Here is a 144179-nt window from a genome sequence, read left to right on the forward strand (position 1 = left end):
TGCAAGGCTCAGTGGAATCTTCCAGACACTACATAATATGTTTGGGCCATGGTCAAGGTCATGGACAGTCCCTGAGGCATTGCTACAGTGGAGGTGGCTGTTGGTGGGGATGTGGTGTGGTGTGGTGGGTCGAAGGCTAAAAAGTGACCAGGCAGTCAAAAAATTAGGTTGGGACAAGGTAGTGTTAACCTTAGTCATTCTATTTCCCCATTTCTTTAGTTACTTCCAAGTTTTTCACCTTGGCTAATACTGGTTCTTGAGGATCATTAGCTTGGCTGTGGCAATTCTTTGTCTGATGAACTTTAACAGGGCATTTACTATGCAAGGACCACAGCAAATCCTATAGAAAGGAGCAGTGAAGGGGCATCCAGGCCAGTGAGGGGAGCTGAGAACCATGGGTTTTAAATAAACATTTTATGGTGCCAGGAATTATTTGATTCTGACTCCTGTTGTCTGTTTGGGGTCGGTCTGGTGCTATATATTCTAATGTTAATTATTTTGCTCCCTGAGGTCTGCTTGCTGTCTTTTACGAGCAGACATTCACAGATCCAATATGACGTTTTTTGTTTTTTTTTTTTTTAAGATTTATTTATTTTATTTATTGCATATGAGTGCTTTATCTGCAGGAGGGTATCAGATTACATTACATGGTTGTGAGCCACCATGTGGTTGCTGGGAATTGAACTCAGGACCTCTGGAAGAGCAGGTGGCACTCTTAACCACTGAGCCATCTCTCCAGCCCCAATATGACGTTTGTAATACCTCCAAATTATCCCTAACTGGCTGAATAGATGCCTACACACCTGGGCAGGGCAGAAGTGAGGTGGGCGTAGCTAAGGTTCTGGGCTGGGAAGGATCATGGGAAGGGGAGAGATTGTAAGGTCCAGGACTGTATAGACCTGGTGGTGGCCTAGGTACGAGAGACAGGAAGGAAGTGGGGACCACCATTGGTTAACATAAAGAAGAACCACGTGGCTGGGAGGAATTTACTCTGAGGATTGGCATGGCTGGAGAGAAGCAGCCCAGCTGGAAGACATGTGCACGTATTGATTTTATTTTGGATGAGAAGTAGCCCAGATAGGAATGATTAGAACAAATGGCATGGGATATGGAACTGGGAGATGATGAGGTAGTTTAAAAGGTTGACATCAGGCTGGAGCGATGGCTCAGTGGTTAAGAGCACTGGCTGCTCTTCCAAAGGATCCAGGTTCAATTCCCAGCACCTACATGGCAACTCACAACTGTCTGTAGCTCCAATTTCAGAGGATCTGACACCCTCACACCAATATACATAAAATAAAATAAAAATAATTAAAAAAGGTTAATATCTGCCGAGGCCCAAGTGAAATAAGGCTTATTCAACATCTATCAGGTGCTTGTGTCTTTCATTGGTATAATAATTATATAGTTTAATAATAGGTATTAGTGATCCATTTTCACAACAGTTGTCTCTTAATCTAACGTCCCTCTAATCTTTTATAAAGTTCTTTTTCTTTCTTTCTTTCTTTCTTTCTTTCTTTCTTTCTTTCTTTCTATAATCCTGATTTGTCTGCATGGAAGCAACAAAGTCCTTCCTGGACATGAAAACTAAGTCTAAGCCTCACTGGTTTGGGAGGAGTACTTCTGTCAGAGACTCCACCTGGGCATGGAGCGTGGAAGAGAACTGGTGTTTAGTCTCTGCATCGATCGGATAACATCCCAGTTGTAGGCCCATTTCTCCTCTGATTAGGACCATCTGATCAAGGCGGCAGTCCCCGCCACTCCTGTTCCTATCATCATTGCAATGCAGAGAGGGGTAGCCCAAAGGGAACTAAGAGGTGGGACCCCTCTGGTCCTCAATAAGCATACACTTGGGGGAGTACATGTACAACCGTACATAAAATTGGATGTTGAATTTAGTGCCTGAATGCACAGCACACCAGTCAGAAAAGTGGTGTCATTTGCAAACCCCCTCCCCGGTAGCTGGCTCACTGGCACTGGAGGAATGCAAAGAAAGCAACCTTGAGGTCCAGGACCATATAGACCATATAGACCATATAGACCAGGTGGTTGTCTAGAGGGAGGAGACTGAACAGAGTGTGCGGATTTGGAACCATAGTTTTAGTCCACTTACTTCCTAGAGATCCTGAACTGGACAATAACCCAAGATCCCTGGTTTGTGGACCAGCAGGAAATAAAACGGGATTTTCTTTGGAGCTCTAGCTTAGGCACTATAGCTGGGCTATTCTCAGCTATTTTAACCTGACCTACGTGGTCCATTAACCTTTCCTTAGCACTGGCAGCTGTTTTTTCCCTCCCATGTCTCACAGGTGACTTCTTCGCGCCTCTGATTATTTCCCAGAGTGCCTCTCTCTCTCTCTGGAAGTCCTGCCTACCTTTTCTGCCTTTGCTATAGGCCAAAAGATGTTGGAGGGAGTGTTTTTAAAATGTGATGCAGCCACAGGGATAACAATGCAAAGTCCGGCCTGTTCTCAGCTCTCTGCTGGTACAGAAATCAGCATTTGAATAACAACTTTTACACAGTGCACGAAAAGATGACCCCAACAAGGAAAGGTGGTTTTCAAGCCAACTGGCATGGAGTGAGAATGTTAGCTTTCAACAGCCTCTTGCTAATGGGGAGTCATTCTCAGTCTAGACCTTCCAGACCTTCATGGGTGTGGCTATAGCCAAAAGACTTACAGGACTGGTTGGTGGTGTGCTGTAAAGTCTAGAGAATCTGTCTCAACCATACCTTAGGAAACTGTTGATACAAGTCCTGGAGCAGGGATCCTTGGTCTGGATTTGTTTTTGTTGCAGAGTCTGGAAGAGCTAGAAGATATTTTTGTAGACGGAGGAGCAGTCAAGCTAAGGCAGGTGCAAAGGGAATTTTAGCTTCTTGAAGAGTGAATGTAATAGTGGCGCCTAATTTTCAAAGAAGATCTCTGCCCAGGATGGGGAAAGGGCAGTCTGGGACTACCGTAAAGGAGTGAGTCACCCACTTGTGGCCTACACTGTGTTTTAGGTATGAGATGATCGTCCTTAATTGTGCCTGTGGTTTCCTGTTCTGGCCTTTTTTTTTTTTTTTCTTTCTGTTTTTTTTTTTTTAAACTGGTAAGTGGCCCCATTGGATTAAACAAAACAAAATAAAACAAAAACCCAGAAACCTCTATCACAGTGTCTACTTAAAACTTAACTTGGTGGCTTTCTATTGATGCAGTGACCAAGGCTCTTAGAGACATGTCCTAGTTAGTGTTTCTGTTGCTGAGATGAAATACCATGGCCAAAAGCCAAGTTGGGGAGGAAAGGGTTTATTCGGCTTACATTTCCACACTGTAGTCCATCATTGAAAGAAGTCAGGATCAGAACTCAAACAGGACAGGAACATGGAGGCAGGAGCTGATGCAGAGGCCATGGGACGGGGGTGGGGGTGGGTGCTGCTTACTGGCTTTCTCCCTCATAGCCTGCTCAGCCTGCTTTCTTTTTCTTTTTAAAAATTTTTTTATTTGATTAATTTATTCAGATTACAGCTCAATTGTTATCCCATCACTTGTATCCTCCCATTCCTCCCTCCCTCCCACTTTCACTCTATCCCCCTCCTCTAGGTCTATGACCGAGGGGGACCTCCTCCCCCACTTTATGGTCATAAGCTATCAAGTCTCATCTTGGTAGCCTGCTTCTTCTTTCTTTGAGTGCCACCAAGCCTCCCCACCAAGGAGAGGTTGTCAAATATGGGGCACTAAAGTTCATGTCAGAGTTAGTCCCCACTCTCCACATAACTGTGGAGAATGTCCTGTCCATTGGGTAGATCAGAGTAGGGGTTCGATGTTTACTACTTGTATTGTCCTTGGTTAGTGCAATAGTTAGAGCAGACACCCCTGGGCCCTGATCCACCCATTATGATGTTCTTTTGTAGGTTTCTAAGACCTTCTGGATCCTTCTATTTCCCTATCTACTATATTTCTCTTACCTAGAGTCCCAGTAGGATGTCCTCACATCTATCCCATTCTCCTGGTAAGTGAAGACTTTCATGAGACATGCCTTTTGGGCTAGTGCCCAATTATAAGTGAGTATATACTATGTAAGTCTTTCTGCTTCTGGGTTAACTCACTCAGTATGACTGTTTCTAGTTCCATCCATTTGTCCACAAATTTCTGGATTTCCTTTTTTTTTTTTAATTTAAAAAATTTTTTTTATAGCCGAGTAGTATTCCATGGTGTAAATATACCATCAGCCTGCTTTCTTATAGAACCCAGGACCACCAGCCCAGTGATGACCCCACCTCCAATGGGCTGGGTCCTTCCCCATCAATCGCTAATTAAGAAAATACCCTACAGCCAGATCTTATGGAGGCATTTTCTTAATTGTGGTTCCCTCTTTTCAGATAACTCTAGCTTGTGTCAAATTGACGTAAAACTAGCCAGCACAATTGACTTCCTGTCATTTTGACACACAAACACATCACTGCTCAGCCACAACCTTTCCTTTCTTGTTCTCTCCCAAGACCACACATTAATATCAACATTGCAATAAAACATCCCTCAATTTAAAAGTACTGCAGTCTTTAAAAACTCAAACACTTACAAGTCTCTTTAAAATAGTCTCTTTTAAAACCTCAAATCTTTAAAATAGTCTCTTTTAAAATCATAAGTCTCTCAATTGTGGGCTCTTATAAAACCAACAAACAGACAGACAAACAAAAAACCTTTCTTACTTCAAGAGGGAAGAGCCAGGGTACAGTCACAATCTGAACAAAGAAAAACCAAACTCCAACAGTGTACTCAGCTCAGTGTCAAATATCTCGGATTCATGCACAATCCTCTGGGCTCCCCCAGAGGGCTCAGTCATTTCTCTAGCTCTGCCCTCTGCAACACACACAACATGTCTTCTGGGCTCCAGCTGTCTCTGTTAAGGCTGCAGCTTTTCCTGGGTCATCCCAAGGCACTGGCATCTCCAAAATGCTGGGGTCTTCTTCTGCAACTGGGTTGCACTTTCACCAATAGCTCACAGGTTCTCTTCAGGGACTCCAGCCCTACCCCACAGTGCCAAGCCTCAGCTGCCCTCCATGACCTTTTCACACCTCTAAAACCAGCGCCACCTGAGTGACTTTTATATTGTTACTAATCTCAGCTGCCAGCACAACGTACAACCTTGGTCACCCCTGGGACACAGTTCTGTGTGCTGACTCTCAGGAAACACTTCCCAGAAGATTTTTTACCAGGCTGGCCTGGAACTCACAGAGATCTGCCTGCCTCTTCCTCCTGAGTGCTGGGGTTAAAGGTGTGAGCCACCATGCCCAGCTTGCTGGTCTCTTCTTAATCACAGCTGATTCTTCATCCATTTCCCCAACAAAGCAAAGGTTTACTTTAGAGTTTTCTTGTCTCTGTTAAGTCACAGCCGATATTTCAGCCCAGCTGAGCAGGCATCACAGATTCTTCACACAAATGGCGAGTTGAGTGGAAACCAGTCAGCGGAGTCTCTGGCTGCATGTGATTTAATCAGCACCAAGGCCATCTGCTTTTGCTGTTTCGTGTCTGGGTCACTGTAGACCCTTTGGGCCACTCTGAAGCTATTCATTCCTGCAAAGCTTTTAGAGTTTTGGATATCCGGAGATGATTGAGTAACAAAAACCAAATTTAATGCTCTAGCATTTTTTTCCCCTAAAGCCAGTGGATCAAAAGGGTGCAAATTCTGAAATTCATTGGGAGACTCTTCTGGGCCCCAAAGAACCTAAAGAGAGTTAGACAATTAATGAGGTTTTGAGTTGCACCCCAAATTCCAGTCATAAGGTACTAATGAAAAGTGTCCAGGGGCTGGAACCTGTGTTCTATTGGAGCTCTAATTAGAGTGCTTGGATGGAAAAATCTGCCCCAGAAGGGTAGCTTTGCAGCATCCGTACCAGCGGCTGCGGCCAAAAAAGCCTTCCTTAGCTCTGCCTAAGTACATCCCCTTTCTTCCCAAGTAACCACAGACGGGAGTTTCTGGGAATCACCCCAGGTGGACGGGTACCAGAGGGTGGACTCCAGCAAGGCAGTTAGTGCTTAGGGTTTACCAAAAATACAGAACCGAAGCAGAGAAGGATCGTAGTCAGGAAAGGGCGACACCAGGTGGTTGCCTTAGAGGCAGCTTCTGCAGCCTTCCCTGTGAGAACAATCTATCCCTGTATTCCTCCTCCCCAAGTTAATGCCGAAGAGATGATGGCTTGTGGTCCTCTCGTCTTAGGGGGAAATTTTAAGTGACTTGAGGAAGTAGAAGATGAATATGACTAACGCAGCAACATTGGCGACGAAGAGAAGATAGCCCTGACACAGCTCCCCTGTCGTGGGAGTGAGAGAGAATCAGAGGCGGGGATGGGGGGGTGGGATGGGGGGGGGGTGGGGGGGGGTGGGGTGAGTTGGTGGGTGGGGAGGGCGTGACTTTAGGAGCCAATTGGTATGACTGGAAAGTTCCAATCGTGGTGAGGAAAGGAGTCCTCCTCCTCCTTTTTTTTTTTTTCCTTAAACAAACCAAAAGACAAAAAGAAGAGGAAACAGCAAACAGATGGTGCCACCCAGTGACCGAAACTGGAGAAATCGGTAGAATCTCCAACAAACCAGGGAGGGAGGGAGGGAGGGAAGAGAGAGAGAGAGAGAGAGAGAGAGAGAGAGAGAGAGAGAGAGAGAGAGAGAGAGAGAGAGGAGAGAGAGAGAGAGAGAGAGAGAGAGAGAGAGAGACAGAGACAGAGACAGAGAGAGAGACAGACACACAGAGAGAGACACAGAGAGAGAGAGACAGAGCGACAGAGAGAGAGACAGAGAGACAGAGACAGAGACAGAGGGGGGGGGCGGGGAGAGAGAGGGAGCGCGCGCGCAATGTTGTGAAGAGGCTGCCACCTAGTGGCATCATTCAGAAAACCCGGCAAAATCTTAGGGGGGTAGGGTTTGAGGGTTAGAGTTTGGGTTTTGGTTAAGGTTGAAGGGTTATGGTTATGGTTATGGTTTGTGTTAGAGGGTTAGGGTAAGGTAGGTTTATGTCAAATGTTAGGGTTAGACGGCTAGGCTAGGGTTAATGCTAGTGTTAGTTTAGGGTCTCAGTGTGGGCTGGGTCTTGAGTTAGTGTTAGTGTTAGGGTTTGGGATGTACACTTTTTGAAGCTCATAAAGATTGATATCGACACTGCCCAGGGCCGTGTACACTTAAAAGTAGTGTGTAAACTTGTGTGTATGGGTGCAACTAAGCAGAAGGGTGCAGAAACTTGTTTGGGTGTGTGTGTGTTTGCACTACGGAACTGCGGTGGCATTCTAGTAGAATTGCGCTATCTAGGGTAAAAATCAGAATGAATGTTTTCCAGAAACTTTTGTAGAAAATAGTGATTATTTCCTATGCTTTATAGAGTTGCTTTTCTGAAGGAGTTTTACAGCTTTTGTATGCATTTGGTCCCATCACCTGGAGGTCTTACTGCAAACGGTACACAGTAAGGGCTCAAGTTGTAGGGGCGTGGTTTTCCTTCACAAAACATACAGATTCGACATCAGATTGTCTGAGCAACTCAGAGCACTGACATGGAACAGCGCAGAAAGCCCTCTTCCAGGGCATAGCTCATCAGGCAGAGTACAAACTACTGTGCAAGTTCTCAGTAAAACAGGAATAGTGCACAGGCAAAGGCGAGACATCTGTGTCCAGGGACTCCGCTGCTAGGTACAATTTGGCGCAGCTACTTATGAAGAGCCCAGCTATAACCCCAGCTATCTGGAGGAGCATTTTTGTGAGGCTCAGTGGAGTCTGTTTAGAGAAGCGATGCCCAAAGGAGCTGAATAGTAAGGTTGGGGTGGCGGCCAAGGCCCGGGTACTGTGGTCTACACCTGGCTCAATGAGCGCAAGCATTCTGGGTAATAAAGCCTATTCTGCCTGCACATACTTATTCAGGAGCCTGTGTGGCTTGTCCCATTCTGGATTTTGCGGTGTTTTAGTGCTCACAGATTCAAGGAGGCTTCTGCGTAGTTACCACCGGGCAGCGTGGCCTCCAGCACCTCGAGACCCTGAGGTCTGGCCAGAGCCAGAAATGCGGACGGTCTCAAGCCCTAAATTAGCCTCGGATCATGTTTGTGCCCTCGGCCAGCGTCGTGTGATCGGGGCAAGTCCTTGCTTGGGAGCAAGCGAGGTCCTGTTCTCTGCACTCTCCGGTTAATTATTATTATAACTAGCCTTCCTGCGACCTCAGGCAGCAGAGGGCTTTCACCTGCTCGGGATAACGTCTAACGGCCCCAAAAGACCGCTTAGCTTTCTGGGTATTGTAGTCCAAAGTCTCCAGAAGGCGGCGTTTGTGGACCCTAACCGTTCTGGGTTTTGTAGTCCAAACTTCCTGAAATGGGCACCTGTGGAGCTTTTTAGGTTTTGTGGTCCATTATTTCTCCACGGTCATCATTACGGAGGATCCAGAGAGCGTTTAAGGCTTGGCAAATAGACGGAGCCAACTGAGCCTGACCTCTGAGTGTTCACAGCCAAGTGCTCTCGGGAACGACCAAGTCTGTACTGGGGGAGAGACGAGAGGGGCCGAGATTGGTTGATGGCACCAAGCGTTGACGAAGACAAGCTTCCAGTCAGCTCCGTGCCACAGCAGCACAGAGAGGTGACTGTTTCAGTCTCCCATTCCTCCCAAATCAAGTGCGTGCTTAAGCGGAGTCCTGAGACATCTGGCAGGAGCCACAGTCTAAGTGGGAGGGGGTGCCCTCCTATGGAGGAGGAGGGACTGTTTGTCTGGGATGAGCTTGGCCCCTGTCGAGCCCCCGGGAATCCCCCTTTTATGTCCCTGAGATTCACTTGTTGGGTTTTTGCTTTTGTTTTTGTCAACTTGACAGAAGCTAAAGTTATCTGAGAGAAGGGGACCTCAGTTGAGAAAATGCCTCCATAAGACTGAGCTGTTAACTCGTGATTGACGTGGGAGGGCCCAGCCCATTGTGGGTGGTTCCATTTCTGGGCTGGTGATCCTGGGCTCTGTAAGAAAGCAGCCTGGGGAATTAAGCCCTCTTCTGTGGCCTCTGCCCAGACTGCCTTCATGGGCTAGGATGGAGAAGTATAAGCCAAGTAAACCCTTACCTCCCCATCTGGCTTTTGGTCATGGTGTTTCATCATAGCAGTAGTAGGCTTAAGATGCACACCCGTTGTCAATCAACAGACGCCTTGTCATATTTACTATTCATTAAGTATTCTCATATGTATTATGTTGTATTTCGTGGCTGTATCTCTATGTAGCCCAAGCTGGCTTCCAACTCACACAGATCCTCCTGCTTGGAGTTTCCCCAGTGCCGGGGGTACAAGGCTCACGATACTTAGTCTTGTTTTTGTTTGTTCCCTGGGGTTCTGTGTGAGGAGCTAAATTCTGCCATGTCAGAAATCCCGTTGGTTAGGTTGCATGCTGTGATCTTCGAGTTACTGACCTTTGCCTCAAGAGGGCTTGTGTTTTAGGCTCCTTGGACTATTTACCTTTGAAAGAAGTAGGGAAGTCCCAACTTGGAACCACCCAGAGGATCAAGGGAGTTCTTTTTTTTAAGTTAGTATTGGTTTTTTTTAAAAAGATTTATTTATTTATTATGTATACAATGCACATCAGATCACATTATAGATGGTTGTGAGCCACCATGTGGTTGCTGGGAATTAAGCTCATGACCTCTGGAAGAGCAGTCAGTGCTCTTAACCGCTGAGCCATCTACTACTCTGAGAAATAGGAAGTTCTTACAGGGAGTTACCCAGAGAACTAGGAAGTTCTACAGGGAGAGTGGGATTAGAATGGGTCCTATTGACCTTGCTCTCTCTATATTTTTACTAGTCGGCATTAAAGTGAATCTTGATCAGAAATTTCCTGACTTGATTTGTTATTTCTCGTGTCTCTGTACCCTACTTTCAATCCCCACTCCCTCTTTCAGGTGAACCCTGATTCGATTTTTCCTGCAGGCTGGGACACGACAGCTCTGTTTTGTTTGAGGGGGCTGTTTGTTTTTATTTTTCAGTGCGGTGTGCATTTGTGGCATGTGTAGGTGAGGGTGTACATAGCTTCCAGAGGATGACTTAGTGCGTCTCCGCTATAACGCTCCACTTTATTTGTTGCCAGGGTATCGCTCTGAATCGGAGATCCTGCTGTCTCCATCCCAGGTGCTGGGGTTATGGGCATGCTTGCCAGGCCCTGCTTTTACGTGGGCACTGCGGATTTGAACTCATGTCTTCCCTTTCACAGTGAGTAGGTTCTTACCCTCGGAGTCTCGGCTTTTGTTTGTTCGTTGTGTCTTGTGTGTTAGTATTTGTCCTTGCCTGGGAGAAAGATCATCTGCTGACACAAGTCACATACTGGGGATCCTGGGTAGCATGTCTTTCCAGATATTGTGGCCTAATACCAAGGAGTGCAGATGGGTTAGAAGGCAGAGGTGGGGGTGGGCGCTAGAGGGGTGGGGGAGGTCGGGGACCACAAACAGCTGAGAGGCCTACAGGAAGGGAGGAAGCTGGGTCTGCCATGAGCTTCAGCTGAGTCCCTAGGGAGTAAGGCCTGAGAGGGAGGAGAGGCCCCTGTAAATTGTCTGCTACGGGGGCTTGGCATGAGACTGGGCAGTTTGTAATGGAAGACTGGAAGTAAAGTGACAATCTTTTACAAGAGAGAGGATCTGGGTTCGATTCCCAGTGCCCACATGATGGCTCACAAGCGTCTATTAATTCCAGTTTGAGGGATCTAATGTCTTCTGGTCTCTGTAGGCACTTTATTCACCTGGTACCCAGACATGCATGTAGGAAAGACCCCAGTATGCATAACGATGATGAATAATAAAATGTTAAAAAGGATTAAAAAAAATAAAAAAACCCAAACAATCAATCGTTCTTATGGTTTAAACCAGTAATAGGAAGATTTGTGGATGAAGCATCTTCCTGGTAGTCTTGGAAGAGTTGATTTATAAATAGCTTTATCGTTCCCCACCCCCACCCCTAGCTCTTGCGTTCTCTCACTCTCTGGGTCATTTTTAATACTCATCACCTATGAGTATCCTTATCCTTTTGATGTCAACGCTCTAATTTTGACCAAAAGGAACCTCTTCAAATCAACCACGCTTTGGTTTTGACTAGATTATGTTTGCGTATTACATTTCATTTCAAATCCAGGAAGATTTGACTTAGATTCACTCTTTTAAAATCACCTAGATATATTTAATCATGAATATTCACTACAAACTAAAGGAGGTGGGTTTATTAGTGAGAATGTCAGTGGAAATACTATTCCCCAAATAGAACATATTGTTCTAACGTACATGGGTTTTCTCCATTCTTATCACTTAGCTCTGTTGCTGGTTTGTTTTTTTCCCAAATGCATCTCCTACATAAATTAATATTTTACTCCCTTGGAATAAGTTATTGGTCTATTTAGTGTGTTTAGGATAGATAATATATTTAATATTTAATGATGTAATACTTCTCGTTAAAGTAGGTTTTTTTTTTTTAATTGGCTTTTTTCTTTTCTTTCTTTTTATTTATTTATTTATTTATTTATCCATTCGTTTACTTGAGTCAGGGTCTCATTGTGTAACTCCAGCTGGCCTGGAACTTGCTGTACAGACAAGGCTGGCCTCGAACTTTGATATTGGGGATGGTAGGCCGTATGGCCAATGTTCAGCCATCTTGTCAGAGCCTAGGTTCCTATTTCTCCAGCAGTCTGTCATTAACCAGAAACCAGCTGACCCTCTCGTGGTTTGGCAGTTAGACTAAAGATAAGATTTAGATGCAGCCACCCTGTTGTAGTTTAGCAATTAGATTAGATAAAGATAGCAAAATATTCAGTGTGGCAGAACATTGTGACCTGCTTGGAATTCCTCGCATCTTGAGATAGCCTGCAGTTGGGTTGCCATAGCAATATGCTTCCCTGCCCCATGCCTTATAAAACCTTCTACCTGAAAAATAAAATTTGAGAGCTTGATCAAAGACTTGCTCTCCTTCTTCATGTACTGTGTTCTGTCCCTATACAAGAGAATTCTCCTCCTGGGCATTAGTCAAACCCCCGCTGGCCGGGCCACTTTGAGATTTACTTGCCTCTGCCTCTCAAGTGATGGGCTTAAAGACATGCGCTACCTTGGTAAACTAGGTCTTTTAAAGAATGCTTTTTATCTAGTAAGCTCAAAGACTAATATAAGAGATCATAGCAGTGGGTTTTTGATTAGCGTTATTTCTTTATATAACTTTTATGTGCTCGATATGACAGTTTTTCAGAGCTCACTGTCTTATTCTTTCAAACTTCTGAGTCCAGATAGAGGCAAAAAAAAAAAAAAAAAGTCAAAATGCTATGGGAACTTTTGTGTGAAGAATCTGGTATTGCTCAGAAATGTTAAGTTATAGGACATCACCTGAGCATTTTCCTGGTGAAAGAGTAATTTAAAGTACATATAATGCCAGGTGATTTCTTTTATATGCTGATCTTAAGCCATCACTTCTTTATAGTTCTTTGTTTTGAGACAGGGTTTCTCTGTGTAGCCTTGGCTGTCCTGGACTCACTTTGTAGACCAGGCTGGCCTCGAACTCACAGAGATCCGGCAGCCTCTGCCTCCTAGAGTGTTGGGATTACAGGCGTGCACCACCACGCCTGGCTTGCCCGGCATTTCTTAATAGTTCTTTCAAAATATTTTCCTGAATGTCACTCATTATTTCTCTTTGGAAAAAACCTCTTATATTCCCCAAACTGGGTTTTTCCCATTTCATAAATGAAAATTTGAAGTCTTTCGGCTGACGTTATGTTGTTTAAGTCATAAAGCAAGATATAGATAAAAGTGCAATTACCCTGATAGTTAAGTCTAATTTCCTAACATAATCAAGCAGTCATTTGCTACAATAGTTGCGCAGGGATTGTGTGGGGATGGTAAGGATGTTTTATGTTGAAGTTACTTTTATAAAACAGTGTTTGTTTATTTCTTAACCCAGCTATTATACATATAATTGAGACTCTTATATTTGTTTATAAGGCTTTACAACACAATCTTGAACAGTCTTTTTTTTTTCCCTGTTTTTTTTTTTTTGAGATAGGGTTTCTTGTAACAGCCCTGGCTGTCCTGGAACTCTCTTTGTAGACCAGGCTGGCCTTGAACTCACAGAGATCCATCTGCCTCTGCCTGCCTTTTTTTTTAACCCTCTATGTTATCTTGACTCCATCTTTGCCAAAATCCCCGAATTACTTGCTTTTTAGGTCTTTCTTTGTTCCAGCTGAGTCTTCTTTATCTCTCCCACACCTCTGCCTGTGGCTGAGTCCCTTGCTTCCTCTTCTAACTCCTCCCCCTCCGGCTGACAGGAAGTCCACCCCGGAAATCCACCCCTATTCTCTCTCCTGCTCATTCTTTATTGACTTATCGGGGGGACAATTGGGGAGCAGAATTTACACAACATTTATCAGGAAATTCTCATAACAGGGCTTGCGACCAGATACGAAGGGTACAGAAATCAGCATTTGAATTACACAATAACCAAAGCCAACATTTTTATTTCAAATTTGAGCTCCCCCCCCCGAACCAAGTCTATTATTACACTAGAAAAATCATTTGACTAATAATTTACTAAACATTTGACAAGAAAAATGGAAATGTAAGGTGTATTCATTGTCAACTGAACACACACACACACACACACACACACACACACACACACACACACACACAGTGAGGTTCTCTGCAGCATCTCGAACACTTCCTGTTCTGCATCTCCATTCATCTTTGGCAATCGGTCTAACCTTTAAGACTTGCTATGATCTTGTTGGGCTTAAACTACAACTCCATCAGCCTTAGCTTCCAGCGTATCTGGGATTACAGGTGTGCCCCCACCCTGCCTTGATTGTAAAATTGTACTATTTGAATTGTTTATATCAAACTAGAAGGAGAAGCATTTTCTTTTACTCAAAAACTCGTCTTTTTCTGGAGATGCAGCTAACAGGCAGTAGCCAGGAGAGACATGAAGGTCTTGTACATATTTTGCATTTATACAGCATACCTGTACTAAATACTACATTGTTTGGCATAAATGTAGAGAGAAAGGGTCGAAGGGGACCTAGAAATAGTTGCTTTTTTCCCCTTTCACTTAAAAAAATTATTTTATTATTTATACAGTAGTCTGCCTGCACATGTGCCTGCCTGCCACAAGGAGGCGCTGGATCTCATTAAGATGGTCCTAAGCCACCATATGGTTGCTGGGAATTGAACTCAGGACCTTTGGAAAAGCAGTTGATACTCTTAACCTCTGAGCCATCTCTCCAGCCCTCCCCTTCTGCTTTTAAAATGCAGTGATGCATGCTCACAAGTTCCTTATGGTAGAGGCCACAGGAGACATAGTCTCACCTGAGAGACACTGCTGTTTCTTTATCTCTGGAGTATCACCTCCCCAACTTCGCTCTCTTTATCCCTCAGGCTTTCTCAATCCACCCATTTCCTAAGGCTTTCCCACATGTACCTGTATCCTAAGACTTGTAAAAGATTCACTACATTGGTGATTTTAAGTGTTAGTTTTGCTTTCAAATAAATGATTAGAACTTTTTTTTTCAGTTTAAAAAAGCAGTGATTTTTGTTTGTTTGTTTGTTTTTGTTTTTTGAGACAGGGTCTCTGTGTGTTATCCTTGGCTGTCCTGGACTTGCTTTGTAGACCAGGCTGGCCTCGAACTCACAGTGATCCACCTGCCTCTGCCTCCCGAGTACTGGGATTAAAGGTGTGCACCACCACACCCGGCGAAGCAGTGATTCTTATAAACGTTGTGGAAAATATTCCTCAAACGTTCTGTCTTGGACCTCCCCTGTCTGCTAGGTTAGTGTCTGGAAGGCGTTAGAGAGCACAGTGTTAGTGGTTGTTTTAAAATGTGCTGCAGTTTCTCTCTTAACCTGGTTAGTATCCAAATAACTGGGATGGGACTTTATGTATTTATGTAACATACTTTATGGCACAAGACCTGAGCAGCATTAATCTGTTTTAACCCTAAACTAATCTGGCTTCCTCCCAGCGTAAATGCTGGAGATATTTGCTTTTATGGCTTTCTCTGTCCCCAGTTGCTATTTGATGACATCTCCTTAGGGCTCAAACCCTACTTCCTCTCCCTCTCTTCTCCTCCCCTGGCTGGCAGGAAGTCCAGCCCTATTCTCTCCCTGTTCAGTCATTGGCTGTCAAGCCTCTTTATTGACATATCAAGGAACAATTGGGAAGCAAAATTTAACAGAGATTCTTGGAACAAGGATTGCAGCCAGATGTAGGGGTGCAGAAATCAGCATTTGAATCTTTACACGGTGCACAAATAACGTTCTGCCTACAGCACAAAGCATTTTTTGTAGTTGAAATAAGTGATTTAAGCAACTCTTCAGTTATGTCAGCTGTCCTTGAATGTGCTCACTCACTTGCTCAATTTATACAGCCAGTTTGGGACGGGAACAATGTTTTTTTGCTTCCCCCAAGAAATTCCTCAAGCTTTTCTTTCTTTCTTTCTTCTTCTTCTTTAAATCTCATCTGTATTTACTGTTTAAAGTGGAATGTGAGTGGCACTCTATCTCCATTCACGAGCTTTGCTGAGTTACAAGACCCAGGGCAGCAGCTTAGGGTTTGTTCTTAGTCCTTTGGAAAACTAGCCACAAGGGGAATTTCCGTCAAGTTGTTTTAACCTGTGCTCTTATTTCCAAGACTAGTACACACAGAATTAAAACTACAGGGGATGAAAAATATTCCAAGATGAAACTTAAGCCATCCATCTTAAGTTTTGTCCTTTCTAAACTTGTATATCTCAGAACACTTAAGTACAAATGATTTGGTCTACTAAGGAACCCAGCTCAACAGCCAAACAGCTGCAGACTACAAAGCTAACCAACCGTAGGTTACATTATGCCTTACAACAAACGTTCTACCAACCTGTTGAATGGAACCTACAGTATCGAAAGTAGAAAGGAATTTTATCTCCCCTTAGTTTTTGTGCCACACAGGTGTTTTAAATGCTAAAAAAAAAAAAAGTCCTGGCAATTATACTATCAGAAGGAATGAAGGTAAGTGTCAAACACATAGTTCTGGTGAAGCTTAGCCTACTTCTTCCATGCGTGACGTGTCGTCATCTCCTTCCCAGGCGATATCTCTTCAGTCACAGCAGCACTGTTATCATCCACAGTAGGGTCACCCTCATCAATACCCAGACCAAGCTTATCATCTGTAGATCCCGTTGGCCAATGTCTGGGACCTTCCAGACTGAAGCCAGAAGATAGAAGTGCAGTTTCATACAGCAAGATGACCAGATCCTTCACAGACTTGCCATTCTTGTCAGCCTCTGCCTTTTGCCTTAAGGTTTCAATAATGGAATGGTGAAGGTTTATCTCCAGGTGTTTCTTTGCTGCCAGGTAACCCATTGTTGAGTTGACTCTGAGGGCTTGAGCGTCCATGACTCCCCATGTTTGCTGTCCACCCATCTGTGCTTGTGACGATACAGTGTGGGGGTGTCACCAGTCGGTTCGACACAACCACCTTTTTGCAGAGGTTTTCAAATTATGTCAGTTACCAAAGAAGGACTGGAACTTCCAGAAGATGAATATTGTTTTTAAAATGATCTGTATTATCTGTAGGCCTGGCTAGCAATCAATTAAGACACAGACATTTGTTATATTTTAAAATAGCCTTAGTTAATCTGGGACAGGGCAGACATTAATCCTCTAAACTACCTCCCGTAGTGGGGCAGGCATGGGATCCCTGCCTCAATCCCATGCCATCTGCTTCCAATAACTTCTATCAAGCTATCTCCCATTCATAATCCCAAATACTTGTTGGTGTTCTTCATCTGGATTCTCCATCCATGCTGCCAGCCATGTGCTTCTCCTCCAGCTAACCCATGGCAGCCTTCCTCTCTTCACTTTAGGTCTCTCTCCTTTCTCCTGGTGGTGATCCTTCTTCTTCCCAGAATTCCTCTCTCTCTTAGCCCCGCCTATCTCCTTTGCCCTGCCCAGGTGGGATGGCAGTTTATTAAGCAAAAGGTCAGTCACACACAGCAAGCAGTAATTAGCATCAAAATACATTAGACCATCCCCCAACAGATGAAGGAAAAAACAAACAAACAAACAAACAAAAAACCAAACAAAAAGAAAGAAAGAAACAGGAAGAGAAAGCTTTTCTTATTTTCTTTTCAAAGTTGGGAACTTTGCTGGATGGGGGGGGGGTCTTACCCTTTATTTCATTTACCCTCAGACTTTTCTTTAATCTGTTTATCTCCTTGAACACAAGATTCAGTACCATTCCTCTTCTTGGTGACTATTTCTCCTGAAAGTGTACATTTTATAATTTTCTTTGCTCAACCAGCTTCTTTTCATTATAGATCCTCATAAGAGTGAACATTAATAACCACACGACAGTCAATAATAGGCTGTTTTGAGATTTCCTCTGCCAACGGAATCAATAAAAAAAAAAAAAAAAAGCAACTCTTCAATTTAGCCTCAGGCAGATTTTTTTTTGGAAAAGGGCAAAAAGCATCCATATTCTTTGCCAAAATATCACAGGAGGAATCTCTAGGCCACATACTAAAATTCCTCTCCTCTGAAACCTCTTGAGCCAGGCCCCCACGGTTCAAATCAGCCTCAGCCCAGTGTCTTCCATGCTTTTATCAGTATGGACCATTAAGCCCCACTTAGAGCATTCAGCTGTTTTCCTAATATAAAGCCCCACAGTCCACAGTCTTCTAAACAAAAAAACATGGTCAAGTCTATCACAGCAATACTCCACTCCCGGCAAACAACTTCTATCTTAGTTGTGGTTTCTATTGCTTGGAAGAGACACCATGACCATGTGAAAAAAATTTAACTGGGGCTAGCATTCAGTTTCAGAGTTTTAGTTCATTATTATCATGGTGGGAAACGTGGCATTGTGCAGGCAGACATGGTGCTGGTGAAGGAGCTGAGAGTTTTCTACATCTGGGTTATCAGTCAGCAGTAAGTGAATTGGCTTGGCCTTCCAAGACCTCAAAGTCCATCCCCTAGTTAGTAAAGCCACACCCACTCCAAAGCCACACCTCCTAATAGTGCCAGTCCCTATGGGCGTATGGGAGCCATATTCTTTCAAACCACCACACTAAGTGACAGCCCAGCCCTTCTGTTTTTGTTTGTTAAAGACAAGATTTTTTTTTGTTGTTGTTTTTTGTTTGTAGACTAGGCTGGCCTTAAAGGGGACTATAGCTAAAAATGACCTTGTGCCCCTCATCCTCCTTGGTTCTGCCTCCGAGGTCCTAGGATCTTTGCTTTGATAGGAGGCTATTGTTAGTTCTCTTTCCTGGGATGATTTTGCACATTTTCCTGCTTCCTTGCCCCCCACAAGGACTTATTCACAATTTCTCCGTGTTTGCCATATAGTTGTTGATTTATGCCTCCCAAGTCTTACATTTTGTCTCAGCACTCAGAAGGTTTGATTCCCTAACAAGCAGATAGATTAAAATGGCACAACTCATGTATCTAGACCCAGGTCGACACTGGAAGTGCAGACCACTCATTTGATGGTTAAGCCAATGGTGATTCCTTGTTCTACCATTTGGGGCTTTGATGGCTAATGGTATGTGTCAAGTTTCATCCCTGTGTTTGAAAGATCTGAAAAATAAAAATACTTCTAGCTTGGAAAGCTTCTAACCTATAAAGGCTATACTCTGTCAGCCAGGTTGCCCCAAAAAGATAAATTCCTGGGATATTAAGGGCTATTCTTGTAACTGCCTGGCCTTGTACAATTTCTGTTCTTGTAAGACAGCAAGTCACAATGCTAATCGATGTTCCCACTTCTGTATACAAGCTTGCATGCCTCTGATTACACGTAGACAGGGTATGTATTCGCGTGCTTGTGGGTAAGAAGTATGTAGTCTCCTTATTGTATGGAAGTAGCAAATACGTAGCCTTATAATTGTAATTTTTGTCTTCATAAGCCATGGACTAATGCAACATGCTGTTATACCTTGAGAATCTTGAATTTTGAGTATAGCTCTAGTACCGGTATCTGAGAATAAAGACTCTATTTTGTTTAAAAAAAAAAAAAAAACCAACTTATTCATGATTATACTTGTTAATCTCTGAGCAACCCCAGACCCATAACAGAGCTATGCTGGGCTGTTCCTTGCTTACAAGTTCCTCTGTGTCCCTAATCTAGTTCTAGTTTGTACCTCCATATATGCTTCCATTCATCTGGATATTAGACCTTTTTCTAATGCTCTATTGAATGTGCCTACATGTTTTTGCTACTCTGCCTATGGAATGACATCTGCAGAAAATCCTGATACCCTTGCATGATCTTTTGGGAAAGATGTGTATCCGTTCTCACAGAACAGATTGAATAAGACAGTTTAACACTGTCCCTTAGACTCATTTCAAAGCCTTCCTATCTTCAATAAGTCTAGGTTTTCACTGTCTGAATTTACATCTGAGTTATTTGTTAGACGGGATACATACTAATAGAATAACTCACAAATAATTTCTGGATTGCAAAGATGCATTCAAGATGGGTTTCTGCAGGGTGACTTGGCTGCTGGTGGTTCCTGTCGAAAAGAAGGGAGATGGTGCTTCATGGGCCAGGGCAGATGGAACTGCAAGAGGGGAAGGCAGGCCGTGGACTCTGCCGATATTATCTGTCCAAGATTGAAGAACTCCGGTTGGTTGTAAATGATAAGAGCCGGAATCTCCGGAGACTGCAGGCACAGAGGAACGGGTTAATGCGAAAGTTCACTTGTTGCAGGAGGAGCTGCTGCTGCTGCTGCAGGAACAAGGCGCCTATGTTGGAGGAGTCGTGTTGGGCCGTGGATAAGGAAAAAGTGTTGGTCAAGGTCCATCCTGAGGGCAAATTTGTTGTTGATGTGGACTAGAGCATCGGCATCAATGATGTGACACCCGATTGCCTGGTCACTCTAAGAAATGACAGCGATGCTCTGCATAAGATCCTACCAAGTAAGGTGGACCCTCCGGTGTCACTGGTGATGGTGGAAAATGTGCCGGACTCAATTTATGAAATAATTGGTGGGCCGGACAAGAAGATAAAAGAAATCATTGAGCTGCCTGTGAAGCACCCTGAGCTCTTTGAAGCACAGCCAAAAGGAGTGCCTTGCTATGGATCCCCAGGTACTGGGAAGATATTGTTGGCCTGCGCTGTGGCTCATCCTATGGATTGTACCTTCATTCGTGTCTCTGGCTCTGAACTGGTTTAGAAATCCATTGGGGAAGAGGCAGGAGTGGTGGGGGAGCTGTTTGTCATGGCAACAGAACATTCTCCATCGATCATCTTCACGGACAAGACTGACTCATTGGCTCTTGACGGCTGGAGGAAGGCTCTGGAGGAGACAGTGAAGTCCAGTGCACAGTGCTGGAACGGCTCAACCAGCCGCATGGCTTTGAGGTCACCAAGAATATCAAGGTTGTCATGGCAACTAATAGGATTGATATCCTGGACTCTGCCTTGCTTAGTCCTGGGAAGGTTGACAGAAAAATTGAATTCCCATCTCCCAGTGAGGAGGCCTGGCTGGACATTTTGAAAATCCACTCGGAAAAATGAACTTGCCCAGGAGGATCAATCTGAGAAAAATTGCTGAGTTGATGCCCAGAGCTTCAGGGGCTGAAGTGAAGGGTGTGTGCACAGGAAGCTGGCATGTATGCTCTGCGGGAATGGCATGTCCATGTTACTCAGGAGGACATTGAGACGCCAGTAGCCAAGGCCATGCAGAAGGATAGTGAGAAAAATATGTCCATTAAAAAGCTATGGAAGGGCTGGGCGGTGGTGGCGCACGCCTTTAATCCCACCACTTGGGAGGCAGAGGCAGGTGGATTGCTGTGAGTTTGAGGCCAACCTGGTTTACAAAATGAGTCCAGGACAGTCTACACAGAGAAATCCTGTCTCGAAAAAACAAAACAAAACAAAACAGCAACAACAAAAAGAAGCTATGGAAGGGAGGGTATGTCCTTTGGGTGGAAATCTCAAATAAAAGGTCCGTGTGATAAACTTTCTCTCTCTGTGTCTCTGTCTGTCTCTGTCTCTCTGTCTCTAAAAAAAAAAAAATGGATTTCTGGTTTGGTTTCCTCTAACTATCCTTATCTTATCTGGAACTTAATTCATTCTCAGCCCAGGGAATAAGGTTTTGGGAAATTTAACTCAAAGAGAAGATTATTATATTTGTTTTTAAGATAAATATCCAAGGCTGGCTTTAAACTGCTATGTGGCCAAGAATGGCCTTGAACTTCTGATCCTCATGTTGGGGTGTTGGGGTTATAGGTGTGTGCTACCATGCCCAGTTTAACTGAACCCAGAGCTTCATGAATGGTAGGCAAGTTCCTTACCAATTGAGCTGCATTTCTAGCCCAAACATAGGTATTTTAAAAAAGTTACTTGCGTGCACTTCGTAATTTGCCATCACATTTCGCCTTCTCCTCTTTTCAAAAGCAATTTTACAAAGCTCTGCTCGTAGGGCTGGTGAGGTTGCTCAGTGGGTAGAGCGCTTGTGCACAGGCATGACAGTCTGAGTTTGAAGCCCCATCCCACAAGTGCACAAGAGAGAGCTCACCCTACAGAGTTGTCATTTGGCCTCCACAATGTGTGCTGTGGCACGAGTGTGCCTGTAACACACACAGTCAGGCACTCACACACATGTGCTCACATACATACACACACACACATATATACACTTACTCACACAACACATAGTCACATACATATGCACGTACACACACTCACACATATACACTTACACAACACATAGTCACACATGCACACACACACACACACAGTAAATTGGGGGGCAAGTAAGCCCTTTACATAACAGTTTTCTAAGACCCTTTCTGTGTTCTGCATTACATCTATTTAAAACATAAATTCTTTTTTTTTTTTTTTGGTTTTTTTGAGACAGGGTTTCTCTGTGTAGTCTTGGCTGTCCTGGACTCGCTTTGTAGACCAGGCTGGCCTCGAACTCACAGCGATCCGCCTGCCTCTGCCTCCCGAGTGCTGGGATTAAAGGCGTGCGCCACCACGCCCGGCTAAAACATAAATTCTTATAATTGTCATTGCTTAGCAGATTAACATACTATAGTTCTATGTAAAATGTTGGTAATTTAAAAAGCAACATGCGCCAATGAGTCTAATAATGGAAAATGTTCTGATTTTCTTTGTAAGTGGAGAAGAGCCTATTAAAATTAATTCATTAGGGAAAAAGAGCATCATACTTACCAAGGCAATTTCAAGAAGAATGCGCCAGGGCCCTGCTCAAGACGCTGTTGTTATAGATTTAGCATCCTGAGCCATTGTGGCAATTTCCAAACTACCTAGATATTAGCCACAGCCAGTGCCAAACAGATAACATTTATTGCCTTTTTTTGTTTGGCTCTTTCAGCTCTTTCTCATACTCAAACCAGTAGGTCTCTACAGATGGTATTTAAAAAAGTTTCTAAGTGGGAAATAGCCTTGTAGTCACTAGCACAGGAAAAGAGGGCTTCCTGAACAGAGCTCTGTTGTTAGGACAGACACTAAGATCAACACTTAATAACGGGACCTCATGGACCTGAGACGCTCTGCAGAGCAAAGGACCCTGTCATTTGGGAAAAAACCCCACAGCCTACAGAAGGGGAAAAGAATTTTTTTTTTTTTTTTAGCAACTGTGTACCCAATAGAGAAACAATATCCAAAATATATAAAGTGCTCAAGAAACTAAGTATCAAAAACCAAATAATCTAATTAAAAATGGATCTAAACAGAGAATTCTCAGTAGAGGAAACTCAAAAGACTGAGAAACACTTAAAGAAATGTTCAGCATCATTAGTCATCAGGGAAGGACAAATTAAAGCTACTTTGAGAACCCATCTTACATCTGTCAGAATGGCTCCAATCAGTAATGCAACTGACAGCTCATGTTGGCAACGATGTAAAGTAAGGGGACACTGACCCATTGCTGTTGGGAGTGCAAACTTGAATACACACTATGGAAATTAGTGTAGTGGTTTTTCAGAAAGATGAGAGTTGCTTTACCTCAAGATCCAGCTATACCACTCTTGGGCATATACCCAAAGGATGCTTTATCCTACCACAAGGACACTTGTTCAATCATGTTCACTGCTGCACTATTTATAAAAGCCAGAAACTGAAAACAATTTAGATGTGCCTCAACAGAAGAATGAATAAAGCAAACGTACATTTACACACTGGAGTGCTGGGATCATAGGTGTGTACCTACATGGCAAAGATGCAGTTTTGTTTTTCATACAGAGTCTGAGCACAGATTAAGCTGGCCTCAAACTCTTAGTGAGTCTTCTGCCTCAGCCCCCCAAGTACTAGGAACACCACCATGTCTGGTTCAAAGATAAATTTCTGAAAGCCATTTAAAAAAATTTTTATTTATTTATTATTATGTATATAGTGCTCTGCCTGCATGTACACCTGCAGGCCAGAAGAGGGCATCAGATCACATTATTCAGGACTGTGAGCCACCATGTGGTTGCTGGGAATTGAACCCAGGACCTCTAGAAGAGCAGTCAGTGCCTCTTAACCACTTAACCATCTTTCCAGCCCTGAAAGCCATTCTTATACTGAGATGATTGACAACAATCTTAGTGTACTGAGGTGACTGTAACTCACATAAATATGTCCCATAAATCCCCCAAATAAATGTATCTTTGCTTTAAACGCCGAAGCCACCCCCATGCCAGTCTTCTGGAAGGGTTATGCAATAGAGGAAAATTCAGACTAGAAAGAAGTCTTAAGATAAAATATAGCCAGGTGGTGGTGGCGCACGCCTTTAGCCCCAGCACTTGGGAGGCAGAGGCAGGTGGATCAGTGTGAGTTCGAGGCCAGTCTGGTCTACAAAGCAAGTCCAGAACAGCCAAGGCTACACAGAGAAACCCTGTCTCGAAAAACCATAAAAAAAAAAAGATAAAATGTATTTTTTTTTGCATTGTACAATTATTTTGTTAAATGAATACATAGCCTTGAAAGGTCCTTGGGTAATTAAAAAAAAAAAAAAAAAAAAAACCCCAAATGAAAATTTCTAGCTACCACAATGACACAACATTCCTTTCTTTGCCCACCTAAAAATTATTTTTTACGGGGCTAATGCGATGGCTCAGCAGTTTAGAACTCTTGTTGTAACAGGTTTACTGACTTTTTTTCTGGGCATAAGATTAGGCAAAAGAGCTAAGTTGCCTCTTTTTTGGACATCTTTGGCATCCACATTCTGCAGGAGTTTCGGCTCTCCTAACTCCCTTGCGGTGATAACAGCAAGCTGCTGGATTGTGAGCTGTTCTATGTTCACGACGGTAGAATGGGGCCAGCAGCGGGTGGGGAGCTTGATCCTTCCTATCAGAAGCTCGCAAAGGACCGGATCCTGCCAGCAGTCTCCGGAGTGAGCACAGGCATGTGTTCCCTTCTGTTCTTGTTTATGATCATGGCAGACCAAGTCGATAGCTTGTTTGGAGCCCCGGGAGCTATGGAGCCAGAGGGTCCAGCTGCACCTGGATTCCTGACTTGCAAGAACAGTGAAGAAAAGTTGGCCTCTTGCCTCTGCGGGCTCTACCGACCTTGAATTGGAGAGACTTTGGAAAAGAATTCCAAAGAGCTCCAAAATGCAAAAGCCGAGTTTGCCTCGCACTGAGCTCTCTGCTAAGTAAATATGAGTGAAGTGATGTGTAGGGCGTGCCTGTGCGGCCTCCCACCCTTTCACAGCTCCGTCTCTCCAGCACTTCTTCTGGAGCACCTACCTGTATGGGGTCTTTGTGTGTGTGTGTGTGTGGACTATGTAGTTTGTCCCACGAAGGCTGTATCTAAATGAAGTATGCACACTCCGTTTTGTTTTTAGCATATAATAACACCCTACACCCTACGGCATACTATTTGTTTTATATTATGCATTATAAGTCATCAGGAGGTGATTTCAAAAGACGAGAAGCTCCATGTAAGTCATACGAAATACCTAGGTTATATGCAAATATTGTGCTATTTGTATGAGGAGCTCAAGCACCAGCAGTTTTCGGTATCCACAGGGCTTCTGGAGCCTATCTCCAGGGAACTGAGGGAGGAGCGCTCCTGTCATGCTCTCATGCTAAGTTTGGGATTAATTGTTTTCCTGAAGTTTGCGACTTTTAATTCAAACAAAATTAGCAAGCATAGTCTTGGTGTAGTCTAATATAGTACAAAACTAACACAGTGTCACTGTTGACTTTCCTTTTACCCTTTATTAGTTATTTTTGTTGGCCTATGAAATCATAGGCTCCATTGTGACATTTTCATACATATGTATGTGTCATTGTACTTTGCTCAGCTTCACCTCTCTGCAGTAGTCCTCTCCCTGCCCCACCCCCCTAATATATCTATATGTCTATATCAGCATAAGAAAGAAAACATGATGCTTTCTCTTCTTATTCTATTACTTTCTTTTATTTTTCTCTCTCCTCCCCTATAGATTCCTCCCAACCTCCACACAGTCCCCTTTACTCTCATATTATATCTAGCATATATGCATATATACACATACACACATATATGTATTTAAATTTAGATTCTACTTGTCGGAGTCTGGCTTACTGTGCTTAACATAATAACTTCTATTTCAATCAGTCTCAGGAAAATGACACGATTTTATTCTTTTGAGCTGAATAGAACTCCAGTATATACATATGCCACAATCTTTAACCATTCAGGTATTGTCAGACATATATATGAGGCCGATGGCAATAGCAGATATGGTGAAATGTTAAGTAATAGTCATGGATGTGCAAGCGTCTCTGTCACGTGATCACTTGTTTCCCTCAGGTACACACCCAGGCGTGATGTATCCAGGCTATGTAGTAGGTTTATTTTTAGTCTCTTGAGGAATCTCCGTGTGGATTTCCATGCTACTGGCTCTAGTTCATATTTCCATTAGCAGTGTGTAAGATTCCCTCTCTCCCTGAATACTTGCCAGGATGGCTCCACACTTTGTGAGGCTCTCACAAACACACTTCTGTGCACTTCTGAGTTTACTGGAGAAAGCAGAGACACCGAGGATGTGATTATCCAGTGCATCACTAGTCACTAACCACATGGGATGTTTTTATAAATAAATATCTGACTTAGTGTGCAATGCAATGGGTTGGATCAACACATCTTTTTCTTTTTGGTTTTTCAAGACAGGGTCTCTCTGTGTAGCCTTGGCTGTCCTAGACTCACTTTGTAGACCAGGCTGGCCTCGAACTCACAGAGATCCACTTGCCTCTGCCTCCTGAGTGCTAGGAGGATCAACACATCTTAATGAACACGTGCTGTTTTGCTTTGCTCGCCCTCTGCCCTCCTCCATTTACCCTCCCCACTCTAGTTGGGTCCCTTTCCTCTCTGGCCCCCGTTTTCTGCTTTCCTATTTTATGTACCCCATTCTCTATTTCCCATAAGATCTCTTCCTCTCATTCTTAGGATCTGATTTCTATTTTTATGACTTATAAACACATATATCACACACAAAGACATTACTGAATATATAAAAAAATATATGACTATATGTATACTTTTAGGATCTAAGTTTCATATGAGAGAAAACACTGCTTGTCTTTTGAGTCTGGCTCATTTTCCTTAATATGATGATCTGTAGTTACTTCCATTTTTTGCAAATGTCATGACTTAATTTTTCTTTATGGCTATACAAAATTTAACTGTGTATATTTGTGACACTCTCTTTATCCATTTTCCTACTAATGGACATTTAAGATGGTTCTGGCTCCTGGTTATTGTGAATATTGTGGCCATAAATATGGATCTATAAGTATTTCTGTATATCTTAACTTACAAGTCCTTGAGCTATACCCAGAAATGACATTGGCGTGCCATATGGTAGTTTTATTTTCAGTCTTTTGAGTAATGTCAATACTGATTTCCACAATTGTTGCACATTTTTAATTCTTCAAATTGAGAGTTCTCTCTCTCTCCCTCTCTCTCGCTCTCTCTCTCTCCTTTTACTTGGTGTGCCTGATTTTCCTAGCCCAAAGTTGATTGTGCTCATAGTGCTGCCTATTGTATTTTTCAATCCTATTAGAGTCTAAGTATCTTCATGACCTCATTTGCCATATTTAAAAAATTTAAAAAGATTTATTTATTATTATGTATACAGTGCTCTGCCTGTGTGTACAGCTACATGCCAGAAGAGGGCATCAGATCACATTGTAGATGGTTATGAGCCACCATGTGGTTCCTGGGAATTGAACTCAGGACCTTTGGAAGAGCAGTCGGTGCTCTTAACCTCTGAGCCATCTCTCCAGCCCCATATTTAAAATTTGTAACAATCACAACAAAATCCACAAAATGTTGTTACTACTAATGCTTTCTTTGATGCTAAGCATTTTGAATACTTAATTACAATGATATGGAAATCAGAGAAAAGTAAGATCTAGAAGTAAGTCAATATTATATAATTCTTTTTTTCTTTTTTTTTTTCAAGACAGGGTTTCTCTGTGTAGCCCTGGCTGTCTTGGAACTCATTCTGTAGACTAGACTGTCTTCAAACTCACAGAGATCTGCCTGCCTCTGCCTCTTGAATGTGGGCATTAAAGGTGTCTTACACCATCTCTTTGCTTTAAAAAAAATTATTTTCTTATAAGTGTAATGTCTAAATTATAGTTGCTAGCTGTATTAATGAAAACTTGGAACTTTTATTTTTGCAAGAGGTATTGGGTCTCAAGAAAGTGTAGTTGGTGCTGAGGCGGGATGCCTGGGATGTGCCTGTTAACATGTGACACCCTCAGTCTCTACCCAAAGCTCTCCAAGGGGTCTCTGGGTTGTGTTCCCCATTTCCTATTCTCCGCTAATTCAGAGACTCTAGGGCCCAGCAATCAACTCTCAGTAAAAATTCTCTCTCTCCCTGGGCTGCTCTTAAGTAGCCTCTCTTTCCTGTCCTGCTCTTGTGAGAGTTGGGTGTATTCTATCTCTGACTCATTCTGTCCGTTCTTTCTCTGATTCATCACTTTGTCAGCCCCTCAGTTAGACTTTGAAACATGGCTGCTGCCTTCTATAAACTAACCTTACCTTCATTGTTTGGGACTAAAGATGTGTACTAAGGGAGTGTCCGTATTCCAGCCAGATCATACTGTAATCCAGAGTGTGTCTCAATTCCAGTAAGATCATATAGTCCTAGAAGGTCTTTGGATGTGATCTCTTGCCAGAGAAGTCATGTTGATGGAATAAAATTCCTCTACAGAAAACATATTCTGGTCCCAGGTACACTTAATGAGAGCTTTTTGTTTTGTTTTGTTTTTTGTTTTTGTTTTTTTTTGAGACAGGGCTTCTTTGTGTAGCCTTGGCTGTCCTAGACTCACTTTGTAGACCAGGCTGGCCTCGAACTCACAGCGATCCACCTGCCTCTGCTTCCCAAGTGGTGGGATTAAAGGTGTGCACCACCACATCTGGCTATGAGAGTTTTTTTTGAAATCACATGCACAATTATCCCTTATTTAGATAGTAAGTTATTCATAATTTTGTTTTTGATAGAGTAAATGCATAAAAAGATTTGATAATGAAAGTGTAAGCTCCAACATGAAGGTCCACATTGCTATTACATTATTGCTATTAAAACTATTCATTTAGATACATAGACTTTGGATCTGGTTAATTTGGGTGTGTGATTTTTTTTCTACTTTTAGGATTTTAAAAAATAATCAAGTTTATAAAGACAAACAACCAAGCAAGAGCTTTTTGGCTGCAAGTTGAATGCACTGAATGTAACTGGGTGTCCTAGGAGTAAATCTTTAGACTTACTCAGATGAATTCAAGATTCAAAAAATGCAAGCAATAGTGGAGTCTTCACTGCCCCCTCTCTTTTTAGCAATAAAGTCTAATGGATGATTATAATTTACTCACTGGGCCATTTGCTGTGGCTTGGGGATGGACAGCTTCATTCGTTTGCCTGTGGGTAGAGATGAGGCAGTTGGAAGAAAAGCTGCTGTGAACAGATGTGACAGGAAGAGGAACAAGAGCCATAGGGCTCCACGGTGTGAGGGCAGGCAGTTATGTCTGGTAGATCAGGAGGAATCTGCCTTGAAAATATGGAAATGCACTTGTGTTCATTGAACATTGCTTTTAAAAACCAAAATGCTAGGGTAAATGAGTGCTCAGATACTTATGAAGCTGACAACTGGGAGATTAGCTGTTGCGATGTGATAATTCGCTTTAATAAAAAAAAAGAAATAGTTTGTCATATTAAGACTATGCATATTGAAAACATATTTATCTCCATAGAAAATATGTCACATCTGACTGAAAGCAATTGAAGTGATATGATATTTCTCCAGACATAAAAGTCAATGTTATACTGAAATCACATCTACAATTGTTCATTATTTAGATAGTGACAACTTGTTCAGAGTTTGCTCAAAGAGCAATTAACAAGTTGGCTATATAGCCACCTCTCAACCTATTTTACATATTGTGAATAAAATTAAAGAGAAAAAAGTGAAGCAAACATAAAGCTCTTTGGTTTTTCTATTATATTAGACAGTCTCTTTCTCTCTCTATATGCACACACACACACACACACACACACACACGTTACCAATATTATTTATTGGTGTTATTTATCCAGATGTATAGAAAAATTTTAACTCAGAAACATGGCTGCTCTGTCAAGGAATCACATCCAAAGACCTTCTAGGGCTATGTGATCTGACTGCAATACACACACATTCTGGCTGGAATACAGGCACTCCCTTAGTACACACCTTTGATCCCAAACAATGAAGGTTAGGCTAGTTTATAGAATAAAAAATCAGCCATGTTTGAAAGTCTAATTGAGGGGCAGACAAAGGGATGAATCAAAGAAAGATTTGACAGAATGAATCAGAGATACAATATGTCCAACTCTCATGAGAATAAGACAGTAAAGGAGACACTGTTGAAGAACATTGCAGGAAGAGAGGAACGTTTTTTTTCTTTTTTCTTTTCTTTCTTTCTTTCTTTCTTTTTTTTTTTTTTTTAAACCAGGAGTTGATTGCTGGGACAGTGTTACGGAGACAGGTTGCAGAGGGAACAAGCTAGGTATATGTGATGACAGAGGAACCAGAGAATTAGAAAGAGCCAGAACATTAGAACATATTGCCAGAGTTAGTTTGAGGCCAGGTAGAGCAATCTATACAGAGAAGCCAACAGAAACCAGTTTGAATTAGTCACGTTGGAGAAGAGTTTAGGCCAGAACATCTGAATTGAACCAGCCAGCCAGAGTTCAGAAAGAACTGGAAAGGGTGAGTTTGTTCAGCAGTGAGTCTTGGAGGCTGAAAACATTCTACCCCTAGGTTAGCAGATAGAGGCTGGAAGGTCCAACCTTGCAGAAGGTTAGGTTGTATGCAGGCTAGAAGCTTCCAGGCCTAGGCCTAGGGATAGATAGAGACACTCTGGGCTCAGCCCAAGCCATGCATTAGTAAAGTTTGGGCAAGGCTCTCATCTCATCCCATCATCCGAGGAAATAAAAACATTTACATCTGGTGCCGCATACTTGATTCTATTTCAGATGATATCATATGTTTCTAATTTATATACTGTAGGATTTTGTACGTGTCAGATATATTTACATTAAGAAAATACACTGGATTTTACTATTCAGCCCAGGCTGGCCTTGAACTCGTGATCCTCCTGCCTCAACTTTATACATTTCCCTTATGGGCCTTACATTTGAAAAATTGTGACATTTAGACTCTGTGTTAGATGTGTTGCTTTTTGCTGGAGAATCAGTGTTTCTCAGTAGTGTCATTAGTTGCAGGTAGAGAAACCATATTTGAGCTGTTGCCACCAATGCAACAGCGAAGCTGTTAGTGTGTATCAGGCTGTCATCCTGTTGTCCTAAGGCGTTGACAGGAAACCTGGAGTGTCTTCCTCCGCCTCGCTGTTCTCACAAAGGACACAATTTCATTTCTCTTAATTGTGTAGAGGATATTGAGTGACAAAAATTATTTTCATGAAGTATACAACTATATCAGTGTTCCTGTTGTTGCTGTAACAAATTGCTAGTTGCATGTAGTTTAAAAAATATTTTCTCCACTTCTCTCTGGCGGGACTGCCTTGCCCAGCCTCAGTGGAAGAGGATGTGCTCAGTTCTGATGTCACTTGATGTGCCAGGGTGGGTTGGTGGTGGTGGGGCTCCCTTCTCTGAGAAGTAGGGGGAGAGGGATAGAGAGAAGAGAGAGGGGGTGTGGGACTTGGAGGAGAAGAGGGAGGGGGCTATGCTTGGGATACAAAGTGAATAAAAAATATTGTTTCTTAGTTTTATCAATTAGAACTTGGAAGTCAGCATCATTGGATATGGTAGTTGGTATGAAATTTGCCCTGTAGGCTCACAGGGACTGGCACTATTGAGAGCTGTGGTCTTGTTGGAGTAAGTGTGGCATTTTGGGAAGAAGTGTGTCTCTGGGGTTAGTCTCTGAGGTCTCAGAAGCTCATGACCGGCCTATTTTGTCTTACAGTCTCTTCCTGCTGCCTGCGGATCCAGATGTAGAAGTTTCAGTTCCTCTCTAGCACCGTGTCTGCCTGTGTGCTGCCATGCTTCCCGCCATGGTGATAGTGGACCAACCCTCCAAAACCGTAAGCCAGCCTCAATGAAATGTTTTCTTTTTATAAGAGTTGCCATGGTGTCTCTTCACAGCAATAAAACCTTGACTAAGAAGGCAAAAGTGAAGTTGGTCATGCAGGCTCCTTGTAAAGATGACAGAGGTGTGAGGGCTCTGTGAGAGGCTGCCTGTGGTTTTATAGCTCCTTTCCCACATTTTAGAGCCCTTTATTTTACCTCTGCTTCTTTTACCCAGTCCCTACAACTAGCTTTCACGTTTCACGTCTTCAGACTTAAACTCTTGCTTTTCTCTGACATTGACCCTGTGATTAGATCACACCAATGTGAAGACCCTGGGAAAACCATCCAGAACCTTGCTATGACCACATCTTCCAGGACTTTACATGGAACGTAGCATATTCCCTAATTCTAGAAATTAGTTGAGAGCCTTCATTTACCTTCCTACCAGCATTCTGCCAATCTGTTTGTGCACTGTATTATTCACAATACCCTTATTTTCTAAGTGTTATCACAAATGGCTCAATTTTGCTTAAGCAAAGAAGCATATGTGTGTGTGTATGTGTATATATATGTATGTATATATATGTATATATATATCCTGTAATAAATGAAAGATGCAGAGATACGTTCTAGATATCTAACTGCAGCTAAACGGTCAGAGATGTATCATGGCCATTCCGTCTTTCAGCCTTGCTTTCCACTATGTGTAGTCTCAACCTTGGCTCTCCTTAAGTAAGATTAGGGTCACATTCTCTGACCTTGGAACCTCAGGACAGAGAGAGAGAGAGAGAGAGAGAGAGAGAGAGAGAGAGAGAGAGAGAGAGAGAGAGAGAGAGAGAGAGAGAGAGAACCCAAAGTTAAAAAAATAGCGAAATTTTGTAAATTAAAATGGTTTTTGCTTTACTAAGATTGCATCCTGATTATGTTATGATCTACTTGAGTTCTTCCTTAAGTTTCTCTCCTTCCATCCTTCCTTCTTTCTCTTCTTCCTCCTCCTTGATCTTACTTCCCATTTCCTGTTTCTGAGATAGGGTCTTACAATGTATCTCTGAATGTCCTGTGACTTTCTCTGTAGACCAGAACTGGCCTTGAACTCACAGAGATCTGCTTGTCTCTACTACCTACATTCTGGGATTAAAGGTGTGTGACACCACACTTGGGCAAATCCATTGTTTATACATGTTGTTGAGCGTAAATGCAGGAGAATAAAAGCATGGTTATTAAAAACATTTAAGTATACAAAAGATTCAGATACATTTCTGTTAAAGGCAGTCAGTGTTTTACTACTATGAACAATCTGTGGAATCGTGTTTCTCAGCACTTATGTTGCTGCTTTGTTTGTCTAACTGAAATAAGTGTAAATGGATTTGGGTTTCCCGGTGGTTTTTAGATAGAATGAGACCTGAGACATTGCTACTAGGTCTTGCCCAGAATTTTCTTTTCTTTTCAAAAACTATTCGTTTTACTCATTTGTATGTGTCTGTGTCCAGTAGTATCATCAGGGGCTAGAAGAGGGGCATCAGATCCCCTGAGGCTAGAGTTACAGGAAGTTGTGCCTATTGTGTGCCATGCTGGGATTTGAACAAGCATCCTTCGGAAGAGCTACAGGTGATCTCAACCACTGAGCTATCTCTACAGCCCCCAAAATGTTCTTTCTTTCTATTTTTCTATCACAGCAATACTCTATGTTCTCTTTTTAAAAAAAAAAACATTTATTCGCTTTACAGCCTGATCCCAGCGTCCTTCCTCCTCTCCTCCTGGTCCACCCTTATGCCCATCTCCCCTTACTCACTCCTTTCCCCCCATTATTTTGGGTTCCTTAAATCTCTTTCTCCCCACTCCTCCCTAATCCCTTCCAACACCCCAACAGCAGGTAGGAGAGAAAGAAGGTTAGTGGGGAGAAGGGATGTAGGTCTCTTTGGCTACTTCCTGCTGTTTAGGGTCGTCGGGTTCCTTGGGGGCAAGTAGTCTAATGCTCATTTCAGGATGTCTCCAACTTCTCATCACACTGCATCAACAGCAACTGCGGGAAAGCACTGGTAATCTTCTTCCTTCTCAAAGCCCCAAGTCTCTCTTTGGGTCCGACATTTATTCCCACTGGGAAAGACCAGACTCCAGCATGAGTCAAACATCACACACCCTCTCCTGAGGCAGCCCCATATCCCACACCTGGGAGTAAAACACAAACATGTTTACATATAAACCAAAACTTCCATAACACCCCATTCCCTCTCTCTTTCTCAGAGAAGGGGAGGCCCCCAAGGGGTACCAACCCACCCTAGCACCTCAAGTCACAGCAGGAATGAGCACATCCTCCCCCACTGAGGCCAGATAAGGTAGCCCATGTAGAGGAAAGGGATCCAATGCAGGCAACAGACTCAGAGACAGCCCCTACTCCTGTTCTTAGGAGACCCACATGATGACCATGCTGCACATCTGCTACATATGTGTAGGTGTAGAGTGATGTGGTCAGCATGAGTTAGCAAGCTAGAGGAACTCAGGAAATCCACCCAGCATTTATTCCACAAAAAGCTCAGGCAGTTTACGATCCAAAGAGGATTTGAAATATGTGACTTCTAATGCATACTGTTGTTTTCAGTGTACACCAAAATCTTCTGCTTTATTAAGTGGGATAGTCTGGGACACAGAAGGTCCTTTATCTGGAGGTTTGTAGCCCTTTGGATATGTCCTAAAGGTGCCAAGACTCACTTTTCCTGCAGATATTGGTCTGGTTGGGCCAGTCACCACTGCTACGAACAGTTCCTGGAACTGCTGCCTGAGCATCTGTGTACTGACGTCAATCCCAGAGAGCCAGCAGCCGTAACCAGGGTGGCTATGGTACCAGCTAATTGCATTTTCAAGGTGGCCAACCTGTTTAGCATTTTCTATGTATGCGCCAGCCTGAGCATTAACTCGGGTTTCAGTGCCCTCTACAGGCAAAGCAAAACTGTCCACAATGGTCACGGTCTCACCAGCCACTTTCCCCAGTATCAGACCCATCCCTTCCAAGTTGCCTCCTGATCAGGCAAGCATCACCATTTTTAGTAGAGCCAATGCAGAAGTTTTGCAGTATTAAAGAAATGGTGATCTTTATAGTCCAGGGTTTCACTGCCAGGATTTCTTGCTGTTTTTTTTTCTTGTTTGAGGATTTCATTGCTATTCTGTGCTTCCTGCATGTTGTTGGTTAATTCATTTCGTTTCCAGAAGCTGCCATGGCCAAGGGAGTGGAGAAGCTGTTGCCTCCACAACCAAGTTGCAACTTTACTTCGTTGGGCTTCCAAGTGTGGGCTTACCTAACATGGGTGCACACTTACTAGAAGGCAGCCATGACACGTCTCTCTATCTATTTTTCATTTGAGGGACATCTAGCTATTATGACTAAAGCTGCTATGAACATAGCTGAGCAAGCTGTATGATGGAACATCTTTTGGGTATACGGCCAAGAGTGGTACAGCTGGATCTTGAGGTAGAACCATTCCCAGTTTTCTGAGAAACTGATGGATTGATTTCCAAAGTGGTTGTACAAATTTTCACTCCCACCAGCAATGGAGAAGTGTCCCTCTTGTTCCACATCCTTGCTAGCATGTGCTGTCACTTGAGGTTTTGATCTTAGTGATTCTGATGGGTATAAGATGGAATCTCAGAGTCATTTGGAACAAAGTAGCAGCTTACTGAATGGGAAAAGCTCTTCATCAACCCTATATCCGACAGAGGTTTAATATCCAAAATATATAAAGACCACAAGAAATTAAACACCAACAAACCATATAACCCAATTAAAAAATGGGCTACAGAGCCAAACAGAATTCTCAACAGAGGGATCTCTAATGGTGGAGATGTACTTAAAGCAATGTCCTACATCCATAGACATTAGGGATATGCAAATCAAAATGACTCTGAGGCTAGTAGACCTTTTTAATATTAAATATTCCACTTTTCAGGAAGAATCACATGTTAATTTCAAACAAAATCAAACTTTTTGAATAGTAAAATACATTTAAACACTCATTTAAATATTATTTTTATAAGTATAATTAGTTAATTAATTTTTTTGAGACAGGGTTTCTCTGTGTATCCTTGGCTGTCCTGGACTCACTTTGTAGACCAGGCTGGCCTTGAACTTAGAGATCCTCCTGCCTCTGCCTCCCAAGTGCTAGGTTAAAGGTGTGCACCACTGGGCTGGAGAGATGGCTCAGTGGTTAAGAGTGCTGCCTGCTCTTCCAGAGGTCCTGAGTTCAATTCCCAGCAACCACATGGTGGCTCACAACCATCTATAATGTGATCTGGTACCCTCTTCTGCAGATAAAGCACTCATATGCAATAAATAAAAAATAAGTAAAAAAAAAAAAAAAAAAAAAGGTATGCACCACCACCACCAGGCTATAAGCATATTTTAAATTTCAAAACTTATATTTACTTTGAATTGAAAACAGACCTTGTATGTGTTTTAATGCCCTTTCCCAAATGCTGAAGCTCCTTTGTGAGAGTCACGCCTACCTAGACTGTCTTCCAGGCAACGGTCTCTTTGGGTGGGGAAGCTTCTGGGACACCAGCCCTGTTGCTTTTGGAAGACAATGTTTCTTTGGTGTGTCACCCACTCTCTTACAATCTTTTCTCATCTTCCACATAGTTCCCTGAGCCCTAAGGGGGAAGAGTTTTTGAGTGTTCCAAGGTCTCGCATTCTCTGCCCATCATCCAGCTGTGGGTCTCCATGTTAGTTCCCATCTACTGCAAGAGCAGGTTTCTCTGGTGATGGCTGAAATGAAAACAACAGCAAATGAAAACCAGCATAGAAAACCACAACTGGACACAGTAAAGAGACTAGCAGATTGTGAAAGTCCAGGTCCAATTACATCAACTCTACAGTGCCCACATCTATGGTTCAGAAAATATGGAAGGCAGGGGAGAGGGACATGGAAAGAGCCAGAACACCAGGAAATCTGCTATGAAACAGTCTCTCCTGAGATGGCTGCAGAAACAAGGTCAGAACAAGGGAAATCTCAATGTGAATGCTAATGTGGAAGGGGCAAAGTTTCAAGGGGTCTCACCCACAGACAAAGAACTATATAGGCAGTTAATGACTGTTGGGAGAAGGAGAATTAATCTCTCTCAGTAATGAGCCCATCACTGGTTATCCAATGAAGAGTGCTCAGCTTTGAAACTATGTACACAAAGAACCAGGTTTTATATATATATATATATATATCTCATTGTGCATGTATGTAAATACATACTTATATGCATGTTGGGGGTACAAGGAGGGGTTCAAAGCAGAGATGGGAGGGGCTGGAGGGAGGAAAAGTAGGAGGAAAATGATAAGATTCCATTTCAACTAAAACATATTAAAGAAGTATCATGTTCTGGGATTTATACTCTGTTTCCAGAACTTGCCATTTTGTATACAGCGTTTACACTGCATATCTCTTAAGCCAGCTACTCTATCTGTAGAGATTTCTTTTCTTGAAACTCGAGGCATTTTATTAGAGTTTAAAAGAAAATCTTCGGGACAGGCAAGCCATAAACCTTGGTAGATGCCTGGTAAGGAATGCAATAAAGAAGAAATCAAAGCCATGTTGTTTGAGTTAATCTGCACAGAGGCCAGCCATATGGTAGCAGGCAGCCACATGGCAGGGAGAGCAAAAAGGAAGCCCAGAGCTCTTGAAAATGCAAACTTAGGTTCTGGGCAGCAACTCAAAAGGAAGAGACAAAGAAAAGGGAAAAACTTTACCCCAAATATAGGAAGACTCAACAGATGGCCATCATGGCTCCTGGGGACTGTGTGAGGTTTGTTTTTATGAGAGGTTAAGAACAGGAGGCACAGCTCAGTGGTGAAGCCTTTGTTTTATCTTTGCAAATCCATGAGTTCAGTTTAAACCATCACCAAAACCAAAACCAAAGGGAAGCCAGACAAATGCAAATGGCTGTTTGTGTAGGAGCACCGTGTTTCTGCTTTTATGTCAAGTATCAGAAGTATGTAACTTAACAACCACTGGCAAAAATAAACTAGGAAAAAAAATTGAATAAAAATTATGAAATCAGTAATCGTAGCTGTGTATCTCTATTTTTTAGGAAGACATGCCATTTGAACAAAATTAGGTTTCATTCCGATGTTTTCACACATGTACTGTGTTTATACTCTCTTTCCAGTGGCCCCTGGTTCCGTTCTCTGCTCTTACTTCCTAGGCAATATGTATCGTCCTTTTCTGTCTTGTAAAATCTAGAGCTCAGACAGGGATGTGATTTTTGTCTTTCTGAGTCTGACTCATTTGATTAGTATGATGACTTCCAGTTCCACTCATTTCCCTGCAAAGGACATAACTTTGTTCTTCTTTGTGGCTATATAAACTTGTGTGTGTGTGTGTGTGTGTGTGTGTGTGTGTGTGTGTGTGTGTGTATGATAAACTTGCTTGAATATTCACGCTACACTTTCTGTGTTATTTCTCTGTTAATACACATACATCCGTAAGTTAGCTGTTTTGAACACCGCTGCAATGAGTCTGGATGTGCAAGTGTTTTTGTGGTGTGCTGACTTATGAGTCCCTTGGGTATTCTTAGGGCCATCCTTACTGATTTGCACAGTAGCTGTACTAGTTTACAGTTTTGTTTTGTTTTGTTTTTTTTTTTTTTGGTTTTTCGAGACAGGGTTTCTCTGTGTAGCCGTGGCCATCCTGGACTCACTTTGTAGACCAGGCTGGCCTCGAACTCACAGCGATCCGCCTGCCTCTGCCTCCCGAGTGCTGGGATTAAAGGCATGCGCCACCACGCCCGGCTCTAGTTTATAGTTTTACTAGCAGTGTACAAGAATTCCCCTTTACCATATCGCCATTAGTGTCATGGTTGTGAATGGGCCATGGTAGAATCTTTTTTTTTTCTTAATGAATTTATTTATTCACTTTACACCCTGGTTGTAGCCCCCTACCTCCTCTCCTCCCAGCTCCACCCTCCCTCTCTCTTCCCTCATTGTTTTCCGCTATTCCTCAGAAAAGGGGTGCCCCTACCCCCCCACCCCAGCTCATCAAGTCACATCAGGATTGAGTTTGTCCTTTTCCCCTCTCGCCTGGCAAGGCAGTCCTGTCAGAGGAAAGTGATAAAAAAGTAGGCAACAAGCCGGGCGGTGGTGGTGCATGCCTTTAATCCCAGCACTTGGGAGGCAGAGGCAGGTGGATCTTTGTGAGTTTGAGGCCAGCCTGGTCTACAAAGGGAGTCCAGGACAGCCAAGGCTAACACAGAGAGACCTTGCCTCAAAACAAAAACAAAAAATCCAACAAACAAACAAACAAACAACAAACAACAGGCAACAGAGTCCATGTCAGAGACAGCTCCCTTACTGGAGGACCCACATGAAGCCTGGGCAGCCCATCATCTACATATGTGTAGGGGTAGAATCTTTAATGCAATTCTGATTGACATTTTTCTGATGTTGAACATTTAAATATATTTATTGGCCATTTGTGCTCTTTTTGAGAACTGTCTCCTTAACACATTTATCAATCACATGACAGTTTCAGTTTTTTAGTTCCTTGCATACTGTGGGTAGCAATCCTCTGCTGGGTTAATAGCTGCAGCTTTCTCCTGGACTCTCTCTCTCTCTCTCTCTCTCTCTCTCTCTCTCTCTCTCTCTCTCTCTCTCTCTCTCTCTCTCTCTCTCTCTCACACTTCACTTGGGGAAAGCCATGTTGTGTGTAATCCTACAGAGAGGCTCATGTAGTGTACAGCACCGAAGCTGCCTGCCACAGCTCTGTGGTTGGGCTTGGAAGCAAATCCTCCAGCGCCAGCCAAGCTGCAGGAAACTGCAAAATCTCAGCTGGCTGGAGCCTGGTTTGGCACCCTGAGCTGGAACCACCAAACCAAACTGCTCCTCATTCCTAGAGCCATTCAAACCGTGAAAGAAAGATTTCTACTTTAAGCTACCGAACTTGGGAACTTATTACATCACAATCAGTTCCTGATGAGTGTGTATACCAGTCATTTTTGAAGGCCAGGAAAATGAAGGCTAAAATCTCAGCTAAGTCGGGGCCAGTGCCATGGAGGCAGAATTTTAATCAGACACACGGTGAGGGACTGCTAAGTATTGGTGTCCTTAGGTTTTGTTTTGTTTTGTTTGTTTTTGTCTTTTGTATTTCAAGACAGGTCTGTCTGCGTAGCCCTAGCTGTTCTGGAACTCGCTCTGTTGTAGAGTAAGGAATGAGCCACCATGTTGGGTGTCCTTTCCTTAATTTTAATGTTATCATCTCTTGGAGGAGCCAAGGCCAGGCTTTCAACCGATGCACAGTGAATCAGACAGATAACTTCGTAGCTATTGCTTTCTCTCAGTTCTTTGAGTGGTTTGAAATCTAGAGATGCAGGATCATGGCTAGATACCATGCTACCTAAGGTGCCTCCTAGTGGTAAGCATCTGGAAATTTCTATATTGGGGCCAGTGCACAGAGGAGTAACAGGAGATAGATGTAAGATGAGGGTAGCCAGTGTGGTTGTATTTCCAAGCTTAAACCTCAGTGTGCGTAATTTACCCTAAGATCGCATATATATCCACTCTTGAGAGTTTACCTTCCCGTGCATGGCTTCTTGGCGTAGCGATGATCCTAACCAGGTCTTCCCAGCATGTATGTCCACGTGAGGCCATCCATTTACACCCGTCCACTCCCCTGCTAATTTCCAGAAATAATTAGCAGGTGAAGATTACTGACAAGAAAACAAAGCCATGCGCACCTGTACTGGCCTTCTTTGTGACCTTTGCAGGTTTTGGGGTCTCAGTTTGAATAACAGTTTGAAACTAAACAATATTTAATGGACATGATAGCTGTACATAAATAATCTTCAAGTTTTACAAGCGTGCCTTAGGCATTTTGACAACATTTTGGCTCCCAATGCTAGGTAGGGACGTATCACATAGAAATAATCCTAGATTTCAGAATAGTGAGAAATATCTTTGATTATGTCCATACATTTCATTCAATGTTATATTAAGCTCCATGTTCTATGTTTTGAGGAGGCACTTGTATCTTCTGTTTGTCTAAACTTACCAACACATTTGCATATGAAGATATACAGACATGTATATATGTTAAAGGAAAATCTAGGCATTTTATATGAACATGTTGAATCTACTTTTTGTTTTGTTTTGTTTTTTTTTGAGACAGGCTTTCTCTGTGTAATAGCCCTGACTGTCCTGCAACTCTTTATAGAAATACCAGACTGGTCTCGAACTCACAGGGATCCACCTGCCTCTGCCTTCCAAGTGCTGGGATTAAAGGCCTGTGCCACCACGCCTGGCTAAATTGAGTCTATTTTAAAAGATTAAAAGTATAAAAATGTAATTTTTGATGAATAGTACTTTTTTCATGCTAGTAAAAGAGCTGTTGTGGCATGGAAGACTCAAATTGCTGGAAATGTGGCAGGATCAATAAAGCTCTAAGAAGCCAATTAAAGGATTCCAAGTAAAAAGGATTAGTTCAGATTAAGTAGGTAACCTCATCCCTCCCAGAGGCAGTATTATCATGAAGAAGAAGAAGGGGGGGGAAAAAAAAAAGTCATGCATTGCTGCAAAATTGCCAGCAGAGGCCCTCAGCTCCTTAGTCTATAGGGGGAAAAATCTGCCAAATGTGTAAAAGTGGTTCCTGGCACCCAGTTTGCTTACTTCAGATTTCTAACCAGAGCACGCAGTTTTAAATTACTAATGGGAAATGGTGGAAATTAAAAGTGCAATTAGTTTATAGAACAGTGTATGATGTCTTGAAAATACACAGGTGCAACAGGACCAAGGGAGCAGCAACTGTGCAAGGCCCAGGCTTTAATTGGTATATATATATTTTTAAAAGCAAGTGAAGGTGCAGATTGCCTAGAAGAAAACCAAGCCACGACCTTTGCAGGTTTTGGGGGTGTGTGTCTCAGTTTGAATAATGTTCTGCTGGGGGATAAATGAAACTAGACAAAACAACCACCCCCAAAGAGATTCATATAAGGTTTTCTTTAAAAAAAAAAAAAAAAAAAATCTGAAAATACCGGGTGGTGGTGGTGCAAGCCTTTAATCCCAGCACTTGGGAGGCAGAGCCAGGTGGATCACTGTAAATTCGAGGCCAGCTTGGTCTACAAAGTGAATCCAGAACAGTCAAGGCTACACAGAGAAACCTGTCTTAAAAAACCAAAAACAAATAAACAAACAAAAAATCAACCAACGAACCAACCAACCAAACAAAACAACCCTGAAAACTTGAAAAGTGTAATAAAATGAATTTTAACAAGGGAAAAATCATGAGATGTCAATAATAAACTATAAGCTATGAACTGGTGATATATTACCTTTGAATTGACCATCCTCATTCTTATATCACTTTGTATATATTATACTTAATATATATACACGCATATATATTTATACTGATACCATCGTGCATCTTCTTCTCTCCTTCCATCTCTTTTCTTCCTCTTGATTTTTGAATATAGTACAGCTTGGCCTCCAAGTCTCCATCTTGAGCACTCTATCTGCCTCCTTAGTGCTGAAAACCAACAGGCTTTCATTGTAAATTCCCTTAAAAGAAAGTACTCAGAGAGATGACCACAGGGAAAGGTGGCCATTGCTTGTTTCCTGGTATTGCATTAGGGTTATTTGTCACTATGTGTAAGAGTTCTAAAACTAACCTTGGTCAGAAAATTAAAATCGAATTCTAAGACAGTTGCCAAGTCTCTCTGGATCCCAGGTTTCTGACCGACATTATGCTCAGATGGTGGCTCTGCATGAAGGGAGTGTGCCCGGGAGAGTGGACGGGTGTAAATGGATGACCTCACATGGTCACATGTGCTGGGCAGGCCTGGTTAGAATCATTGCCGAGCCAGGAAGCCATGCCCGGGAAGGCAGAGCCTCAAGATTGGATATATGCGGTCTTAGGGTGAACGAAAACAGGATGGCATTTCTAGATAAGTGTCTTCTTGCTCTTGAGGTTGTTTGTTTATTTGTATTTTCCTAATAATTTCTGCTCCTTATCTCTCCTGAGGCCACTGCCCATGTTCATAATTGAATATAGTTTTTTTAAAGTTTAAAAATATTTATTTATTTGTATGTGTGTTTGCTTGCATGGGTTAATGTGTACCACATGTAGGCAAGAGCCTCAGGAGGGCAGAAGAGGACACAAGAGCTCCCGGAACTGGAGTTACAGATGGTCAGCAGCCAGCGGACTCCTGAGTAAGAGCAGGAAGTACCATCTCTCTGTCTTGATAACTGGAGAGTGTTTAGGAACCAGAGGCAAACTGACAATGAGGTTGTGGGAGACAGTCTTGTCTTTTCCTTGTTTGGAGGACTTTAAGAATCTAGGATGGCAAATAGCTTTAAATATTAAAAAAGGAATTTCTGCAGAGGCTTCTTGAGAAGGTGAGCATCTTTTGGGCCTGTCGTTGTTTCCTCCTCTCAAACTCTACTTTGTAACACCAGTTTTTTAATCTTCATTTTACGTGCATGGATACCTTTCCTTTATGTCTGTCTGTGCACCATGCGCATGCAGTGCTCATGGAGGCCAGAAGAGGAGAGGACTTTGGGTCCTTTGGAACTGGAGCTACAAATGGTTGTTGGTTGCCATGTGAGTTCTGGGAACCAACCTGGGTCCTCTGGGAGAGCAGCTGGTGCTTCTAACCACTGAGCCATCTCTCCAGCCCCTGCCCTCTCTCTCCTGTATCCCAGGCAGCAAGAATGAACTAAGGGAGAAACTACTGGTGGGGCAAACAGCCTATAGGGACGCCGTCGTTATTCACTGTCTGCTTGGTTACGCACGCTTTCCCCAGAAGAACAGGCTTTCAGATCTATTTTGCGCTACGCTAAATGAATTGAACAACTAATTTTCACTCACAGAGTAGTGTGATATGTGAAGATTCACACGGGCAGCTTCAGACCTCGTGATCACAGGCTTTGGCTTTACATGAAGATATTTAGCATACACGTAGTGGTTTACAAATTCAAATTTCATACGTCTGTAGCACGGGATCTTTCCAAGGCATTAAAGATATTTTTCAGGAAGGTGACCAAAATTATTTGTATTTTTTCTCATGAATCTTTTTGTTATTGTTTGTTCAAGGCATTAGGTTATAGCCAGTGTTTCTACTATGAACACTTTAGGAATAACTAACTGTATCTAAGCTCTTTTTAGTGTGTTGTCCAAGTGAAAATACTCAAGGTAAAAATATTAAGTAACACCACCAGGAGTGAGTCATAAACACATGTGCAAAAAGTTAGCATTGGGTGAGTTAGAGTTTCCATTTGCTGTGGTAAAACTATGACCGGAAGACACTTTTGGGAAAAAGCTTACACTTTCACACTCCATCACCGAGGGAAGTCATGGCAGGAACTCCAGCGGGATCCAAACCTGCAGAGGCAGGAATCGATGTAGAGGACAAGGAAGAGAGCTGTTTACTGGTCCCCGAAGCTTACTCACCTCTTTTCTTTCTTTTTTAAAGATTTATTTATTTATCATATATACAGTGTTTTGCCTGCATGTACACTTGCCCACCAGAAGAGGGCACCAGACCTCCTTATAGATGGTTGTGAGCCATCACATGGTTGCTGGGAATTGAACTCAGGACCTTTGGAAGAAAGCAGCCAGTGCTCTTAACCTCTGAGCCATCCCTCCAGCCCTCAGCCTCTTTTCTTATTCCACCCAGGACCACTGGCCCACGAGTGGTTCCACTCACAATGGGCTCGGCCCTTCCACAGCCAGCATTAATTTAGAAAATGCCTGAGGGCCAGATCTTATGGAGGCGTTTTCTTGATGGAGGTTTGCTCTTCTTAGGTGCCTCTAGCCTGTGTCAAGTTGACATAAAAACTATTCAGTACAAGTATATATGCAAGTATACTACAAAACCCTTAGAATAATGTTGCATGGAAGCCAGAAATTCTGCTGCATTCTTTTGTTTTTGTTTTTTGTTTTTCGAGACGGTTTCTCTGTGTAGCCTTGGCTGTCCTGGACTCCCTTTGTAGACCAGGCTGGACTCGAACTCACAGCGATCTGCCTGCCTCTGCCTCTCGAGTGCTGGGATTAAAGGTGTGCGCCACCACGCCCGGCTCTGCTGCCTTCTTTTATAGCTATACATTCTTAAATTCTCTCCATGTAGTAAATGCATCTATGAGTCTACACTTCACCATGTGAGAGTGGCCGGACTTCAGGTCTTTGGCTCGTGTCCTTGTCTGTTTTGGTGGCTTTTTTTGTGGCTTGTTAAGGTTGAGGAAGTCGATGTTATTGTTTGTGTTTTTCTATCTTTGAACTTCAGCAAGTGTCTTTAAATAATAGCGACATATCCACAGGAGTGTAGCCATTTGTTCTCATTATATTGACGGGCCTGCTTCGCACTCATTTGCTCCCACTTAGCTCTTGGGTGATGTGTTACTTACAATCTCTCTCTCGGTTCTACCTCATTAGTTCTCAGGCTCAATCCTGAACTGTTTTAACAGCAACCAGATCAGCTCTATAGCGGAATGCCAAGGAGCTCCAGCTGCCGCAGTGAGGAGAGGGAATGGACACAGAGAAGGGAAGCTGGGAATTTCTTCCCTGAGAGCCTTCCTGGGGCAAAGAGGCTTCCACGTTAGGGGAGGATCTGAGCACTCCAAAGAGAATGTGATTGCTCGTAGTGAAAAAAGGCCATTTTTCTGATTGTGGTAGAGAGTTGAATTTCGCACAATTTGCAAAATTTCTCCTGATTGCCAAATTATTATATTATCTCCTTGTGATTGTCCACTTGTGAATATTTATTATCTGTGGGAACAGGAGCAGCAGAAGCCGAGGCACAGAGCTGAGAAGGCTGTGAGCATGGCAGGGAATGACCACTCCTGGAAACACATCAGGGAGCTAGTTCAACTTTACTCAGGGAGAACAACAGCTATATAGTCCTTGAGGAGTGGGTGGGTGGGGCTTCCAAGATAGGCGTACATAATTGGTTGAAATTAGGCACTTTAAGGATGCTTGATTTGCATTTGACAGCACACTCCTATATATGAATGAGAACACAGTACCTAATTATCCTATATGTGCAGGGAGAGGAGAGCTAGCAGGTAGCTATGTCAAAGGCCATATGTCAAGTGTGGTTAGGGGCACCTATGCATAAAGATACTCTCCAGATGGAGTCAGACAGAGAGTAGGAGGCCCTGCTGGGGAGAAGAAGAGGGGGTCCTCCACCTAGAGTGGTTATCTAGATTAGGACTAAACCTCAAACAGCAGTGCGTAGTTCCATGACCAGTTCACTCAGTGCTAAGGATTGAGCCCAGAGCTTTGCGCATGCTAGACAGGCAGTCTACCAACTTAGCTACATCTCAAGCCTCTTCCTTTGCATGTTTTTATGGAAAAAAAGGGTCTTAGTCTACAGCCTAGACCCTCCAACTTCAGCCTCTGAGGGCTGGGGCTACAGATATGAGCCACCATGCCTGTCTGCATAAGCTGTTTTAAGTTTCTTACTTTTTGTGTCTTAGATAAAACCAGAATAACCTCCCTCACAGAGAGTTATTTTTTCTCACTTAAATGTTCTCACTGTTAATACGTAAATATTTTAGAATTTCATAAATTATAAATTTACATTTAAATAGGGGCCTAAATAAAATTCATCTTTATGTTTTCAGTTGAAAATATTTGCTAAGAAATTAATTACAAGAGACATTCTAATTGCACATTTACCTAATTAGTTAAATTAATTGTTTTTTTTTTTTATTAATTTATTCTTGTTACATCTCAATATTTATCCCATCCCTTGTATCCTCCCATTCCTCCCCCCCCCCATTTTCCCATTATTCCCCTCCCCTATGACTGTTCTTGAGGGGGATTATGTCCCCCTATATATTCTCATAGGGTATCAAGTCTCTTCTTGGCTACTTGCTGTCCTTCCTCTGATTGCCACCAGGTCTCCCCCTCCAGGGGACATGGTCAAATGTGAGGCACCAGAGTACGTGAGAAAGTCGTATCACACTCTCCACTCAACTGTGGAGAATATTCTGACCATTGGCTAGATCTGGGAAGGGGTTTAAAGTTTACCTCCTGTATTGTCCTTGGCTGGTGCCTTAGTTTGAGTGGGACCCCTGGGCCCAAATCTGCCTATCCTATTGTTCTACTTGTAGATTTCTAGGACCCTCTGGATCCTTTTATTTTGCTGTTCTCCCATGCGTTTCTCATTTAGAGTCCCAATAGGATGCCTTCCCCTCTGTCCCAGTTTCCTGGTAAGTGAAGGCTTTCGTGGGACATGCCCCTTGGGCTAGTATGCAGATATAAGTGAGTATATACCATTTGATTCTTTCTGCTTCTGGGTTAACTCACTCATTATGATCATTTCTAGCTCAATCCATTTATCCACAAATTTCGGGAATTCCTTGTTTTTAATAGCTGAGTAGTATTCCATAGTGTATATGTACCACAGTTTCTTTATCCACTCTTCTACTGAGGGACACTTAGGCTGTTTCCATGTTCTGGCTATTATGAATAAGGCTGCTATGAACATGGTTGAGCAAATTTTCTTGTTGTGTGCTGGAGCATCTTCTGGGTATATTCCAAGGAGTGGAATAGCTTGGTCTTGAGGAAGCCCTATTCCCATTTTTCTGAGATAGCACCAGATAGATTTCCAAAGTGGCTGTACTAGTTTGCATTCCCACCAGCAATGAAGGAGTGTTCCTCTCTCCCCACATCCTCGCCAGCATGTGGTGTCGCTTGAATTTTTGATCTTAGCCATTCTGATGGGTGTAAGATGGAATCTCAGAGTTGTTTTGATTTGCATTTCCCTGATGACTAAGGAGGTTGAGCATTTCTTTAAGTGTTTCTCAGCCATTTGATACTCCTCTGTTGAGAATTCTCTGTTTAGTTCCAAGCCCCATTTCTCAATTGGGTTATTTGGTTTGGTGGTGTTTAATTTCTTGAGTTCTTTATATATTTTGGATATTAGACCTTTGTCAGATGTAGGGTTGGTGAAGATTTTTTCCCAGTCTGTAGGCTGTCGCTTTGTTCTCTTGACAGTGTCTCCTGCCTTACAGAAGCTTCTCAGCCTCATGATGTCCCATTTATTAATGGTTGACATTAAGGCCTGGGCCGTTGGTGTTCTGTTCAGGAAGTTGTCTCCTGTGCCAATATGTTCCAGGCTCTTTCCCACTTTTTCTTCTAAGTGGCTTAGTGTCTCTGGTTTTATGTTGAGGTCTTTAATCCACTTGGATTTGAGTTTTGTGCAAGGTGACAAATATGGGTCCAGTTTCATTTTTTTACACATAGACCTCCAGTTAGACCAGCACCATTTGTTGAAGATGCTATCCTTTTTCCATTGAATGGATTTGGCTTCTTTGTCAAAAATCAAGTGACCATATGTGTGTGGATTCATATCTGGGTCTTCGATTCGATTCCACTGATCAACCAGCCTGTTGCTGTGCCAGTACCATGCTGTTTTAAGTACTATTGCTTTATAGTACAGTTTGAGATCAGGTATGGAGATTCCTCTGGAGCATCTTTTATTGTACAAGATTGTTTTAGCTATTCTGGGTTTTTTGTTTTTCCATATGAAGTTCAGAATTGAACTTTCAATGTCTTTAAAAAATTGTGTAGTTATTTTGATAGGGATTGCATTGAATCTGTAGATTGCTTTTGGTAGGATGGCCATTTTTACTATGTTAATTCTCCCGATCCATGAGCAAGGAAGATCACGCCATCTTCTCAGGTCATCTTCAATCTCTTTCTTCAGAGTTTTGAAATTTTTTTCATACAAGTCCTTCACTTGCTTAGTTAGGGTAACTCCTAGATATTTTATATTGCTTGTGGCTAATGTGAAGGGTGTGGTTTTCCTAATTTCTTCCTCTGCAAGCTTGTCATTTGTGTATAGGAAGGCTACAGACTTTTTTGAGTTAATTTTGTATCCAGCCAATTTGCTGAAGGTGTTTATCAGCTTTAGGAGTTCTCTGGTGGAGTTTTGAGGGTCACTTATGTACACTATCATATCATCTGCAAAGAGGGATAATTTGACTTCCTCCTTTCCCATTTGGATACCCTTGATCTCCTTTTGTTGTCTTATTGCTCTGGCTAGAACTTCGAGTACTATATTGAAGAGATATGGAGAGAGTGGGCAGCCTTGCCTTGTTCCCGATTTGAGAGGAATTTCCTTGAGTATCTCACCATTTACTTTGATTTTGGCTATTGGCTTGCTGTATATAGCCTTTATTATGTTGAGGAAAGTGCCTTGTATCCCCGATCTCTCTAAAACTTTAAACATGAATGGGTGTTGAATTTTATCAAATGCTTTCTCTGCATCCAAGGAGATGATCATGTGGTTTTTTATTTTCAGTTTGTTTATATGGTGGATTACATTGATGGATTTCCATATATTAAACCATCCCTGCATGCCTGGAATGAAGCCTACTTGGTCATGATGAATGATATCTTTGATGTGCTCCTGTATTCGTTTTGCAAGTATTTTATTTAGTATTTTTGCATCTATGTTCATAAGAGAAATTGGTCTGAAATTCTCTTTCTTTGTTGAGTCTTTGTGAGGCTTAGGTATCAATGAGACTATGGCCTCATAGAATGAATTTGGTAATTTTCCATCCATTTCTATCTTTTGCAGTAGCTTGAAGAGTATCGGTATTAGCTCGCCCTTAAAGGTCTGGTAGAATTCTGCACTGAAACCATCTGGCCCTGGGCTTTTTTTGGTTGGGAGACCATCGATGATTGCTTCTATTTCTGTAGGGGAAATGGGACTATTTAACTTGTTTATCTGTTCTTCATTCAACTTTGGCAAGTGAACTTGATCAAGAAAATCGTCCATTTCCCTTAGATTTTCAAATTTTGTGGCGTATATGCCTTCAAAGTAGGATCTTATGATTCTTTGAATTTCTTCAGTGTCTGTTGTTATGTCTCCCTGTTCACTTCTGATTTTGTTGATTTCAATACTGTCTCTCCGCCTTTTAGTTAGTTTGGCTAATGGTCTGTCTATCTTGTTGATTTTCTCAAAGAACCAGCTTTTGGTTTTGTTGATTCTTTGGACTGTTTTCTTAGTTTCTAATTTGTTAATTTCAGCCCTGAGTTTGATTATTTCCAGGCGTCTACTCCTCTTGGGTGTTTCTGCTTCTTTTTTTTCTAGGGCTTCCAGTTGTGTTGTTAAGATGCTTATGTGCGATGTTTCCAATTTCTTTTTAAATGCACTTAGTGCTATGAATTTTCCTCTTAGCACTGCTTTCAATGTATCCCACAAATTTGGGTATGTTGTTTCTTCATTTTCATTGAATTTCAGAAACTCCTTGATTTCTTTCTTTATTTCTTCCCTGACCCAGGTGTCATTTAGCAGAGAGTTGTTTAGTTTCCACAAACGTGTAGGCTTTTTGTTATTTCTGTTGTTGTTGAATTGCAGCCTAAGAGCATGGTGATCTGATAGGATACAAGGTATTATTTCAATCCTCTTGTATCTGTTGAGGCTTGCTTTGTGACCTACGATGTGATCAATTTTGGAGAAGGTTCCATGGGGTGCAGAGAAGAAGGTGTATTCTTTCTTGTTTGGGTGAAAGGTTCTATAGATATCTGTTAGATCCATTTGACCCATGGCATTGGTTAATGATGTTATTTCTCGGCTTAGTTTCTGTTTCAATGACTTATCCTTCAGTGAGAGTGGGGTGTTGAAGTCTCCCACTATTATTGTGTGGGGATCGATGTGTGGTTTAAGCTTTTTTAGGAGATCTTTTACATATGTGGGTGCCCTTGTATTGGGAGCATAGATGTTCAGAATTGTGATGTCATCTTGGTTGACTTTACCTTTGATGAGTATGAAGTGTCCTTCCTCATCCCTTTTGATTAATTTTGGTTGAAAGTCTATTTTGTTCGATACTAAAATGGCTACACCTGCTTGCTTCTTGTGACCATTTGCTTGGAATATTTTTTTCCAACCTTTTACCCTGAGGTAATGCCTTTCATTATGGGTGAGATGTGTTTCTTGGATGCAGAAGAATGTTGGGTCTTGTTTATGTACCCATTCAGTTAGTCTGTGTCTTTTTATTGGAGAATTGAGGCCATTGATGTTGAGAGATATTAATGACCAGTGACTGTTAAGAGTCTTAATTTTGATGTTGTTTCCAGTCGAGCGTTTGTGTAGTTGTGTTTTTGCCATGGGATAGTTATCTATTTCCTGGGTAGTTTTGGTTGTAGCTTGACCCTTTGGGATGGAGTTTTCCTTCTAGTACCTTCTGTAAAGCTGGGTTTGTGGATAGGTACTGTTTGAATTTGTTTTTGTCATGGAATATTTTGTTTTCTCCATCAATGGTTATTGATAATTTTGCTGGGTAAAGTAGTCTGGCCTGGCATCTGTGTTCTCTTAGGGTTTGCAGGATCTCTGTCCAGGCCCTTCTGGCTTTATGGTCTCTGCTGAGAAGTCAGGTGTAATTCTGATAGGTTTACCATTAAATGTTATTTGGCCCTTTTCCCTTGCAGCTTTTAATATTTTTTCTTTGTTCTGCATGTTTTGTGTTTTGATTATTATGTGGCGGGCAGTTTTTCTTTTCTGGTCAATTCTATTTGGTGTTCTGTAGACCTCTTGTATGTTTATAGGCATCTCTTTCTTTAGATTGGGGAAATTTTCTTCTATGATTTTGTTGAGAATAGTTTCTGGGCCCTGGAGTCTGATGTCTTCTCTTTCTTCAATGCCTATTATCCGCAAATTTCTTCTTTTCATGGTGTCCTTAATTTCTTGGATGTTTTGTGTCAGGAGTTTTCCAGATTTGGCATTTTCTTTAATGGTTGATTCAATATCTGTGATTGTTATCTTCTAGCCCTGAGATTCGTTCTTCCATCTCTTGGATTCTGTTAGAAAAGCTCACCTCTGTGTTGCTCGCCTTCTTCTCTGAGGTCTCACGTTCTCGTTTTTCTTCTGTCTGTGTGTTTATCATTGAATCCATTTTCATTTTCAGATCTTGAACTGATTTTTTGATTTCTTTCATCTGATTTTTGTATATTCCTGAGTTTCTTCCATTGCCTCTTTATAGGTCTTCAGAGCTTGAACCGTTTTACTTATTTCTTTCATCTGGTTGTTTGCATTTTCCTGCAATTTTTCCAGTTCCACTCTATGTGCTTCTTTTATGTCTCTCACCTGTTTGTCTGCGTCTTCCTGCATTTGATTACGAATTTTATTTGTTTCCTCCATTATCATCCTCATTACTAAGGATTTGAGGTCATTTTCTTGTATTTCCGTTGTATTTGAGTTCTCTGGGTGGTTTTCTTTGGGATAGCTGGAAACTGGAGACGCCATGTTGTTTTGGGTTTTTTTGCGTATGCTTTTCCGTTGTCCTTTAGACATCTTGCCGTCTTTGTTTTTGTTGGGTAGCTTCCAGAGTTGAATGGAGGGTGTCTGACGATAGATTCACTTGTTTTCTTACGATTTCCCTAGGCTGGGAGCTCAAAGCTTCACTGGTGTGGATGTTAGGAGGTTAGCCCTGTTGTTCTGGTCTCTCACAGCCAGTGATCCTCAGTCCCCCTCTGCTGTGGATCCTGCAATTGTTCTGGGTCTCTGAATGAGTGTTGGGTCAGGCTAAGGTATCCACAGCCTTCTCTGTTCCCTGCCAAGTCCAGCCAGGAGCACTGGGACCGAACCACGGGCAGAACTCAGCTAGATTCTCAGGGCCTGAACCGTCTGCCAAGCTCAGCTAGGGATTTTGGGCCCAAAATGCACACAGGGTCCAGCCAGAATTTTTGGGCTGGGACTACGCACCAAGCTCCACTAGGGCCTTTTGGCCCAAAGTGCGTGCTGTGGTCAGTTATTGACTCAGGGCCCGAACTGACCACCAATCTCAGCCAGGAATTCTGGATTCAAACTGCACACTGTGTCCAACCAGAGTCTTAGAGCTGGTGGAACCGAGAGCTCTGTCCAGCCTGTGCCACAGCAGGAGAACTGCGGCTGCTCTGAGTTAGCACCAGTGGTGGAACAAGTGCTCCGCCCGGACTGTGTCACCGCAGGGGAGCTGCCGCTGAGCTGAGGTGGTGCCTAGGATGGAACCGAGCACGTCACCAAGCCTGCGCCACAGCAGGAGAACTGCGGCTGCTCTGAGTTAGCGCCTGTGGTGAAACCAAGTGCTCCGCCCAGACTGTGTCACCGCAGGGGAGCTGCCGCTGAGCTGAGGTGGTGCCTAGTGTGGAGCAGCGTGCTCAACTAAGCCTGCGCCACAGCAGGGGAGCTATGGCCACGCTGAGTTAGTGCCTCAGGCAGAATTGTTTGCTGGGCCGGGCCAATACCCGGGACTCTGGGGCCGAACTGTCCGCCGAGTCCAGTCTGGGTCCAAAGGCTCCACGCGACCCAAATCCTGCCCCGAGTCCCCTCTCCCGCAGCAATTCCCACCAGCCACCACACCAATCGCCTCCACCGGAAGGCTATGAGCTGCAAACCTCAGCCGCCGCTGCTGGTGCCGCTGGTGCTGCTGCCTCCGCTGCTGCCGCTCCGATCAGAGAAAAACCACACTCCTCCCGTGTGCAGGGGCACGCAGGTCCTCCGCACCCTGGTCCCTCCGAACCGTGGAGCACTCCTGCTGCCGTGATGTTCGGACCTCGGTGTTCCTGGCTCAGAAATCTGTGCAATTCCCTGAATTGTTCACTGGAGCCTCCAAACGCGGTCCACACTGCTCGCCGCCATCTTGGATCCGTCAATTTCAAATTAATTGTTTTTACCTTGCTTAGAAACACTTTAAGTATAGTATAATGTAATTGCTATTTGTAAATACATAAATTAGATTTGAGGTATCTCAGGAGTAAAATTAAAAATAATTCCTGTGTACTCATTAAACCAAGACTTTAATGTAAGGTAGTTCAGATAATGTATGCGTCTAACATAATAAAGTTACCATTTAAATTGCTTCATATTTAAAATTAATTATATAAGCATGGGCACTTTTCTTTAGTAAGATTATTTCATTTGGATAAAATGATAAAAATTATAGAGCATCAGCTTTTTTCCAAGAACAGTGAAATGGCAACAGAGGTTTTGAAGCAGTCAAGAGACCAACGTCTTCCATTAAGCTCCGTATGGCTAGAAAGCACACTTTAGATGTTACTGCTCCATGCTGCAGTATTATCTTGGCATAACATTTTTAAAAACCTCTTAGAGTTTAGGATATTGATCATGGAAACATTCTGAGGTAATTTCTCAAGTATGGGCACTTGGATAGGAAACACTGTTCAGTGTGAACATAGAATCAAAGGTGCCATAGTCTGAAACAGTGTAGTACAAAACGATATTACTTACGCCGAGGTTTCACTTGAGCTTTTGACATCTGAAACATGTTGTAATCTATAATATGAAGAATTTAGACTGGATAATCTTTAGTGCTACATTTCTATAGTGGCCTGTAAGCTAAACATTCTGTCCTCATGCTTAAAGAACCCCAGTGTTATGCACTCTTGAAGAGCACGTTTATTGAAAACACTAAGACTTCTGAGACAGGAGTTTATTCCTATGGTTAGTTTATGGGAGCAATGTGTTTTATCCCTAGGAAGCTATTGGACTTGCGTGATTGTTACCATTTCAGGGGAAGCTACTTTATTCCCTGGCAGAAGACATGAAGTTTCATTGGGTTGGCACTTTCATTTTAGGGAGACTCAGAGAAAGCAAAGTGGCTTTTACTGTTGGACACAGTTGGTACTAAGGACTCCAAAGGATGCAATCAGTGAGATGTGCAATGCTTTCTTTCCTGCGCGCAACAGTTTTAAAACCTTGCCTGGAAGAGACCTTTATTTTTCATCCCAGAGCTGGCAACCCTTTTGTAATGAAAGTAGGTTCTCGTTGTCATAGCAACACCGTATCCACACACCTGCTTTTCACAGTGTAGATTTCTTTGAGTCAGGGTGTAGGAGAGCAGTTTGCTTATTGGAAGTGTGTGGTTACTGACATCAAGAAACTATAGCAGCCAGATAATGTACAATTCCCATCGATTTTAAATTTTAACACACGTTAAGCACGGCTGAAGAGATGGGTAAGTGAATAAAGCACTCACTTCCAGCCCAGGAACCTGAATTTGATCCCAGAATCCACCTGAAAAAGCTGGGGACAATGGTGGGATCCTAGCACTGGAGAGGCAGAGGCAGGGTGCTCTCCGGAAGCTTGCGGGCAAGACAGTGCAGACTCTGTAATTTCCAGGTTCAGCATGAGATCCTGTCACTAAACAATAGTTTGGAGACTGACTGAGGAAGACACTTGATATCGACCTGATGTTCCCGAGGTCCAGAAAGGGAAAACAGCATGCAGCCTGTCTCTGCCTTTTTGTTTACAAATGTTTTATGTTTAATTGGAATATCTTTGGGGAAATTAGTTCTCTCTATTTAAAATTCATGTTGAATCATGAACAGGTGGTAGCTTATGTATTACTTTAAATTTATCCTCATTGCCTTTTCAGGAAAAGACTTGACTTTTCCTTTCTTTACAACTGAGGGTCTTATGAATGTAACTATCACATTTTTATTTTTTGTATTTATTTCTGCCTTAGGATCTCACTTTAATTATCAAGCGTTTTGCTTCTGTTGACGAGAACCCCATAACTTACAAACTAATAGTCATAATGTGATTTTTAAAAAATTCCTTAGAAACTAGATGAACTTCATTTAGAGTAATTTAAAGTCAATTATTTTGTTGTGAAGTATAACTTTTCGTTTAATGATCTTGCAATTAAAAACAAAGATTCTTGGTGATCATTGCTTTAAAAAACCTTTAGTAACTATGCAGCCATGCATGATCAATTCAATGTGTCCATAAATTCCTTCATACTTCTCCATCAAAAAGTCGAGGCCACGCCCCCTCCTCTTGTGTCCAGGTGGGCTCTGTGACTGTTTTGATGAGAGAACCTGAAGAGATGAGGCTGTGCTTGTGTTCATACCTGGATCTTACAGGAGAATGGCCACGTCTAATGTCTGGTTTTTAGGAGTGGGTAGAGGTGAGCTTCGGCAGGTGTCCTGTCACACAGCCAGCACCATTTGCCAGGTGGGGGTGAGCCATCTCAGAAGTCAGCTCAAAAGAGACTCTAAAAAAAAAAAAATCTTAATGGCTAATTCACATCAAGTTTGAAATGCAACATTACAGAATAAATTGCTGTTTTATGTAACAATAAAAAGCTGTAATATCATGTTTTTTTTTCCATGTTAAGAGTTGATTCCAAAAGCCTTCTAGCACTATCACAGCAAGTTTTTACCATCCGTCGAACATGGGTAAATTTCTTGGGATTTAGAGAAAATTATGTTTCTTTCTATGTAGCTATCTTTATGTATATCCATTTATAATAGTCAAACATAGCTGCTGTTGTAGGACAAATGGGCAGACTCAAATATTTAAGAATGAATGACATTGCCAAGGACTGAGCTCAGTAAGATATAATTCTCAAAACTGGTCTCAAAGAAGGTGACATTCTTATAGTATTCTAGGCCTTGCCATGATTAAAAATTCCAAGAGTATAATAATTTAGTCGAAGGGAACATCAAACTCTATACTTTGTTAATGAAGTGGTAGCTGTGCCAAAGGATGGATAATAGGAAAGTATTTTGCTCAGGAAAATTGCACAGTTACAGATGTGCAAGAATTCAAACATTTCCAATTAGATAATGTTACCACAGGCAGCTCACGCTCTCTGACTGCACCAAGACTGTGCCGCGTGGATTGGAAGAGCTAGGAACGGTCATTTTATTTTACTGTGTCCTTTAAATAGATATCTCAATCCTGAAATGCTGTTATTATACATTCAGTCCTTTTGGGAGATTTTTCCCTGAAAATATGCATTAAAATATACATAGTCCTTTGCAAATTATTACTTGGACAAAAGTCACCCTCAGGCATAAGAAATGTTTTTGGGTATAACTTTTCTTTTAAGGAGGGAGAAAATCCCTTTAAAGGGAGTTGGTGTTATTCTTGAGAATATGCTGAGTTCTCAAATAGAGAAACATGAAGTGTGGTTGCATCCTTTGTAATTTATATGGCCCAATGCCAAGCACTCCAGCGTCTACAGTTCCACACACACAGTGTTCTGATCATCCACTTTGAAGTAATGCTTTTGAGGTAGCCCCATACTTGGTACGTATTTTACAAAATAGTAAAACAGTAAATCCACATCAGTTCACATTACCTAATGTTCAGTGATAAGTACTCCATTCCATCAGCCTTCTTTCTGGGCATTTATACAAACTCGGAAAAGGATATTGCCTTTAGTGGTCAAGTGCTTAGAGTTATAAGTCTTTTGCTAGTTCTTTAATATGTTACAGGTAAATGGAGCGGATACCCAGGCCATTAGGGTGTCCCAGCAGCACAGCTTAAGTACCCCTCCTCCTGCCTTTGGCTCTTTCTTCTACCATTTCAGTCTCCCTTTCTCTGTGAGCATAGTTCGCTAAGATACATGCTACATTTCCGAAGACTTCTGGTTTTTGATCCTCGCAGACTAAGTTATTACCAGTGGAAGTGGTATGGACAGTCTCTGCCTCATTTGCTAAGTATTGATATATTTAGGAAGATGTATATGTGTGTACACACATACATAATGCATAGACCAACAACTAATGGATGAATCTGAAAGACAACAAGGAGGGGTTGGAATGAGGAAAGGGAAGACGATGCAATTACAATTTAAAAATAGAATAATTAGGAATATAAAGCGAAATCTCTGTAGCTGCTTTTCTTTTTTTTTTTTTTTTAAAAGATTTTATTTATTTATTATTTATCCAGTACTATGCTCCCATATATGCCTGCAGGCCAGAAGAGGGCACCAGATCTGATTACAGATAGTTGTGAGCCACCATGTGGTTGCTGGGAATTGAACTCAGGACCTTTGGAAGAGCGTGCTCTTAACGTCTGAGCCATCTCTCCAGCCCCTGTAGCTGCTTTTCAAATGTCTCCTTCATACACTGATGATGTTTCTTGTCTTGGGTGCTGGAGAGATGAAGAAACACAGGATGTGATTGGAAGCACAAGCATGCTTCTTGGGGTTATCATCTACTAGACCTCAGAACATTGCCCACCAGGAGAGGCATTTCCTGATATGTGACGAATGGACGAAACTTAACAACACTTGATAGTGTTAAAGCATCAAGTGGACATGAAAGCAGTATGCATGGAGCTTAGGGTATTGGAAATTGATAGTGGAAGAGAAACTTCCAAGGACAGGAAATAGACATACAATCAGAGAGTATGTTGATTCCTGGGGTCAGGAACAAGTAGTGTACATAAAGATGAAGTCACTCTAGTCCACCTTGTTCAGAAGAAATTATGTGATGATGGAAGTCTTCTTTATCTGTACCGTCTGGCCAGGGAACAGCTGAGCCACATGACACTGCTGATGACTTGATATGAAACGATTCTCAAGGAGAAAACCTGAAGTTAATTTCAATTAATTAAAAACGAGATCATATATGGATAAAGGCTGCTGCTTGAGAGGACACTGATATAAACAGTTTATTTAGGGGCGGTGGTGAAGGGCACGCACTACTCTTGCAGTGGGCTTACGATTAGCTCCTTCCTTTTATATAAAGTGGCTCACAACTGCCTATGACTCCAGTGCCAGGGGCCTCTGCACTCACATCACATTACCTCCCCTCGGCATATAATTAAGAACAACAATGAATAAACAAATGAACAAACCTCCCTAACTGAGTTAGTGGTGAGGTAACAGAGCAAAGGTTTTGACATGTGGGTTCTCAACAAACTGTCTTCAGGTACCACTTAGAAACCATCAAGTGTGCATTGGATTTGCCCAGATGCCGCTTCAAATTGTACAACACACACACACACATACACACACACACACACACACACACACCATACACACATACACACACACCACACTCATATACACCCCCCCACATTCACACTCACATGCACATATATTCATTCACAAACATACACATTCACACACACAGTCTTGAAATAGGAGCTATTTGTCAAAAGACATTGAGAAACATCAAGGGTATAGTCCAAGATAATTTTTTTAAGACACAAATACATGTTTTCTCTATTTTTTAGCTTTTAAAAATGCAATTTTATGATGGAGTACATCAAAACATCTAAATTCTAGGACTTTCTTCAAGTTATTTAGTGGTGGAATGACACAGTCTGCCAGCCTACAGCTTTCTTTCAGTTTAATTATTTTCTAGGAAATTATGAGACGTGAAAATGTAACTGAAAATGTTTTCCCGTTTTGTATAATTAATTTGAAAGTTGTGCTGTATTTATGTCAACTTGCCTAAGGAGATATATATTTTATCCATAATGATAAATGCTGTCAGTAAATATTTAGTGAACATAATTCTGAAATACATTATAGTAGGTCAAATTTTGGCAAATCCATGTAAGAGAATTAAACAAGAAGGAAAAGATGGAGATGAGGGAAGAGGAGACAAGGCAAAGGAAAACAGGGCAGTGGCTACGCTCGCTGGAATATCTAGTTTTGTTGAACATTTGAGCGTGTTTTCTTTCTTCTTTAGATGAGTACAAGTGAAGCATTAGGACAGTCTCATTAGACAGAGATGCTAGCTGAACGTGAGGGATCATTCATAGCTGTCATGGAACACTTCACAGTGGAAGCAAGTGCATTGAGGTGGCAGAATGGAAGGGGCTGGGGAGATTATACTTTATAGAATTGGTGGTATACTGCCCATTTGTGAGCTGTAAAAAAGAATGCTTCTGAGGGACATGCTGCTCACTCTCTTTTTTAATTGAGCCAGTGTAAAAAGTCAATGTCCACTTTCTCATGTGTAGAACTTTTCCTGTTGAGGACTGTCGTGGTTCAGATGGGAACATCATAGGCTCATATGCTTGAATACTTAGTCTTCCCCCATTCCTGCTGCCTGCCTATCAGGATGTAAAGCTCTTGATTACTGCTGCCTGCTGTTCGCTTCCCTCTGTGATGATCATGGACTGAAACCTCTGAAAATGTAAGCAAGCCCCAAATTAAATGCTTTATTTTGGAAGCGGTAGCCTTGGTCCTGGTGTCTCTTCATAGAACAGAACAGTGACTAAGACAAAGGAAAATGACACATCCCAGTTCAGAGAGGAGTCTCTAGCTTGCACTGTCTAAGATGGATTCCACTGGACACTTTCCACACACAGTGAGAGTTCTGTATTTTTTTCCACCAAGGGATCGTTGATCCACTCTGTGTTGGGTTTGAATTTCTCTCTCCTCCCCCATCTCACCTCCAAAGATGTCCTTTATTTCCTTAGATGGCTGTTGAAGACAGCCATTTGTTTTGTATAAAACAAAAAGGCCAACATGGAGGCCAGAGTTTTAAATTTACAGCCTCATATTTTATTATTACATTATGACCACTGAATAGTTTTGGGGACAGCCTCACTAAAACTTGTTGATATTTATCTTCAGCAGCTGTAGGTTGGGTATAGTGACCCATGTGTTTTGTGGGTGAAGGGCTCCATGGGGATTTTGTGTTGCTGAGTTTTAAATAGGAAGTACACACGGTCTAAATAAGGCTGCTGGTTAGTGTCTATGTGTCTGTTTTTGCAATGTTTTCAATGATCTTAAAACAGTTTTGGGTCTTTAGAGTGTTGAAGATCCTCTGTGAGTCCTAGGGTGAAGAACATTTTACTGAAATTTTATTACATAGACATGACTCATCAGCTGTCCCAAATCATCTCATTAGCAAAATCTATCTAGATGTCGAAGTCAGTATAATTGGCTGAGTCTAAGGGGCCTCGGCACAAAAGACATTGCCATCACCGTGGGAAATACCACAGGGTTAGAAGGCTCACCCAGGATTTGTAGCAATGTCAGATCTTTCTTGGGTGAAGCTAACTATTCACAAAGCAAGATATTTACTAGCTGGTTTTAATTTGTAATCACACTCCCTTGGAGCTAAACCTCTTGGTTCAAGTTCAACACTTTAGCCTATTGTTCAGGGAAAGGAGAACCTAAGAAGGCACCAATAACATATTCAAGTGAAAGAATAGGGCTACATAGGTGAGGCTCAATCTTGACTGTTGATGAGATCTGGACTCATGTGGAGACTGGCATTTGGGCATGCCTGTTGCTTGCCTTGCTTTGGTTGGTCGAAGTGAGAAGACCCGCCCTCTGTGGGTGGCACAACTGGCTTGCAATCCGGAAGTGTGTAAATGTAAAGAGGAGAGTGTGATTTAGTACTCTCTACATCTTGGTCAGGGATGCCATGCCACCATCTGCCTCTGGGTTCTGCTACTGAGACTGTCTTAGCATGATACATTGTAATCTTGAGCCGTGAGCCAAGACAAAGCCTTCCTTCATTAAGTTGGTGTTGTCCGTGTATTATTACAGCAATGTGAAAAATGACTCACAGGCCGTGAATGGGTGCTTGATGTGAGTGGTGAGGACAATAAATTGTTTAATGGAAGAGTCAGAATAAGATTAAACTGAGCCAGGCATTTCAATATATGCCTTTAATCCCAGCACTTGTGGGGAAAAGTCAGGCACATCTCTCTGAGTATGAGGCCAGCCTGGTCTACAGAGTACTTTCCAGGACAGCAAGTGCCAAATAGTGAGATTCTATCTTGAAAACAAAACAAAACAAAACAAAACAACTAAGCTGAATTGTAACGAACAGAATCTCAAGTATAACGGTTTGTGTGTCAAACACAGGCTTATTGCTTGCTTATAGAACAATCCAGGAGTTTTGTGGTTGGCTAGATTTTATGTTCTATACAATCATAAAATATCTAGGCTAAATGTGGATGGGAGAAATTTCACATGGTTCTACCCCTGGATGATGAGAGAGGGAAAATTAGTGCTTTTTTCCCCTTAGGGATGAACCACTGGATAGGCTATCTAATCCCAGTGGTCATCCCTAAACCCATGTAAATATGAATAATAATAAATGGACTCGTGTGTGCGTGTGTGTGTGTAACCACAACAAAAAAGAAATCTATCAGAAATTAAATTAATAAATGTTCCAGTTGTCACACATGGTCTTCAAAGTGGACTTGGGTCTCACAGTGTCAGGCTCCTTAGAGAAGGAGAGCGAGCGAGGCTTCATCACAGCACCTCTATGGCTCATGTATTCTTCTACTCATACCCCATTGGCTAATGTTCATTCTCAGAACCCAGGTAACATCAAGAGGACTGTATGGTCCAGCCGACATCAAGGAGGACAAAAAATATGTGGGAATGCTACAGTCGCAACAGAAAGTAAGAATGAAGTTGGTGGCTTGTTGGTAGCCTGTTAAACAGAGCTTGAATTGAACTTTGGTGGTGAAATATGACTTGGGAAAGCAAAGGAAAAATATTTAGGAGACAGAGACAACAGCAGGAGGCAAGCCATGCACTGAGCACAAGTATATGGTATGCTAATTAGATTGCTTCTTAATTAATGCACTATAAATATTTGTCTACAAATTTGTTCCTCTAATGGGACTATAGCCTTATTGGATCATATCTGACATATTGTTGGTATCAAATTTATAATATAATATTAAGATTTTGTAGGCAGGAGTGGTACATGCCTTTAATCCCAGCACTCAGGGAGGCAGAGGCAGGCAGACCTGTGTAAGCTCAAGGCCAGCCTAGTCTACAAAGCAAGTCTAGGACAGCCAAGGTTACACAAGGAAACCCTGTCTCAAGAAATATTTCTTTTCACTGTAAAAACTAAAAAATCTTGGGCCTGTGATTTGTAGCCTCATAAACAGGTACTACCAACAACCAATCAACCTACTTTCCAATCCCATTCCACCAAAAGGAGAAAACTTTTGTGAGCCTAATATGGAGTTTGCTATTTAGGACTGAGGTCTTTAAAACGCCCCCAACATTAGTCCTGTGCATATAATCGATGAAAGAGAGATGTTTTGTAAGGAAATGTGCAGTAAATAACCTTATTTCTGAAATAGGGAATCACTGTTGGGTCCAAAGCAATTGTCCATCCATCCACAGTGAAATAAATTCAGTACCATCCTGTGGTGCAGAATCCCTCATGAGGAAGTCATTACATTACATTACATTATATAACCATTACAAGGCTTTTGGCAGAATGAGATTAAAGAGAGAGTCTACCTCTCCCACCATGAACAGTCTAAGGTAGTCTAAGGACTCACACTTCTGGATGACATCAATATGCCCTAGTGATTTTTCACTTTTATAGGCCTGGTGAAATAAGAGACAGAAGGAACACATATCTAAGTGGACAAGAATGAAAGGAGGAGGAGGAGGGAACAAAAAGGAGAGGAAGAGAGAGGTGGGCCCCGTGCTGCTTGATGTGCCAGAGCGGGCTGGTACCCATGGGGGAGGGGGCTCCACTTCTCAAAGGAGAAAGGAGGGGGGAATGGGTGTGGGAAGTATAAGGGGAGAGTGGGAGGAGAGGAGAAAGGGCCCTGTGATTGAGATGTAAAGTGAATGAATAAACAAATAAATGGAAAAAAAAAAAAAAAAAAAAAAAAAAAAAAAAAGATGGCCCTGCTACTCAAGTAGCACTGCCCTGCTAGTTGGGCCACTTGATAGCGTTAGTGTGGTGCGTTTATCCTTACCAGCATCCTTCTCAGGATCCTGTGGCCAAGCACGATGCTGAAGACTTGAGTGAGGTGAGTGTATAAGGGTTTGCCGTCATTGCTACTGACATCAGAGGAAAAACCCTGAGCAGAAGCGAGAATAGAGATTTAAATTCAGATTTAGCATTCTAACTCCGGGAGGAAACAAAGGCAGCAAACGTAACTGTTATTAAGAAGCCCATCTCCCTACCATTAACCTATATGTTTTCAACGTAATTACATCTTTTTCATACCTTGACACATGCAAAGAATCAGTGCTAAATGTTCAACTTCAAATGGTTGAGGAAAACAACTATGCACTTGACTGCACGACAATACAGCATATTCTGTATTTTAACATAATATTTTATCACAGAAAAAAGGAAGCCCTGGGGTAATACATCATATTCAAGATGATATAGACATCAGGTGAAAATCTATCATGTACATAATAAATGCATTGTGTTTGTTCTTAAGAGCGTAATTATTTCAGTCTGCTTCATCTACTTCTCCACAAAACATGGCCATGTTATCAGATGGAAGGTAACTTTTAAAGTGTATCAAGGAGATTAAAGACTGACACCTCTCAAAGGATGAAACAAAATGCAAAAGGTGGAGTTTGTGGAAAGTCCAAACAAAGGAAAATTCTTATGCTTAGGATTATATTTATGCCTAAAACATTCAAATTGAAATCCATCTTGGCAGAATTTAAATAATAAAATAAGTTACTTTAGAGTCAGTAGGAAAGAAAAAGTATAATGTAGTAAAAAGAGGGGAAAGACGAGCTGTCTCACATGAAACAATAAATAATAATAAATAATAGATAATATAAAGGCAGCCATTTACCTTCGCAAGAGCAACACCCAGCACTCCAGAGTTCCTATCACTGCCTGGCTTAAGATAGATTCTCTTTAGGCCTATTTCTCCTCTCACCCCTTAATGCTTTTATCAATTTAATTCCTGCTTCTATTTCAATCTGGCAATGATAATGCAAGGCATTTTTGTGAGATACTTAGGTAGAAATACCATCAGACTACTGTGTTACCACTTCCTGACACCGTCACCCTGGCACCATCACCCCAGCACGCTGGCCAAGAACACAGCTCCTGTTGCCCCGGGTGATGCTTCCCAGCATGTACTAGCTTGCTAGCCCTTTGCTACCGTGTTTTTCCATCTCCGTTTAGTTATATCTCCTCTTCTAACACACTCTAGTTTTATCCTTACAGGCCTCCTCATCATTAAATCCTTATGATCTTTATCCTCCCACTGCCTGCCATGCTCACACACAGTTTCCCTTCCTACTGCTTCTAATGTGCTCCTTTCCTTACTGAAAATGCATCTCTTGTACTTATGTGAATTAATAAAACCACTGTTTCAGCTGTCACCGATGATCTTTCTCAGGACATCTAACTCCTCTAGAGTAGTTGGCAGAAATGTCAAGCTTGAAATTCCTTAATCTTTAAAACTGCACCTTGGCTTGTCTTCACATGTCTCTTTCCTTTCCTACAATGCAGACTAAATGGGAAAAGAAGTGCAACATAAAAAAGATAGAAGAGCACCCAGTAGAAGTTTATTGATAAATGTTTCTTCATTTAGTTTTGATGTCTACAGTATCCTTTCTTCTATATGTAGGCACAAAGACTAGGATATTGCCCTTTCCCTCGTTTTAACATTTAAAAGGTAGCTTTTTATTCTCCTGGTTCCCCAAACATTAAAAAACAAAACAAAACAAAACAAAACAATAACAACAACAACAACAAAATAACGGGCATGTCTAATCCTGACCAATTAATTCTCTCATCCCATTTCTTTTTGTCTGACTTGATATTTTTTTCAGGTTTCAGTTTGGTTTCTTTCTTTCTTTTTTTTTCTGTATTTGAAACAGGGCTTTTCTATATACCCCAGCCAGGTCTGGAACTCACCAGGTAGCCCAGGCTGGCCTTGAACTCACAGTAATTTATAGCCTTCATCTTGCAAGTTGTCACTAAAGGTGTATACTTCTATGCCTGGTCCTCATGTCTTCTTTCCTTGCTATTTTATCTTTTGAATTATTGTATGTATTTATCATGTTAAGAAGACATTTAGAAACAGAGGCATATGTGTAATGACCAGAACAGAATAACCAACATAGATATTACCTCACATAGTTAGCAGTTTGTAGTGACTACACTTCAAATCTACTCATTCCATATTTTAAGTTTGCCTACCTGCACCTGAGCCTGTCCTCTTATCCCCAAACCAGTTCTTCTCAGTAACTAATCGCACAAATTTGAAATATTTTAGTTATTTGCTTTTTATCTATGCCCTGTGCATGATATGCAAACCAAATTATATTAATTCTTATTTCACAATGTCTACATTGTATTTTTCTCAATTTCTGTATTTCAAATGAAAAGCAGCTCATGCTTTGAGTAAAGGAATAATCGAATTATTCATCCCAATAGCCTACCTTTTCTCTCAGCAACCTTCAACACACCGTGGTCAAACCGATATTCTTGAGCAGGTGTCACTCTGTTCTCACTAAGAGCAGTGATGCCATCCAGGCGCTCTGATTTGCTCAGTGTCTTCCTTTCACAGGACTCTCTATCTTTGAAACCTTACTTCTTGCTGTACTATGACCTGCATCCCCAAATCCTATTGCAGCTCTTCCCGAGCCTTCGTTACAATCTGTCCTCTGCTCTATTGTGTTATTCGCCTGACTCCTTTACACTCCTTCCTGCGCCATATTGTGCTAATCCCCTACTTCCACTCCCTCTCTTTCCATTCTTGCTTTCGAATGGGAAGGTTATAGTCTTATTTCAAACTTCCGTCTCAACTTTTATATGAAGTTTTCTCCAGCCTTGTTACACTTTACTTACCCTAGATCTCCCTACATTTTACGCAAAGGAAAATATGGACAAAAAAATCTTCAGGGTTTTTCTTCCCTACAAGTATCACCATATACTTCCATCAATTTATCAACCTGAACTGAGGACTAATACTGTTTTATGGTCTTGTTCTAAGCTTTTTTTAAAGGCAGGAATAAAGAAACTAAATAGTAGTGGCATGAAAAAGACTACTTTTTAAAACAAAGAAAAGTGCTATGTGCAGATCATTGCTTGTAATAATCCAATGAGCTATATATTTATGAAGTTTCTACTGTATGTTTTTCTTAAATAAAAATTGTAAACTAAGGATGATACACTACCACAAAAAAAAAAAAAAAAAAAAAAAAAAAAAAAAAAAAAAGGATAAGATCAGCCTTACAAGGAAAAAAACTGGGAAAAGAAAAAAGCAAGGTGGACTAATGCCAACAAGAGTGCTGGGCATCGAGGGGACAGAAGTCCCCCACTGCCTGCAGAAGCTAAGCTGCAGGACAGAGACGCTGCACCTGAACGGCAGGTGCTGACTGCTGCTCAGGCCTGTGCATCCTGTAGGAAGCATAATTCCCTCAGGCTATCCCGCAACTTAAGGGAGATGTGCCTTAAATCCATCTAATTCCCTTTGATCTGGCTGATTGTGCACTCGCCAAGGCCTTCTAGCACTAACAAATTGAGTTCCCCACATATATTGATGTCAGAGAGCAGTGTGCTAGGGAAGACAGCTGGTGCTAATCACAGATTACACTAGATAGAGTTCCCCGTATAAATAAGCTGGCTTCTGATTTATGAATCAGTCCCTTCAGAGTCTGATTACCGCGGACCAATTCAACATACGAACAACTTAAAAATGCTGATAACTGAGAAAAATCTCCAGCAAAGAGGGGACAGCACAACAGTGCAGAAACCACTGTTTGTGCGTCATCGCAGTACAAGAAGAGCGAGTGAGAACACTAGAAACGCACAGCCTCTAAAACCAGAGGAGTCCGGCAAAAGGCAAGTTACTTTTAGTGAAAAACTGAAAAATTAAAAAAAAAAAAAAGAAGAAGAGAAACCAACTATCTTTAGTACTTCCTAACCAAAAGAGAAGACTATTCATTTCCCAAGGAATAGTATTGCTTTTGCTTACCTCATTTGTATTCTTAAATTCCTCTGAAGTACTTTTGGGGAGCCAGAAGACCAAGAGGTCAGGAGGGTAGAGAGTAGTAGAAAGGAACAAAAAAGGTCTTGTGTAGCCAAAGTAGCTAGATTATATATAAGAAAGGGGAGCTGAGGAGACGGGCAGCCCACATTGGCTGGAGAAGTTTAGAGTAGGGGCCGGGTATGCAAGGCATACACAGTAAAAGATAGAGACTGGGGTTGGGGCCAAGGTTGGCCTTGATCTGTAAAACAGGCTCCCTCGTTCAGCCTTTTGTCCTGGGTTTGAGACCTAACACCAGGAAGACATCTATGTATTCAGATAAAAGGGCAGGGCCAAAGCAAACCTGGCCCAAGAGATAAAGAGAAGCAGAATTTGTTGGCTTTTTAAACTTTTTATTGATTCATTGCGAATTTCACATCATGTACCCTAATCCCACCTATCTCCCTATTCTTCCATACTCACACTCCACCCCTGTAACCCCAACAGAAGAAAAAAAATTTAAAATATAAATATAAATAAATAAACAAACCATCTTGTCGTGGACGCTGTAGTGTGTCACATTGTGTCTGCGGTGTATCCTTTTGTCCACACATCGTTCATTGCAACGAATCACTGATCTTGTTTGAGGCCTCTGGCTTCTGCTGTACAATCTACACTGGCTCCTCACCAGGGCTCCTCTTGGACATCTTATTGCTGCCAAGTGTCACTGAGATCTTGCAGCTCTGAATCTGCAGGACTAGGCTCCCTTCACATGGTCCAGCCAGTCGCAGATGGGATAGATGTCGGGGTGGGCCTGGGTAGGTAGCTGTGTTGATCAGCCCTCTAGCTTTTCCGCACCCACACCACCAGGGCAAGTTCTCATGCACTGCCCCAGCTAGCTCACCCAATGCCTTAGCTGGCAAGGGGCAGATCCAATGATGCTTCTCTCTTGCTCTTGGGGCTGGCTCTGCCCAGGAGAGGGGAGGGCCAGCTCTCTGGAGTGCTGCAGGTAGCAAGGGGTGAGGCAGGGGTGAGGGTGGGAGTGGGGGTGGGGTGGGAGGGTGAGGGGTAGGGGGTGGGGGATGGGGGAGGGAGGGGAGGGGAGCATCTCTCCTGTGTCCATAACACCTCACAGCAGATAAGTGGTGGGGCCAGCTCTTCCATTATTATGCCCTCAGAAATAAGCAGAATCTTTATAGCATGAATTGAACTTCTGAACTATACTTTATTTCATGCAGCCAAAATCCTAATTTTGCTAAATTCATTGGAGTGTGTTTTTCTCTTCCTTCAAATTTAGTAGGGGAAATTTTGACTTAAAAGAACGATGAAAAAGATCTTAGTCATCCACAGTAATTAAAGGGAATTTATTTTATTCAAATGCTAGGAACTTGACAAGAAAAAAAGGAACCATTGGATTCAGAGACCTCCTACATCAATGTCAATTTGTGAGTGCTAATTAAATATAAGGAGAATAATGTGTTTTTCATGCTTAAAAGATATAAGCTTGACATATAATCATCACAGGCCTTAGTAAAACACATTTTCTTAGGATGGTGTCTATCAAATCCATCAGGTTACTTCCAAGCAGAGACAAGTAAGGACAAACAAAAGTAACACAAAAATCAAAATAACTTGATAAGGGCTCACCTTTATTGATCCCCATCAACAAAAATAGAAATTCTATTAAGAATGTCAGTGAGGCACTCCAGCCAGGGAAGCAAACCAGTGCCTCGCTCAGACACCAGCCTCCTGCAGCAGATGGGAACAAACAAGGAGACCCACAGCCAAACATTACGCAGAGAGTGACAGATCTTGGAATACTCAGCCCCAAATGTTTGGTATCTCCATCAAATCCCTCCCCTCGGGGCTCAGGAAACCCCACTGAAGAGGAGGCAGGGAGAAGGGAAAAGCCAGGGGTATGGAGGACACTAGGAAAACAAGGCCCTTTAAATCAACATGATCCATGCACATATGAGCTCACAGAGACTGAGGCAGCAAGCACAGAGCTGGCAGGTATTTGTACTGGACTGGGGCCCTAGAGCTGAAAGGAGAAGTGGATACATGCCTACATGCCCTCATCTTGAACCCAGAAGCAATGAAAAATTGATAAACACTTGCAAAATAAAAATTTCCTTTCCTCCGAGGGAGTCTCACTGGGGAAGCATACTTCTCTTCAGGGCAGCTGGCATGTCCGGCAGTAGGTGGCCAACGGAAAATGAACTCGGCAGCATCTTCGGAGGTTCCTTGTCTCATACCTCTTCTTGTTCTTTTAAGTTTATATTTTTTCTTCTTTCTTTTTACCCTGCAGGTCCTTTGAGTATATATTATGGCTTCCAGTTTTGTGTTTTTTTATGGGACTTGCGAGTATATGAAAGAACGGCATCTCTGTTTCTTGAGTCTTCTCTTAGATCCCTCCTTCTGTTTTTTTTTGTCCAGCGTGTTGGTGTTTGTTTTGCTTTGTTATGCTCTGTTTTCTGGTGTTTTATCTGGTTTGGCTACACCCTTGGAAGCCTGTTTGTTTCTTGGTGAGAGGTAAAGAGGGAGTGTATATGGGTGGGAGGAGAGATGGGGTGGAGCAGGGAGGAAGAGATGGGGTGGAGCAGGGAGGAGAGATGGGGTGGAGCAGGGAGGAGAGATGGGGTGGAGCAGGGAGGAGAGATGGGGTGGAGCAGGGAGGAAGAGATGGGGTGGAGCAGGGAGGAGAGATGGGGTGGAGCAGGGAGGAAGAGATGGGGTGGAGCAGGGAGGAAGAGATGGGGTGGAGCAGGGAGGAAGAGATGGGGTGGAGCAGGGAGGAGAGATGGGGTGGAGCAGGGAGGAAGAGATGGGGTGGAGCAGGGAGGAGAGATGGGGTGGAGCAGGGAGGAGTGGGGGAAGGGGAAAATCACAACCAGGATGAATTATGTCAGATCAAAGTCTATTTTCAATTTTAAAAGGAAAGAAAGAAAGAAAGAAAGAAAGGAAAGAAAGGGACAGTGAGAAAAAGTCTGAATCCCATACAGAACACTGTTAACTGTTCCCAGAGGTTTGATTAGGTAGTTAGAGGTAGCACGTAAGAGTTTTCTAAAAAGTCATACGAAAACCTACAAGTATAGAAGCAATCCTAAATATATGAATAATATATATATTATACATAATATATATACACATATATAAAAAGAGTTAAAATGAAGATGCCCTAAGGCGTGGATGAAATGCCCCTGCTAGACACCACAGGCTAACAAATAAAAAGCCAGGGCTAGAAATGGGTCGCCTTTTTCAGTTGTTGCCAAGCGATGTCTCAAAAACAGCCAAACATTATAGGCTCTTGTCAATGTTCTCGGTTGTCCAGCAAAACTTGACAACAAGACATTATATCTAAAGACATCACAATACTTGAAGCACAGAACATAGAGAAATTAAGATGATACTGACCAGGAAGTTTCATCCGTGCTGTCTACCTTTCATGGTGTTGAAAAGTGCCATGCACACCAACAGAGGAGAAAAATAATCACTCTTACCCAAGCTATGAACTCTGTGAGCTACAATAAGGACAGGTCTCACAAGACATTTATGCTGGTGCAATCGTGGCATGAATGTCAAGAGAATAACCAGCCACTTTATACCCGGACTTAAGATTTGTTCCACAAGATAAAACCCATACCTGGTACCATTACAGGGGCCAAGAACCTTGGCTATATAGGTCCTGGGCTTTATGGAAAAATCTACTGCTATCATTCTGATCAATGGGCATAGTATTAAGCTGACCTCTCATTACTCATCTTTATGTCCACAGATTAGTATATCTCCCAGAATTCATCAGAAAAGCTTCTTTCTGTAGTAGCTAATGATTAATACAGAGACCCACATCTGAGCAAGGTGCAAAGAACGAAAGACTGAAGACTTCACAGTCGTGTGTGTGTGTGTGTGTGTGTGTGTGTGTGTGTGTGTGTGTGTGTGTGAGACATCCCCACTTCCTAGAGCTCACAGATCATTGTAGAAGAGGAGGAAGAAAGACTACAGTTGGTAAATAACTACAATTAAACAGGGTTGGTGGACACAACAGGGAAGTTGCTCATGTGAACTCATAGCAGTTATAAGAGCATGCATAAAACCTGAACAAGTTAAAAAGCCACTAAAAAAAAAAAAAGACTAGCATTAAGATGAGGCAGACATGAATACCTACCTCTAGCAAGGGATATTGGCCATTGGTAACTACAGAGAAAGTCAGTTCTCTTTTAGAGTGTGCCTCTTGTAGGCTGACCACACCCATGCTCTAATGGTTGACCATATATCCAAGATTACATGGTCAGCACAAATTGAACTTGGTGAGCTTAAAAAAAAAAAGAAAAGGATGAAAACACATCATACAAAATTCTCAGCTAGTAAAAATAAAGGAAAAAGATCTGTTCTACAGTTGCCCCTTTAGCACATGATAAAACACACACACACACACACACACACAGACATACACACACACACATACACACACAGGCACACATACACACACAGGCACACACAGACACACACACACAGACACACACACACACAGACACACATACACACAGACACACACACACACACACACACACACACACACACACACATACATTAGGCAATTTTCCTTAAGTGCTTTGGAACTTAGGGAAGTTAAAAATAATCTAAATGGCTCTTGTGGCCAAGCCTGACAAACTGTTCAATCCACTGGATCCAAAGGGTAGAGTGAGAGAACCCACACAAACTGTTCTCTGACCTCCACACATACACAGCCATATACATACAAACACACCAGAAGGCAAATAAATTTGACAAGTTAGTCATCCTGTTCCTGTTGGGTGTGGTGGTGCGTGCCTTTAATAACAGTACTTTGGAGATAAAGGCAGGTGAATAATCTGTGAATCCAAGACTACACTGACTACACAGTGATTTCCAAGACAGCCAGGGCTACATAGAGAAAGCCTGTCTCAAAAACCAACCGATAAACAAACAAAACAAATTACCATGCTCTCCTGGAAGGCCACACAACCAGAAATATTTGGGCAATAGAAATTGGCCTTGATGGGGAAGTTAAAAAAAAAAAAAAAGACACAAACTTGAGTGTGAAGTGAAAGGGGTTACACATAGGAAGACTTGGGTGACTGATATTTATTATGCCAAAGCATCAAATAACTAATTAGAGCAGTTTTACATTACAATAATATAAATAGACTTTTCCTTGGATTTTGATACTAGGCTTTAGCTATGAAGAGACAAAGTTCCTGCTGGGTCTCTCTAAGGGACTCTGTATTTCTGTGGATTGAAAATTTTCCTGGACAGTCAAACAGTTCATGGTAATGGAAGGTATTCTGTGAGCTACCAGAGAAAGCTAAGCAACAACCCAGCTGCAAACCCTCTGATTGACAATGGTGACTGGTCTGCATGATACAATGGTACAATAGTGGCACCAACGTTGTGGGAGTAACTGTGATGGCTTTCCTGGTTATCAACTTGACTACATCTAGAGTTGGTTAAAACCTAAGTGGCTGGGCACAACTATAAGGGAATTTTGTCCCTTGATTAAATCATTTTAAGTGAGAAGACCCACTTCCAATATGAATTATTGAGGTGGGAAGATACACTTTTAATATAGGCCACACCTTCTGCTACCACCTATTAAAAAAAGGACGTGGAAAAGGGAAGCTTGTGTTCTCTTTGCCTGCTTTCTCTCAGTCTCCCTAGCAACTCCATTCTTTCCTTCACTGGCAGTAGAGCCTACTTCTTCAGGATTCCATAATACACTGAAGAACACCTGAGGTGGCCAGTCTTGTGGCCTGTAGCATGCAGAATAGCTTCCATTACCACGAACTATAGGCATTCACATTTCTTATTGTCCAGGAAAATTTTCAATCCACGTAAGTATAGAGTCCCTTAGAAAGACCCAATGAGAACAACTACTGGATTCTTCCATTGGTAGACAGCCATTGTTGGATGAACTGAACCATTGCCCGTACATCCTAATACATCCCAATAGATAGATAGATCTGAGAGAGAGAGAGAGAGAGAGAGAGAGAGAGAGAGAGAGAGAGAGAGAGAGAGAGAGAGAGAATAGATAGATAGATAGATAGATTCATTCTATAAGTTCTGTTCCTGTTCCTCTAGAGAACCCTGGCTAATAAAATAACCAAAGTAACCAACTATCTAATTGGATTTAAGGCACACTCCATGAAATAGATCCAAGTCAAAAACTTACACCTGAATAGGACATGGACCTAGGAGAAAACCAAATACTATAGCTCTGTTAAAAGAACATAGAAAAAAAAAACAAAAAACAAAAAACAAAGAACATAGCAATAAAATGTCCCCTAACAACATTTTGCTGTACCCATAGATCAGTGTCTTGTTCACCCATCATCAGAGAAGTGTCTTTTTACAGTGCATGGGAACTAGTACAGAAACCAACCAGGACAATGTACAGAGAATGAGAAACTTTGAAATACTCACTCCTAATTGGGATGTCTTCATCAAACCCCTCTCCTCAGCACTCAGGGAACTACATGGAAGAGCAGGTGGAAAGATTGTAAGAGTCAATGAGGATAGACAATACCTAGGAGACAGTGCGCTCCAGACACAACAGGACTGATGCACATATGAACTCACAGATACTGTGGCAGCATGCACAGGGCCTGCCAGAGCCAAGCCTGTTGAGATACACTGTGTGAAGGTTGTTTCTGTATATTCAATTGATAATTCTGTACCAGCAAAAACCTAGGGCCCATCACCAGCCTCATATTTTGTAAATCTACATCTTTCCTCACAATGCCTAAGGCAATCTAGAATTGTATTTGATTGGCTCTAATAAACAGCTGACAGCCAATGGCTGGGCAGAAGGGGAAGGCAGAACTTCTGTAGGGAGACTTACCCTGGCTGAGAGAGAGGTAATGAACCAGGCAAGTGGCAGGTTGTGGGCTAGAAGAGTTGGGAAGAGATGGCTGAGAGTCTGCCCAGCTAAGATCTAAGCATTTATATATTAGTAAGTCTCCAGGTCTTTATTTCACCACAGGTAGGCCCAGAAAAGTCCCACTAGACAAGTCAGATAGGGTTCCAATGCTGAGAAGAAAACTGAACATGAGCTCCACTATTCCCTGTGTTCATGTGCACATGTACATAGACCAATAAACACAGCGTCATTCCCCCTTTTAAGGCTTGTAAAAGAGATAAGCTATGTATGCTTCATATTTCTTTACCCTGAGTTCCAAACATAGCAAAAAACAAAAGCAGGAATGGAGAGATGGAGGATGGCTCTGTGGTTCAGATCACTAACAATGGCCCGAGTTCTGTCCCCAGCACGCAGGTCAGGCTGCTCACAAATACCTGTAACTCCAGGTGCAAGAGATTGGATGCCTTCTTCTGGCCTCCACAGTTACACACACACACACACACACACACACACACACACACACACACACACACACACACACACACACACTTTTTTTCCAGAGAAAGTATCTCTTACCAGGTGTCACAGCTCATACCTGTAATCCCAGGCCTCGGGCTGCCACAGGAAGACAGTTGTGACTTCAGGGCTAGCTTGAGCTAATAGTAAGTTCTAGGGTTTGCACTATAGAATCAGGCCTTGTCTTGAAATAAACAACCAAAAAAGCTGACAAGGGGATATTTTGTCACAAGTTATGGATAGCTTATTAGTTTATCAGTAAAATTTAACAGACTCTTCCCTAAATAAAATGTATATTCATGGAGAAAATTCTTTTTAAGGGCTTTAACCTTGTGTTAGTATCTCAGGGTTATACGAAGACAATTTATGAAGTACTAATTAAAATATAGTGTTAAATCAAATTACCATCCTTGAAATGTTTACTGGGCAATTGGTAATTGCTATTTAATGATAATCAGAGCAAACATTTTCATAACATTTGCCACGTAACTAGAACTGCGCTCCGTGCTCCAGAAAGAGTCCAGCTTGCTTTTGTTAATGAAGCACTTACTAAATTTTATATCATTTTTTTATTAAATAAGTTCTTATCTTTCCTGTCATATAAATGGATTAACCCGGGGACTCTAAGCCTTATTTCCCAATAAGGAATGGTACTTGTAAAGTATATAAAGAGGGAAAGATATAGCCTAAATACAGAAGACCAAACTTCGTGAAGTCGTCCTGGAGATCAGCCAAGCACTAAAAGCCCCATATGGCCAGATAGATGATTGTCTGCCATCCAGAGGCACAATTGTGCCAAGCCTCCACAGAATGCGATGCCCTGACTGGGTGACTTGGCTTCTCTTTAGGCTAACAGTTGCTAGGCCAGGCCTGTAGCCCCTATGCTGGAAAGTTTTCCTTCAAATAACAGAAATCAAACTCTCAAAGGCTTGACACTGACTGAGGAGCTGTTTAAAAGCCTCTGCAACTGTAGTAAAACTCTATCATTGCATTGTGGAGTATGTTTTTCATCACAATAAGTAGTATTTCCTATCTTCCTAGCTGATTTGCTTTACTTATGAAACTAAACCCAGTTATATCCCATGCACAGTTACCGCTCAAGGAACTATGTCTGTAGTGATTCTTTGTCTCTAGTGGGACTTTTGACATTTCTGTAATAGTCTAAGTCAACGCCACTAGATTGTTGAGGGCCTGCCTCCATGTTTGCCAGATGTAAATCTGTCTTTATTAGTGCAGGCAAAATAGATGAACCAAAATTGTAAGCTGTTCAACCAGCTTGAAATCTTATATAAGATGCAAACATCCCGTGCTCTGATATTGGAGTGCTTGCATATCTAAGCAAAGACATCTTTGGACCCTAGCCTAAATTACTAAAAACTAGTGGAAATTTAGAATACAATGCTTGAATCCTGGGTGAAAAATGCAAGTGTGATATGCAAACTAAATCATGTTTGCAACTTATTTTGATATAGTCGGTAAAAAAAAAAGTGCTCACATAATGGTTATATTATAGTAATTATGCCATGTTATAATGGTCACAAAAACATCCACACAATCTTTGATTTTGCCTTTTGCCACAGAAAAACAGTGGCTATCTTGCCTTTTATGAAACACTGTGCTGACCCCGGCTGTAAAATACCAACGTTTTTATTGGGATTCTTTCCTAGATTTAATGAACTTATTTATGAGAGGTGCTGCAGCAAGACCCATGAAAAGTGTGCCCGACTCAGACAGCTAAGCCTGTTGTTCTCCAAGTCACTGAAAATCATTGGTCTCCTGGCAGGAAACAAAACTACGCCAAGACTATAATGATGATGATGATGATGATGATGATGATGATGATGATGATGATAAAAATAAAAAAGTATACCCATATATCATATATACACACACAATAACCAAATGTTTAAACATATGACTATACCAATGTATACATGCATATATATAAATATTTAGCTGTTGTATTAATATATGTGTATATATTATATATATAATGTATATATAAACATTTAGTTATTGTGTATATGATATATATTATACATATGTGTGTATATAACATGGCTATAATATATTATATATTATATGTATATATACCAACATTTAGCTTTCCATATATCTATATATGTGCATATATGTATGCAATGATTCAGCTAGAACGCTGTGATTTTTTGTGCTATGCTGAAGGGGCTGTAACCCATCTTACTACACTGGCTTCTGTGAGTCTTCTACAGCTTAGAAAGTCAGTGTAGAAAGAGTGATAGTCATCACCACACCCAAGGGACTCTCTGCTCATGGTTGTTAGAGCCATAGCTTGTTGCTCCTTCCACCAGATATGAGCTTTCAATCTCAAAAGCATTATCCTTGCCTTTCTGCATAGCTCAAAGATCAAAGTCTTTCCACAACAAAAAGAAAAAAAAATCATCTTTATTTAATTCCTGCAAAAGTCCAAATGATTTGTTCACTTTACATCCCAATTGTATCCCTCTCCCTCATCACCTCCTGGTCCCACCCTCCCTCTCTCATACCCTCTGCCCTCCTTCTAGTTAGTCCTCAGAAATGGGGAGCCTTCCTGTCATCCGACCTCAGCCTATCAAGTCTCATCTGGACTGCCTGTGTCCTCTTCCTCTGTGGCCTGGCAAGGATACCCCTTCAACGGGAAGTGATCAACCTGTGGGGGCCAGAGTCCATGTCAGAGGTAGTCCCTACTCCCCATATTATGGGACTCACAAGGAGACTGGTCCTCACCATGAGTGGTCCTTGGTTGGTGCATCAATCTCTGCAGCACTCTCCACCCCCACCTGACCCCTGGCCCAGATTTGTTGGCTCCCTTGGTCTCCTTGTGGACTCCTGACCCCTCCAGGTTCTTCTACCTCCCAAATCTTTGACAAGACTCTTTGTGCTCTACCCCAAAGTCTGGCTGTGAGTCTCAGCATCTGCTTCAATCCCCTGCTGGGTGGAGTCTTTCAGAGGACCTCTATGGTAGGCTGCCTTCCTGTTCCTTCTCTTCAACTGCTCTGGTGTCTATTTTGTTTGCCCTTCTGAATGATAATTAATCATTCTCCCTAGGGTCCTCCTTCTTACTTAGTTTCTTTAGGTCTGTGTATTGTAGTGTGGTTATCCTGTATTATGTGGCTAATATCCATTTATAAGAGAGTATAGCATGTGTATCTTTCTGGGTCTGGGTTACCTCACTCAGGATGATCATTTCTAGTTCCATCCATTTGCCTGCAAATTTCAGGATTTCCTTGTTTTTAATAGCTGAGTAGTATTCCGTTGTGTAAATGTACCATGATTTCTTTATCCATTCGTCAGTTGAGGGACATCTAGGTTGTTTCCAGATTCTGGCCATTACAAATAAGGTTGCTATGAACATAGTTGGGTTCACTTCTTGATAACTGAACCTTTACAAGACTCCCAGGCTTAATGTTGAATTATTTAGTTAGTGTGGATGAGTGTGATGAATGAAATAGCACAGTAATAAGGTGAGAAGATGACTCAGCAGGTAAAAGTGCTTGTTCTTAAACCCACAGAGAAACAGAGATGAGTGGCTTATATCTGTCATTTCAGCACTTGTATGGTAAGTAGGGAGGTAGAGATAGGAAAAATGACCAGAAGCTAAAAGGCCAGCCAGTCTGATGTATTTAATCCAGTGGCAGAAACAAGAGACACTTGGCTTTGACAAGCTGCCAGGCAAGTACTGACTCCTAAATATTGTCCCTTGACCTCTACATATGCACCTTGGCATGTGTGCACCCATCCTCACAAACTCCTACACATACAATAACTAAATGCTTTTTTTTTTTTTTTTTAGCACACCTGTAACCTAGTATATAAAAGTAGAATGTCCCCGATACCCACATAGCTTTGAGAAACAGACAGCTTCCTAAACACCACTAGGCAAAGGAATTCTCCAAAGGATTTATCTTTAAAGTGTTGGGCATAGCCAAGGTTTGAGTTTTATACTGCTGCCTGGCAAAGCATTAAAAAAAAAAAAAAAAAAAAAGAAAAAGAAAAAGAACTAAGTTATATGACTCCAGTTCAATAGCCAACAATTTCCTAATACATATACACTCTAATCATTTGCACATAACAAAACATGTTGATTCTTATAATTCAAGTAAACTACTTTAGGGCCAGTGTGGAAAAGAAGGAGGTAAAGGCACTTGATGAGTGTTTGTAGCTGCTTACATGCCCTTAGGAAAGGATATGGCCAAGGAAAAGCAAGGAAACAGATCTTGGCACTATCTGCAAGACATTCTGAACTGTACTGACATGCGCCAGCCCAGATTCCACACCAAGTATGGCTCTCCAGCAGAGTTCAGTGTGCGTCTTACAATGGTCTGAGAGAGCAGAGGTTTCCTCACCATGCGCTCATTTCATCAGCGGCCACACTCAGAGTGCATGGAAGCGGTTAACAGAAAAATCTTTCCCAAGCGGTCTCATATACTTAGCTGGGTTTTATTCCCCATGCTTGTAAAACAAGTGAGTTGAAACCACTGGGGAGAGTCGCTCATGCAGACAAGTAAGTAAACTGTAAAGGACCTTGTCAAACTTTAACCACTGCTTGTTAGAGAATTACCAACGACAGCTGGTGCCTTGCATTCAATATCACACCTCATGGAATGTGTCCAGGCCTCTCCATAAGAGTAAGAGCGGCCATTAGCCACAGAGAAGCAATAGGCTCACCAAAAGAATGCCACTCTAAATCTTAACAGAGGAGAATAAAAATAAACACTCCAGTGGAAAATACCACAAAACAGAAAGAAGACTGCTACCTTCTGTCTTCCATGACAATTCTGGATCCTTTTCTCCCAAAACAAAGGTAAGAAACAAGAAAGAAAGAGAGCAAGATATAAGAGGGTTTTAAAAAATTAATTGTTTTTACATATACATTTATACTATTAGACACACACACACATATAATAAACTACATACAGCAAGAAAAACCAGGAAACAATCAGGAATTATATAGACGTTACATTCATAGTATTTTGGCTATTTGTATTTGGCAGCCTTGAAGAAAATATCTCTCCTATCTCAGTGAGTCTAAAATTCTGAAGGTAAAGCAATTATCTATCATATCTCATCTCTATCAACTTAAAACACCTATCTAGACCTAAAAACATCTTAACTCCTAACCAACTAAGCTTAATTGTAAAACTAAACTATCTGGTATTCAAAAGAGAAAAAGTAGCCTTGTCTCAGAATTCAGCAAAGATTTTCCTGGAGTTATTAAAAAATTCCAGGACCTCTACTGTAAAAAGAAAAAAAATTGCTAATGCTTAAAACAAATCTTGATGTCAAAAGATAGTATTTGCCTTTGTTATAAAAACATTATTATTTCATATAACTATTGTTTTCTGTAAATAAGAAAACAAAACAATATCTTGCTTTCCAGATCAGATGGTAGGCAGATCTGGAAGCTTGCCTTCCAGCACTGTCACTCTTTCGTCCTGACCTTGTGAGTTTTTTCTTTGATCTATATTGAATATATATATGGTTAGAATGCAACCACTGCAATGAGCTCAACGTTAGTCTTCAATTAGCCACTGATGCTTTTAATCAAGATGGGTTATTTACCATTGTCACATACAACCTGAAAAGGGGGAAACACATTATATTCGCCATAGTGAACCAGTAGAAAAACCTTCCACGGATACCTTTTTCAAATACAGCTTGTTCACATAGAGTAATAATTAAGGTCATGATTGAGGTTAAATAAAACCTCTAGAAATAGTTAGGTATTCTTTCCAAAATAAAACGTTCAATAATAAAACATGATACAATGTGTGGCAACAAAAGAACGAGGAATATGTTTCTATCATTTGTATTCAATTGTCTGTACTCTCCTTTTGTTGTTTTCTGCTGCCTAGAAGTAATAAATCATCATCTATAATTTTTAATATTATGATGTCTACATCCGTACTCATCTCTTAACTAATATATAGTTCAGAGTATCCGCTGGCCAGTGCAATGCTCTACCCCGGTGACCAAAAAACAATGAGGTGCTTGCCTCTGGAAACATGAGAAACTAAAGTACACCAAAGGTCTGAGACCAGAACAGCCAGTCGAGTAACAATATAACCAATGTTTCTTGCAATTGTCATTGCCTGTGTATTGTTTTGTGCCTGAGATTATTGCCAGGCCATTCTTAAGGTAATATTAAGAACAAACAAACAAACAAACAAAAAAACCTGGACAATTAAAAGATGCTACAGCTCCAAAGGCCAATGTTAAACAGCTGCTGATTGTTCTCTGTTTTAGGGGAATAGCCACTTACATTTTCTTCACCAAATGCACTAAGATATCTCTTTCAACCAAATTGGTTGAAAAGTAGATTTCAGCATTACTAGGATTGTCACTCAATCTGGTGCTATGATAGGAAAAAAAAAATCTAGAAAGTCAAGTATATAATGATTGTATTTAAAATCATCTCCAAGGCTCATCTTGAAGAGTAGTAGTTACTGAAGGGGTTCATAACTATATAAAGTTCAGAGAAAAATCAACAGTAAATATTCAGCCATGGAAGAGTCATCTTTATCAACTACCAACCAAAGGCTCAGAGAACAGTACAAAAAAGGGGACAGCAAAAAATGGGAGGGGGACCGAAAATATATATCTATATAAACTAGAGGACTGAGCAGGGTGCTGTGAAATGCTATTATTGGTACCTAACATGGATGTTGCAGACATGAACTCACAGCAGCTATGTTTACCTACACAAGAACAAGCCAGTTAAAAATTCTAGCATGTAAAGTAGAAGAGCTCGTGAGGGCCCACTCTTATGGATAAGCTATTGGCAGTTTATGGTTACTCAAGGAAGGAGAGCCACTTTTCTTTGAGGAGATGCACTAGCAAGTTGCCCATGCCTAGTGGATGGCGCCTCATCTCTGCACATATGGGCAGCACTCATTGAGCTGTATGTTTCAAAAACCAAAAAGATATTAAGTTGGAAGTGAGATTGTTGAGGGACATCTGGTGGAAGCTGGAAGCGGATATGGAGAATATGGCACAGATATAGTCAAGACACAGCCTACTATACTTGAGTGTATGAAGCTTACAGAGAACAAACTGCACAGTCTACTATACATGAGTGTTTGAAACTTACAAAGGGCAAAATATTTTTAAAAGGCTACCGTAAATGAAAATAAAATCGTCTCCATAACTATGGTGCCAGATTTGCTTTCCTTTTTCTTTCTTTTTCTTTTCTTTTGAGACAAGTTCTTGCCGTGAGGCTCAAGCTGGAGTGGAACCCAGGTTCCTCCTGCCTCTGCCCACACTGTACTAGGGTTACTACTCTACACTACCACAATTTAATAGTTGTAGGTTGATGTAAACATAGGACTTACCTACTAAACTCCGATACACACAGACACACAGACACACACACACACACACACACACACACACATTTGGTGGCAAGGTCTGATTGCTGAAGACGAAACAACACCTATACAACTTATTGAACAGAGAGTAGTGGATCTGGTGCCTACTTAGTGGTCATAGTACTGGAAGGTACTCTGCACACTACCAGATAAAGATAAACACCAACACATCTATAAGGCCTACAATCTACAATGGTGCAATAGTGGCACAAAAGTCGTGGGTGTAACCACTCCATGAGATCGAACCCATGCCCAACAATGATCCGATGGTCAAATGCCAGAGACTAGTTAGGCCAGGGGACTTGAGTAAAACCAAATATTCCCGTTCTGATGAAGAAATGCTGCAATAAAATGACCCCTAATGCCATAGTTCAGTGCCTCACTCAGCCATCATCAGGAGCTTCTTCTTCAGCAGGTAAGAACAAATCCAGAGACCCACAACTGGACAATATGCAGACAGTAAGAGACCTTAGAATATTCAGTCCTAAACGGAGTGTCTCCATCAAATTCCTCCCTTCGGGACCAAGAGAAATCTGTGAAAGAGGACGGGGAAAGATTTTAAGAGCAAGTAGGAATGGAGACTGTGGCAGCATGCACAGGCCTGCACAAGTCCAACACTGACAGGGGATGTAAACTCCAACTGATAACAACTTGCAAGGGAAAAATTAGTTTTCTACAACCAAGTTTCACTGGGAATACAAACCACTTATGGGCAGGCCCCATGCTTAGCAATAAATAATGGTATTTTTGGAGGGTTTTTGTCTCACAGTGCTTTCTCTGGGATTTTTTTTTTCCTTATAGATTTTTTGCTCATATATTATGGTTTTCTATTTTGCTTTTATAGGTTTTCTCTCTCTCTCTCTCTCTCTCTCTCTCTCTCTCTCTCTCTCTCTGTGTGTGTGTGTGTGTGTGTGTGTGTGTAAGTGTGTATTTATTTGCATCTGTATGTGTTTCTTGTGCTTTTCCTTTGGTTTCTTTTTGTTTGGTCTTATTCTGGTCAGTTTTTTATTTTATTAGTTTTATTTTATTTATTTATTTATATTTTTTTTTAAAAAAGATTTATTTATTTAGTATACAGTGCTCTGCCTCCATGACAGAAGAGGGCATTAGATCACATTATAGATGGTTGTGAGCCACCATGTGGGTGCTGGGAATTGAACTCAGGACCTCTGGAAGAGCAGTCAGTGCTCTTAACCTCTGAGCCATCTCTCCAGCCCCCTATTCTAATGAGAGAAAGAAAGAAAGAAAAAATGTGGATTTGGGTGGATAAGGAATTAGAGAGGATTTGGAAGGAGTTGGGAGAGGCAATATCATTATCAGAATATACTGTATGAAAAAATAGTTTTTTTTAATTAAAAAAAATCAAATAGGCAATTTATAACCCCTCTGCAGGTAGAACAATGGTAACTTCAATCTTGGAGCATGTCAGATCTCCGATATTTTATAGCTTTTTGGTATCTGGAGACAATCTGTCAGTAGAAGCTCCTTCCTGTGGTTATAAAAAAGAAAGGAAGAAGGAGCTCCATAGAATTTTATTTAAGGTGCACACCTAAATGAAAAAGTGTACAGCAGAAAAAGAACTAAAGAGAAATTTAGAAGTTAGAAAGCAGAAATACATGGAAAATGCCCACCAATAACAAAACTTTCCAAACTATAGTCTGGCTAAGCCACGGCACACTCAGTGCATTAAAGTGGATGTAACTGGTCACTAACAAGATGCAAAATTCTAATGACTGAGCAAAGAAATACAAGTGTGCACAATCTGTTTCTACTGATGTCAAGCTTGTAAAAAAGGGAGAAAGTAAGACATTCCCTTAAAAGAGGCACCGAGGAGTAACTAAAACGCAAAAGGAATGGGATGAACACAAACGCTGGGGAATAGCTGCCCTTAACAAGAAGCATCAGGTCACCAAGGGATGGGCGTGCTGTATATTGACAAGAGTGGCGGTTAGGCTCCTGTCACTTTAAAATTATTTATTCTATTACATTGTCTACTTCATGCTCCTTTCCTTTCTGTGGTCAGAATCATTACTTAAAGGCTAAAAGCAACAGTGACAGGTGGGTGATGATAAATGCAATAAGCCAGAGAAAGCTGAAAGCCTGCTGACTGAAAAGCACAGAAAATGCCAGCCTAACTTTATATACACTCCAGACTTAGGAAGTAAACATATCTGGTCCTTCTAAAGATAGGAGTGAAGGTGAAACTAAAAAAAAAAAAAAAAAAAACGTAGGTTATTGTCTATAGAAGAAATAGTAAGACCCTAAACTGCACATCTACCCCAGCAGTCTCATGACTTCCCTGCTTTGCCTCTCAGAGGACCCAGGGCTCTGGGCCAGAGGGCAGAGGTCACTGATAAAGAGGAACATGGACTGGAAGCAAGACCGTTAACAGAAGGAAAAGCTACTGATCAGTCTCCTGCCTCAACCTGACTCCTACATCGACTTCCCACATATAAAAGTCATATAAAAGTTGAAATTCCCAAGATAGCAAAACAAAACATAAAAAAAGCCTAAGGTAGCAAGGCAAACAGATTGGACCACTTGAAGACTTTAAACATCTCAACCAAATGATTTCTAGATACACAGACTATAAAAAGGCAGACAAGATATTATCAAATAAGTTATAAAATGAAATTTATTTACAGTAAAAGGCAGGTTCCCAGGACCGAAGTAATAACTCTTTACCAGCATTTGCATGTCATGAATTAGAAGATCTTATACCAATGGATTCAAAATTAGGTAGGATGTATTTGCCAGCATAGTTTTCTGTACCCTGCCAAATCCTTGTAAAACATGAGGGTGCTACAGACAAACTGAGGAGTATCTTATAGCTCTGGGGATCAGAAAAACAAACGTGATTCACTGTACAAAGTCCAAGATATACAGCAGAGCCATGCTATGTGCTAGCCTTCGCCAGCTTCTGGGGCTGCTACAAGTCCTTAGGTAGTGGGACCTTCGCTTCTTTCTGCTACTATTCTGATTCTTCTGTGTTTAAAGGAAGCTCATGAAGACCCGGGAACTCACAGATTGGAAACTATAAGGTCATCTATTGACTTACCATGCTGAAAAAAAAAATATTCTCAAATTCTAAGCACAAGAAAGTAGAGGTATTTGGAGACCATTAATCTACATATCACAGTGTGTGAAACTAAAATGCTAGCCTGATATTTTGAAACCTAGAGTTAAATACCAACATAAACAGCTGAAAGGTTGGGTGCCTTCTACAGAGATCAATTTGGGAATAGGAAGAACAGAAGATTTCTATAGTTTTCATCCTAAGACATAGAATTATTTTGTATTATAAATCATGCACACATGTTGCCGTCACAAAAATAGCAATAATCTTGTGGTGCTGTTTCTCTTTCCTTCTAGCTTTGGTTTCCATCAGAAACTTATGCCACTAGGCTTCGGAAGCCATTATCAAAACAAGAATTTTTGATCTATAGCTTTTGATTTGTAAGATCTATGTTTTTGCTGACTACAGAAAAGTCTCTTGAATCTGAAGAGGAGGCACTACAAAAACTCAGCCTGGTTTGCTTTTGCCATAAAACTTATCTGGAAAGAATATGATGATAAGCCAAACAAGCTTTTGCACAAGAAGCTAAGCCTCTTTCTTTCTTTCTTTCTTCCTTCCTTTCTTTCTTTCTTTCTGGAAAACTGCGCTTGCAGAGGTCTTCAGACTTAGGACCAGGCCACCAAACCTGGTGAGGCAAGGGAGCCAGAAGAAAGAAAACAATGAAACCAGCAACGAGACCATCAGCACCGCCTCCTCCACAGCAAGGAAGTTTGTGCGAGTACAAGCAACATCTACAGACCATCCTTCACTTGGCCGTGACAGAGGCAACTTAGCTGCTCTAGTGCATGCCCAGTGTGTGTGTGTGGGATCTCCCATCGATGCCTTAGATCTGTCTGCCACAAGTGATATAATTTACTTTCCCCCTTATTTTCCTGAACTTTACAACCTGTCCCTTGATGACACTCCACAGGGAAGTCATGTGTCCCCTGAACTAGACCATGGGGAATTACCCACACTACACTAGTGCCTCCTTGGGGGAAGTGATCATGAAGGGAAGTAATTGGGCAGTAACTGGCTTGTCCTTGTGTGTATTTGAGAATCCTGCATCCCTCTGTCATAGATACTGCCTCCTACAGTACAATGATCTGGTTCCTTTCCTAGCTGCCCCCCTAGCTATCTTGTGAAATCTTGCCTGGCAGATCACCTATCTTTTGCCTCCATATCCCCAGCTGTATGCTGATAATGCAATCTGAGCCTTTCATATTTATAGAGCCATCCATAATTGTAGCAATAAGCTGTTTATTATATGTATATTGCTATGCTTAATAAAGACATTTTTATAAATCAAATTGCTTTTTATGCATTACTCAAATTCAATATGATACATTTTATAGTTTCCTTTAAATTTAGTAGTGTTTTACTTCTTTATAAGGGAAACTTACATTCTAGTTAATACATGAAAGCTAGGAAATACAAATTATAGCTGCCAGCCCCAAAAATCTAAGAAATGAAAGGAACACTTAAAGATGAACGTTTTAAAGCATTAGTAAATATTCACATTTAAACCCAGATTTTATGGTCAAAAACTAATGTCTTTTCTTAGCCATTTTGCCCAAAGGGGTTTGCATATGTAAAATAAGCAAGCAGAAATTGCAACTGACATGTAATGAAATCAAATATAGCAAATACAGACTCAAAGCCAAAAACATTTGTTAAATATTATAGAATCTGACTGTATAGCCATCAACATACACCAAGAGGAATTTTTTTATTTACCCACTGCAAATAAGCACCTTCCAGAGAAACTGCTGCCCAGACTACCTTAGAACCCATGATTGTCCTGTGAGTTTCTGACTCACAAGTAGTAGTAATTCCATGTTTGGACTAGTCCATCATGTTTGCGTTGTTAAATTTATCTGAATAATTTTATTTCCTCTATAGGTTCTATAGATTAAGATGATTTTATTTTTTATTTTATTTTTATTTTTATTTTATTTATTTTTATTTTTTATTTTTTTTACCATGCTTTTTCTGACAGAATGCACCAAGTTAGGAATATGAATATTATATCATGTCTGTATTCCTAGAATAAATACTAGTGGATCATGGTGTCAAATCTCATTTGAAAACAGTTGGAGTTGATATGAAAATATTTTTAATTTTGGAGAACATTTATATATATTCTTTATCAAGGATATTGATCTATAATAATGAAAATAAAGTCATTACAGAAAACTAAAAAAAAAAAAAAAAAGTTTAATCTTAACAACAATTCCAGTATCTGAAGGGGGCAATGGAAGGCAATACTATTATAAATACCTGTAAGTTATGATCATTGACTCTGTGAAGCTTAAGTTCTCTCAGTGTCTCTAACTTAGACATCTCCCAGGCAAAGAGCAGCTCCTAACAGTTTAATTGTCACTTTCCTTTTATCCATCTGGATGCTGTAGCCCTCAGTTTCCTCCAGGCCATGCTTTGTGCTCAGCCCCTTTCATACATCGTCTCAGACTATATCCATATCCCCCCTAGGACATTAGTAAACATCATGGTATGTGACAACGAGGGCCAATAACTGACCTAGCGTTGCTGCAGTTGCTAACTGGCAGAGCGCAAGCTTGTGAGCCAAGCTCAACCCTAATTAATGTTGCACATCTTTTCTTGGCTTCTGAAGGAAAGTTCATTTGAGAAGCACCAAATACAGAAGAGGAAAAGTTTTACGTCAAAGCCATGTGGGAGAAACAAAACGCAATGTTCACAGTGTGAAGCTATTCTTCTACCCTGGATTTCAGAAAGAAAGAAAGAAAGAAACAAAACAAAACAAACAAACAAACAAACAAAAAAACTCCAGTGAAAATAAACTACAAGCCACTGCTCTTGATCCTTACCTGAAATGGGCGGCCCAGTTAGAACGCTGTGACTTCTCCAGTGGGATAGGAAAGGCTGACTCAGGGCCAATGGGATGTTCTCTTTAGTCAACAGGTAGTGACAGACTTTAGACCCCTGACAATCAGCAGTCAACTACCGAACCCTAAACTCTTCTCGTCGCTGGGCAAACACATGAGACCTCCCCGAAAGCAAAACTGAGAAGAGGCAAGGAGGAGAGGACAGAAGCGCTCCATCACCCTGTCTTCCAGGCCGACTAAGGGGCAAGCACCCGGGAGCCAGGAAGCCCTTCCCATGCTACGCCCTGGGCTGACTTTTTCTACTCTCTTCTCTTCCTTCACTTTTGAATCCTGACTTCGCCTTACAGGCTGCCTCCTGTAAATCTCTACTTCCACTGCTGTTTTACCAGGGATTCTAAAGAAATGCACCATGCAGCCCCAGGGTAGGACCCTCATGGGAGAGTCAGCAATACAGCTCCTATGGAGCCCTTCCATTCCTAACAGCTTTCCCACCTCTAGCCAGCTTGGCTTCCTCCGCAAAGGACACCATGACTTTCCAACTTCAAGTAGATTAGAAATACAGAAATGTTCACTGACTGCTCTTGTAGTATTTCATAATTTTCCTAAAATAAATTTAACATTACTGTATCATGATACTTCTCTATTAGAACACAGTAAATATGCAAAAAAAAAAAAATACAGCAAGACGATGGTTCTCCACTCTGACCACGTCACAGAGCAGCAATGAAGAACAGAAGCAGAAAAGCAGGCAGCATGTGGAAGAGCAAGGCACCAGAACCCCAAACCAGCAGCCTGATTGCCCTGGGGCCAATCTGAATTGGAATCTGTTGTCGAAATGGAAGTTACAAATGTGAGTGCTCAGGCCCTAAAGCAAGCAGCAGTCGGAGATTAGAAATCACAGCTTTCAGGTGACTGCAGATGGATAGCTCAATTACTTGGGCCTTTAAATGTGTGTGCAGAGCTCTCGAAGCAGCTTGTGCTTCGATGAGAATTCTGCTTCTGTCGAGGCCCCTAAATGCAAAACGTGAGCTTTGAAATTTCAACATTTGACCTCAGACTTAACAAACAAACAAACAAACAAACAAACAAACAAAAAAAGATTTTAGAAGATTGTATGCGGTTTCAAATTAAATAATCTCAATTTGGTGGTACATTTTAATTTTCGTGCTGATTTTGTATGTAAAGGATCAGATGGTAAAAAAAAAAATTTTTTCCCCAGAGGTGAGAATCTACAAAAGTGAATCTCCCTGTAAAGGGCGCGGAGAATTACTTTTAAAGTTAGGATCCCTATTGCTGTGATAAAATGCCATGACCAAAAGCAACTTGAGGAGGAAAGAGTACATTTTAGCCTTCTGATGTTGAGTCTGTCATCCACGGAAGCCAGGGCAGAAACCAAGAGGTGGGAACTAAAGCAGAAGTCACGGAAGAATGCTGCTCACCTACCGGGCCCCGCCCCCCGCCCCATGGTTTTCTCAGCCTGCTTTGCCTTCTTATCCATCCCCAGCCCTAATGCCTCATTTTTCATAGGCTTAATTTGGAATCTTTTCACTATTTCAGGAGAAAAAGGGTGATAGAGAACTCACTGAAGGAAACACTCCACCCTGCACACCAGGAATGTACACTCAACTGCCTTCTTTTCTTGTGTTGTTTTGGTTTTGGTTTGATTGTTTTGGTTTTTGGTTTTTCAAGACAGGGTTTCTCTGTGACGCCTTGGATATCCTAAACTCACTTTGTAGACCAGCTGGCCTTGAACTCCCAGCAGTCAGCCTGCCTCTGTCTCCCAAGTGCTGGGATTAAAGGAATGTGCCACCATGCACAGCTCAAAAATTTGATTTTAAACAGCTTCTCGAAGAGTAATACAAGAGGAGGGGCCTAATCTGTGCTAAGCATTATAACAGTCAGAAATATATAATGTGGTTTCATTTTTTGAAAATGACAAAGAGCCATTCATGAAAAAGAATTTTATGTACTCTATGAAGACAGACACTATGCTTGTTTAACTAAGTCATGTAAGTCCAACCCAGGCATAAAATACTGGCCATCTATTGTTCACCAAAGCTTCTAGTCCCAGGACTGAGATATATCTAATTTTCAGCTTCATATAGAAACACACACACACACACACACACACACACACACACACACACACACACACACCATTCTTTAATAAAAAGAACTGATGGTGATATCATCATTCTCTACCTCCAATGGTACGTAGAACTACAGTAATAAAAACAGCATGGTACTAGCACAAAATAAGACACATTAATCAATGGAATCAAAGTGAAGACCCAAAAATAAGTCCACACACCTATGGACACCTGGTGTTCTGATAAAGAAGCCTTAAATACACACTAGAAAAAAAAAAAAAAAAAGACAGCATCTTCAACAAGTAGTGATGGCTAAATTAGAGAGCTTCATGGAGAAGAGATGAAATAGATGGATTCTTATCACCCTGCACAAAACTCACCTCCAAGTGGATCAAAGATATTAACATAAAACCAGATACATTGAACCTGATAGAAGAGAAAGAGGGGACTAGCCTCGAACTCATTGGCACAGGGAAATACTTTCTGAATAGAACACTGATAAGGCAGGCGCTAAGATAAGCAATTAATTAATGGGTCCTCATGAAACTTGAAAAGCTTTCACATGGCAAAGGACACCATCAGTCAGACAAAGCTTACACTGTACAGAGCTTGTGGGAGAAGCAGACAATATATGGCTGGAATTAAAGCACACTCCATGACACGGCACCCATCCCCAACACTGCCTGGGTGGCCAAGAGCCTAAAACTACACAGGCCAGCAACCTAGTGGAGAAACAAATGCTATTCGTCTACTAAAGAAACATGGCAGTGCAATGACTCCTAATGACATTCTGCTACACTCAGAGATCAGTGCCTAATTCAGCCACCATCAGAGATGCTTCCTCCTGCATCAGGTGGGGACAACTGCGGAGATCTTGGAACGCTCAGTCTTAAATGGAATGTCTCCACCCCTCTCCTCTGGGATCACTGAACCTTGTGGATATGGCTGAAATATTTTAAGGGCCAGAAGGGATGGAGGGCATCAAGGAAACAAGGCCTTCTCAACACAACATGACTGAGGAACATCGTGAACTCACAGAGACTGGGCAGCATGCACAGGGCCTGCAGAGGTCTGTGCCAGATGGGGTCCAGTGTGAGAAAAGTGGACACAAAGCCCCATCCATAACCTCAGAAGCTATCTCCAAATGATAATCCCTCAAAAATGAAAATTTAATTTTCTCCGATGGAGTCACTGGGGATACAAACCATTCTTAACAGCTGGCCTCATGCCCAGTAGTAGATGGCCAACACAAAATGACTTCAGTGGCATCTTTGGAGTTTTCTTGTCTCATAATGGCTAGTCATTTATTTTTAATTTTTATTTCTTTACTTTTTTACTTTATTTTTTGTTTTCTTGAACCTTAAAGCTCCTTTGTGGCTATATTATAGCTTCTGAGTTTATGGTTCCTATGTGTGCAAAAACATGTCTCTGAGTCTACATATATTTCTTATGCTTTTTATTTGGCTCTTTTTCTTCTGTTTGTTTTGTCCTATTCCAGTTTGTCTGTTTTGCTTTATCTTATTTGTGTTTTTTATTTTGTTATAACTCTTTGGATGCCTGTTTGTTTTCTAAGGAGGGACAGAAGGGTGTGAATTCGGATGGGAGAGTAGTGGGGTGGCTCTGGGTCGAAGGAGTTAAGGCATGGCAATCCTTAATCAGAACTTAATATATGAAAAAAAAATCTATTTTCAGTAAAATAAAAACAGAAAAGAAAAAAAGAAACAAATAAAAATTCTTCCCAGATATGCCATGCTGCTTGTCTTTTTAGCTAATTCCAGATGTAGTCAAGGTGACAACCAAGATTAAACCTCATACCCAGCCTCCACTGACACATGTAGAAACCCTTACCCAGCTAGGATCCTCAACAAGGCAATCAGATCCATTCTGTATTCAGTCTTAGTAGTATTCCATTACAAGTTCTACTGGCATGTCCTTATTTTCAGCCGCTGCTCTGTCTGATGGTCTAGTAAGACAATAATTCTCAATGTTATAGCCAGCAACTGAGGTGAGATTTAATTTTAGTTTTTGTTATATTACGTTAAGGTAAACCCGGAGGAGCCATCTGTCTTAACCTCTCCTAAAAATCTGCTTGCTTTCAATGTATTTTTTTTTTTTTAAATACAAAAAGGCCAGCAGATGGAGCTTAGAGCTACTTAATTGAATGCAGATATATTCATCTTGACATAATTTACTGCATTTAGGTACATGTTGTATAATTAAAATAAGCCTAGAAATTTTGAAAAGTTTATTAATTTTGATAAGATCCATAAAGCATGTTTGCATGTTCTGTAAAGAAGAAACACATTTCTCTGTTTGCAACTTATTTTCTACCTCTTTTGCTCCAATTGCTTCTTTTGATGATATTACTAGTCAGTAAAATGAGACAAACAGTTAAAAACCAAACCAGTATTGAGGAAACTCTAGCTCACTGGTTTCTGACGCTCACTGGCAAGCTCTACATTAGCTGCACTATCATGTTGACTTTTTATCATTTTTCTTACTGACTTAGAGTTCTTTCTGTCTAATAATCATTGTGATGGCATAGTAATTGTATTTTTCATAGGGCTGTATTGCTTTTTGACATATCTACAAAGCAATTTCTCAGTGCTATAATGACCAAAATTGCAGAGCTAATTTCTATTTCAGCATATGATGCAAGCTAGCTCTATATTTATATATCTGTCAATTTTGCATCTTAGAGCATTCCAGAGAGAGTACCAATGGCTGACTGGGGTCTTTATGAATCTATGTATATTTTAGGACTTACTTCTGTGAACAAATTACGTACAAGCCCAAATTCTGAGTCTAGAATGCAGGAGAAAAAATATTATAGACCAGATAAATCAAAGCACCCAACTGTTCAGGTGAAGTTGCATTTATACAGCAGGACCCTCCCCTCTTTCCCCCCTCCCCCCATCAGGTTCACTGCCCTCAGCTGAAATATGTACACAAGCCAACTGAGCATGGTGGACACAATTTCGTGCTATCCTTTTGCTGACAAGGGCACCTCCGTTACTCCACTCATAGACCTATTTACCATGCTATTGGCATAGAAGAAGAGGCTTCTGCCCAGTTTCTTTTGACCCTGAGAATGGATCAAACAATCCTAAAAGCCTTGTCAAAACAGTAATTTATATGTAAATTATACACATACGGAGACAAATGAGGACACAGAATAAAGCCTAATCCAATAGCATTTGAAACTGAAACTGATCATTAGAAGGCTTTTGCTATCACAGCCATCTTGGTCACATGACACATCACAGTCGGCTGGGAGCTTGGACTATTTGTCAAATAGGTTACAAAGATAGAACGTAGAGGACATATGCATAAATGAATATGCATGCATGTGTCCCAGATGTCTTTCAAAAATAAAATCTTTGCTCCTCTCATGCCCTACCTAACTACTGGTAGACTTTGTCACTTTCTATGCATAGGAAACGCCCCTAGCAGGAATGATGGCTTATGCCAGTCTCCATGCACTCTATCAGTTCAATGTGTTCTGCACCCTCTGCTCCATTGAGTCAGTCTTACAAAATGACTACATCTCCCCAGTTGCTACATTTTCCAGTCAGTTCCTTATTCCCATGTTCCTTGACCTTTCAGCCAGATTTCCTACCTGTATTTGCTAAGGAATAAAGGTGATTAGCACTCAGAGTACAGAAGAAAGTGCCAGCTCTTCCCAACTGTCTTTATTTTTAAGGTGAAAAATCAAAATTAACTTGGCTAATAGATCTTAGATCACTAGGCAGTGGTGCTCTAACTTGACCATAATGTTATGACCCATGATTACAACATCTGAAGATATTTGAGAGAAAAGTAGGATCCTCAGACTCAGAGTTCATAGTGACAAGCAGCTCACAGTTCACAAGAAGGCACTGTGCAGTCTTTCTGTAGGTCAGCAATGGTTTTATGGATTATATTACCTACCTTAACCAAAAATTTATATTAAAGAAAAATAAATGGCTTTTAAAATTGACTTCTATAATATTTATATAATAAAATAGTAAATAAGCACTTTTATTTTGCTCAGAAGTAAATTATTTGGCTGCAAAGCTGATGATAAACTAGTATTAAGAGTCTAACAACCTAGTCTGAAAATAATTAAAATAGCAAGTCAATTCTATAGATCAATAAGGTATTGTAGCCATACCACTCAAGTAGAATGCAAGGTTTACCTCCAATACTTTGAAAGTGCCATTGCAGGCTGTTTAGGATAGTAAAATATACAAGTTAATTGTTAGTTGATCAAATCATGGTCATATCAATTACTAGTCTATTTATATCACAGGAATATACATGCTAGGTGTAATGGATAGGTACGAGTCTATAGACAAATAAGATAAAATAGATAAGGCTTTCAAAAACATAGATAAGGTCTTCAGCAGCATCAGTGTCCCACAGAATGTGGCATTTAAATGTGTTTAAAAAATATTGTTTTAAGGATTCTTTGACAATAAGACAGCTTAACTCCTGGCAACACCCAGCCTACTTCAAAGAGGGTGGTGAGTAAGTATCAAAGAGCCTCCTTATGGAGATGGCTTCAAATGTGGCAAACCAGCCAGTGGGCAAAATGTCATTGTTTCGGCCACAAACTAGGAATTCTGTCTAAAAATGGGCAAGTTTCGATGCAGGTAGAGTCAACAGCCAAACTCTGTCAAGACAGGGTAAGCAAGTCCTCAGTAGTTCCTGCTGGACAAATATGTCTGTCTGTTATATTGGGCCAGAAGGCTAAAGATGATGCTCCAATGTTAGAGAGAGTTATGAGCGATTGTTCAGGCAGCAATATGTCTCTGTCATTTTTTTTTTTTTTTTTTTTTTTTTTTTTTTTGTAATTTGGAAGCTGCTAACCTGCCCTTCCTGTTTATTCAGGTAATTAATTTTACTTCTTCTCAAGTCTCTGTTAGGGTTGAAGACCAAATAGTTTAGTTTCACAATTAAGCTTAAGTAGATATTCTTAAATAAATATGCCAATGTGCTGGGAATTGTTTATTAGATATTAGTTAGATTTAGCTTTTTTTTTTTTTTTTTTGCGTTCGGGGCATTGTTTCTTCTTTTGTGTTGATTTATTTTTTATGTCCTTTACCAATTATCTCTTGATATCTTAGTGGTTCTTACAATGAAGACAGGATAACTTGGAACATTTTACACTTAGTCACATAAACACAAATCACAATGCAAAATCAAAAGAATGAAAAAGTTTCTAAAAAGAAACTCAGTCTCAAAGGAATACTTTAATGTTCAATTATATTAGTCCAAGTAAGCAAAAACTGAAAATCAGTAATAATGAGGATAAAATATTATTCCTAATTTCGTATTCTGAAAACAAAATATTATGTGCCCATCAAACACTTTATACTGTATTATGTCACATGCCATAGCATGTTGGCATTTTTTCTTTTACTTATTTTATTTGGGTTCTCTTATCTACCACCCTTCTCCACCCCAAACCTTTCCAACACCACAACATCAGGTAAGAGAGTCAGAAGGTTAGTGGAGAGACGGGGCATTGAGATCTTTTTACTACTTCTGGTGAACAGGGTTGTCAAGTTCCTTGGGGGTAAATCCAGTCTTTCTCATCAGGATACCTCCAACCTCTTTTTCTAGTCAAACCACAACAGGAACCAGGAACAAGTGGGGCGGGCAGCAGCCTTCCTCTTCAAAGCGCCCCGGGGACCTCTCTCCGGGCTCTGGAGTTTATACCCTCTCAAGAGTTCCTAGAGTTAAACTACTTGCAGACGGCAAAGATCGCGCCCCTTACTGGTACATGAAACCATCATAGTTAACAGCTGTGGACAAACTGAAGCAGCCCCTTATCCCACACCTGGCTATTAAAACAAAAACAAAAACTGGGTCTCTTAAGAAACCAAAACTTCTCAGCACAACAGCATGCATGGCCTATGTTTTGAGAACATTTCCCCTGCTGTGGGAGTTTTCTTGAGTCTACAGAGATTCCTTTACTGGACCCTCCTAACTTCAAGCCCTTGTGACATGAGCAGTACACTCATTTTCTCCAGTGCTCTGCTCCATCTCCTCTGGTTGTCAGTCTATACAGGTTCTCTGATTTGGACACAGCACAAGCTAATCTTGCTGGCTGTCTGTCTTGCTGTCTTGAGATACCTACTTCCTTCTCTTAGGAACACTGACAGTTCCTGCATCCTATCAAATCACTGGACAGATGCTGACTCCATACCTTGACATCACTGACTAGATTAGGTCTGAGGCAATCAAAAGCCTCGAGTCTCATCCTTCTCTGTAGTCTTGCACAGAGTTTGCAAAACAAAGTCCTAACAGGTGTCTATGAAAAAAAATTCTCCCAAAATCTTTCTTGCTATTCGGACCTCTGTCTGTATCTTTCATCAGACCACAGGACCCAAGAGCCACTGATATGTTTAACATTTCTCCTTATAACTTGTGAATGTGGGCCTCTAACTCACACTTTCTGCCAAGTGCAATCATATTGATGCCCCAGCAAAAACTAAAATAATACGCACGAAAGAACCAGCACAGTATTCTTTCATGAGAATAAAGCACACGACTCCAAGCACAGCACACAACAGACAGTCTGCAAGCACAGTCTGGCATCTTCAAATGTAAGAGAGAAAAGGGCAGGAGAAAAAGCATATAACAAAACAAGTAACAACAAAACAATCACAGCCTAGTAGGAATGGTACCTACTCTGAAAGGATAACTCCAATGAAGAAATTATTTGGACCTAATCACTCAGTGAGTCATCTATAGCAACAGACTTTGAAGAGAAAGAGCAACAGCCTGAACTCGGGCTTTCCTCTCTGCTGGTGAAGAAACCACAAGGAGAAAAGGTGAAAGAAAAATAAAGAAAACCCACCATCTGTACCACCTGGGCTGAGAGCTTCCAGAGCCAGGCTCAACTGAAACACAGGCAACAAGGAGACCATCGATACAGCCCACATAGCTGGCATCCCTTCCTGAGGCACATAGCAGGAGGGGAGGGGATGGAAAATAGATCCAGGTACAGAAATAGAAAACAACCTGCCTATCTTTTAAGTGTATAGAAAGGTTCCAGTTAAAGAAAGGGCTCAAATGAAAGATTATATTTTAGCATTTGTAAGAGAAATTTCTTTCATCACTTAAAGTGAGAGAGTAAATGCCTTTCATAAATCCTTTTCGTGTTTCAGTGAATTTTAGGAAGTGAGGAGCCAACTTGTTTACAAAATAAAGCGCACTATTTTGAAGAGTGAATGCTTGAAAATGTTTTCGTTATGTTATTTTTTACTTTAAAAAGATGGACAAGAGTTTCACATCTTTACATTCAAAACATTCTAAAAATTTCCAATACACTTTGAAATTGAAATTCAGCACAAGAAAAGTCTGAAAAGATTCCACAGATATTTTTGCCTTGCTATAGAATAAGATTTTTAAATTTTTGGTAAGTAAACAAAAAGTATTCTAATTAAAAAAATACTCAAACAGTGCTTTTTAATTCAAAAGCTTGGGAAACTTATAGGTGAACCTTTATGAGTTCCGTGATTAATAAACACAGCCAAGGAACCATTTGTTACCTTTAGGAGTTATTTCCATGAGCTATCAGCCTATTGAAGTCAAATGCTGAAATAAATTCAACCTAGGATCAGAGTTTAAAATAGCAACACTACAATGTTAACCAAAACTTTCAATTTGAGTGAAATATATTCTGTGTCTGATAATAATACTTGTATTTACAGTGAAAGCAAAATATGATGTAGAATAATTAACTAGGCTTTAGAGGGCTTCTCTGTCTCAGCTAGTTCTCAAATAATTGAGACAGAGACCTTTTAGATTTAAATAAGCTTTAAAGCACCATAACTGGGAAGGTGTCAACCCTCTGAGTTTTTTTTGCTATTCCAACACACCCCAAGTTACTTGCCATAGTTGTCCCTGCCCAGGATGCTCTTGTTTCATCAGGCCAGCCCTCATGGCCATGTGCTCGGGGTCCATACCGCTCCATGGCAGCTTCCTTCTCTCCGGCATCCTCTCCTGCTTGATCTCCATCTGACCCAAAGCCTGGGAACCTAAGAAAATATTTTCAATGTTTATCTCATTTTTATTTTGGCCCTAAGCTTCTGTCTTAAGTAGGGTTATGATTGCTGTGATGAAACACCATGACCAAAGAAACATGGGGAGGAAAGGGTTTCTTCATTGGCACCTTCACATCGCAGTTCATCATCAATGGAGGTCAGGACAAGAACTCAAGCAGGACAGGAACCTGGAGGCAGGAACTGATGCAGAGGCCATGGAGGGGTGCTATGATTAAACACTGTGACCAAAAACCAAGCTGGGTTTATTTGGCTTACACTTCCTTATCCCTGTTCATCATGGAAGGGAGTCAGGACAGGAACCCAAGCGGGCAGGATATAGAGGCCATGGATGGGTACTTCTTACTAGCTTGCTCAGCTTGTTTTCTTATGGAACCCAGGACCACCATCCCAGGAATAGCACCACCAACTATGGGCAGGACCCTCCCCCACAAATCACTAACTAAGAAAATGCCCTACATGCTTGCTTACATCATGATCTTATCAAGGCATTTTCTCAACTGAGGCTCCCTCCTCTCTGAAGACTCTAGCTTATACCAAGTTGACATAAAACTAGCCAGTACAGTTTCTATTTGCATATATTTTTATAATGTGCAATATGTGATTATATATATATATATTTAGAATAAATCAAAATTAAAACAGTTGGTAGATGTTAAATTTTTAATGAATTACTAAGAAGAGGGACATGTCGGGAAATGTAATTACGGCTTCAAATATGACATATTTTCTCCTTAATTTAAACATAAGGAGGGGGAGGAAAGTCTCTCTTTACCAAACCATTTGATATAAAACCATCCTACTTACATCTAAACAACCTGATATCATTTGTGTTGGTAAGACTTTCTCACAAACACTTGTGAACTCGCTCCCGCCCCCACCCCATGTTTTGAGGTAGGCTTTGTCAAACTGGCCTCTGGTATCACTAAGGCTGAGTGACATGTTTACACAGAACAGTGACTAATGGACTGCTGCTGCTTAAGACAGAGAACAGGTTGTCAGGGTGCAATAATCATGTATGTGTGAGATTTCTTTCAAATCTATGGCTTGCAGCAGATCGGGGAAGGCAAAAAAAAAAAAAAAAAAAAAAATCCATGAGCTACCCAAAAACCTTTGATTTAGATCAAAGTCTCAAGAATTACTGAGCACAATTTAAGCTTTTATAGCATCATATTTTCAAGCCTTTTGCTAAAAATGTTTTGTTTCTCCTCAAACGCTGCTGTACATTTGTAATTTTACTTTGCTTGTAGTTTTGGTTTTCTAGGTGCGTGATGAATAAGGAGTAATCATTATGCTAACGTGTCTATTGACAAGATTTTAATCAAACAAAAATGTGTACAGTTATGACTTAACTGGAAAATTTTCACAGTGGGCATAACAACCTACATACCTCTTTGTATTTGTGTGAGTGAGATATAGTGCAGTCTTTGTAGACTGTGTCTTGGCCCTTCTCCATTCTCCATCACCTATGTAACATTCAACAGCATTAACCCAAGTTTGAGATTCCTAAAAATGAGGATTTGTGAACCACACACTATCCCTGGTAAAGCTGCTGAAGCTTTCTTCTCTGTGAGTTCTAAAACTCAGTGAAAAACTTATGTAAACTCGGCTATGACATGTGCCTTATGCATAGAGTGAGTTCACAGAACCTTGGCATCACTTTTAATTATCCCAAACTCTCTTATGATTCTCTACTTTTCGGTAATTGCTAGCTCATCTCTGCAACTTCAGCCAACTCCAATATCCCGGCATGTGTTATCAATAAGATCAGGACACAATTTTACCCCGACTGGGAGGCTCCATTTGTTGTTAGTTTTGTTTTGTATGATGCAGATTAATTCTTTTGAAATATTAAAACAATAAGAGCTTCCTGTCCCCCTATGCCAGTCAGTCACTAGTTATTTCCCCTTTGAGTTTCACTGCAGTGGAGAGCTGGATGGCGGGTTCATAAGATGTGTCAAAAGAAAAGGTTTATGCCATCAGATGTACCTATATAACGGAAAAAAGAAAGGTTGGGAAAAAGCAAACTGAATAGGGCAATAGGTGCCCAGAGTAAAGAAACAACAAAACAAAACAAAACACTTGTCAGACTTATTTCTCCCACAGACTTTATAAAGCAAGAAACAATGACATCCAAACATTAAAGACAGTACATACAGTTGAAAACAGAGCAGGTTTTTGCCTCAGCATTAGAGCATCCAGGCGAACCTACAGGTAAATCATCTGCTACAATATGGAACAGCTGGAGCTAAGCTGCCACTGTGATATTAATAGGGCAGAAGGACAACACGCTTCCACAGAAACAGTTCAGCTCTGTGAATAATGAAAAGTATACAAGAAGCTCTGGCCAGAAGTAATGAGCTAACTGCCGATCTTCCTGTCATCCTCTTCTTCTCCAAATCCAACCCCCTAGTCTCATCCTCGGCTCTGTAGCAGACCACATGATTTGGTCTCCTCTGCCTCTGTGTCCCCACCTCCAGTAGGTCACACATACCTCTTTTCCAGACCTTCCTTCCCACTACCCATTCCGTTATCCCAACCCTCATCCCTAGCAGGCCTTCCCTGGGAACCCGCAGGCCACTCCGGCCAGGGAACCCGGTAGGCGAACTGCAGGTCTTCACTGCTCCCTCCTCCCCCCTCGTCTCCAAATCCAACCCCCCTAGTCTCACCTCTAGTTCTGTAGCGCACTACCTCCTGTGGTCTCCCTCCCCGATCTTCAGTGGGCCACACAGAGCTTCCCACCTTTCTCCCCTCATCCCGTTATCCTAGCCCCCAACTCCAACAGGCACCCGTGGGAACCCTCCAGCACAGCGTGCCAGAGAAGCAAGTAGACCAAAGAAACAGCTAGGACAGCCTTGTGTGTCCACACTCCCTCCTCTCCTTCATATTTAACCCCCAATCTCATCCCTAGCTCTGTAACAAACTAACAGTTTTGGCCTCTCCTCACTCTCTGTCCCCATTCCCAGGGGACTAAGCAGATTCTTGTGGACTGCCCTGCTATCCTCTTTCATTTGGATCCTCCTAGGTCCTCCTCCCCGGCCCGTTGCCATTCTGAAGTGACAGATCCCAACACTGTATATACCCTGAACCACCAGTGACCACACTTAACAAGATGCAAGGCAACACAGAGCCACAAGACCTTTCTAAGAACTAGAGAGGGTAACAGGAAACAAGGAACAAAACACCCACCCAACAAAGACAAGACCAGATGTCAGCATCTATAATTACGATTCGCTCAAGCCCAGATGCCTAGATGCTAGAGTAAAAACACAATCGACAAGAGCCAAAACAGTCTATCTCCACCAGAGCCCAGCAGTCCTACCGCATTAGGTCCCGAGAATTGCGACATAGCTGAAATACAAGATAAAGATCTTAAAATGGGCTATATGAATATTATAGAGATCCTTAAAGAGTAAATAAATAAATTTCTTAGATCTATAAAATCTATAAAAGCACAAACAGTTGATGAAATTAATAAAACAGTTCAAAATCTGAAAGCGGAAATAGAATTAATGAAGAAAACACAAACTGAGGGAAATGTAGAAATGAAAAATTTAGGAACTTGAACAGAATCCGCAGAGGCAAGTCTCATCAACAAAATGCAAGAGATGGAAGAGAGAATCTTGGCCATTGAGGACATGATAGAAGAAATGAATACCTCAATCAAAGAAAATGCTAAATCTAGTATGGAACAAAATATCCAGGAAACCTGGAACACTATGAATAGACTAAATCTAAGAACAATAAGAGTAGAAAAAGGATAAGAAATCCAGGTCAAAGGCACCGAAAACTTTTACCACAAAATGAGAGCAGAAAGTTTTGCTAACATAAAGAAGGCAATGCCTATCAAGGTACAACAGACAAAGAGAATACCAAATAAACTGGACCAGAAAAGAAATCCCTTTGGCATATAATCAAAATACTAGGCTCACAAAAACAAAGAAATAATATTAAAAGTTGCAAAGGGAAAAGACCAAATAACTAATAAAGGTAGACCTATTAGAATAACACGTGATTTCTCAATGGAGACTCTAAAAGTCAGAAGGTCCAGGAAAGGTATTCTATAAATTCTAAGAGACCAGAGATTACAGATAAGACTATCACACTCGGAAAAAATATTTAATAATAATAGATGGAGAAAATAAAACATTCCATGAAAAATAAACAAATTTAACAGTATCAATCTATGAATCCAGCTCTACAGAAGGCACTATAAAGAAAACTTTTACCTTTAGAAGTTAAGCACACCTCTCTCCCCATCGTAAAAATACCACAAAGAATAAATAGCATCAGACAAATCAAAACAGGGACAAAACCCCACACCACAATGAAGAAAATCAACATACACTGCTCATTAATATCTTTCAATATCAATAATCTCAATTCCCCAATAAAAGGGCACAGACTAACAGAATGGATTTTCTTTAAAAAAGGATCCATCCTTCTGCTCCATCCAAGAAAAACACCTTAACATCAAGGATATACATAACCTAAAGGATACATACATAACATAAAAGAATGGAAAAATATATTCCAAACAAATGGACCAAAGAAGCAAGCTGGTGTAGCTATTTTAATATCTGACAAAATAGACTTCAAACCAAAACTAATCAGAGGATATAGTGCAAGATACTACATATTCATTAAAGGAAAAGTTCACCAAAAGGTCATTGCAATTCTTAACATCTATGCACCAAACACAAGGGCATCCAAGTTCATAGGAGAAACACTACGATAGCAAAAATCACATGTTGACTATTTCACCCAAACACAAAAGAATATACTTTCTTCTCGGCACCTCATGGAACTTTCTCCAAAACTGACTACATTCTCAGACACAAAGCAAGTCTCAACCAATACAAGAAAACTGAGATAACGCAGTGCATCCTATCAGAGCACCATGGACTAAAGCTGGATGTCAGCAACAGAAACAATAGAAAGATTACAAATTCATGGAAGCTTAATAGCTCTCTACTAAATGAAAAATATGTAAGACAAAATAAGAAAGAAATTAAAGACTTTCTAGAATTGTATGAAAATGAATAAACAACATACCTAAACATGGGACACAATAGAGGTGGGTCTAGAAGGAAAATTCATAGCACTAAAGGCCTACATTTAAAAAAATTAAGATCTCATACTAGTAACTTAACAGAACACCTGAAAGCTCTAGAACAACAACAACAAAAAAAGTCACACCTCAAAGTAGTAGACAGCAAGAAGTAATCAAACTTGGGGCTGAAACAATAGAGACAAACAAAACAATGAAGAATTAATAAAAAAGTTGATTTTTTTTGAGAAAAATCAATGAGATTAGCAAGCCCTTAGTCAAATTATCCAAAAAACACAGAGAGAAAAGATCCAAATTAACAAAATTAGAAAAGCAAAGGGCAGCATCCCAACAGAGTAAATCCAGAGAATCATAAAGACGCACTAATTCCAGGTGGCACAAGGGGAGGAGTGGAGAGGAGGGAAACTAGTTAGGATGTATTGAAAATGATAGAGGATAGACAGATAGATAGATAGATAGATACAGACAGATTAACTTGCACTTCCACAAAATTGGGAACTCTATTAGAAATAGACAATTTGTTCAGTACATACCATTTACCAAAGTTAAAGTAAGCTCAGATAAGTAATTTAAACAGTAGTGAAACCCGTACTAAAATAGAAGCAATAATTAAAAGTCTCCTAACAAAATGATCCCAACACCATCAGAATCCTACCGCACTTTCTGTTTGTTTGGTTAGGTTTGGTATTTGACTCTTTTATTTTCTTTTTTCTTTTATTTATTTTTATTTCTTTACTGAAAATAGATTTTTCTCTCATACAGTACATCCCAACTACAGTTTCTCCTCCTGCCACTCCTCCTAGCTCCTTCCACCTCCCCTCTCTGTCAGAGCCACTCCCCCTCTGTGACCTCTTCAGAAAGCAGCAGGCCTCCAAGTACCAACAACCAAAGGTCCACAGCACGATACAATTAAGACAAGGCAAAAGCCCTCATATCGAGGCTGGATAAGGCATCCCCATAGGAGGAAAAGAGTTCCAACGTTGAAATGATTTTTATAAAACTCTGTTTATTTCTTTTAGCTTATTTCTTAATACAGCTATCACACAAATGATTGAGACTCTTTAGTACAAGGCTTCACAACACAATCTGAGCAGTTTAAGTCTGTTCTTAACCCTCTATGCTATTTTTCTTAACTCCCAGCAAACATCCCAGCAATACTTGCACTTTGTAGCTTTCCTCAGCTCCAGCTCCTTCCTCCTAATCTTCCTAGGACCACTCCTGGTGGCCTACACCTCCAGCTTCTCCCCCTGACTCCTCCTCCCTTGGCTGGCAGGAAGTCCAGCCCTATCTCTCCCCTGCTCATTGATTGGCTGTAAGCTGCTTTATTGACACAATAGGAGGATAATTAGGTAGCAGAGTTTACAGATTTAGACAGAAACTCAGAATTTAAACTGCACAATAACCTTATGCCTACATCCCAAGCTCAGGCAAAAGAATCAGAGACATACCTGCTCCCACTGTTAGACGACCCACAAAAACAACAAGCTAACAACCTGGTACAGACCCATGCAGCTCCCTCCCCCCACCCCCCCTCCCCCCGCCTGCTGCCTCAGTCTCTGTAAGCCCTTAGGCGCCCTGATTAGTTGATTTAGTGGGCCATGTTCCCCTGGTGTCCTCCATCCCTCTGACTCCTACACTCTTTCCTCTCCCGCTACCTCAAAGTTCCCCAAGCTCCAAAGGGAGAGAACCATTGGAGACCCTCAATTTAGCCTCTCTCTGAACAGGCTCTCTTCACCTGCTCTCAACATCTGGCAGAGGACACCTCTCTGATGAAGACTGGGCAGTGTAGCAGAATATCTTTAGGAATTATTTCATTGATTTTTGTTTTAGTCAGTTGTGTTTGGTTCTACCCTAAGCCTCCGGGCTATCCAGCCTCAGGCTCCTGGCCATCCAGGCAGTGTAGGGCACGGGCTCCCTCTCCAGGCATGGGCCTCAAGTTAAACCAGACATTGGTTGGACACTATTTACGTAAATATAAAAATTCATGTGTATTTAAGTATGCATTATTGCTTTTTTTATATCCGCAAAAGAGTAAATATATATGTGAAAATCAGTTGTTTGAATAATGAAAGGAAAACGATCGTTACTTCATCACTGGTGCTTAACTGTAGGTCCATTACTGACTTCTTACTGCACAAAGGTCTGCATTGACTAACCAACATCAAAGATATTCCAAATGTTATAGTCCAAATCTTTCAATTTTTGAATAAAGTATTTAATAATCCATTTAAGCCATAACAAACAGAACAAACTATTTTACATTTACACAAGGATTTCCATTTATAAAGTAATTTCTCATATATTAATTCTTCATCAAATTTTCAATATACTCATAAGAGAACAGAATGAATACTTTGCTCTATAATTACAGGAAAATATTAAGAGACAGAGATAGTAGGTAATGTGAAAGCTGGACTTAGAAATCAATTCTTACAATGCCTAGGCCATTAAATTATTTATGTATCTATTATGAAATAATATTAATTTGTCAACATATTTTACTCTGTAACTAAAAATGTGTCAAAAGAGAAAGACTGTTCCAAAAAATTCATCTCAAAAAGTGAGCAAGATCTATATTCTTTATTATGGTTACAAAGTGAATATGCTGCAAATCCCAAACAAAACAACTGCCTCCAGTGACAATGCAGAGCAAATGGCCCACTGATTTTCTTTCACCTACACCTATCCAATTTTCTTTTCCATTGTTAGACTCCCTGCATCCTGTTTCAGCACAATCAATGTAATGAACGCTGAAACAAAAAAGTAAAAATAAAAATGAAATGAAGGAAGCTTTGCCTCACAGCAGATACTCGCAACACATCCATGAGAATTTGCTTTTATTAAATTAGCCACAGGAGTGTTTTTATTGCTTCCCCTTTGCAAGAGAAATATTCAAATCAAATAAAATTCAGCTTTTAACAACTAACTATTACATACTTACAGCTAAAGCACATAGTTATATTATAGACCTAGTGTTATGTGCATGCTACTTGTGAAACAAAGTAACCCTTAATTTTCAATTAAAAGTGAAAATTGCCTTAGATTTTGTCTACTTGGGTTTTTCTACAAATAAAAATGATATTAAAATTACGCTATACCCGAGTGTGTGTCATAAAAGAAATGAACTCAGCCAGCTAATGGTATATCATTCAGGATTGTTTTTCTGACTGGTTTATTAACTCCATAACCAAAATAGCAGTCAAAGGCCAAATGGAACATATGTATTAAAACAGTAAAAAAAAAAAAAAAAAAAAAAATCTTTGCAGTCATGTCGAACTAATCTTTAGCTCAGCGAAATCAGTTAATACTACCATGAGGATCTCAGGAAAATTGCGTAGTCTCAGCCGTGTGGCAGATGACGGTAGCTGTTTCTGTTTGTGCGGCTTAGGAAGGAAATGAATTGAGGCACTCCTGCTCTGTACACAGCATGCACTTAACTGTTAGTGTTGCTGTTAAGCTGCGGCTCCATAAAGCTGAGATTTTTACCCACAGAAACACGAGAATGACGACCAAGGACACTTGCCTTTAAATACGTGGTCTAAGGGGATCTTTTACGTTTTTTCCCGGCACCCAGCAAATATTTAGTCAATTATAGCACCATTATCAGTCAGGATTTTTAAAAATGTCGCACGCACAACAGTAAAAGAAACAAAATGTTTTCTTCTCATGGAATTTAGATTCTGGCTGTTGGGAGTTCGATATGAAAGGCTGAGTTAAGTAAAAGTGGAAGCTAAGGGGGAAAAAAAGCAAAACAAAGAAAGGGGCTGGCTGTTGTGGTTGGGGGAAGGGTGCAGCCTGTTTTCTGCTGGCACCGACGGAGTACAGGCATTTGAGTAAAGGCATATGGAACGTACAAGAGAAGCCAGGTAAAGTGGTTAACTGGTGCCTGGTTTTGAAGGAAATTGCAGTCGTGTGTTCAAGGTGAAGCCAGTAAGATTTCTTTTCTCAAGTGGGTTAGATATAGGTTAGAAACGAAATGGGCTCTTCTGGGGGTGGTGCCCGGAGGCACTCAGCACAGTCCAGCAGCTGACACACTGCATTGGGGACTTCCCTACAATACAGTGTCTAACAACCTCTAGGGTCTCGAACCGCTGACTATAGAATCATTTACCTTTATACCAAGAAGGTTGGAAAGCACCGAAGTCCACACATAATGTGTGCCCAGGCAGACCTTGAGAGCTTCGTGCCGTAAGACCTGAAGTCCTTGCGAGAATGTCTAAGACAGAGAAACACGTCAGCAAGGCCTATGATGGCTCCATGTGTGCCAAGTGTGTTGGTAACAGGATCAAGGGACTTCCCTTATTGAGGTGCAGAAAAATGTAGGGAACGTGTTGAAAGCATGAACACAGAGTCAGAGAACAAAATAAATATAGAACTTTATTAAGTAATAAAAGTCAAGGCTCAGTCCAAAAATGAAAGGAAGGAAAGAAGGAAGGAAGGAGGGAGGGAGGGAAGAAGGGAGGGTGGGAGGGAGGGAGGGAAGGAGAAAGAAAGAAAGGAAACTAAAGACATCCATAATTATTTTTAGCTGAACAGTTAGAAAAAATGCAGTTGGAGTTGCTATGATGTGAAATCTTATAAATGTGGGAAACAAGGGGAAAGTGCTGATGTGTTCATTTGTAATATAAATTTTGAGAAAACATTAGGCATATATTTAAGATTTCAGATGGTCAATTACATCCATTACAGAAAATGGGCATCCTGGAACTTTCAACAACAGATAACCACGAGATTTATCAGGAGTTGATAGCGTAGAGCACAGTGTCTTAAGTAGGTCATAACTCATGTGACTGAATGTAGGGGCCACGAAAACTTAGCAACAATAAAAGCTGTCTGGGTGCACAGAGGCTTAAACTCCACTCCAGATCAAATGCATAATGAATTGTAAATGTACTCAACCATGTTGCAGCATGAAACTTCTCTGTGGCCTTGCTTATTTCTACACATAGAAAACATGCATTTTATACCACACATGTTGTTGCAACATTGCAGCTGGACTTTTATTACTTTCTGGGTTCTTCTTTTTCCTACTCTTTATCCCCCGCCCTGTTTCACCTCCATCACTAGATAGAAGAGAAAGGAGAGAAGAGAGAGTAATCCTTGAATCTAATTTGTTTCTTTTCCTTTCTTCTTTGAGCACCTCTACTAAAAAGCCACAACCAATCCCCCTGAGTGACCACCAACCACCAACCCTACCTATTTAGCACTTATATGTGCTCTGAAAATTTCTCAGAATTCCAACGTCACACAATCATAGAAATTATCTGCAACTGGCAAACCATGTCTCTGTTAGAGCATGAGGCAAATCATAGTCAGGTTCTGCAAAGCAGCCCCATATCCCCACACTGTGATCAAAACAAAAACATGTTCTTATAATATTTCTGTGAGGTTTTTATTTTATTTTATGTGCATTGGTATAAAGGTGTCAGATTCCTTGGAATTGGAGTTACAGACAGTTATAAGCTCTCATGTAAGTGCTGGGAACTGAGGCAGGGTCCTTTGGAAGAGCAGACAGTGCGCTTAACCACTGAGCCATATCTCTGGCCTCTGTATTTCTGTGTTATTTAAAGAAACCAAAATTCCAGAACTCTCCTCACACAGCATACAAAGCCAGTGAATACTGCCGGAAGTGCTCTGGCTCATATTTTAATTTTATCACGAATTCTGGAGCTGCTTCTTATTGTACACACTAAGCTTTCTGATGTCATGAAAACATGATGGCTTCATCACAGAAAACAAAGACTGCTAATATTTTTCTACCTTCATCAGCATTTAAGTAAAGTCAGTGTATCTGGGGTTGTATTGTGTTGGAATGTTTAACTTTACAAATTACTCTTTGAGACCTGATAGGCTGTGGTCATATGGTGGAGGAGGAGGTCCCCATCTGTCAGAGGTCTAGGGGAGGGGTACAGAGGAAAAGAGGGAGGGATGGGGGATGGGAATGGGGAGATAAAAATGAGGGGGTAACAACCAGGGTGTAGCCTGAATAAATTATAATTAAAAAAAGAAAAAGAAAAGAAAAAAATTATTCTTTGACCTGAGTTTCAAAAAATTTTTTTAAAAATTAATTTTGGCTTGAGATTAGGAGAAAATTTCCAACAGTTTCTGAAATGGCCTTAAATATGATTCTGCCATTTTGTACTACATATTTTTGTGAAGCAGTGCATTCAACACGGACGATTATAAAATCAAAATATCAATCAACTCAAAAATATTGAAACTGCTCCAAGCCATAAAACATCAAATATTCAGCCAAGATATAATTATTTATGTAAAGATAAATAAGCATCTTCTCATTCATATGCAAATTGGATTTTTTTCTTTACTACAAGAAGAATAATATGCATAACAGAGAATTGTTTTAAGATACATTTCTTTGTGGTTATTTTCAGTAAATATTTTATTTGTATGCTTATTTTATATAACAAAGCTGTGATATAGAAAAAATTTTTAAAAGGTTCGTAGAATAAGAAAAGAGGATTAAAACATCCGTAGGAAAGGAATAGGGAGGTAATCGGCCAAAGTAGAAGTCATTGTCCAGAAAGAGAAGAGAAGTGGATTAGTGCTGCTTGGTGCTCTTGAGGAGTCAGGTCATGCCAAGTCAGAGAGGTGCTTATTGGCTTGCAGTGAGCTAACATTCCAATAAACCAAAGTTATCAGTAACTTTAATAAGATATGCTACATTGAAGTAGTAAGGTTAAAGGCAGATACAGTGACTTGAATAGAAACTGAGGCAGCAATCACAGATAGATCCCACGGAATCTCACTGGGGGGGGGAACCCAATATTGGTGGCCGTGGAAAGGAATACAAATCAGAAATGGTTTGGTGGGGGTGGTTGCTGCTGTCATATTTACAATGAGAGAAGTTCTTGCTTGTTGTGTACTGATAAAGGTCGAATCAATAAGGAGAGCCAGTGATGTAGAAGAAAGCCCGTAAGAGCAATTATTTTGAGCTATAAGAAAAATGAATGATAGATAGTGGAAAACAGACCAATAATGAGATGGAAAAGCACCGTTTGCTGGTTCTAACACCCACCGACAATATGCACAGCGGTAGACCCTCCTAGGAATTCCCTCTTTGTTATTCCAAACTTCACGGTGACATACAAAACAACGTCAATAGTTCAGATTCATGTTTGGCGGGCCTGAGAAAATAGAATTAGGTATGAAATGATTTATTTCATAGAGTGAGATGATAAAATTAATGTGGGGATGGAATAAGTCATCTTCAGTATGGAGGGCCCAATGGGAATAAGTCATCAAAAATTCAAATTCTAGTTATGAATTGATACACTAAATGCATAGCATAGGTATAGCTTTGAAATGGAATAAAATTCTGGCATATGAGTGAGCTGAGTGAGATAAACAAGTAACAAAAAGACAAACCCTACAGCTCCATTTACATGAGGACCCTAAAGAGGTCAAATTTATAGTGATAGACAGTAGAATAACTGGGAGATGGAGCTGGAGGAGGGATGAAGGGTTATTATCCAATAGGAATTAAGTCAATTGGAAAGGTGAACACTCCATAAATGAATAGTAGGAATGCTTACGATGCTGATGAACTCCACAGTGGTAGATCTTATACTATACTGTGAAATCTTTAAAGCCCAAGTTCCGGGCTTGAAATCCCACCAATCCCCACCCTGGAAAGCTTCATCCTGGAAAGCCCACCCAGCCACCGACCCAAGAAAGCCTATATAAAGCCTGCCTTCTCTTTACTCCTCTGCTGCTTCTTGCCCGCGCAGAGGCAGCTTCCCTCCTGGGCTTTTCCCTCCCAATAAATCTATTGTATGAGGTTTGTTGTTCAGTGTGATTTTTGTAGCATCCCTTGGCTCTCAACTGCCAGAATACCTTTCCATCTGAGCTGTGCCATTTACTACGATGCTGGAAGTATCATCCGCACAGGTGCTAACGTCACTGCAAATGACAATAGCATCAGTTAAAATGTCTGCAGTCCAGGAGCTGAAAATCCAGAGAAGAAAAGGCATGGGATAATAGAAGACACGTGTTTGTAAAGATAAAGAGGCTGGGTACAATAATATAGTCCAACAAATATTAAAGCCTGAATATTTGCAAAGAGAAGAAGAAAAAAAGATCTGGAAACATCAGAGGACATCTACTGCCCACAGGCTCAGAGGAATAAGGACTGTAAAAGAACATGCTCTTGCCCTTAGATGGTTGCACCAAAAGTATCCAGAGTCAGTTAAACAATGGCATTAATGTTATGGGCAAAGTGTTAAATGACAAGAGGAAAGTTCTGAGTAATTGATATTAAAGTCTAGTCAGTTCCCTCCCCCAAAAACCTATGTGTGCCCCTGCAGAATCAGATGCACTGGTGCAACAAAGTGTTGTTGTCTTCCACAGACAATATGGAACACAGCTTCTACCAATAAGCATATATATATATATATGTATATATATGTATGTATGTATGTATGTATGTATGTATGTATGTATGTATGTATGTTGTGGATTCTATCTTTATTTCCTTTTCCTTTTGTTTTGAGACATGGTTTTGCTAGGAAGCCCTACAATTTAAGCAATCATGATAGTTTCTCCTGAGTTCTGGGGTTACAAGTGTACACCATCATGCCCAACTTGGAAAATGCATTTTGAAAATCTTGAGTACCTGCCGAAGCAGTCGCAGTAGGCCAGAAGGAAAGCAGGGATCTGTTCTAGACTGGTTACTAGGTCCACAGTAGAACTTGGACAAACAAGAATTAACGACTAGGCATTGTTGTAAGGCAAGAGCAGCTTAGCAGTTGGAGATTTCAATAATAGGTAAATACAATAAAGTTTGCCTAGAGTGTCATGGGTGAAAGAGCAATTATCGGCTGCAAAGTGAATTTTCCTTGATGAGGTAAAGACAACACCTATCTGTGACTATAAGAATAAATATCTACAGTGTAGTTAGAGGGTATGCTGGTTTAGTAAAGTGGCGGATGTACATTCTGCTCCAAGACCCACAACTTCACTAGCTCTGGGTATTTGGCTAGATTTCCAGTGCCATGCATGACTTCTCTCCTCTTGAGTTAGTCTTACAAACAGAGAACTGTTGGTTACTGCCAAGTAGGCATTGCCACTACTGCATCCTTAGTTATGTTGCTGTGCTGGTCACTGTTGTACAGAAAACTAGAACCACTCAAAATACAGAGCTGAGGAACCCAGTCCTAACAGATACATCTGCAAAACAACTCCTGCACTCAAGGCTCAGGGGACATTTTAGACAAAGGGGCAAATATATTTCAAGAGCCTGAGGACTGAGGAGTTTGCTATGAGATTGTATCTTTTGGTAATGTCAGAAGTTACACCCATAAAGTCTCACCAACATGACTGCCCGAGTGTGAACTGACTGTCACACATTTGTTCTATAGCTGCTGTATTTTCTTATTGGTTAACATAATTCACAATTCTTCTTTGTTCAAATGTCCAAATTCAATAGTTAGATGTGACAATTGAAAGATCTACTCCACATTTGTTGTCCATACTATCTAGCAATTATTGAGCAGAGGGTGTCTTCCATGGTCTATGCTAAGTGCTTTACATAATGTATGTGATTGCATTCTTCTGGTCCTATACTAAGCATTTTGTATATACGATATGTGATTTCTTTCTCAAAACACATTAATTCATTAATACAATTTCCATTATGCAAATTAAGAAACTGAAAGTCAAAAAATGCAAATGACTCATTCGGGATAATAAGTCTTGTGAATAAAAATCTGGAATTTGAACTAAGGTCTTTGGGCAACAAATGTGATATCCATAAGGGTTGATGTGAGTCAGGAAATATAAGCATAAGCAAATACAATGTCCTTCTCGTGGAACATAAAAATTACCAACTGCAAAATGGATGATAGATGCACACCACGATGGCACATTAGATGAACAGCAGCCACAGACTGGAGCCATTGGAGAATCCATTCCATGAATGAAATCAAATAAAGAAAAAAATAGAGAAGAATATTCTAGGCTAAAGGGATGATAGAAGATAGACATAATATCAAATGGCTCCATAGAGAAACAGGCATTGATGGTTATATCTCATTTTAATTGGAACATATATTGCGTATCAACTTACAGCTACTTAAGTTGGGCCTTTGTCAATACTCCATCCAGCATCAGTATATTCCAAAAGGATATAATAACAATAGAGGTCAGCGATTTTTCACAAATGCCTAAAATATGAGCTGCAGGAAAATAGGTTTATACATAGTTTTTCTAAAGACATTCAAATTTCTGTTAACATGCAGAATTCATGTGGTGACATCTTTCTGAAACAATAAGTACAATTTATCCCTCAATGCCCCCAGGTTTTCAACATTAGTAGTCAAATATTTCTAGTTTTTGTCTAAAATGACAGCTATAACAATAAGCCTTTTAAAACAAAGATCTCGTTCTAAGTGGGGACAATGGCGCACGCCTATAATCCCAGCACTTGGGATGAACTTCTGAATTTGTTAGATCACCAATGGAGCTGTCCATAAAGAGTAAAAACATGAAGAAGGTGAAAACATGAGAAATGATTATGGGAACGTGTGAGAAACTGGCATTTTCTTGTCTCTTGTTCTTATCATTTTAGTTAGAATATGAAGAATTCTTCTCAGTGAAAGCACTTATTTGCTTTACCATTATTTTGTAGTTATTGATATGAGTTTGTTCTTAATTGTACTCGGTGTGAAGTATCTTATGATGAGGTATGACAGCACCTCTGGTTTGCTCTTTGAGGATGTAAGTCTGTGAATCTATAGAAGATAGTGATAGGGAACGGATGTCTAGAGAAAGCTTTGTATGTTGCTTAGCATGTGCGCACAGACAGACTCACTTATGGGGACTTTGTATGTTGCTTAGCATGTGCGCACAGACAGACTCACTTATGGGGACTTTGCTTGCAGTGCAGGGTCTGCTTTGCCCACTCAGATCCACTGTCATCCACTGGTCATCCTTCTGTGATATTCCATGTTGTGAGAAGTTAAACTAGATGGACTGCATTGTGGGGGCATCCTGCCCGTGCCTTCTTTCTGGCTTATAACTGTGACAGTGTGCCATGGCAGAGGGAGAGAACAATTCATACTCCTGTTGAGATTCCTGCTAGCCATAGATTTCATTAGAGTCCTGAGCTGATCCCAGCTTCCCTGTCCATATGTCTGTCCTCTCTTCACTCCCTCACCAACACGAGCTCCCAGTGTGAGTGAGGTGACACTCTGGACATCTTGTTAGTGACCTACACCCTCTCTCTCACCTGTCAAAGGGCTGGCTGGTTCCCAAGGGCCATGGCATAACTTTATGGCTTCCAGGCATTTAGAAAACTGATGCAGATGACCTGCCAGTCAGAACTTTGCAACCAGGTTTAGCAGACCAAATCCAACCCGTAGTGCAGGCTTCAGAGTGGAAGCACTCAAAAGTCCCTCAAGTCCAGGGTCTGTGGGTGGTTTTTTTTTGGTTTTTTTTTTTTGCTATGTTGTTTCATTTTCCCCCCATTTAATGAAATGAGCTCTCTGTTCATTTTATCTTTTTTTTTTTTCCCAGAGCTGAGGACTGAACCCAGGTCCTTGCACTTGCCAGGCAATCGCTCTACCACTGAGCTAAATCCCCAACCCCTCTTTGTTCTTTTTAGAATTAGTGAATATATTAAACTTTTCATCCCATACAACACATGAATTTGTAGAGTACTACTCACAACCTTATAGCATGTGCAAAACAAACATCCTTTGGGACCATTGTTTCATCCACTGGAACTATCATTCCAGAATAATTTACAAGACCCTGAGCTGTGTCTGTAGGAACTCTAACCCCCACCCAGGCTCTTCTCCATGTCCCAAACATCAGTTCTTCACAAACAAAAGTGTTTATGATCACTATAGATTTGATTATAATATTTAATCTTTAAGTATCTTAGTTTCTGTGTTGGTACACATGTGTGCATTGCTTCTGTGTGTGTGTGTGTGTGTGTGTGTGTGTGTGTGTGTGTTAATGTGTTGGGTACTCACAAGCTAAGGCACACATGTGGTTAGTGGAAAATATTTGAAGTCAGTTGTCTCCTTTCACTTTGTTCCTTTGTTGGGTCATATCTCGGTCTAGCTGGCCTGAGAGTCTCCAGCCAGTCCTCCTGTCTCTGCCTCGCACTTTACTGTAGGGACTTCAGATGTTTGCTACACAATAAGAGTTTTTACTTGTGATCTCAGGATGTACCATGGGTCCTTGGGCTAAGACAGCTTTCCTGACTATAATCTTGCTCTCTTTTACCACTGGATACTTCTAAAAATATGTTATATGTTAGGTTCCTTTGGAAGACCAATTATTTAAAATGTGCTTTGTTATGGTTGTTTGTGTATGTGCATTCAAGCATGTGTGTATGTACGTGTGCACACAACACTTCCTTTCATTCCTTTCCCACTGGTCTGGTCTGGTCCTGACCCTGTTTTGCAGGTTTCCTTCCATCCACAAGTAGTTTCTTATTCTGATTTTGTGTCCCCTGTGTTACATACAGTGCCTCATGCTTCTTGCCCACCACCTCTCCTCTTCCCTTCTCTCTCACAACTGCTCCATTCTTGTTTTTATGCCCTAAGGTTGACACACAAAGGTTCACAAACTGAAACACCTGCATACAGATATATACACAGGCACACTCAGGCACACACACACACACACACACACACACACACTCGCACAGAAAAGCATACAGAATACAGAAACATGTCTCACTTGTGCATATTAAATTAAACCTGGCACTTGTCCTTCTCAGTCAGGCATGTTTTTTTCCACTTAGCATCATGGTCTCCAGTTCTAACCATTTCCTGCTACTCTCATTTTCCATGACAACTAACGATATGTTCATGATCCTGGTTGTCCTCCGTGCATGTGTTGGTGCACATACTGGCTGGTTCCTTTCCTGAGCTATAGAACAGTGTAACAGTGAACTTGGAGGTCTAAGTGTCCCTGCAGAGCACGAAGGCTCAGTCAGCTGCCCCAGCCTCAGCTCCCACTAATGGTGTGTAAGCATCTGTGCTTCTCCACATCTTGCTGGCATTTGTTGGCCTTGGGTTCCTTGATAGTAGGCATTATGGGTATCTGCAGGAGAGGTCATCTCAAACACTCTTAATTTTATTTCAGGAGAATGAGCATGGTGAAGACTGGTTGAAGTATCTACAGGCCATTTGTGTTTCTTCTTTTGAGGACCTTGTCTTCACCTCACTACCCTATTTATTGTTTAGATGACTTGGTTTTCCTTGTGTAATTGTGCAGATTTCAGTCTGTTTGCAATATCTACCAGATCTAGAGTTGCAAACTTTTTCTGTTGTTGTTTATGTTTTCCCTGTTCTGCGGGTGACTCCTTGATTTGGTCAGTTTTTCTTTATTGTATAGAAGTTTTTGAATTTCACAGAAGCCCACTTGACAAATCCTACCTTGTTTCTTACCTTACCCATGCCATTGCAAAGGCCTAGGGTGACTTGGATATGGAGTAAAGCGTGCTCTGATTTCCTGGAGCCTTTCAGGTCATCACTTTGTGGTTTTGCTCCATTTGGAATGATCTTAATGTGGGCTCAGATGGACTTCCAATCCTCTACAATGTGGAAAATCGGTTTTCCTAGCACCATTGGCTGACCAAGCTGTCCCTTTTCCTACAGATTCCCTCACCACATTAATATAGAATTACATTACTCTTGCCATGTGGCTTTATATTTAGACCTTCAGTTCTATTCCAGTGACCTGCAGACCTATTCTGAGCCACTATCACATTGTTCTCCATGCAAGGGATGTGCAGTGTTAGGATACCTCCAGCACTCTGTTTTCTCCTCTTCCTCCTCTTCTATACTTCCTCATTTTTACTTCTCCTTTCTTCTCTTTACTCATTATACACCTCTACCTTCTCTTCCACGTCATCTTTTTACTTTATTTATTATAATATATTCACATTACATACCGTTTGTTATCCCCTCACTGTCATCTTCCTGTTCCCACCATCCTGCCCTCTTTTCCCCTATCTTCTTCCACTAGACCTCACACAGGTGCGGACCCCTTCTCCCCAACTGTCTGTCCACAGCCTATCAGGTCTCATGAAGAAAGCCTACATCACCTTCCCTTGTGAGCCATCAAGGTTGTTCAGCCAAAGGGGCAGTGATCAAATCGTGGGCACCAGAGTGCATGTCAGAGCTTCAGCAGAAGTCCCTTCTCCTCCCATGCATGTGGAGACGTAGCTGTCCTTAGGCTCCATCTGAACAGGAGGTCTATGTTCTTTCCATGCATTGCCCTTGGTTGGGGCATGAGTTTGTGCAGGCCCTGTGTCCAGATCTGTGGAGCTCCTGACCCCTCCCTGGTCCTTCTCTGGATCCACTCTTCCATACACCTCTCAGCACTCTGCCCAGAGCCAGGCTTGGAGATCCAGCATCTGTCCCAATGCCCCACTGGGTGGAGTCTCTAAGAGGCCATTTATGTCGGCACTAACATCCACATATAAGTGAGTATAAACCATGTGTGTCTTTCTGGGTCTCGGTTACCTCACTAAGAATGATCATTTCTAGTTCCACCCATTTACCTGCAAATCTCAAGATTTCTTTGTTTTTAATAGCTGAGTAGTAGTAAGTATTCCTTTGTGTAAATGTCCCACAGTTCCTCTATCTGTTCTTTGATTGAGGGACATCTAGGTTGTTTCCAGATTCTGGGCTTTTATGAAAAAGGCTGCTATGAACATAGTTGAGCAAATGTTTATGTTTTATGGCAGAGTGTCTTTTGGGTATATACCCTGGAGTGGTATACTGGGTCTTGAGGTAGAACTATTCCCAATTTTCTGAGAAAGTGACAGATTGATTTCCAAAATGGTTGTACAAGGGTGCAATCTCACTAGCCATATATAGTACTTGAGATTTTGACCTTAATCATTCCGACTGTTGTAAGGAGTAATCTCAGGGTCATTTTGATTTGCATTTCCTTGATGACAAGGGATGTTGAGCATTTCTTCAAGCGTTTCTTGGCCATTCGCTATTCCTTTGTTGAGAATTCTTTGTTTAGTTCCATGCTGATTTTTTAATAGGACTATTTGGTTTATGTTTAATTTCTTAGGTTCTTTGTTTTTTTGGACATTAACCCTTTGTCATGTGTAGTGTTGGTGAAAAGCTTTTCCCAGTCTGTAGGGTGTCATTTTGTTCTGTTGACAGTGTCCTTTGTCTTAAGAAGCTTTTCAGTTTCATGAGGTCCCATTTATCAGTTGTTGATCTTAGAGGCTGAGCTGTTGGTGTTCTTTCTGTTCAGGAAGTTGTCTGAAACATCTTTTATTGTTCAGGATTGTTTTAGCTACTCTGGCTTTCTGTTTTTCCATATGAAGTTCAAGTTGATCTTTCAAGGTCTGCAAAAAAAAAAAGTGTAGGTATTTTGGTAGGGATTGCATTGACTCTGTGGTTTGCTTTTGGTAAGATGGCCATTTTTACTATGTTGAGTCTCTGATCCATGAGCATGGTAGATCTTTCCATTTTCTGATATCTTCTTGAATTTTCTTCTTCAGAGACTTGAAGTTTTTTCATATAAGTCTTTCCCTTGTTTGGTTAGAATTACACCAAGATACTTTATGTTATTTGTGGCTAGTGTGAATTGTGTAGTTTCCCTAATTTCAATCTCAGCCTGTGTGTCCTTTGTATACAGGAGAGATACTGACTTTTTAAAAGTTGATTTTGTATCCAGACTCTTTGCTGAAGATATTTAATAGCTGTAGAAGTTCCTTGGTAGAATTTTTGGGGTCACTTATGTATATTACTATATCATCCACAGATAGTGATCCTTTAACTTCTTTCTTTCCAATTTGTGTCCCCTTCATCTCCTTTCTTGCCTTATTGCTCTAGCTAGGATTTCAAGTCCTATATTGAAAAGATGTATAGAGAGTAGGCAGCCTTGTCTTGTCCCTGATTTCAATGGATTTGATTTAAACTTGGGTATGTTGTGCCTTCATTTTCATTGAGGTCTAGGAAGCCTTTAATTACTGACCCAGTTGCTATTGAGGAGAGCATTGTTCAGTGTCCATGTGTGTGTGTAAGCCTTTAATTATTTCTATTGTTGTTTAAGTTCAGCTTTAGTCTCTTGTGGTCTGATAATATACAAGGGATTATTTTGGTTTTCTTGTATCTATGTAGGCTTGCTTTGTGACTGACTATATGGCCAGTTTTGGAGAAGGTTCCATGAGGTGCTGAGAGGAAGGTATATCCTTTTGTATATGAGTGAGAAGTTATGTGGGTATCTGTTAGGTCTACTTGATTCATGAGCTCTGTTACCTTCATTATTTCTCTACTTAGTTTCTGCCTTGATGATCTGTCTGCTGGTGAGAGTGAGGTATTGAAGTTTCCCACTACTAATGTGTTGGGATTGATGTGTGATTTAAGCTTTCAGAGCTCTTTTTTTACGAATGCGAGTGCTCTTGTATTTGTGGCATAGATGTTCAGGATTATGATGTCATCTTGGTGAATTTTTTCTTTTATGAGAATGAAGTGTCATTTTTCATCTTTCTTGATTAATTTTAGTTGGAAGTCTATTTTATTAGATATTACAATGGCTACTCCAGTAAGCTTCTTGGGTCCATTTGCTTGGACAACTCTTTTCTAGCCCTTTACCTTCAGATAATGTCTATCTTTGTTGCTGAGGTGTGTTTCTTGAATGCAGCAAAATGTTGGATCCTGTTTCTGTAGCCATTCTGTTAGTCTATGTCTTCTGCCTGGAGAGTTGAGGCCATTGATGTGGAGAGATATTAGTGACCAGGGATTGTTAGTTCCTTGTATTGTGGAGTTGGTGGTGATATTGTGTGGTTGTGCTTGCTTGCTTTTGGTTTTGTTGTAGTGAGATTACCTCTATCCTGTGTTTTCTTTGGTGGAGTTGACCTTATTGGATTTTGTTTTTGTTTTTTAATCAGGGCATCACTACACAGCTCTGGCTTACTGAAACTTGATATGTAAATGACACTGACCACAAATCAATGATCTGCCACCTCCTCTTTCCTCAGTGCTTAGTTGAATGGCCTGTGACAACACTTCTGATAGGACTGTTTGATGCTTCGGAATTGTCTGTTTGAGGACTCTTGTGCTTTAATGTGAAAAAGTTCTCAGTCTGTGGCAATGTAACTTAAATCTCAATTCAGATGGAGTTTTATCAGCAGACCACATAGGCAAATGTAGCCATTTTATAGTGTAGAATGCCCTAGCAAACAAGTTCAGGAGCGTTTTACATCAGCTAGAAACATCTTTAGTTTCTACAGTGTCTCAACTGTTTCTTTAGATATGTTCTTTTGACTTCCTTGCTTAGGCTTATTTGTAGTTTCTATTTTGCAATGATTATCAACAGGATTGTTCTTCCTTGCTTCTTTCTTACTAGTTTGTGCTTGATTTGTGAAAATGTTCCTGAATGTTGCTTGTTGACTTTTTGTTCAGCAGCATGGGTGTTGTCCCATTAGATTTTATTATCAGCAGGGTACAGCAGAGACACCTCGGTGCTGTCCATTAGGGACAGTGAGGACATACGCTAGTTTTGGGAAAGGAGATGGAACAAATCAAACTGGAAGAGGGCAGACAGCTGGCTGGATATGCCCAGCACTTTAAGACTGAGGCTTGGGCATATCGTGCAGTGGTTGAAGCACTAACTGGGCAAGCTCTGTTGAGCAAGGTGCAACCTCCTAGAACCATGGAAGCTTGCATCTACTTTTCTCTGTGCTGGGACCCAGTGTCTACTTTTTGAGCAGTCCTCTGGCAAATATTAAGGTCTTCTCAGTGCATGAGCACTCCGATGGAGCCTCATGGGGACTTTGAGGTTGTCTAATGGCTCTTCAGCACCACAGAGAAAGTGTCTGATCAGGAGATAGCCAGCAGGAAGAGGGGGGTAAATGGCCTGGCTTAGATGCTTTTGGGCTGACAGGCTTGATTTTGAATCTAAGGGCAGGACACCATGGGATAAAAATGCTTTTCCTAATCCATGGGAGGTGGGAAGGGGTGGGAATGGTCATGAGACCAGGCCTAGGGAGGAGATGGTGCCCTTGCCCCTAGGCCATTCCATAGGTAGGAGGAGTATAGGTCCTTGGATGCCCTGGATGGAATGCAACAAAATCCCACATGATGCTGTCAGGCAAGAGTAGGGCTTCTTACTGCTTTGCTATTTGCTAGAGAGAAGTGCAGCTGGAACAGCGGGTACAGGAGTCAGGGCTCTGCCAGGCCCTGCTGTGGTTCTGCTTCCTTGAGTAGGAACCAAGCCCCCTTCATCCCGCTGTGTGGCCACTTGTGTCATGCTGCCTGCTCCATGACTTCAGTGTCTGGCCTCTACTTCCCTTGGGCTATTAGCCCTCCTGTACACCCATCCAATCCCCTACCATCCGGAGAATCCCTCTATGCCAGCCCAGTGCATGCTCTTGAAAGTGGTATGACCTGCCCATGTGCTGTCATCATGCAAAATGTCAAGTACAATGCTCTCACAGGCCCAGTTCTGACTCTTCTGTCCCTGGTGCCATCCCTGAATGTGTACCTCCCGTACATACGCACATGACCCTTCCCAGCCCGGTAAGCTGAGACCTAGCCTGGGATTCCTAGGGCCGGGATCACCCTTTCCACAGTGCCTCACACTTTCCTCTTGCCTTCTTCCTAGATGTAGAAGATGGAGTGATGGCAGGACCTCCTTGAACCACTCACTACACCACCCTAGAGCCACTGGTCCTGCCCAGCATCCCTGCACTGTCATTCTCCACACGCTGCCCTCATTTGTTGAGTTTCCCAGAGAGCATGGCAATGGCCCACTGAGGCAGTGCCATAGTCACGTGGTGATGGTCTAGCCCATATTTTTTGGCACCCCTATTTTCTACTGTGGGAATCCATGGAAGACTTTCTGCAAGTTAAATGTTGCTATGTGATGGAAGTTTCTGTTTTCTTTGAAAGCTCACCTGGGTCATGGGAATATGCTTTTTATTTTGGCCTCAAGTATAGGTATTGGTGATGTTTTTCCACCACTGAAAACAGACATATTTGTCAGTTGGAAACTGACTCATGAGAGGACACATGCTGTTTTGCTGTACGCTATCTTGTGTAAGGTGTGTGGGTTTTTTTTAAAAAAAGATTTATTTATTTACTGTGTATAAAATGTTCTTCTTGCACACCAGAAGAGGGCACAAAAATCTCATTTATAGATGGTTATATCATGTGTTTCCCAGGAATTGAACTGAGGACCTCTGGAAAAGCTGCCAGTGCTCTTAACGTCTGTGCTATCTCTCCAGCCCTCGGGCGTGGTTTTTGCTAGCTGGAAAAACATTTTTGTGTGTAGTCTGAGAGGTGATAAATAGAAGCCCACAGACACTGAGAGAACATGTTTGCATCCATCCACTTTGCAATGGTTCACATTGCTTTGCTGGCTTTGAATTTTCTCCGCTTGCCTTCACAGAGAGAAACTCTCCAGAGAAGTTCTTGTGCACTCCCTCTGAGTCTTGCCCCTCCCACTGACTCATGCCAGTCAGGTCTAGCCTTCTGTTTTCACTAAGTTGTGTCTCTGCTGCTGCTCTTTGTTCTTTGCTGGATTGCTGGTGTCCTGAGCACAAAGACTGGACTTACCACCTATAACTATATCTTAAGAGGTTCCTAACCCACTTTGTTACTAATCTTTCCACTCCTCTTCCTCAGATCAGTGGGTTGGGATGGAGATAGAGGAATTTAAGCACCCTAAATAAAATAGGTTTTTGAAAAATCTAAGTCTACATTTCCAAGTTTTAGATGTATATATCTGGTAAATCTTATGTCAGGAGTCTTCCCCCTTGAGTTCTTCCCGTGGTGACGTCTTTACTGTTCTGAGCTGTGGGATTCTGAACCTCATAGTGTGGAGGTTGGAAAGAGCAGGCTCTGTGCCTTGTTCTCAATTAACCCAGTGTGAAAAGGGTCAAGAAACATAAAGAAACATAAATTGACCTTTAATGCCAAAAGTAGTTTGAGCCTATATCCAGCCCTGTCAAGCACCTTCCTTTGCTTGTCAGTCAGGCCACAAGCAGCACAAAACACTCACAATGTCTATACTTGGAATGTTATTCCAAATGAGGTATAAGAGAAGGACCTTGGGTATTTGGATGAAGGACCCCTCAAGCTGGTATCCACAGACATACAAGTGTTTCGCATACATGGTCCTGAAAATAGCAGCTTTATCAGGAGGCTGCTTTTGTGTAGCATGAACCTCTGCTTCTCCTAGGATTCTGAAGTAAACTCTGACCTCAGTTGGTCAGGCGCACTGTACTCGGGAATTCTCGATGAGCCAGGGATCCTTGTATTGTTCTCTTCCTCTCTATGCTATTCGAGTAGTATCTAAGGATGTGACTCATCTTTGCAGTAGCCAGGCTACTTGGTTGCAGTCCATCTGCTAAGCTGTGGACATCGGTGAGGGCAAGATGTTGAGTATCAATGGGTGAGATCTAGAGAGAAAAATCAATCAGCTGTCATAAGGTAAGGGGAGTGAGGTTGCCTTGCAGAAGATATGTTCCCAGCTCCTACCCAACTGTCCTTGCCCTTCCCAGGCACTCTAGCACTGCATTAATGCAAGGACTCTTCCTACATGCTGTATGTAAATGCTGATAGCCCATCAGGGAAGACTCTCCTCAGGGAGGACTGAGGAGAATGAGGTAGACAGCCAGCTAAAAGACACAGGGTCACTGCTAGAAGACAGGAAAACGAATGCCAAAGACACCAGGTCAGTAGCAACTGTCAAAAAGACCAGAAAGATGGAGCAAATCTTGTGGAGAAGATTCCTGTCAGGTGTAAGGCACAGGGCAGCAAAATAGCAGAGGACAGCAGTGCTACACTTTCCCGAATGCATCTTCTCTGTACAGTGTTAACTTGAGTGTTATGAGTTTGCATGGACAGAGCAGAATACAAACCCTGCCAGGACAGTAGGAAAAGCCCACCACAGGATGTGCTAAGAACCAGCCAGACTGTGTTCTCCAAGGGGTGGGATATGTTAAAGAGCAGCAGAGCATTCTTGGATGCCAGAGAGCAGGGTGGTAGGGAGGAGGGCAGAGTGTACAGGAAATGGAGGCCTTCTGCACCAGAAACCTCACTGGTTCTAGCCCAGTGGCTCCACACCTGAAAAACTGACAAGAGCCTGGGCTCTCCGGGCAGCAGGAAGAAGCAGGAAGGTGGTCAGTGGCTCCCTTTGGCCCAGAAGAAGGAGGCTCCCTTCTATGGAGCATGCTTGTCTCCCAGCTTATGCAGCAGCCAAGCCAGCTCAGGCCTATGGGAGAAGGAGACCATCTCTCGGGAGAGATCTAGAATGACACAGCACTGTGCTGGGAGAAAGCATGGACCACTGCCATGATGTAGGGTCCTCGTCTCAGTGCTTCACATCCTCGGAGGACATAGTGACCCATCAAGGCCAGCTCACAGAGAAGACCTCCCTTTACTTGTGTCTCTATGGCTAGAACTCCCTTAGGATGCTCAAGGGAGGATCTTTCACCTCTGCTCTCCTTCCAAGTGTCAGCTCATCCACTGGGCCTTGGAGAACTGAGACATTGGAGTATGTACCCTGAGCAGGATGGTGGTAGGCCTGCTGAGGCCAGGAAAGAATGAGGTGAGATTTAGCTGCTGTGTGCAGTGAGTGGAGTTGTTGCCTGGGCTCACATCAAAATGACAAGGACATGATGCAGGAAGCCCTGAAGACTGAGAAGGCAGGGTCATCCTCAGGTCATATGCCCTGGTCTGACAAGGAAAGTGTAAGAAAAAGGAGAATGCTTGCAGGACTGCAAGTGAAGGCAGCCATGAAAGCCCTTAGCTGTGCAGAGGAAGCAGGTCACTCAGCAGCTCTGTTAGGACCCTGGACCTGGCAAGAGCCTGGTTATGTTACAAAGAGGGAGAGAGCAGTGCAAGTTGCCTTGGCCAGACTGTACCAAGGTGAGGGCAGTGAGAATGACTAGAGTGGGTGTGTCTAATGGGAGCATGCTTCAAAACCAGAGGAAGGAGCACAGGTCCTGGCTCTGGGGCAGGTCCAGCAGGGCTTCGAAACAGGCTCTTTCCTGTGTGCCTTGGTTGGTTGGGGTGTGGCCTTGGCCATCATCCTCAGGACAGACCTTACTCAGCCTTGTTTTCCTTTTTCTCACAAGGACACAGTGTAACTCTGCATAGTCACAGACACAGGCCCAGGCCCAGGCCCAGGCCCAGGCCCAGGCCCAGGCCCAGGTGCAGGCATAGTGCCTAGACCACACTGAGTACTCTATCCTTCCATATACTGACTGTTTAGGAGCATTGGGTTGTGATTCTAGCAAGAGTGTCTATGTGATTCCTGGAAGGCCCTAGAGCACAGAGTCCTAAGGCTGCCATCCCCCAAGACAATTCCAGCTAGAGTGCTAGGATTTGCTATATGCAGCCATGAGTCCACCCTATCCCCAACCCAGGACCGTGGGCCACATTCCCAAAGCATGTCCTTGCAAAGAATACTAGAAGGGAGGCAGAAAGGAGTGGAGTTGAAATGGGGTCTCCTTTTGTGGCTAGGTATACATAGGAAGTCTCTCTCAGCAGCCCCATAACACTAATCTTAGACGGAAGATACATAACGGTCACGCTTTAGGATTTTTTGTAACTGAGGCCTTGGCTACAGGTCTTGAGACCTGAGACAGCTTGTGGGATGCTCCTTTCACCAATACAGACATCTCCCCCTGCTGCCTCCTGAAAGCAAAACTCCAGGGCCTCAGCTCTGCCAGGGGTGAACTCTAGACTGAGGTCCATTGGTGGCCCTCTCCTCTCACAGCTGTTGAGAACCCACTGTGTTACCATCAGAAACTAAGGGCCTCCAGGATGACCATCCTACCTGCATCAACCTTCCGATCTGTCTGTCAGAGGAGACTGAGGAAAGCCTTTGTGAGGAGTGATCTGATTTTGATCTTAGTGAGTGGTGTCACCAGTCCTGGCAGCAACACCTTGACCTGTCTTCCGGGAGCAAGGACTCAGGATTGCTTAGTGTTCCCTAGAAACCAGAATTGAAAGAGTCAGAGGTGGTAAACCTCTGAGCCGACTCCTTCTGTGGACTCACTCTCTACCTGGTCTTCATCACCTCAGAGGAGCGTTCCTACTTGAACAGTTTGTTGGTCGTTTACAGCAGATGAAGATGCCACTGAGAGGGTGAGAGTTTCCCAGAGCCTTAGGGGTCTGACTCAGACTTCCTGTGGATCCTAGGGCCTGAATGTCCTTCATTTGACACTTGCTCCAATCCTCCTCACAGAATCCCGAGCATGGAGCAGGCATGCCCTGTGGAGAGATGTGGGATACTATTTAATGGTGAGGGGAGCTAAGGAAGTCCGAAGACCGTGGGTCAAGATCCTGCAGGAAACCCTGCCCCTAGCTTTCTGGATCCAGCTTCTTCTATTGAAGGTTTTGTTGGCACTGCCAAGAAAGGAATGGCAAAGGTGCCAATATGGAATAAACCAAGAAGCTTGGATAGTGGGACCAGGAGCTTCTAGGCTCAGGAACCACACTGCGGCCGAACAGGCTCTGAGCTTCAGTGTCTTCCCAACTCTGAGTATGCACTGGAGTTACTGGCTTGCTCTCCTCACAGAGAAATAAGAGCAACCTTATGTGAGCACTCTGTGTATGCTAATGTGGGAGGCCATGTCCTGGAATGTGACGTTCTTACTGTCACAGCCACAGAAAGTTCTGTTAAGGTACCCGTAGGCATAAAGAAGAGAGCAAATGAGCAGGGAGGCTAAGAGTCAGTGAGAGTGAGTGAGAGAGCTAAGCTGAGAGGGGAGAATCCCCCAGATCAACAACCAAGGCAACTCTGAGGGACAGAGACGATCTTGCTGTCCTGACTGGCATCCAAGGATGGAGAACAGCACCCGGGTGCGCCAAGGCCGAGGCTCCCACTCCCCAGAGCAGGCAGCGACTTCTCCAGCAAGTCCTGGCTCTGCCTCATGTCCACAAATTCTTGACCTGCAAAAACTTTTGGAGGAAGCAGGAGAGTTCAATTTCGGTGTCCTTGAACTTGGTCTCAGAGAATGACTCCATAGAGTTATCCTCTGACCTCCACATGCTATGCATAACACATTGGTCTCACACAGACACACACACACACACACACACACACATGTGCATGCACACACACACACACACACTCACACACACATACACACTCACACACACACTCACACAATGTCAGAGAAATAGAGAAAGAGTTTCAGAGAGAGACACACACAGAGAGACAGGGAAGAGGAAGAGAAAGAATAGGAGAATAGGTGAATAACTGAGTGAAGGGTGTAAATAGTTTAAAATGCACGGCAAGGTCCTAAGCTCTCAGAGCCAGACCATCTGTCTAAAATAGCCTCACTTGTGAGCATCATACAAACCTCGATGGAGCTGAAATGGACCGAGTCTTCTAAGCCCATGCTACTAGGAGGAACATGGGCTGAAGGGCTGACCAATGGCTAACCTTTCATGGCAGGAGGGGTGTCACGAGTGGGAATGGGACTGGCAGAGCTGCAAAGAGAAGAAAGGACTGAGTTGAAGGCAGCGCAGTCTGCTGGGAAAGCTTATGTCTAGGAAGCATTAGTCCAGGACACAGTGGAGACCTCCCAGTGATGAGCTGCTGGCTGAGTGCAGACAGAGTCACATATTATGGGGTGGAGGGAAATCTGAAGGAACAAGGGAGAACATTGTGCTGGATGTCAGTTTGGAGCCCAGGCCAACAAGAGGCTAAGTCTCTGGCCTTGGGGGTGAGTTTTCAGTGTAGGGAGATGTGGCGTCCACTGGGAGCAATTTGTGCTGCTTAATGTGAACTCTCAACTTGGGTGTCTGACAGTGACCTGGGAAGAGTCTCACAGAGGAATGGGCTAGCAGAAGTTTCCCTATTAGCATGTCTGTAGAGGAGGGATTGGATTACCTCAACTGATACTGGAAAACCCATCCGTTTCGGGCGGGGCCATTCCCTAGGCCTGGGTCCCAGACCTCATCAGATGGGAGTGCTCTAGTGGAGCACAAGCAAGCAAGCTTACAGGCATGCATTTATTTCTCCCTCTCTTGACTGTGGATATGACATGACTAGCTGCCTTGCGTTTGTCCCTAGACTTCATTGTGATCATGGAGTGTAGCCTGATAGTGTAAGGAGAACACTGTAGTGACAATGGCACTAGAAGAGTTTGGTGGAGATAGTAACACTGACTCTAGGACAACACACACACCAGAGAGGCCAGATGTCCCATGATTCTCTTAGTCAGATGATAACTATTAAGCTCTGGCTCCAACACATGCCCTGGGGGACCACAAAGCCTCACTCCCTCTGATCTCCAAGCAAACTATAAGCATCCCCATCATGGAGTTCTGTCAAGGATCTGAGGGACATCGCTTGTCAGTGCATGCCTCATGTCAGGTGACAGCAAAGAGGCGCTTTCAGAGATCCCGAGCATCCCTTCAGGAAGGACTTTCCATGGAGTACCAAGTATACTGAGAGGCATCCTGCGAGGGTCTTGCTTCTCTCATGGCACCATTCCACCTGGAGGACACTAGTGAGCAGCATCCTGGCTGAAGCAGGGGTGAAGATTAAGGCAGGAAGCGTCCCTGTTCGAGCTGCACCCACAGATCTCTCACATTTAAGGAATCACCAGTGACCTGAAAAGTCAGGACCTCTGTCCAGGTGGCCCTGTGCAAGCCCCATCTTCAGAAGGAATGTGGGTCTACTTATTGAAGTGAAAGACCTATGTCACTCTCGACAGTGCCAGCCAGGGAAGAGAGAGTGTCACACCCCTGGTTACCACTCACCTCTATACTTCAGATGCATGTGAAGATGCAGATAAGGTTGCTTGACTCAGTGGTGACGACCTTCTGTCCATCAGACAGAGACCCATGGCCTTCCAGGTGGACACAGGCAGCAGCAGCTTGTCGGGAAACACCCGGAGCTACAAGAGAAGCAGCAGAAGAAGATGGAAAACCATGGGAAGAGAACTACGTTGACGTAAGGCCGCCCATATCCTCCTGAGTGCTGGAAACTGAATCGAGACTCTTGTCAGAAGACATATGAACACACAGAAGGATCAATCACATACAGTCCCAGGGGCCAAGTGCTCCAAATGAACCAGTAAAGAGAGTGCACAGAGCACAGAACATTTGAAGCCATGCCCATATTCCTGGTGAATCAAGGCCCTCACTCAGCACAGGCGTACCTACTCAAGAAAAAACAAAAAAGACAAAACCACCACCACCAACAACAAACAACAAGAACAACAACAACAACAAAAACCAAGTAACTGAGGAGGAAGCACAGCAAACTATGTCTTTCTTAGCTGATGGATGATCACCAGGTCTAGGGCGTGAGAGAAACAGAGCTGATTATATCCAGGTGCCCTGTCTTGTGCTGGCTGTAGGCACCAGAGAAGTCTAGCATCTCAACACACTGTTTTAAGTGGGTTCCCCATTTGCATGCACTAATCACTATAGAAAAGGAAGTTGGAAGTGGCAAGCAGCTTTGCACATTCAAGAAGAGGAATTCAGACCCCAGGGTTTCCAAAGAATGAAGGAGAATAGGTCCTCCTTGAAGGGGCCGAAAGGACTCAGTGTGTGACATGCCACACAGAGATCCCTCAGTCCTCATCAGTACCTCAGTGTCTGTTCCTTCTGAACTACTAGCAATTATGGGGTGAGGCAGAAGGAACAATGGCAGGGGGCTGACAGCAAGGATGAGAAAGCCTCAAGATACCACCCCATTTTCCTCACCGGGTCTTCCGTTTCAAGTCCACACACACACACTGTCCATTCTGAGACTGGAGGTTCCTGGTTGAAGTAGGAAAGCTCATGCTTTCCAGTACTTAATTGAGATTTTTGAGGGCATCAGCAGCAGCTGTGGCGGCGGCAGCGGCAGCAGCGGTGGCGGCGGCGGTGGCAGCAGTGGTGGGCTGCGGCGGCAGCAGCAGCAGTGGTGGCAGCAGCAGCAGTGGTGGCAGGAGAAGTGATGGGAGCAGCAGTGGTGGCAGTAGCAGCAGCAGTGGCGGCAACAGTAGTAGCAGCGGCAGCAGCAGCAGCAGTGGCAGCGGCAGCAGCAGCAGTGGTGGGAGCAGCAGTGGTGGGAGTAGCAGTGGCGGCAGCAGCAGAAGCAGTGGTGGCAGCAGCAGTGGCAGTGGCAGCAGCAGTGGTGGCAGCAGCAGTGTCAGCAGCAGCAGCAGTGGTGGCGTTAGCAGTGTCAGTAGCAGCAGCAGTGGTGGCGGCAGCAACACCATCAACTCCATTTGGAGCCTCCGGCCTCCTGGACTGCTTTGCTGAATATCAGAATGGTAGGTGGAGAATCTATAAGGAGAACAGGGGCAACAGGTCATGGCTGAGAAGATTTGGGGTGCTCATCACACCTGCCCCACTCAGTGTCTTATTTTCAAAGTACGACGATCAATCTTGTAGAGTGGTAGGGTTCCCACAAGGAGACTGAGTGTCTGGGTGGAACATGAAGCAACAGGCGGCCTTCCTGATGTCAGTGTTGACCTGGAGTCTCCAGCTGCTCTGGAATTCCTAGAGGAATTTGCAAAGAATGGTAGAGCCATTGTCACCCCCTCTCAGAATGGTGTCTGACTTCCATCTTCCCCAGAGTTCTGCCCCTTCATCTTCTACCTTTCCCTTTCAGTAGTGCAACAGGGCAGGTGCACTTTCAAGTATTTTGTGAGAAGGGCAGGGTGTCATTCCCTTTTGCTCATCAAGAGCCTCGCACGGTGCTGAGGGAGGTATGGGAAGGAGCCGCACTGACTCCGGGGTCTGACGCTGACTGGTGTAGTGAGTACAGCTCCGTGCCAAAGCTAACTAATTTGCTAATCACCATGGATTTTTTCAAAATGTGGTGAGACTTAGCTGCAGAAGTTACCATCAGAATGGATGTACCATTGAGTTAAAAACAAGATAGAAAAGCTGCCAAGTTCATTGGTGAGAGATTGATCTGAAATCCTTGCAAGATGCCCACACTCAGGCGGTTGACATACTCGTTGCCTACTTTAACAACTGCCTGGGTGTGATGGGGTAAGGAAGTGCTTTTTAAAATCATTCATAGTCTGTAAAATGCAAGGTAAATTAAAGTTATTATAACAATAAAACAACAACAAACCCCCATAAAAACAAACAAAAAACCAGTTCAACAGCTGTGGACAAAACAGGCCTTGGGCCCTGTTGGGAGTGATGAAAACTCCAGGCCCTGAAAGCCAAGAGAGAATTGAGAGCACCATTTCACCAAAACTTAAATTTCAAGAAACTTCCTTTAGCTGTCCATAAACACTACAGGATCACAGAGAGGCGTCAGATGTGACGAGTGATGTTTGTGCTGGCAGCGTGTCCCATGGCTTCTTTCAAGTCCTCTATCTCATCTCTTTGTTTCCTCCAACTTGGCACAGCAGTGCTCTCAACACAGACACAGAGCTTTCTAACTCTCCCCGACTACCACTCTTAACTGTTTCCTGCCCACTCCCCTCCCGACGGTCCTGGACTCTGCCAGAGGGTCATGTCCTTGTGGACAGCTTGACCATCAGAATAATGATCCCAGGATCCAGCCCCTGCTGTGCGCCCGGCACATCCCTAGGTTTATCCAATGTCAGCTGACACCGGAAGAGGTCACACCACTGCACAAAGGCAGCCTGGAAGCTGGAGTCGGGTCTCAGCACCGATCTTCACCCTCAGCCCTCGTAGGTGAGGATGAAGTCAGGCCTGGGGAGGGAAGTATTGCTGCCACGACGCTACGGGAGGAGCGGAGAAGGCGCAGCCCCAGAAGTGAGGAACAGGCTGCATGGCTAACACTGTGAGCCCCAATCTGTCAGACATCCCACTCCTAGCACAAAATTTTAAAAAAATGCAGTGACAATGGTCACGGGGTCACCCTCCATCATATCTGCAGGCCCTCCACTAGGGTGTTCAGGTCCACAAGACTGAGAAGGAAGGCTGAGGGAGACTTGGGGAAGAAGTTGTTGCCTTCTTGGTGACAGAGAAGGTAGGACTACTGGAGCGAGTAGAGGAATGGCAGACACTTATGGGACCTTTTTCATTTTCCTGAGAGACTAAAGACTGCACTTGAGACAGGCAGTGGCCATGAAGAATTGCCAAGGCATCTGAACACATGTATCAGGGAGTTGTTCGTCAGGAGCTAACGGAACACCATGGAATTTAGTGCGGTGAGAGGCAGGAGCTTACCTCGCCCCCTGTGCTTGTCTCATGTCGACTGTAGGCTTGGGCAGTACACGCTATGTTCTGTCTGAACTTAGCGTCCACTGTGGCTCTAATCACCATCCTCCGTGGGTAAAGACAGCGACAACTAATCCCAGAAAATAAACAAATGCCTTAGAATGATAATGGAGGGGCGAGCAGCTGAGACACCTGAGAGTTGGATGAGCGAGAGTGAGCAGGGAGAAGAGTTCAGAGCCTCTACTGTTCCAAGAGTGAAGAGAAGGGCGCACTCAGGAGTATCTGGCATGCTGTACGGGGATTCCCTATTCCTCACGTGTGTTAGTTGGTTTTATGTCCCTTGTTCCATGTGGGATGTAAAAATCTCATTGAGAAAATGCCTGCACCAGACTGGTGTGTGGGGAAGCGTGTGGTGCATGCGTTTCCAGGACTAATGACTGATGTGTGAGTGTTCAGGCTGTTCTGGGTGGTAGCACAGCTGGGCAGTGGGAAACATGCCATGTGAACCGTCAGGAAGAAGCCAGCAAGGAGTAGCCTTCGTGGACTCTTGCCTTTGCTCCTGCCCCGAGGTTCCTGCCTTGAGTTCCTACTACAGGCTCCATTCAGGGATAGCTAAACACATGAGCACATGCGTGTAAACTTAAACCCTTTCATGCCCACGTGGCCTTTGGTTATGAAGTTTTGTCACAGTAAAACGTCCAAAGGCACCATTCAGTCAGGGGTTCTACCTCAGAACCCACTTACTATTTCAACTGGAACAGAGGACGAGAGACAAAGCTGAGAGATAAGAAGACACATGGTGGATGCTCCCTGAGTCTGCCTCTTCCTTACCTGCTCTCCCACGTGACCACTGGCGGCTCTCCACTTAGAGAGGCAAGCCCCGGGGCTCTGCTTGGGCAAGCTTCTCGTTTCAGAGGCTCCACATAGAGCGCTAGGAGCTGCAGCAGGCTGAGCCTGGCCATGCTGAGTCCCAGAGTATGGGGGCTCCCAGACACAGCAAAGCAGGGCCTGCTGCTCTGCGACTATGGCAGGCATAAAGAGGGAAGGACCCTGCTGCGCAGCTGTTTGACTGTGGCTCCTGCTTGGGGCAGCCTCAGTCCTGAAGCCTTGGAGTAGCTTGCTACTGTGAGAAATCAGAATCCCAGCTGGAGAAGTCTAGAGAGAAGAGCAGGGGCAGCAGGGCAGGGCAGGGCAGGGCAGAGAGGCAGAGGGTGCTTGTCCTACCTGGGCCACTTGCTGCCTTTTGTCAGAGGAGAAAGAAAACCTAACACTGAAAGGGTTCCCTCGGGGTGACTGAGCATCTGAGGAGAGGAGGACACACGTTTCAGACGCTAAAGGACAACCTTGGTTCAGAAGGGTGGCCTGGTGTCACTTCTTCCCTGGAGTCACCACTGGTTCTGAAACACCCAGGTGTCAGTGAAAGAGGGTGGAGTCCCACAACGGGACACAGCCTCTGTGTTCTGGGATTGCGCCGTGACCCCCATTTCTGGATGTCCGCTTTATTTCCCGCTGTTTTGTCGCCACAGCTTCTGCCTTTCCAGTCATCAATGCACAGGGCAGCGCACACTTTGTGCCTTTTGAGTGTATGGACTGTCACCACTGTGAGAGCCTGAGCACCTTTCAGATCCTAGGACAATATTTCATCCCACCTGAAAGTACCAAAAGTTTCCCCTGGGTGTCCACCAACACTGCACTATCATAGAAAGACAGCATGTCCATGCAAGCAACATGCTGGCAGCTGTCACATCTCTGCCCCCACGGCCCTCTATCTCTTCCCGTCTTTTGTCCCAGGCTGGGCTTTGTTGTGCCCTTCTCACACGAGTCTCTTCTATGGTCCTCTACTGCCACGCACCCTCTCACATCCATCCATACCCTTTTCCAGTGTCTTCCTGAGTTCCCTGGACCCTGCCAGAGTGTCTGCACCTTGGGGACAGGTAGGCCATTGGGTCTAAAGTTTGTGGGTCCAGCCTGGCACATAGCAGATGGGAGTGAATGCCTTCTCACTGGATAACTGATCACAACCTCACAGAGAGTCAGCCTAGAACACGGGGCCGAAGCTCAGATTCATTTTCCTCACTGGAAGACAGTGGGAGTGGGAGCTCACGAGCGGGCCCAGCATAGGAGGCAAAGAGCAAGCTCTATGGCCAGGTTACCTCCACTGCCCTACTGTGTCCACCCTCCCCCACCTTGGGAACAAAAATACCCCCAAAATGCAGGGACGTGGGTCGCAGGCTTACCCTCTGACAAGTCTGGGGCGACCCTCTTGCAGGCTCTTCTGATTGGAAAGCAGGTAAATGCTCAGTGAGCAACAGCTGCCCTGGGAGGTCATGGAAGCCTTGGAGGTTCACTCCCAAGGTCTGAGGTCTCCTCAGTCTCAGTGAGAGAGACATGCTGTGTGCCTGGCCCTGCTCTCCCCACACGGCAACACTTCTCCCAGGCTGACTGCTTTCCATGGAGGCCGCACTCTGAGAAGCCAGCAAAGAGCCTGTAGAGGAGACATTGGCAGTGCCCCTGCACTCTCCACAGTGGCATTTGAGATCCCGGGCGTACAGTGCCATGATGGTCTTTCCAACCATCTCCTTCACAGGGCGGAGCAGCTGGTGGGGTATCTTCACTGCCTCCAGTCTCAAGGTGAAAACTGTGAGCTGATTCTCCCAGGTCACTGACCCCTGGCCTTCTTGTGTGTCCTTTCTGCCCGTCATCTGATCTACATTGGGCCTGCAGGGCACTGAGGAACTGGGTAAGCAGCTCGGCCTCTCCATGTTGGCCTCCACACAGTGATGTCTGGCTTTTGGGGCTCAGCACATTCTGCCTGTCCAGTTGAACTGTAGGGAGACATTGAGGTAGCCCCCTCTGTGCTTTGAGCATGGTCACACTGCAAGGCACTAGGTCCCCAAGCGGAGTCTCCCCATCTGAGCATGTTCCTCATGGGGAGCAGCTCCAGAGTCCCCTTCCCCCAGCGGTTGTGCACAGAGTCTCTCGCTGTCTGCTGCCAGGTCAGTCACCTCAGGCAGCGGCTAGATAAGCTCCAGCAGGAGGTCTTCCTGAGGTGCTATGCTAAGTGGATGGTTTAAGCCTGCTGGGGTGGGAGGACAGCTGACCATCCCATGGAAACCCACAAGTGCATAGCTTCCAGAGCTTTCCAATGCAAAGACATGGGGACAGAGACAATGCAGTACAAAGCACAGATGCACCCTGTCTTCCCTGCTTGCCTTGTCACTGGGCTCCGCCTCCTGCCTCTTTCATGGGACCCACTTTGTGGGTGAACACAGGCCGCCAGGGTTTTGTCCTGGGAATCCGAGGGAAGCAACAGAGTTTAGTTAGGCAATCCACGATTCTTCTGCGGAGTTTCTGGAAGCAGCCGATGTTCTGAGGGGGAGATGCTGTTTCCGTGTCAGAGTCTTGCCCCTGTGGCAGGGGCGCTTCCTCTCCCAATATGCTGCCGAAGACCCTTGGGGCAGCCACAGCTCTTGCTGCAGCAGCATGACTACAAGTGGGGGTGTTTTTCTGGGAGCAACATAGAGCAATGGCAGGAAGGGAGGCACTTCTGGTCACCTTCTGCCCTGGGAGTGTCCGGGCAACAGGCAGGGGCTGCCGTGAGGGATGGGCGTGGAAGAGGCCAAAGTTGGGGGTGCTGGCAATGTGCTTGAGGGGAAGACCAGAGATAGAGGCATGGACTGGGGTTGAGGGAGGTGTGGCTCCAGGGTTCACTGGCTTGGCAGAGGTGGTACCGCCAAGCTTAAGCCCCTTTCGTGCCTGCTCTTTGAGGATTAGGTATGCCGCCATTGTTGCATCGTACGTTTTTTCTTGCAGGGATCGCCTGATCTTGGTGGCATCAAAACCAGCGTCACAGAGCGTGTCAATAATAGTGGAATCTGAGTAGCTGTCATGTACGGTTGGTTCCAATTTTATCACCCAAGGGTGTTTCTCCAGCTCTTCAATGGAAGGCCTCATCTCTGGGGCAACTGTCAACATCTGGTGGATTAAATTTTCCAGTTGCCCCGAAAGATATGTGGGTATATCATAGGTGGCAGTAGTTATTTTCTTCGCTGTCTCACACCACTGCTTGCTGGAGAAGGGCAAATGCCCAGTGGTGATAAAAAAGAGCAGCACGCCCAGGCTCCAGATGTCAGCCTTTCGGCCGTCATAGGCAATGTCATGCACTAGCTCTGGTGCAAAAAAGCCTTTGGTACCACATTGGCCTTTGAGCTTAGTGCCAGCTCTAGACCTGGTGGCCAGCCCAAAGTCAATAACTTTTACTGCCCCGTCCTCATCAATTAGGATGTTTTGAGGCTTCAGGTCTCGATGGATGATGTCCATGCTGTGACAATGCTTTATGGCTGCCACTATCTGCCCGAATATTTTCCGTGCCTTCTCCTCCTCCAGCCTGCCCTCCTCCCTTACCAGTTGGAACAAGTTTCCTCCCGGGGCATACTCCATCACCAGGTGGTAGCATTTTGGTGTCTCTAGAACCTGGAAGAGGCGGATGATGTTGGGATGCTCAAGGGTCTCGAGGATTGCAATCTCTGAGAGGATCCAGTGCAGGCGCCTCTTGCTGTTGGCAATGGTTTTGATGGCCACCAGGGTGCCCGTGAGCTTGTGCTGGGCCAGTCTCACTGAGCCATATGTGCCCTGGCCAATGGGAAGAAGCATCCTATAATGGAAATGAAGGTTTTTAATGGCATACCCGAGCATGGTAATAGTTGGTCACCGTTCTGCTGTGCGCTGTCTTGAGGGACAACAACTCACAACCACCACCACAACCACAACCACAACGCTAGACAGCCGTGAAGGGGTCCCACAGTTCACCAAACACAGTTCCCTGGTCTGCCTGTAGGGACAAAACCACAGCCCAGTGCACAGCCTTACATTCAGGGCACACATTCTTCCCTCACAGTGGCTCTTTGTGAGGTCAGAGGGAGAAAGGGACCAATCACAGCAGCAGCAGCCTGCAGTTTGCTGTGTCCACCCTAGGCCCCAGGGAGCTCTCCTCTTCTTATGAAAAGGAGACTAGCCTCTGCCAGCTTCTGCTTCGGTGCAGCAGAGAGACAGCCTCTGTTTCTTCAGCGATTTCAGCCTGCAAAGCGCTTCAGTGGCCTTTGTTGCTGGATGCTGCTGAGCACCCAACCCTTTTCTGGTTTTTCCAGGATGAGGGGCATTTTGAACCAGTCTCCTGCTGAGAGAGGCTAAGTTATCAGTTTTTTTTTTTTTTTTAATCAAAGCCACCTTTACAGTCTAGTATTCTCCAGATCAGGAGGAACAAAGGCAGAAAGATCCAGGTCTGGGGGAGCTCTTGGCCCCTCTGTGTAGCCTGAGCCTGTTAGTCCTGCTTCTGGCTCAGAGGCTTGCTTTCAGTGTGGATCAAAGGGCCACCTTAGGTGTGAACACCCAGAAAGGAGGAAGCAGCCTCCGGGACCTCTTTGGCCTGGGGTTATTCTTCTCCTGAGGAGCTGTGATGGGGCTCGGGGCTTAGGTCTAGGCTCTGGCCATGCCCGCTCGCCCCAGGGAGTCCTGGAAAACCAGAGGAGATCTGGATTTGATTTTCAGCTCTCCCTTGTGGTCCTTGGTGCTGGATGGCCCCAAAGTCTGTTGTCCAGGGGATATCAGGAGCTCCCCCCCTTGCCGCCACCAGAGTTCCGTTTCAGCCTCTTGTCTGCTCTGTGGAGAGCTCCATTCATTCCTCTCTCCTACTTCCTGTGACACTGCTCTATTTTCGGGACAGGATCTCATCTTTGAACCAGAGGTCAAGCTCTTGCTCATGTTTGAGACAAACCTAACCTAGCCCAGGAGGGCATGTGGGAATGGAGTGAGCAGAGTAAACCAGCCACCCAGACCTGACCCACCTTCCCCACCCTGCTCATATTCTCCCTCACAGACAGCACCCCCCCCTCCTGAAGCAATGGTCTAGGGTGCTTCAGTGTTTCTTTATGGTCAGTGGAAACACCATTCAGCTGCTTTCTATGGATGTGAGAAACACCATGGCCATAAGCAACTTAGGGAGCAAAGGGTTGATTTCCTTTGCCTAGTCCACTCAAAGCCCACCACTGAGGACAGTTGGGGCAAGAACTTAGGAGCAGAGGCAAGATCCATGAAGGAAAGTTCCTCACTGGCTTGTTCTCCATGGCTTGCTCAGCTTGCTCTCTTATGTGACCAAGGGCCACTGTCTAGGTGTGACGCTGTCCACAGTGTGCAGGAAGGGCCTACAAACTCAGGGAAACTGAACAACTCTACTCAACGACCACTGGGTCAAGGAAGAAAGAGAGAACTTAAAAGCTTTCTAGATTCAATAAATGTGATGGCACAACATACCCAAACTATTGGTACACAATGAAAGCAGTGTTAAGAGGAATGCTCATAGCCGAAGTGCCTTCATAAAAAAATTGGAGAGAGCTCATGCTAGCATCTTAACAGCACACCTGATAACACTAGAATAGAAGGAAGCAAACACACACAAGAGGAGTAGATGGCCTCAAAAAATCCAAGGCAGTGCTTAGACCAATCAATTAGAAACAAAGACAACAATACAAAGAATCAACAGAAACAAGGTTGGTTCTTTGAGAAATCAATGAAATAGACCAACTCTTAGCCAAACTAACTAAAAGAATGAGAGACAATACCCAAATTTACAAAATCAGAAATGAAAAAGGGCACATAAGAACAGACACTATGGAAATCCAACGAATCAATAGGCTTTACTTCCAAAACCTTTATCTAAATGAAATGAGTGATTTCTTTGATAGATTCCACTTACCACAGTTAAATCCAAGTCAGGTAAACAATTTAAATAAACCTAAGGACTCTAAGGAATGAAAAGTAGTCTTTAAATTCTCCCAACCAAAGAACTCCAGGGACAGATGGTTTTAAGTACAGAATTCTACCAGAATTTCAAAGAAGAGCTAACATCAATACTCCTCAAATTTGTCCACACAGTAGAAACAGAAGGAACATTGCCAAACTTATTCAGTGAGGCCACAGTCACCCTGATAGCTGACCCACTCAAAGACTCTACAAAAAAAAACTTCAGACCATTTCCCTTATAAACTTTGATGCAAAACTTTAAAAGAGTGTTAATTCAGAACATGACTGTTTTAGCAAGAGATCACACCCAAAGACGATCTAGGTCTGTGTGATCTAGCTGGGATACAGTCTTGCCTTTAATCCAGGAGAAAGGCAAACAGTTCTGATAGAAAGCAAGTATCAGGTAAAGAAAAGCTTAGGTGCAGCTGTGGTGGTACATGCCTTTAATTCCAAACAAAGGTAAAGCTTGCTTGTAGAAGGAAACACTCATGTTTGAAAGTGATGCCTAATAGAGTGGCAGAAAAGGTGATGAACCAGAGAAGATTTGACCGAACAGGAAAGGCTCAACTCTCATGAGAAGAGAGTGGAAAGGGAAGCTACTTGAAGAGGCAGTTTGTCAGAGAGAGGAGGCTGTTTTACCAGAGAGATCAGAGAGAGAGAGATGAGAGATAGAGATGATCGAGAGAGAGAGGAGAGAGAGAGAGAGAGAGAGAGAGAGAGAGAGAGAGAGAGAGAGAGAGAGAGAGAGAGAGAGAGAGGAGAGAGAACCCAGGAAGAAGCCAAAACATTACAGCAGATTGCTGAGTTAGTCTGAGGCCTAGCGAAGCAATTCTTAGCTGAGAGAGAAGCCAGCTTAAATAAGCTGGGAAAAGAGTTTGAGCCAGATCATCTGAGTTGCACCAGCCAGCCCAGAGCTGAGAAAGAACCGGAACAGGTAAGTTTATTAGGCATTAAGACTCAGAGGCTGAAAACATTCTAGGCCTAGGTTAGATTGGACGGAGGCTGGAAGCTTCCAGGCCTAGGTCTCAGCTGGCAGGAGGAGGTGATAAGCCTCCTTGAAAACATTGAGCCAGGAGAATAATGAAGTCAGACAACGTTATCTGCATCATCACATGCATCTATGGTAACCAGGGGTGTGACACCTTCTCTTCCCTGGCTGGCACTGTCGAGAGTGACATAGGTCTTTCACTTCAATAAGTAGACCCACATTCCTTCTGAAGATGGGGCTTGCACAGGGCCACCTGGACAGAGGTCCTGACTTTTCAGGTCACTGGTGATTCCTTAAATGTGAGAGATCTGTGGGTGCAGCTCGAACAGGGACGCTTCCTGCCTTAATCTTCACCCCTGCTTCAGCCAGGATGCTGCTCACTAGTGTCCTCCAGGTGGAATGGTGCCATGAGAGAAGCAAGACCCTCGCAGGATGCCTCTCAGTATACTTGGTACTCCATGGAAAGTCCTTCCTGAAGGGATGCTCGGGATCTCTGAAAGCGCCTCTTTGCTGTCACCTGACACGAGGCATGCACTGACAAGCGATGTCCCTCAGATCCTTGACAGAACTCCATGATGGGGATGCTTATAGTTTGCTTGGACATCAGAGGATCAGAGGGAGTGAGGCTTTGTGGTCCCCCAGGGCATGTGTTGGAGCCAGAGCTTAATAGTTATCATCTGACTAAGAGAATCATGGGACATCTGGCCTCTCTGGTGTGTGTGTTGTCCTAGAGTCAGTGTTACTATCTCCACCAAACTCTTCTAGTGCCATTGTCACTACAGTGTTCTCCTTACACTATCAGGCTACACTCCATGATCACAATGAAGTCTAGGGACAAACGCAAGGCAGCTAGTCATGTCATATCCACAGTCAAGAGAGGGAGAAATAAATGCATGCCTGTAAGCTTGCTTGCTTGTGCTCCACTAGAGCACTCCCATCTGATGAGGTCTGGGACCCAGGCCTAGGGAATGGCCCCGCCCGAAACGGATGGGTTTTCCAGTATCAGTTGAGGTAATCCAATCCCTCCTCTACAGACATGCTAATAGGGAAACTTCTGCTAGCCCATTCCTCTGTGAAGACTCTTCCCAGGTCACTGTCAGACACCCAAGTTGAGAGTTCACATTAAGCAGCACAAATTGCTCCCAGTGGACGCCACATCTCCCTACACTGAAAACTCACCCCCAAGGCCAGAGACTTAGCCTCTTGTTGGCCTGGGCTCCAAACTGACATCCAGCACAATGTTCTCCCTTGTTCCTTCAGATTTCCCTCCACCCCATAATATGTGACTCTGTCTGCACTCAGCCAGCAGCTCATCACTGGGAGGTCTCCACTGTGTCCTGGACTAATGCTTCCTAGACATAAGCTTTCCCAGCAGACTGCGCTGCCTTCAACTCAGTCCTTTCTTCTCTTTGCAGCTCTGCCAGTCCCATTCCCACTCGTGACACCCCTCCTGCCATGAAAGGTTAGCCATTGGTCAGCCCTTCAGCCCATGTTCCTCCTAGTAGCATGGGCTTAGAAGACTCGGTCCATTTCAGCTCCATCGAGGTTTGTATGATGCTCACAAGTGAGGCTATTTTAGACAGATGGTCTGGCTCTGAGAGCTTAGGACCTTGCCGTGCATTTTAAACTATTTACACCTTCACTCAGTTATTCACCTATTCTTTCTCTTCCTCTTCCCTGTCTCTCTGTGTGTGTCTCTCTCTGAAACTCTCTATTTCTCTGACATTGTGTGAGTGTGTGTGTGAGTGTGTATGTGTGTGTGAGTGTGTATGTGTGTGTGTGTGCGTGCATGCACGTGTGTGTGTGTGTGTGTGTGTGTGTGTGTGTCTGTGTGTCTGTGTGAGACCAATGTGTTATGCATAGCATGTGGAGGTCAGAGGATAACTCTATGGAGTCATTCTCTGAGACCAAGTTCAAGGACACCGAAATTGAACTCTCCTGCTTCCTCCAAAAGTTTTTGCAGGTCAAGAATTTGTGGACATGAGGCAGAGCCAGGACTTGCTGGAGAAGTCGCTGCCTGCTCTGGGGAGTGGGAGCCTCGGCCTTGGCGCACCCGGGTGCTGTTCTCCATCCTTGGATGCCAGTCAGGACAGCAAGATCGTCTCTGTCCCTCAGAGTTGCCTTGGTTGTTGATCTGGGGGATTCTCCCCTCTCAGCTTAGCTCTCTCACTCACTCTCACTGACTCTTAGCCTCCCTGCTCATTTGCTCTCTTCTTTATGCCTACGGGTACCTTAACAGAACTTTCTGTGGCTGTGACAGTAAGAACGTCACATTCCAGGACATGGCCTCCCACATTAGCATACACAGAGTGCTCACATAAGGTTGCTCTTATTTCTCTGTGAGGAGAGCAAGCCAGTAACTCCAGTGCATACTCAGAGTTGGGAAGACACTGAAGCTCAGAGCCTGTTCGGCCGCAGTGTGGTTCCTGAGCCTAGAAGGCTCCTGGTCCCACTATCCAAGCTTCTTGGTTTTATTCCATATGGCACCTTTGCCATCCTTTTCTTGGCAGTGCCAACAAACCTTCAATAGAAGAAGCTGATCCAGAAAGCTAGGGGCAGGGTTTCCTGCAGGATCTTGACCCACGGTCTTCGGACTTCCTTAGCTCCCTCACCATTAAATAGTATCCCAACACTCTCTCCACAGGGCATGCCTGCTCCATGCTCGGGATTCTGTGAGGAGGATTGGAGAGCAAGTGTCAAATGAAGGACATTCAGGCCCTAGGATCCACAGGAAGTCTGAGTCAGACCCCTAAGGCTCTGGGAAACTCTCACCCTCTCAGTGGCATCTTCATCTGCTGTAAACGACCAACAAACTGTTCAAGTAGGAACGCTCCTCTGAGGTGATGAAGACCAGGTAGAGAGTGAGTCCACAGAAGGAGTCGGCTCAGAGGTTTACCACCTCTGACTCTTTCAATTCTGATTTCTAGGAAATCCCAAGTGACAGCACATGGCTGATAGGATTGCAAACTTGCATAACCATTTTGGAAATCAATCTGGCACGTTCTCAGAAAATTGGGAATAGTTCTACCTCAAGACCCAGTATACCACTCCAGGGTATATACCTGAAAGATGCTCCACCATACAACATGGACATTTGCTCAACTAAGTTTGTAGCAGCCTTATACATAATAGCCCAGAATCTGGAAACAACCTAGATGTCCCTTAACCAAAGAATGGATAGAGAAACTGGGGGACATTTACACAAAGGAATACTTACTACTCAGCTATTAAAAACAAGGAAATCTTGAGATTTGCAGGTAAATGGGTGGGACTAGAAATGATCATTCTTAGTGAGGTAACCCAGACCCAGAAAGACACACATGGTTTATACTCACTTATATGTGGATGTTAGTGCCGACATAAATGGCCTCTTAGAGACTCCACCCAGTGGGGCATTGGGACAGATGCTGGATCTCCAAGCCTGGCTCTGGGCAGAGTGCTGAGAGGTGTATGGAAGAGTGGATCCAGAGAAGGACCAGGGAGGGGTCAGGAGCTCCACAGATCTGGACACAGGGCCTGCACAAACTGATGCCCCAACCAAGGGCAATGCATGGAAAGAACATAGACCTCCTGTTCAGATGGAGCCTAAGGACAGCTACGTCTCCACATGCATGGGAGGAGAAGGGACTTCTGCTGAAGCTCTGACATGCACTCTGGTGCCCACGATTTGATCACTGCCCCTTTGGCTGAACAACCTTGATGGCTCACAGGGGAAGGTGATGTAGGCTTTCTTCATGAGACCTGATAGTCTGTGGACAGACAGTTGGGGAGAAGGGGTCCGCACCTGTGTGAGGTCTAGTGGAAGAAGATAGGGGAAAAGAGGGCAGGATGGTGGGAACAGGAAGATGACAGCGAGGGGATAACAAACGGTATATAATGTGAATATATTATAATAAATAAAGTAAAAAGATGACGTGGAAGAGAAGGTAGAGGTGTTTTATGGTTAGAAGTGGAGACTGTGGTGTTAAGTGGAATAAAACCACCGGATTCAGAAAGACAAATGCCAGGTTTAATTTCGTATGCACAAATGAGACGTGTTTCTGTATTCTGTATGTCTTTCTCTGTGTGTGTGTGTTTATGCCTGAGTGTGCCTGTGTATATATGTGTATGCAGGTGTTTCAGTTTGTGAACCTTTGTGTGTCAACCTTAGGGCATGAAAACAAGAATGGAGCAGTTGTGAGAGAGAAGGGAAGAGGAGAGGTGGTGGGCAAGAAGCATGAGGCACTGTATGTAACACAGGGGACACAAAATCAGAATAAGAAACTACTTGTGGATGGAAGGAAACCTGCAAAACAGGGTCAGGACCAGACCAGACCAGTGGGAAAGGAATGAAAGGAAGTGTTGTGTGCACATGTACATACACACATGTTTGAATGCACACGCACAAACAACCATAACAAAGCACATTTTAAATAATGGGTCTTCCAAAGGAACCTAACATATAACATATTTTTAGAAGTATCCAGTGGT

General features: G+C 42.5%; 1 protein-coding gene and 3 pseudogenes across 1 annotated transcript; 1 reads left to right on the forward strand and 3 right to left on the reverse strand.

Annotated features, from left to right (window-relative positions):
- Window positions 1-16007: 16007 nt before the first annotated feature.
- On the reverse strand, window positions 16008-17207 carry LOC127196090 (heat shock protein HSP 90-alpha-like; annotated as a pseudogene).
- A 2287-nt stretch (window positions 17208-19494) lies between these two features.
- On the forward strand, window positions 19495-24489 carry LOC127196091 (26S proteasome regulatory subunit 8-like; annotated as a pseudogene).
- Window positions 24490-33460: 8971 nt separating this feature from the next.
- On the reverse strand, window positions 33461-100267 carry LOC127196093 (COP9 signalosome complex subunit 5-like; annotated as a pseudogene).
- A 34872-nt stretch (window positions 100268-135139) lies between these two features.
- LOC127196094 (putative sperm motility kinase W) lies at window positions 135140-136618 on the reverse strand. The gene has a single exon (XM_051153677.1). The coding sequence runs from the start codon at window positions 136616-136618 to the stop codon at window positions 135140-135142; it is 1479 nt and encodes a 492-aa protein (XP_051009634.1).
- Between the last annotated feature and the right edge of the window lie 7561 nt (window positions 136619-144179).

Source organism: Acomys russatus, chromosome 12 (assembly GCF_903995435.1).
Source record: "Acomys russatus chromosome 12, mAcoRus1.1, whole genome shotgun sequence".
In the NCBI taxonomy this organism is placed as follows: domain Eukaryota; kingdom Metazoa; phylum Chordata; class Mammalia; order Rodentia; family Muridae; genus Acomys; species Acomys russatus.

Excerpts from the sequence above, each read along its gene's own strand:
- LOC127196094 (XM_051153677.1), bottom strand. The coding sequence starts at position 136,618 with ATGCTCGGGTATGCCATTAAAAACCTTCATTTCCATTATAGGATGCTT.